The sequence below is a fragment of the Rhododendron vialii genome, chromosome 2a (genome assembly GCF_030253575.1).
Source record: "Rhododendron vialii isolate Sample 1 chromosome 2a, ASM3025357v1".
NCBI lineage: Eukaryota > Viridiplantae > Streptophyta > Magnoliopsida > Ericales > Ericaceae > Rhododendron > Rhododendron vialii.
Genome location: NC_080558.1, coordinates 30,228,236 through 30,372,414, shown reverse-complemented (window position 1 = coordinate 30,372,414; position 144,179 = coordinate 30,228,236). Strand labels below are relative to the sequence as shown.

The 144,179-nt window shown below is 42.7% G+C and overlaps 6 protein-coding genes, 1 long non-coding RNA gene and 1 other non-coding gene across 8 annotated transcripts; 5 read left to right on the top strand and 3 right to left on the bottom strand.

Moving 5' to 3' along the window:
* Positions 1 to 6,298: 6,298 nt before the first annotated feature.
* On the bottom strand, positions 6,299 to 7,395 carry LOC131317411 (uncharacterized). Its single transcript, XM_058346967.1, has 3 exons — positions 7,174 to 7,395; positions 6,681 to 6,862; positions 6,299 to 6,578 (listed from the first exon to the last, which is right to left on the bottom strand). The coding sequence occupies exons 1-3, from the start codon at positions 7,393 to 7,395 to the stop codon at positions 6,299 to 6,301; spliced, it is 684 nt and encodes a 227-aa protein (XP_058202950.1).
* Positions 7,396 to 50,379: 42,984 nt separating this feature from the next.
* LOC131315906 (protein S40-1-like) lies at positions 50,380 to 51,199 on the top strand. The gene has a single exon (XM_058345136.1). The coding sequence runs from the start codon at positions 50,556 to 50,558 to the stop codon at positions 50,925 to 50,927; it is 372 nt and encodes a 123-aa protein (XP_058201119.1). The 5' UTR covers positions 50,380 to 50,555; the 3' UTR covers positions 50,928 to 51,199.
* A 14,873-nt stretch (positions 51,200 to 66,072) lies between these two features.
* Positions 66,073 to 70,905, top strand: LOC131317410 (uncharacterized). Its single transcript, XM_058346966.1, has 3 exons — positions 66,073 to 67,479; positions 67,792 to 68,755; positions 70,292 to 70,905. The coding sequence occupies exons 1-3, from the start codon at positions 66,073 to 66,075 to the stop codon at positions 70,903 to 70,905; spliced, it is 2,985 nt and encodes a 994-aa protein (XP_058202949.1).
* Positions 70,906 to 92,067: 21,162 nt separating this feature from the next.
* LOC131317409 (uncharacterized) lies at positions 92,068 to 92,535 on the top strand. Its single transcript, XM_058346965.1, has one exon. It carries the CDS (start codon positions 92,068 to 92,070, stop codon positions 92,533 to 92,535), a length of 468 nt encoding a protein of 155 aa, XP_058202948.1.
* Positions 92,536 to 92,691: 156 nt separating this feature from the next.
* Positions 92,692 to 99,481, top strand: LOC131317408 (uncharacterized). The gene is made up of 6 exons (XM_058346964.1): positions 92,692 to 93,169; positions 97,171 to 97,542; positions 97,755 to 98,328; positions 98,416 to 98,551; positions 98,651 to 99,091; positions 99,281 to 99,481. The coding sequence occupies exons 1-6, from the start codon at positions 92,692 to 92,694 to the stop codon at positions 99,479 to 99,481; spliced, it is 2,202 nt and encodes a 733-aa protein (XP_058202947.1).
* Positions 99,482 to 104,707: 5,226 nt separating this feature from the next.
* On the bottom strand, positions 104,708 to 104,813 carry LOC131318298 (small nucleolar RNA R71). The gene has a single exon (XR_009197622.1). It is a non-coding gene; the product is annotated as a small nucleolar RNA R71 (small nucleolar RNA).
* Positions 104,814 to 105,630: 817 nt separating this feature from the next.
* LOC131317407 (uncharacterized) lies at positions 105,631 to 107,836 on the top strand. Its single transcript, XM_058346962.1, has 4 exons — positions 105,631 to 106,192; positions 106,276 to 107,059; positions 107,425 to 107,573; positions 107,781 to 107,836. The coding sequence occupies exons 1-4, from the start codon at positions 105,631 to 105,633 to the stop codon at positions 107,834 to 107,836; spliced, it is 1,551 nt and encodes a 516-aa protein (XP_058202945.1).
* Positions 107,837 to 108,263: 427 nt separating this feature from the next.
* On the bottom strand, positions 108,264 to 110,694 carry LOC131316677 (uncharacterized). Its single transcript, XR_009197224.1, has 2 exons — positions 110,289 to 110,694; positions 108,264 to 108,563 (listed from the first exon to the last, which is right to left on the bottom strand). It is a non-coding gene; the product is annotated as an uncharacterized LOC131316677 (long non-coding RNA).
* Between the last annotated feature and the right edge of the window lie 33,485 nt (positions 110,695 to 144,179).

Here is a 144,179-nt window from a genome sequence, read left to right as displayed (position 1 = left end):
CTTTCTTCTCCTTCCTTCTTCCTTCCTTCTCTCTCTCTCCCTCTCCCTCTCCCTCTTTCTCTCTCTCGGCCTCTCTCCTCTCTCTCTCCCTCACGGCTCTCTCTCTCTCCTCTCTCTTCTCTCTCTCTCATGTACTAGCTATATACATATACATATGTATGTACTAATATGTAAGAACATAAATAAATAAAAGGGTACTTTGGTACTTTAAAATCTAAAAAGATTTAAGGTCAAGATTCACCCTTTAAACTAAAATAAAAGTACGAGTACTTTAATTAATATAATAATGTACTTTTGTATTTCTGGGAATCTTGACAAAACATTAGTTTAATGGGTGAAGTACTTAGTTGGAAGATGGGCTTATTACCCAATGGTTAATAAAATCCCTAACGGTTAATAACCAAAGGATAATAAGGTACGAGTACTTTAAATACTAAAACTAAGTCTTAAAAATACTACATGTCCTTTAAAAAAAAAAAAATATATATATATATATATATATATGTACTTAACCAAATATAATAATGGAATGGCTATTATCCAACGGATAAAGATTACCCTAACGGTTATTGTCCAATGGTTCATAGTTACTAGGGTACTTTTATTAGTAAAATAATCGAAAAGTACTTTCAAAGTAATTATCATAGTACTTTGTTCAAATCTTTCAAAAATTCTTTTATTATAAAGAATTGGGTTTCTATTATCCAATGGATAATAGTTCCCCTAACATTTATTGTCCAAAGGATAAAGAATAAAATCAAAACAATAAAAGAAAATAATTAAACAATTCTAGTCTAGGGTTTGAAAAGGTTCAAAAGGTTCAAGATGGGCAAAACGGTCCATCTTTGGTTAGGGCTAAGTAACTAGGTGACTTCCTAGTTTGGTTTCTCTAACAAGCCGGTTAGAAGCTAACTAGGCTTGCTAAGCAGGGCTTAAAAGTCAAGAAACGATCCTTGAGGGATTAGAGTGTAATTATGATCAACTACCGGGAAAAGAAAATCAAAGCAATCAAGCAATTTAAATAATAACTTGAATAATAAATAACTTTTTATTGATTAAAATTCAGAGTTATTACACCTCACATAGCCTACGGTACTCCTAAATAACCTTATGGTACATCATCCGTCTATAATGATACTAAGATTACGTTTCACGAGTGTCTCGGGAATGGAAACGATCAATGAGTCATCAAAGGGCAAGCAGCCGAGCTTAGAGATGGTTTAAAGGTGTTTTAGAAGTGTTAGAAGTAATCGGGGGTCAAAACAATAGAGTATGGAACAAAGCAGCAAAAATTGTCCTTAAGCCACTCTGTATTGATACTAGTCAAAGTAGTATCAATGCAGATGGGCTAAGAGACATTTCAGAGGCAATTGTATCGATACCAGGTCAGTTCGAACATATTTTCTGCAGATTTTCAAGGGTTCAACTACAATAACAACAACAGTCATAGACACGAATCAAGGTACAAAATCAACTCATATACATATAAGAGAGTAAGAAATTCCTACCTCAAGTCAAAGATCGAAACCCAAAGAGATTGATCAAGCCCTAGCTCCAAAGTCAACACCGAGAGGAGTATGCCTCTTTTGAGCTCAATCGTACACAACCCATGCTCCAAAACGTGTATAGAAGAAGGATTGAAGGTCGGTTTGTATGGGCTTTGAGTTGTTTTGGTGAAATTTGGGTGAAGGAGAGAGAGAGAGAGAAAGAGAGCCAAGAGAGAAAGAAGAAGAAGTCGGGAGAGTAGAGAGAGAGAGAGAGAGAAAAGATGATATTTTATCCCCTACACACACCTACACATATATATACTAGCACAAACATAAATTGCACATACACCCCTCTACTAACAATTCTATCATTCGCCCCAATTTACATAAACTCACAAATTTCCCTTTTATTCGATATTCTAGCATTTATAAAACCTTTAAATCATTTTCATAAAATAAGGGTCTCTACAATAAAGTGTTGTATTTGTAATGATATGAGTATTTTAGACTCACATAGGGTGTTAGGCTTTGGCCTTTTTCGGTGGGCTTCGGTCTTATTGGGTGTTCTCAATTGGTTTCTTACCAATCGTAGGATTGGGTCTCAAATTGAGCAAATGATTGTTCTTTGAACAAGATATTTGTTCCCTTGCTCCTATTAGTCTTGTAACAATTTCAAGATTAATGAAATCTTTTTCGCCTTTCAAACAAAGATTTTTTGGTCTTTATTAAAAAAGAATTAAGTTTTCATCGTTATTCTTTACATTTTTTTTATCTCTCATTGAGATGATCCAATAATCCACAAACATTTCACACGAAGCTAACAAATGTGAAAAAAATTAAATAAAGAAAAAATTTAGCCAATTCACTTATTTATCCAAACTATATCATGGATTTTTTTTATCCAAACTAGAGCTTGATAACCTAAAGTTTCAAGTAACGGGAAAGAAGAAGAAACAGAGAAGAAGAATCAGGCATTTGGTGCTTGTCCCCTTAAACGGCGGAATGGGAGGGGCTGTAGTGCACTCGTGTAGTGCGACCGATTTGACCGTCCATCTCTGTGCAGACAGTTTGAATTTAATCCAAACTCCTACAAATCCTAGCCTTTCATTGTTCGGATGAAAATTTGAGCCATCAATTGCTGAGATGGACGGCCGGATTAGCCGCACTACACGTGTAATGCGAAGGGTGCATTACAACACCCTAGGGCCCTTAAACAACATAGTTTTGTTAGAAAAACAAGGATGACTGATGTGAACTATTCGACCTCCTCATTAATGTGTTGTATACCCATAACAAAAGTCTTACAAGATTTTCATAGGGAAAATCCTCATAGAGGATTCAAATCCTTAATTTTGTGTATAGATTACGTAAAGACATTGTGTGTGCCCATCTCGGATCCCAGACAAGTGATCGGAGCTGTTCATGTTGTAGAGACTAATTTTTATACCTTCTCTTCAAGAAAATATAGCTCAATCAATTTTTGATTCATCTATGCATTGAATGAATATGTGAAGCATTTAACGATATTCGATTGAGCTGATTTTTTTTTAAAACTATATAAGAACTAGTCCCTGCAAAATGAACAACTTTGATCATTTGTATGAGACCCAAGGTAGGCCCACAAACCTCATTTGAACACATAATCTTATGTCCCACAGTCAAGTTGAATAGGAGTGATTATTCAGAGTTTGTTGAAGTACCGCCACGTAATGCTACAAAAACTTTTGCAACCATAAATTTGTAGTGGAGCCTACACCAATGTATAATGTTTCATTAAATAGAGGCTGTAACACCCCTAATTTTTCCCTAATTTTTGGAATGTTACATAAACATTTTTCATTGAAAACTAAATAGAATCTGGCTCTTTACTACATCATAACTCTCACAAGAGTACTTTTATTAAACACGGAAGGGAAAGCTAGGGTTCCTATCTACTGCTCTGCCTGCTCCTCCATCCTAGCCAGCTCCGAAAGCCTCCAAGGTGTAGAATTCACCCTGTTCATCTACAATGTCTGACACATTATACTAGTGTCGCCACCAATATAATATGTCAGGGTCACCAAAAGTAACACCATGAGCTACAAAAGCTCAATAGAATAATCTCACACTTGCTAACCCATAACTTACAACAACAAGGCATAGAAGTAGTATACTAACTCATGTAAAATCAGCGATTTCAATTAACACATGTATATTCAAAGTCATGATCAACAATGACACATCCACATTCACTACTCAACTAACGTTGGTGTCGGTGATATCTGAGTTTCTCCAACGCGATATTTCGTAGTCACACACCTAACCTCAGTTCCGTCGCACCGGGTTCTCGAGTATCCTCATAATGGTTCTGCCGCTCCGGGTTCCCATTGGCACACACTTTGCATTGGCTCCTTTCCACGGATAACCAAGCTACACACTCAACCTCGGTTCCGCCACTCTCATTTCTAGAGTATCCTCACAATGGTTCTGCCGCTCCAGTTTTCCATTGGCACACACACACATACACCTCACAATGGGTTACCAAGTCCAGCCACATTGCGGTTTTCAAAAACATTTCCTTTTTTGAAACACGTCTTTTCATTATCCACACCCTAGGTGTCATGTTTCTAACTTTCTAAATTTTTGTGTCTCATTGTCATGCATAGACTCTGTAGTAGGACTTTTCACATGGATAAACATAAATCAATCATTGTAATCTTGAATCTAAACTAGCAAGATCATCCAACTCTAAATTACTTTATCATGCTTATACTATCCGTAAGATCACCATATCATATTCAAACATGTATCACACATCATAAGCATAGTGTCACATGGACGGACACTTTTGGAGTGGAAACCACTTATGCTTTATCACACATAAAACAAGTAATTCAAGTAATCATATGTATGCATGCTCATAACCATCATAAGATCAAAATACGAATACTTTTAATCAAAGTTATACTTTCGAAATATGTTCTTTCTTCCTCTTTGGGAAGTTCAAAACAACATATGTTTTTTCAGAAAATAAAGTCGAGTTATTCATTGTAGTCATATTTCTTTTCAAATCTTTAGTAAAACACTTTACTAATTATCAAGCATTTCAATTAATACCAGCAAAATACAAATTTACTTTTATACATAGAGATGGCGTATACGGAACTCTACATTATACTTAGAATTAGAGAGTAAGGACATTCTACCGTTCTTCTTGGCGGTAGGGCGGCTACGGAAAAGTAAGTCGGCTATCGAACGGAATGACCTCCTACGGTAAGCTTACGGTAGCTTCGAAAGAGAAAAGATAATACTTTCTTTTTCTCTTGAAACTAGTTCTTGCCTAAACTACTAAACTTTTTGGATCGAAAAGGTGGTCGAGTGGTGGTTTAATGGCGGCCTTGGATGAGTTTATTGAAGAAACTCAAGAACACCAAGAACAAGAAAGAACAAACACAAGGATTTCGAGAGAGAGAAGTTGAAGGATGAAGGTGTGAGTTGGATGCTTGGACAAGGGTCCTATTTGTAGCAAAAATTTGGTTCTCCTTCTCCCTCATTTGGCCGGCCCTCTTTCTCCCTTTATCTCTCATGGATTTGCTCCATTGAATTGTCACATCTCATCTTTTATCATGGCATAGCCTTGCCTCACTTGTCATTTCCATTTTTAGGTCAAAATCTAGGATATCATGAAGGGTTTTGGCCTTGTCTTTTCTAGAATGGTTTGCTTGCAAGAAAGAAAGGAAATAATTGGCTAGGATTATGTTTAAAGTAGCCTAAAAGTGAGGTGTCAAGTAGTTATTAGGCTTAAGGGCTAAAGGTAGCTTGCTTGAGGGACCAAACACATGCACACACTCACCCTATCTCTCTCTCTCTCTCTCTCTCTCTCTCTCTCTCTCTCTCTCTCTCTCTTCCTATATCCCATGTGCTTATATATATATATGTGTGTGTGTGTGTGTGTGTGTGTATAAGGCTAAGTATATTCAAGTTTAAGTAGCTTACTAAGTCTAGAGAAAGTAATGATTAAAGGTTAAGGCTTTCAATGATAAGAACATTGTCCCATGGGTAATATTTTCCTAGAAAATGCATGTATGAATACAAAGGCTTGACTATAGTAGGCTATGATGTATATATGTATATATATACCTAGAGAAAATCTGGGAAAGTGATCCTTGGAGGGTAATTAGGTTCAAGGCTATTATTTTTTAGTCTTGCATGCATGGCAAGTCTAGGTATTCTACTTTTGGAAGCATAATGATGACCTTCCTAGACTTAAAAGGTTCAATTAGGGTTTGAAAAGGTTCATAAGGTTCAAAGATGGTTAAAAAGGTTCATCTAGGGTTAGGGAAATGTAACTAGGTGAAATGGTAGTTAGGTTTCTCTAACTAATTGGTTAAAAGCTAATTCTACTTGCCAAGTAGGATTTCTAGCCAAGAAATATAATTTTGGGGTTTTATTTCATTTACTAGGAAAATATACAAGTGTTTCTACAAGCATAATTGTCTTCAGAAAAGGACTAGATCGTTCGGTGCGAAGAGATTTAATCTTATACGTCTTAAATCTAATTATGACAGATTATTAAAGAACAAAAGAAAATTATAAAGCAATTCAAGAATTAATAATGAATTTTCAAATATTTAAACTAGATTTTTTTATTCGCCAAAAATCGGAGTTGTTACAAACTATCCCCCTTAAACAATTTCGTCCTCGAAATTAGGCACACGCTTGGATTCGAACAGGTGTGGATAATTTGCTTTCATGGTTTCCTCTCTCTCCCATGTGGTTTCTTCAAATCCACGGTGTTTCCACAGGACTCGTACCAGTTTGACTATCTTGTTTCAGATTATCTTCTCACTTCGGTCCTGAATCTCTATTGGTTCTTCTTCGTATGTCGCGTCTTCTTTGATGGTGATGTCTTCCCAGTTGAGGACATGTGTGGACAACGCAAGATACTTGCGGAGCATTGAAACGTGGAACATGTTATGCACCCTATCTAGCTGTGGTGGCAGCGCTAGATGATACGCAACCTTTCTGATTTTCTCCACAATGTCGAAGGGTCCGATGTAGCGTGGGGACAACTTTCCCTTTTTCTCAAATCTGATAACTCCTTTCTTTGGTCTAATTTTTAGGAACACATGGTCTCGTACTGCAAAGGTTAATGGTCGGCTCCTTTTATCCGCATAACTCTTCTATTAGCTTTGAGCGGTTTGGATCCTTTGCCTGATGGTCTTGACCTTCTCCGTGGTATCCCGTACTATGTCAGGTCCAATCATCCCAGTTTCTCCAACGTCTATCCAGCAAACTGGAGATCGACAAGGTCGACCATATAGAGCTTCGTACGGTGCCATCTCGATACTTGCCTGGTAGCCGTTGTTGTAGGTGAACTCTACCAGTGGTAAGTGCTGCTCCCAGTTTCCAGAAAATCCAAGGCACAGGCTCTCAGCATGTCTTCCAGTGTCTGTATTGTCCTTTTTGTTTGTCCATCTAACTGTGGGTGGAAGGCCATACTAAGCCTTACATCTGTTCCCCATGCCTTCTGTAGTCCTTTTCAAAAGTGTGATACGAAACGTGGATCCCTGTCAGATACTATTGAGATAGGTACTCTATGTAGGCGTACAATCTCTCGAATATACAGCAGGCTCAGATGTTCTACGTTCTCTATCATATTAACAGGCAAAAAATGAGCAGATTTGGTGAGTCAATCCACAATCACCCAAATAGCAATGTTAGATTTGGTGGATCTTGGTAGTCCAGTCATGAAATCCATTGAGATATGCTCCCACTTCCAGGTCGGAATTGGAAAAGGTTGAAGATCTCCTCCAGGTTTCTGGTGTTCAGCCTTGACTTGTTGACACACTAGACAGGTAGACACAAATTGGGCTACTTCCTTTTTCATTCCTTCCCACAAGTACGTCCTTCGCAGGTCATGATACATCTTTGTACCGCCAGGATGGACTGCGAAGTTTGAATGGTGAGCTTCTTGAAGGGTTCCACTATTAGGTACGAACACCTTTTCCTTGAATTTCAGACTGTTGTCCTTCTTGATTGTCCATCTGGGTAGTGCCTTTCCTTCTCAGATTCGAGATCGAATGAACTCGCAATCCTGCTCGAAAGTCTGAGCTAGTAAGATTTCTCGATGGAGTGTTGGTTCTGCAACGAGAGCACACAGACATGTGTTCCCATTTTCTGATGATGGTCTTAGGTTGAACTCGTTGAGGGTGTCCACCATTTCCCATTCCTTAATGGCAGTTTTGACTTTCTGTGCCCTGTCCTTTCAGCTCAGAGCATCAGCCACCGCGTTGGCCTTGCCAGGGTGATACTATAGCGTAAACTTGTAGTCCTCCAAGTATTTCATCCATCGACGCTGCCTCAGGTTCAACTCCATTTGAGTGAAAAGATACTTGAGGCTCTTGTGGTCGGTAAAGACCTCGAATTGCTCTCCCTATAGATAGTAACGCCAGGACTTTAGGGTGAATACTATTGTAGCCAATTCTAAGTCATGAGTGGGGTAATTCTTCTTGTGCGGTCGAAGTTACTGAGATCCGTAGGCTACAACTTTTTCATTCTGCATTAGCACGCATCCCAAGCCATCTCTTGACGCGTCGCAGTAAACCATATAATCTACACCCCGCTCGGGAATGATGAGTATCGGTGCACTGGTCAGCCTCTTTTTTAGTTCCTTAAAAGATTTCTCGGAGGCTTCATTCCAATCCAGCTTCACTCCTTTTTGAGTCAGTCTTGTCATTGGCTTGGCGAGGATTGAGAAGTCTTGTATGAATCTTCGGTAATACCCAGCCAATCCCATAAAACTCCTAATTTCAAATATTGAGGTCGGCTGTTTCCAATTCAGCACTGCTTCGACATTACTTTCGTCCATCGCGATTCCGTCCTTGGATACTACGTGCCCCAAGAACTTAACCACTTCAAGCCAAAACTCGTATTTACTTGCTTTGGCATAGAGTTGGCTATCTCAGAGTACTTGTAGTACTATCCGAAGGTGTCCTTCATGCTCCTCCTTACTGGCGAAGTATACCAAGATGTCATCAATGAACACCACTACGAATTTGTCTAAGTAGGGCTGAAAGATCTTGTTCATGAGACACATGAATACTACTGGAGCGTTGGTCAGTTCGAACAGCATCACCACAAACTCGTAGTGTCCGTATCTGGTGCGAAAGGTTATTTTGGCGATATCTTCATCCCGGATCCTTAGCTGATGGTAGCCTGATTGGAGATCAATTTTAGAGAAGCAAGTTGCTCCTCTCAATTGATCAAATAGGTCATCAATCCTTGGCAATGGGTACCGATTTTTTATTGTGACTTAATTTAGCTTCTTGTAGTCAATACACAGTTGAAGTGTCTCTTCTTTCTTCTTTACGAATAGTGCAGGCGCTCCCCATGGTGACGTGCTCGGCCTGATGAACCCTTTGTCCAACAGCTCCTTCAATTGGGTCTTGAGCTCTTTTAGCTCGGAAGGGGCCATTCGGTATGGCGCCATGGAGATTGGTGCCGTTCCCGGTTGAAGTTCTATAGAGAAGTCAATCTCTCTTTGGGGTGGTAAGCCAGGAAGTTCTTCAGGGAAAACTTCGGCGTACTCGCAAACGATGTGTGGTAATCCCAATTCCATCCTGTCTGCTTCTTCTATTTAGAGACTGGCTAGCCATCCAAACAGTTGATTCTGCCACTTTGATCTTCTCATCGTCGAGTTCGTTGCCTGTCTATCCCCCTTAAATCGGAAACGAGTCCCATCAGGGGTATAAGCCGTCACAATCTTCTGATGGCAATCTATGACCGCTTGATGTGCTGATAGCCAGTCCATCCCTAGGATTACGTCGAAATCTGCCATGTCAATTACTGTGAGGTCACGGGTCAGGCGCAGGTTGGCTACTTCTAGTTCGCACCCTCTACACACTAGACTAATAGTTATTCTCCCCCCCAACGGTGATGTTACTTTCATATTTGTACTTAGGGGTTCTGTTTCTAGTGCTAGAGTAGTTACATAGGCAGTGGATATAAATGAATGTGATGCTCTAGAGTCAAACAAAGCTTGTATGCAGGTACTATACATTAGTAGTGTACCTTGGATCACAGAGGGATCCTGATCTTGTTCTTCAGTCTGTAGTGCAAAGATGCGCCCTCCAGTGCCTTGTTGGGTTCCCATGGGTTGCTTTCCCTTGTTCTGCCCATTCTGCTACTGCGATGATCCTCCAGGGTTTTGATTCACAAAACCGGTCTGTCCAGGCTAAGTTCTCTGATTTCCAAAGCTCACATTCCTCTCTCTTTGAGGTTGGGGGCAATCCTTCTTATAGTGGCCCATAGTCTGATAGTTGTAGCACTGAACTGTTGCTATGTCTCGACCACCTCTCTGCGGTCCGCCATGTTCGAGGTTAGTAATCCTCTAGGGTTGGTTGCTTTGAGGCAGGTTAGAAGGTTTGGTGGGGTAGGGTCCACGGTTGTTGTTGGGTTCAAAATGGTCCACCGGTGCGGCCAGTCGCCTTTGTAAGGAGGTATTCCCGAACATGTACATCTAGTTGCCGAACACGTGTATAAGAACACGTGAGAAATTGAACATGACTTATCGCCGATCAGTGCTGACTGATCAGCAGATAATGACTTTCCGATTACCTTGGACCAAGTTGCATGTGAAGTAGTTGGTCCAAACAGAACTGTTCGGTTATGATACAGCCGAACAGATAAAGTAAGAACTGAGTACGTGATACGAGGGATGACGGGTTGAAAGCAATGCAATTGATATCCGAACAAATGGTACATGGGACCATAGTTTGAACATAGACAGGACAGTCGCCGTGCAAGTCGGTGTTCGACGATGTGGACCAGTGACATGAGAAGTCATTGGTCCAGGCAGTCTGTTCGGCAACGAGATGGCCGAACAAGGAAAGAATTCCAATCAAGTGTTGAAGCAAAGGGAATACTCTGGAAGATTCCAGAATAGTCATAGCCCGTAAAGGAATAAGATCCCGGGAATATAGGATCAGGTTAAGATACCCAATGAGAATGGGATGTTCGGCCTGTAATGGAAAAGAATCCTAAAAGGACTCTTTTCCATAAACTGATAAAGGAAACGAGACTCCTTGATATCCTGGGTTTCCTATACGAGTTAGGAATCCTATGGCAACAGGAATGCTTGGGTAACAAGCATACGAAAATCTATAAATATGAGGTAAACCTAGAGGCAAAGGGTACGCAATACATTGCTTTCATATTGCTTTCCTACTGATAATTAGGGTTTGATTGCTAGTACGAGATACTAACTTTTGCATCGGAGGGCCTATGCCACGAGAGGCAAAGGTGCGCTCACCCCCTGTCTATTTTGCAGATCAGGATTCCGACGACGAATTAGGGTTTCGGTGAAGAGGCACGAATAAGCCGTTGCAATCCAATTGATCCGAAGCGTCAATTGTTTTCATCCCCCTACAATTCGCGCCGTCTGTGGGAAACGAACCAGCTTTTTTTTTGAAAAGTAAGTACGATGGAAGAAGATCCAGCTACTCCATTCAGTCCAAAGGACCAGTTGGGTGGGGGAAGAGATAAATCCCCACCAGGCGCTCCGAGAAAGCCCACTGGTAGACATGACAGAGGTAACTCCAAAGAAAAAGGAGACAAAACTACTACTGGCTCCACGAGAAAGAGTAGGTCTCATCGAAGAGAAGAGTCAGTTACCCGTTCAAAGAGTATACACGATGATAACGATGTCCTTGATAAGAAGACCCATTCCCAAAGGAGTATGCTCATTTAATTAAAAAACGAGAGTATGAGATACAGGAGTTGCAGCGGGTACGAGAGCACCCAAAAGATTCTGGACTCTCTCGTAGGCATTCCCAAAGGGATGGACGGACGCTGGTAGTCCATAAGCAGACCCATTCACGAAGGAGAAGGAGCAGAAGTCCTGTCATAGGGCGTTATGAGGCTTCTCCACGAAAAAGGGGAAGAAGAAGTAAAAGCCGAACACCCGAGAGAAGGGCTTCTTCACGAAAAGGGAGAAGCAGAGACAAAAGTTCCACCCCCGAAGAGGAGGGAACAAGGAAACACCATCGAGATAGGTACGAGAGACCTGATGCTGATTGGGCCAAAGCCACAGCTCACAAGTCCAAGGAGTTTGAGGATGGGACAGTGACTGCACGAGAAGCAGCACGCAAGGCATTAAGTAATATTGCGGCCTCCCCATTTACAAAGAGGCTACAGGAGGCTAGGTTGCCGAGCAGAGTGAAGCACGGTGCATTCGTACTTTACGAGACAAATACGGATCCCGTGGCTCACATACAGCATTATCAACAGGCTATGTTTATGCATGAAGGGGATTATTCCATCTTGTGCAAGATGTTTCCCTCCAGTCTTGGCAAAGTGGCCTTATCCTGGTTTCATAAACTGGCCCCACGATCCATACGTGGGTGGAGGCAGTTGGCCGAGGAATTCACTGCTCGGTTTTTGACGAGTAGAAAGGCCCCTAAGACCATTGAGAGTCTATCCACTATGAAACAGGAGGAGAACGAGCAAATCAGGGATTATGCAAAGAAGTACTGGGAAACTTTCAACGAGATTGAAAGTTGCAGTGAGGAGTATGCAATTGCTACCTTCAAGACTGGTTTGCCTGTTCGGGGAGAGCTGCGTCGTTCATTGAATAAACATCCGGTGGCCACATTGGCTAAATTGATGGAACGGATAAAGCAACACGCCAGAATGGAGGATGACATACTCCGTGAGGATGGCAAGACGGTTGCCGAACAGCCGAAGGCACCTGCCAAAAAGGTGGATAAGCCAGAGCCCAAGACTTATAGAGAGAGAAGGGAATATGGGCAGGCTAAGAAAGAGCTGTACAAAGATAAGCAAGCTCCTGACCCAAAAGCTTTCTTTTCTATCACTACGGTTTGGAAGGAACCAATATACAGGATTCTTTATCGAATAAAGAATCAGCCATACTTCAAGTGGCCCCCGAGTCTAGGCGGAGACAAAGATGCAAAGCGTGCTACGAATCAGCACTGCAGTTACCACAAAGATTAGGGCCACATGACCGAGGATTGTGAGATGTACAAGAGGCACCTTGATGATTTGGTCTCTCGGGGCTATCTTAAGGAATTTATCCAAGAGGATCCTAAGGAGAAAGGGAAGGCTATGGAGCTGGGTTACGAGCAAAACCCTAAAGGAATAATCCATATGATACATGGGTTGGCCACACCTTATACGAGAAATGAGGTTAGGCTGTTACAAAGGCAAGTTAAGCACGATCAGCACGTGATGCGATTGGGAAACAAGAGAGGGCGAGAGACTGATGTATGCAATGAGAGCTTGGCATTCAGTGATGATGACCTAGGAGAGGTCCAAATACCCCACAACGATGCATTGGTCGTAACCCTACGAGTTGGGGAATATGACATTGAGAGGATCCTTGTGGACTCAGGAAGTTGTACAGAGGTGTTGTACTACGATGCGTTCAAGAAGCTGGGATTGGCCCAAATAGATTTAGAGCAATCTACAACACCCCTGATCGGCTTCGGTGCAGGAGCAGTCTGGCCCCTTGGAAAGGTAACACTACCTGTTCGGGCTGGAACCGTGGTATTGAGGACAGATTTCTTAGTAGTCGATGTTCCCTCTTCCTATAACGCGATTATAGGAAGGACATGGTTGCACAAGATGAGGGCAGTTTCCTCGACTTATCATCAGATGGTGAAGATCCCAGGATCGAATGGGGTTGAGGTGCTCAGAGGCAATTAGAAAGTGGCTCAACAGTGTTTGATCTCCATCGTTAAAACAGCCCCAAAGGTCCACCATGTTCATACGTTAGAAATACCAGATCAACCAACTATCGAGGATGTTGGAAGAAGCCCGGCTGAAAAAGTGGTTGAAGGTTTGGAAAAGATTCAGATCAACGAGACTGATCCTGAAAGATATTTTTTAATTGGGGAATCATTACTAGCAGAGGAAAAGGCTGAGTCAATAAGATTTCTGAAGGAATATGTTGATGTATTTGCATGGGTACCAGAGGAGATGCCCGGAGTGGATGCAGATGTGATCTGTCATCATTTAAACATTGATCCCCAGCATAAACCGGTCATTTAGAAAAAACGAAGGGCAGCCGTGCAGCATGTGGATGCAGTAATAGAAGAAGTCGATCGTTTACTGGAGGCTAAAGCGATACGCGAGGTCTACTACCCAGAATGGTTATCCAACACCATTGTGGTGAAGAAAAAGAATGGGAAGTGGCGTGTCTGCGTAGACTTCACAGACCTAAACAAAGCGTGCCCAAAGGATAATTTTCCTCTTCCAAGAATTGACCAGTTGGTTGATGCAACCGCTGGTTATGAGCGAATGAGTTTTCTCGATGCATATCGAGGGTATCATCAAATTGCTATGTTCGGCCCTGATCAAGAGAAGACTGCGTTTATCACGCCACGAGGGTTGTACTGCTATAGTGTTATGCCATTTGGGCTAAAAAATGCTGGGGCAACATACCAAAGACTTGCAACCATCATGTTCAAGAAATTGCTTAGCAAGATTATGGAAGTTTACATAGATGATATGGTGGTAAAAAGTCGGGATAAACAGGGGCATATAGCTGATTTGAAAGAGGTTTTCGAAATCTTGAGGAAGTACAAATTAAAACTCAACGCCTCGAAATGTGCGTTTAGAGTTGGTTCAGGAAAGTTCCTGGGTCATTTGGTAACCATGAGAGGGATAGAGGCTAATCCCGATCAGATTGCTGCCCTACAGAGGCTACAAAGTCCCAAAACCACAAAGGAAGTCCAGAGACTAACTGGAATGGCAGCAACACTTAACAGATTCATCAGCAGGTCAAGTGATAAGTGCAGACCCTTTTTTCAATTGCTAAAAAAGAGGGAGGGATTTGAATGGGGAGCAGAGTGTGAACAAGCCTTCCAGAACCTGAAGAAGTATCTAGCCGAGCCCCCACTTTTGTCAACACCGCAACAAGGTGAGTCTTTAATTCTGTATTTAGCTGTTTCCGAGCATGCAGTAAGTGCAGTTCTATTGAGGGACTTAGGGATGGAACAAATCCCTATTTATTATGTTAGCAAGACATTGCTAGATGTGGAAATGAGATATCTGCCTTTAGAAAAGCTTGTCCTGGCACTTAGGACAGCCACGAGGAAGCTGCCACATTACTTCCAAAGCCATAAGGTTGTGATTTACACTGAGTTTCCATTGAAATCACTGCTACGAAAAGCAGACTTCTCGGGAAGGATCTCGACGTGGTCCGTGGAGTTAAGTCAATACGATTTCGATTATCAGCCACGCACAGCAATCAAAGGCCAAGTGTTGGCTGATTTTGTGGCGGAGTTTTCTCCCACGGTGGCTCCCCAACCTCCTACGAGAAAGGAGCAGGCAACAGAGACATCGCCCATAAAGAATCAACCCCCAGCCGAACAGGATCCCTTGGAATGGAAATTGTATGTTGACGGATCAGCATGTAACACAGGGTCAGGGATTGGGATTGTGCTTTTTCCCCCTGATGGAGAGATGTTGGAGCTATCTGTTCGGCTAGGCTTTAGTGCGTCAAATAATGTGGCAGAGTACGAGGCACTCTTAGCTGGCTTGAGGAGTGCAAAAACCCTAAAAGCAAGACGAGTTAGGGTGTATTGTGATTCACAGCTCGTGGTGAACCAGTTGTCCGGCGAATATGAAACTTGAAATGAAAAGATGGTGGCCTACGTGCAGGCAGCCAAGGACTTGCTTGATACCTTCGAAAGGGTATACATTGAGCAGATAAGTTCTGGACAGAACGCTCATGCAGATTCATTAGCTTGGTTAGCTGCAGCAGTACCAACTGAGTTCAAGAGAAAAGTTGCAGTAGAATATCTTAGTGAGCCGAGCATTAGAAGAAGTGAGGACTTGGTCTTGGACGTGAACCAAGGCCCAAGTTGGATAGACCCAATCATGGAGTTCTTATGAGATGAGATACTCCCTCCTGATAAAAAGGAGGCTCATAAGATTAGGGTCAAATCTGCTAGGTTTTGGCTGTCCCCAGAGGGTAAGTTATACAGAAAATCTTTCACGGGCCCGTATTTGCTATGCGTGCATCATGAGATGGTGCAGAAATTTCTTCATGAAATCCACGAAGGAACATGTGGGAGCCATGCTGGCGGCAGATCCATTGCCCACCGAGCAATTACCCAAGGCTACTGGTGGCCACACATGCAAGAAGATGCAAAGGTGTATGTGAAGATTTGTGAGAAGTGAAAAAAATTCTCACCAATGATTCGAACACCCGCCGAAGATCTGGTGCCTTTGACAAGTCCCTGGCCGTTTGCTCAATGGGGGAATGGACATCGTGGGTCCACTACACAAAGCGACTAATTCCTGCTTGTGGCAACTGACTATTTTACTAAGTGGATTGAGGCAGAACCACTGGCCAAAATCACTGAACCCATGATAGAAAGGTTCGTGTGGAAGAGCATTATCACTCGCTTTGGGGTCCCTTACTCGTTGATTACAGACAATGGATCACAATTTCAGAAGAAATTCAAGGCTTTTTGTGCCCAGTATGGAATACGAAATTATTATTCCACCCCATCCTACCCTCAGAGTAATGGGCAAGCGGAGGCGTCTAATAAAACTATCCTTGACGGGATCAAGAAACGGCTGGACAAAGCTAAAGGGAAATGGCCTGACGAGTTACCATTGGTTTTATGGGCACACCGAACAACGCCTAGGAGGTCTACGGGAGAGACCCCCTATTCATTAGCTTATGGAACAGAGGCTGTCATACCTTTAGAAGTCGGTTTGCCGACCAACAGGACCGTTTTGGTTGAAAGTGGAGGCAATGACAGGGACCTCGAAATCGAGCTTGATCTCGCCGAGGAGAGGAGAGAAAGGGCATTGGTCCATTTGGCTTCCTACCAGGAGCAGCTAATGAAGAGCTATAACAAGCATGTTCACCCTCGAGAGTTTGGTGTTGGGGACCTCGTACTACGAAAAGTGCTCGGCAACACCAAAGTGGCCAATGAAGGTAAGTTGGGGGCTCATTGGGAAGGCCCTTATCGAGCAACCGAGATTGTAGGTATAGGGGCCTACAAATTGGCAGATTTGGATGGTCATCCACTTCCGAGGCCTTGGAATGTCCATAATCTACGAAAATTCTTTGTTTAAAGAATCATTTAAGTTCTGTTTTAGATTTGCACTACGTACTTGTGTGGGAATTATGAATATAATTCCTTTGTTCTAGTTTTGATTATTCTAGTTACAAGGGGTACGAATAACGCCCTCTTGAGTTTTACAGATTAAAAATAAAATCACTTTTTAGTATAACTGTTGTGTTCTAGTATAACTGTTGGTATTTGTTTAAAATACGAACCACGAGATTAGTTTCCCTCATTCGTATTGGGGAGCAGGGTATACAGTTAAGTACGTGAAACTTACACACAAGTATGAAACACTTGTGTGCTTTTCACTTGTGTGATTTTCAAAAAACTTTAACAAGTATGAGCACACTTGTATGCCTTGTTTAAGTACGTGAAACTTAAACGCAAGTATGATTCATTAAGTACGTGAAACTTAAACGCAAGCATGATTCATTAAGTACATGAAACTTAAACGCAAGCATGATTCGTTAAAGTACGTGAAACTTAACGAATACAAGTATGAACACACTTGTATGGAATTTAAAGTATGAGAAACTTAAATTTGGTTGAGTACGTGAAACTTAACACCTGTATGATTGTTTGTAAATAGTCCGTTGCAACAATTTTTAGTACGAGACACTTAACAAGTATGAATACACTTGTATGTATTTACGTGAAAAATACAAGTCAAACAGTACGAGAAACTGAGAGGTAAATGATTTTAAGTACGAGAAACTTAGATTCAGTACAAGTAATCATGTTTGTAGGATTTGCTAAGGTACGAAATACTTATGCAAACAAGCAACATATATGATTAAAATGATCAAAGTACGAAATGCTTAGATTTGCATCCGAACAGATGCAACAAAAAGGGAAGCCGAGTAAATGCCACGAAGGGCCAAATACCTGTATCAAACAAACAGTATTGGAAATACTAGTGTCACGCAGGACAAACACTTACGGTCATGCAGGACCAGTCAAACTATTTATGCCAAATACTAACTTGTTAGTCTAGATTCTGAACCACAGGAGCGGTTTCATCCGGAATCTCTGCTTGAACATCAGCAGCAGCAACACTGTCAATTGGATTCTCTTTGAGGTTGATAGGTTCATCAACTGAATCACGAACAGGAGACTGGACTAGTTGGGATCCAGATGGAATATCTTCTTCTGTACCAGCGAAATCTTCAATTTGCTACTCAACATCTTCTTCCAGAGGCACCTCAAGCTCTTGGGGAGCTGCAGCCTGGCTGCTCGGCAATTCATTCTCAATCCAGAGAGGAGAGTCATTTGCAACGCCGACTTTTGTTAAACATGTTTCCCAGCAAGCAGCCCAGATCTGGTCCTGAATTGCAGGCATCTGTTCGACATAGCTGGCCGTTGCTGCATCGAATCCTGTCTGGTAGCCTTCCTCATGAGCAGATGCTTTTGTTTTCTCAAATTCTACCAAAGCCTGGTGAAGGTTGTCTTCGGCAGTCCCAAGTTTGTCTTTAGCCTCTTGAAAGTCGGCCTTGGCTTTGTCTTTCTCCCTCTCTAGTCTGATTATAGTGCGGAGCAACCTGGTGTTGTTGTTTAATAGCGAGACCTGTCCAGTGTCAGCATCTTGGAACTTCTGTCCCAATGTGATCATCTTTTGAATAAACTACAAGGAAATCAACAAGGCGATATTGAGAGAAAATGAAAGGAACTTGAAGTATTCCTATTAGTGACGAGAACACTATACCTTGATCCTACTGACGAGACCAGTGGAGACAAGCCGGTCAGGTGTGGCTTCATTCTCTTTTTGCATATCAACGGGGAGAAGAAGTCCTTGGGCGAGTGCAAGTGCTGTATCTGAAGAGCTGGCACTATCGCCAATGTGGATTGGCCGATCACCCCTTATTGTAGGGGGATGAAAACAATTGACGCTTCGGATCAACTGGATTGCAACGGCTTATTCGTGCCTCTTCACCGGAACCCTAGCTCGACGTCTGAACCCTAATCTGCAAAATAGACAGGGGGTGAGTGCACCTTTGCCTCTCGTGGCAAAGGCCCTCCGATGCCTTTGTTAGTATCACGTACTAGAAAACTCAGCCCTAATTATCAGTAGGAAAGCAATAATAATGCAACGTATTGCGTACCTCTCACCTCTAGGTTTTCCTCATATTTATAGATTTATGGATGCTTGCTGTCCAAGCATCCTTATTGCCATAGGATTCCTAACTCGTATAGGAAACCCAGGATATCAAGGAGTCTCGTTTCCTTTATCAGTTTATGGAAAAGAGTCCTTTTAGGATTCTTTTCCTTTAAGAGCCGAACATCCCATACTCGTTGGGTATCTTTCTCAGATCCTATATTCTTGGGATCTTTATCCCTATATGAGACATGACTATTCTGGAATCTTCCAGAGTATTCTCTCTGCTCCTACTCTCGATTGGAGTTCCATCTTTGTTCGGCCGTCTCATAGCCGAACAGACGGCTTAGACCAGTTACCTCACATGTAACTGGTCCTTGAGCCCGTACAACCTTCCTGGACCATTGACTTCTCATGTCACTGGTCCATATTGCCGAACACTTGTTTAGCATGATGACTGTCCTGTCTATATTCAAACTATGGTCCCACGTACCATTTATTCGGATATCGATTGCATTGCTTTCAACCCGTGATCACTCGTATCACGTGCTAGGTTCTTTACATCATCTGTTCGGCTGTATCATAACCGAACAGTCTATTTATAGCCATGACTTCTCATATCGCTGTTCACCGAACTGCTCGGCGATAAGTCCAGTCGTATTTACCACGTGTTCCCAAACATCACGTGTTTGGTAACTAAATGTATCTGCTCGGGAATACCTCCCTACAATTGCTCCCCAGCTTCATGTATTTACCACTGTTCGGGTGTAATATATGACGCTTAGAAACAGAATTCTATCTAGACCAAACTCTTTTGATCCCGTGCAGTCATAATTTCAATACTTCATTGATGCCTTTTGGCGCCTATGTCATTATACCATTTCGGGGTAAACGACTCCACGTGGCACGTTTTCGTATGCCTAGCATTAACTTCGAACTGCCGTTCTATGAAACGGCGTCAGAACGGTTTCGGCTTTCCGTTACTTTTTCCTGTAACGGTGTGAGAGGAGACGTTTCGTCTCCGTCTCTCACCCTTAAACCCCTGAAAGGGCTCCGTCTGGTCTTTTACCCAGAACTCGAACTTTCAGTCTCTCTAAAAACCAGGCGAAAGCATCCCGCTATCTGCCATTGCCGCCATCTGCAAATTCGATTGCACTCCAAGAATTCATCACGGTATCGTTTGTAAGACTCTCGTTCCAACTCCATTTCTTCTGCTTAGGTTTTCATCTGAGATTTCATTCTCAGATTGTGGTCACTTCTAGGGTTTCAATCACGCCCATTCTTTCATTTACGTTTTCTTCGAGTATATCCATGGCGGATGAACGTGATACCCCTCCTAGACCCAGTAAGTTTAGGAAACTCTGTGAAACCCCAACTGCCATGGCGGCATTTAGGTCTGAGTATAATATCCCTGATAATGTGGGGCTCGAACTCGCCCCTTTAGGAGCAGATAGGGATGGTGGCTCCTGGGATAGAATGTGCATCCCTATCGTGGCCATCGTCGAAGGTGGGGTCCGATTTCCTCTTCACCCACTACTCCGTCAGATCCTAAACTGGTATCGACTCACCCCCATGCAAGTATCAACAAATGTCTTTAGGCTGATAATGGGTGTAATAGCTTTGAATAGGATTCTAGGGACCCAGTTAGGAATTTGGGATATTCAGTGGTGGTACAGTATTGTACTAAACCCTGACTATAATACCTACTATTTCAAAGTTAGAAGGGCAGAAAAGCGCTTCGTGCTCAATCTGCCAGATTCTGCTCGTGACCACGAGATCGACTTCCTCTATGTGACTGGAGCATTCGAGCCCTTAGGGGAAGATGGCCAAGTGATAGGGCTCCATTGCCCCCACATATGGGGTTATCCACGTATGCTCTTGCTTTTTATCTTTTGCAATTTCTTCATTTACTGCTTTCTCGTAGCTTTCTTATGAACTAAATTTGGTTTTTCAATTTGAAACTTGCAGCTGAAAACGTTAACAAACGTCCTAGACGTGAGCCGAGCTACGTCCGCGCAGGGGACATTAACAGGATACTAAAATATACAGGAGAACCAGGTACCCGAACAGCTGGTCGGGGTCGAGACGCTGATATACTGCTGGGATACGAGCCTTCGTATAGAGGGGTCATTGATAGAAGACTCGCCCATCCCAGTACCAGTGCTGCATCCACCTCAACTGCTCCTCAAGAACGTATTTCAAGACTTCAAACTGGGGTTATTGTTGCTGGCCAACCTGGTGAAGTTCCCATTTCAGAAGGCGTGCCACTTCCTCGTTTGAGACTCAGAAGATCTACTCGTGGATCAGTCTCTAATCAACAACAACCCGAGCAGTTAATTGCAAATCGTGATACCAGCCAGTCTTCTTCTTCTGGTTATTCTCGATCCCCTTGTAACCCAGGTACAATGACCCGTCAACCTCTTAATCTGAGCTCTTTACTTACTGTGTCCGCACGAGGACGTGGTGCTACCAACAGGGTAGCATCAACTGGCGCCCCGCCCCCACAATCACGTCGCAACAGGGGGGGATCAGCAAGATCGTCATCTTCTCCTCGGGGAGAGGAGGGTTCCATTGATGCTGCTAACGCACATCGGGACAAACGGCCTAGGTCTGATGACCCAGCTGGTTCTGTTCCACAGGCTGATACAGAAACCCATCTCCCCGTGTCACCAACTGCTCAAGTACTCCCCCAGACATGGACTCCTCTTTTTACTAGAGGAGACCGTCTTGTTCATGTTGGGGATAGTGCTAGTTCATCTGAGACTGCTCTAGCCTTGGCTCAAGGGTTAATGCTCCCTGTTGATTTGCAAAAGGAGTCCCTGTCGTCACCTGATCGGCTGGTGTCTACTGGGCTCGTTAATGGAATTAAGGTAATGTGACTCAACCTTTTCATATAAGTCTTTATGTATATTTCGTATACCACATATCATATATTGCTACACTTGTCACTTACCACTCGCTGTTTTTGCCAGTTCATTCAAAAAATGGTAACCATAGGGCAAAAGTACCAAGAAGCTGAGGCCGAACAAATCAGATTGCTGAATGACAACACTCGACTCCTTCGGACAGTTGCTCGTCTTGAAAGAGAAAGAGACAAATCCAAGGCGGATTTCAACCAAACCAAAGAAAAACTTGAAGTTGCCGAAGAGAGTCTCAACCAGGCTCTATCAGAGATCGACAATGCCAAGAAAGCTGCATATGAAGAAGGGTACCAGAAGGGTTTTGACACCACAACTGCTAACTATGTTGAACAGATTCCCTCTATCCAAGATCAGATTTGGATTGCTTGCTGGGAAACGTGTTTAACGAAAGTTGGCGTTGCTGAGGACTCTCCTCTCTGGATTGACAATGAATTACCGAGCAGCCGTGCTGCAGCTTCCCAAGAGCAAGAAGTTCCTCTGGAAGATGATGTTGAACAACAAATTGAAGATTTTACTGGAATAGACGAAGATATTCCCTCTGGATCTCAGACTGTCCAGTCTCCTGTTCGAGATTCAAATCCTGAACCTATCAACTTGGAGGAGAATGTGACTGTAGGAGATGTCACGACTGAAGAACCTGTCAGGGCAAACTCAGATGTCCAAAACCTGGACTAAACCTTTGGTAAGTTTTTGAAAAAAGACTTTTTTGTTTTTTAAAACAGTTTGAGCTGGTCCTGCGTGACCGTAGTTTTTAAACCCTGCGTGGTACCAGTACTTTCGTTTGGTAATGCTCTGGATAATACAGGTATTCGGCCCTTCGTGGCACTACTTTTATATTTTGCTCGGCTTCCATGTTTGATGCAGCTGTTCGTATGCAATTTTCAATCTAAGTATTTCGTACCGTTTATGTATCATTTGTTTGCATAAGTATTTCGTACTTTTAGCAAATCTTTCACGCCTGTTCTGAATTTTAAGTTTCACGTACTTAATGTTTGTTTAAGTTTCGCGTACTTACCAATAAACGTTTACAAGAGTCATGTACTTGCATTCGTTGAGTTTCACGTACTCACACCACAACTTCTAAGTATCACATACTTAGAACTACTAGTGTATTGGATTCCTAAGTATCACGTACTTATAACACCATATAAGTATCTCGTACTTTGAACGTCCATACAAGTATTTCGTACTTGTATTTGTTAAAAACACACAAGTATTTTCATACTTGCTAAGTATCACGTATTTTAAGAAAATACATACAAGTGTGTTCATACTTGCATTCAAATGTATACCCAGGTTTCACATACTTGGGATTCTATACAAGTGTCTCGTACTTGTATTCGTTAAGTGCCACGTACTTAAAAATGTATAAAAACTTTTAAGTTTCACATACTCAAAAGGTATACCCTGCTCCCCAATACGAATAAGGAGAACCAAACTCGTAGTTCGTATTTAAATACCACAACAGTTAGTTGAAAGAAGTGATTTTGTTCATAATCTGTAAAACGCAAGAGGGCGTTACTCGTACCCTTTAGAAAATAATCAAAACTAGAACAAAGGAATTATATTCGTAATTCCCACACAATCACGTAGTGTAAATCCAAAACAGGATTTAATACTTCTAAACAAAGAACTTTCGTAAATTATGAACATTCCAAGGCCTTGGAATTGGATCACCATCCAAATCTGCCAATCGATAGGCTCCTATGCCTATAATCTCAGTTACTCTATATGGGCCCTCCCAGTTGGCCCCCAGCTTGCCTTCGTTTGCCACCTTGGTGTTGCCGAGCACTTTTCGTAGCACAAGGTCCCCAACACCAAATTCTCTAGGATGAACATGTTTGTTGTAGCTTTTCATCAGCTGCTCTTGGTAAGAAGCAAGATGTACCAAGGCCTTTTCTCTCTTCTCCTCGGCAAGATCAAGCTCGATTTCAAGGGCCCTGTCATTGCCTCCACTCTCAACCAAAGCTGTCCTGTTGGTCGGCAGACCCACTTCCAGAGGTATGACAGCCTCTGTTCCAAATGCCAACGAATAGGGGGTCTCTCCCGTAGACCTCCTAGGCGTTGTTCGGTGAGCCCACAAAACTAATGGTAACTCATCAGGCCATTTTCCCTTTGCTCTGTCCAGCCTCTTCTTTATCCCATCTAGGATAGTTTTATTGGATGCCTCTGCTTGCCCATTACTCTGAGGGTAGGCCGGAGTGGAGTAATAATTTCGTATTCCATACTGGGCACAAAAAGCCTTAAATTTCTTCTGAAATTGGGATCCATTGTCTGTAATCAATGAATAAGGGACCCCAAAGCAGGTGATGATGTTTTTCCACACGAACCTTTCTATCATAGGCTCGGTGATTTTGGCCAGTGGTTCTGCCTCAATCCACTTTGTAAAATAGTCAGTTGCAACAAGCAGGAACTTTCGATTCCCAGTTGCTTTGTGCAATGGACCCACGATATCCATCCCCCATTGAGCAAAAGGCCAGGGACTTGTCAATGGCACCAGATCTTCGGCGGGCGTTCGAATCATTGGTGAGAACTTTTGACACTTCTCACAAATCTTTACATACACCTTTGCATCTTCTTGCATGTGTGGCCACCAATAGCCTTGCGTAATTGCTCGGTGGGCAATAGATCTGCCTCCAGCATGGCTCCCACACGTTCCCTCGTGGATTTCATGAAGGAACTTCTGTACCATCTCAGGATGTACGCATAGCAAATAGGGACCCGTAAAGGATTTCCTATACAACTTACCCTCTGGGGACAGCCAAAACCTAGCAGATTTGACCCTTATCTTGTGGGCCTCCTTTTTATCAGAAGGGAATATCTCGTCTCGTAAGAACTCCATGATTGGGTCCATCCAACTTGGTCCTTGGTTCACGTCCAAGACCAAATCTACACTCTTCCCAATGCTAGGCTCATTTAGGTATTCTACTGCCACCCTTCTTTTGAACTCTGTTGGTACTGCTGCAGCCAACCAAGCTAAAGAATCTGCATGAGCATTCTGTCCAGAACTTATTTGCTCAATATATACCCTCTCGAAGGTATCAAGCAAGTCTTTTGCTGCCTGCACGTAGGCTACCATCTTTTCATTCCGAGTCTCGTACTCGCCGGACAGTTGATTCACAACAAGCTGGGAATCACAATACACCCTGACCCTTTCTGCTTTAAGGGTCTTCGCACTTCTTAACCCAGCCAAGAGTGCTTCATATTCAGCCACATTATTCGATGCACTGAATCCAAGCCGAACAGAGAGTTCAATGAGAACTCCTTGAGGAGGAAAGAGGACAACTCCAATTCCAGAACCAGTATTGCACGCTGATCCATCAACGAATAACTTCCATTCTTTGGGATCCTGTTCGGCTACGGGTTGATCCTTCAAGGATGATGTCTTAGCTGCCTGTTCCTTTCTCGTAGGAGGCAAGGGAGCAACAGTGGGGGAAAACTTTGCCACAAAATTAGCCAATACCTGGCCTTTAATTGCTGTACGTGGCTGATACTCGAGATCATACTGACTTAACTCTACGGACCATGTCGAGATCCGTCCCGAGAAATCTGCCTTTCGAAGCAGTGATTTTAATGGATACTCAGTATAAACCACAACCTTATGGCTTTGGAAGTAGTGTGGCAATTTCCTGGTTGCTATCCTAAGTGCCAGGACAAGTTTTTCTAAAGGCAGATATCTCGTTTCTGCATCCAATAATGTCTTACTAACATAATAAATGGGGATTTGCTCGATCCTCAAATCCCTCAACAAGACTGCACTTACTGCATGCTCGGAAACAGCTAAGTACAGGATTAAAGACTCACCAGGCTGTGGAGTTGACAACAGTGGGGGCTCGGCTAGGTATTTCTTCAGGTCCTGGAAAGCTTGCTCACATTCTGCTCCCCATTCAAATCCCTCCCTCTTTTTCAATAGCTGAAAAAAGGGTCTGCATTTGTCGCTTGACCTGCTGATGAATCTGTTAAGTGCTGCTGCCATTCCAGTCAGCCTCTGGACTTCCTTGGTGGTTTTGGGACTCTGTAGTCTCTGTAAGGCATCAATCTGATCGGGATTTGCCTCTATCCCTCTCAAAGTTACCAAATGGCCCAGGAATTTTCCTGAACCAACTCCAAACGCACACTTCGAGGCGTTGAGTTTTAGTTTATACTTCCTCAGGATTTCGAACACTTCCTTTAGATCAGAAATATGCCCTCCCTTTTCTCGACTCTTTACCACCATATCATCTATGTAAACTTCCAATGTCTTCCCGATGAGCTTCTTGAACATAATGGTTGCAAGTCTTTGGTATGTAGCCCCAGCATTCCTCAGCCCAAATGGCATGACACTGTAACAGTATAACCCTCGTGGTGTGATGAACGAAGTCTTCTCTTGATCAGGTTCAAACATAGCAATCTGATGATATCCTCGATATGCATCAAGAAAACTCATTCGCTCGTAACCAGAGGTTGCATCAACCAATTGGTCGATCCTAGGCAAAGGAAAACTGTCCTTAGGACATGCTTTGTTCAGGTCTGTGAAGTCCACACAGACACGCCACTTCCCATTCTTCTTCTTTACCACAACAGTGTTGGATAACCACTCTGGGTAATAGACTTCACGTATTGCCTTGGCCTCCAATAAACGATCGACCTCTTCGATCACAGCATCTACATGCTGTACGGCTGCCCTTCTTTTCTTCTGAATGATCGGCTTATGCAGAGGATCAATGTTTAAATGGTGACAGATCACATCTGCATCCACCCCAGGCATTTCCTCAGGTACCCATGCAAAAACATCAATATATTCTTTCAGAAATCTTATCGACTCAGCCTTTTCGTTTGCTGGTAATGATTCCCCAATCAAAAAATATCTTTCAGGATCAATCTCGTTGATCTGAATCTTCTCCAGGCCCTCAACAACTTTTTCAGCCGGGCTTCTTCCAACATCCTCGATGGTTGGTTGGTCTGGTACTTCTAATGTGTGAACATGGTGGACCTTCGGGGCTGTTTTGATGATGGAAATCAAGCATTGCTGTGCCACCTTCTGGTTTCCTTTAAGGACTTCAATCCCATTTGATCCTGGAAATTTCACCATCTGGTGATATGTCGAGGAGACTGCCCTCATTTTGTGCAACCATGTCCTCCCTATAATCGCGTTATAGGAAGATGGGACATCGACTACCAAAAAGTCTGTTCTTAACACCACAGATCCAGCCCGAACAAGTAAAGTTACCTTTCCTAGGGGCCAGACTGCTCCTGCACCGAACCCAATTAGAGGTGTTGTTGATTGTTCTAAGTCTGATTGGGCCAGGCCCAGCTTCTTGAATGCATCATAGTACAACACCTCTGTACAGCTCCCCGAGTCCACTAGAATTCTTTCGATGTCGTATTCCCCAACTCGTAGGGTTACGACCAATGCATCATTGTGGGGTATTTGGACCTCCGCCAAATCATCGTCACTGAATGCCATGCTCTCGTTGCATGCATTAGTCTCTCGCCCTCTCTTGTTTCCCAACCGCATCACGTGCTGATCATGCTTGACCTGTCTTTGCAACAGCCTCACCTCACTCCTTGTATAAGGTGCAGCCAACCCATGTATCATATGGATCACGCCTTTAGGGTGTTGCTCGTAACCCAGTTCCATGGCCTTCCCTTTCTCTTTAGGGTCCTCCTGGATAAACTCTTTGAGATAGCCCCGAGAGATCAAATCATCAAGGTGCCGCTTGTATACCTCACAATCCTCGGTCATATGGCCCCAATCTTTGTGATAACTGCAGTGCTGATTCGTGGCACGTTTTGCATCTTTGTCTCCACCTAGACTTGGGGGCCATTTAAAATATGGCTGATTCTTTATTCGATAAAGAATCCTGTATATTGGCTCTTTCCAAACCGTAGTGATAGAAAAGAAGGACTTGGGGTCAGGAGCTTGCTTGTCCTTGTATGCCTCCTTCTTAGCCTGCCCGTACTCCCTTCTGTCTTTGTAAGACTTGGGTTCTGGCTTATCCACCTTTTTGGCAGGTGCCTTCTGCTGTTCGGCAACCGTCCTGCCATCCTCACGGAGTATGTCATCCTCCATTCTGGCGTGTTGCTCTATCCGTTCCATCAATTTAGCCAAGGTGGCTACTGGATGTTTATTCAATGAACGGCGCAGCTCCCCCCGAACAGGCAAACCAGTTTTGAACGTAGCAATTGCATACTCTTCACTGCAACTTTCAATCTCGTTGAAAGTTTCCCAGTACTTCTTTGCATAATCCCTGATCTGCTCGTTCTCCTCCTGCTTCATGGTGGAAAGACTCTCAAAAGTCTTTGGGGCCTTTCTGCTCGTTAAGAACCGAGCAGTGAATTCCTCTGCCAACTGCCTCCATCCTCGTATGGATCGTGGGGCCAACTTATGAAACCAGGATAAAGCCACCTTGCCAAGACTGGAGGGAAACATCTTGCACAAGATGGAATCATCCCCCTCATGCATAAACATGGCCTGTTGGTAATGCTGTATGTGAGCTACGGGATCCGTATTTGTCTCGTAAAGTACGAATGCACCGTGCTTCACTCTGCTCGGCAACCTTGCTTCTTGTAGCCTCTTCGTAAAGGGAGAGGCTGCAATATTACTCAGGGCCTTGCGTGCTGCTTCTCGTGCAGTCGCTGTCCCATCCTCTTGCTCCTTTGACTTATGGGCCGAAGTCTTGACCCAATCAGCATCAGGTCTCTCGTACCTGTCTCGATGATGCTTTCTCGTGTCCCCTTCCTCGGGGGTAGAACTCCGGTCTCTGCTCCTCTTTTTTCGTGAAGAAGTCCTTCTCTCTGGTGTTCGGCTTCTACTTTTTCTTCCCCTTTTTCGTGGAGAAGCTTCATGACGCCCTATGACAGGACTTCTGCTCCTTCTTCCTCGTAAAGGATCTTTTCTGTATTGTACCATAGCATACCTACTGCCTCTAGAATTTCCTCGAGACAGGCCAGAATCCTCCGGATGCTCCCTAATTCTTTCCAATTCTCTGATCTCATGCTCTCGTTTTTTAATCAGACGAGCATACTCCTCGACTTCTTGCCTCTTCCTATCAAGAACGTCGTCACTATGGTGCACACTCCTGGAGTGCGCGATCGATTCATCCCTTTGATGGGATTTACTCCTTCTCGTGGATCTCGAAGCCGTCTCTCCATCTCCTCTATTTTTGGAGTTATGATGCACGGTAAGGGGGCGGTCCTTACTCGTGTTCCTTCTGTGCCCACCCTGGGGCTTTCTCGGAGCCCCAGGTGGTGATTTGTCCCTTCCCTCATCTAACACATCTTTTGGTTCATGCGGCGTTGCTGGAGTTACTTCCACCATGGTCGTATTTCAAAAGGGAATTCTTTCGTTTCCCACAGACGGCGCCAATTGTAGGGGGATGAAAACAATTGACGCTTCGGATCAACTGGATTGCAACGGCTTATTCGTGCCTCTTCACCGGAACCCTAGCTCGACGTCTGAACCCTAATCTGCAAAATAGACAGGGGGTGAGTGCACCTTTGCCTCTCGTGGCAAAGGCCCTCCGATGCCTTTGTTAGTATCACGTACTAGAAAACTCAGCCCTAATTATCAGTAGGAAAGCAATAATAATGCAACGTATTGCGTACCTCTCACCTCTAGGTTTTCCTCATATTTATAGATTTATGGATGCTTGCTGTCCAAGCATCCTTATTGCCATAGGATTCCTAACTCGTATAGGAAACCCAGGATATCAAGGAGTCTCGTTTCCTTTATCAGTTTATGGAAAAGAGTCCTTTTAGGATTCTTTTCCTTTAAGAGCCGAACATCCCATACTCGTTGGGTATCTTTCTCAGATCCTATATTCTTGAGATCTTTATCCCTATATGAGACATGACTATTCTGGAATCTTCCAGAGTATTCTCTCTGCTCCTACTCTCGATTGGAGTTCCATCTTTGTTCGGCTGTCTCATAGCCGAACAGACGGCTTGGACCAGTTACCTCACATGTAACTGGTCCTTGAGCCCGTACAACCTTCCTGGACCATTGACTTCTCATGTCACTGGTCCATATTGCCGAACACTTGTTTAGCATGATGACTGTCCTGTCTATATTCAAACTATGGTCCCACGTACCATTTATTCGGATATCGATTGCATTGCTTTCAACCCGTGATCACTCGTATCACGTGCTAGGTTCTTTACATCATCTGTTCGGCTGTATCATAACCGAACAGTCTATTTATAGCCATGACTTCTCATATCGCTGTTCACCGAACTGCTCGGCGATAAGTCCAGTCGTATTTACCACGTGTTCCCAAACATCACGTGTTTGGTAACTAAATGTATCTGCTCGGGAATACCTCCCTACACTTATGAGTTGGGGGGCCCAGTTTTGTGGAAGCACTTGAGTGCTCGGAGAAAGGGGTTGTTGAAGTGAGGCTGCGGCTTGGGCAGAAGCATCCCCAACCTCTTCACTCCTAGGACGTTTGTCCCGGTGAGCATCGACGGTTGGCGCACCAGTTGAGGCCGCCCTTTGGGCACCACCACGTCCCCTAGAGGAGACAGTGAGAAGGGTACTGAGATTAAGGGGTTGACGAGTCATAGTACCTGGTTCTAGAGGAGATTGAGTATAGCCAGAAGAAGAGGATTGGCTGGTATCGCGATTAGAAACAAACTGTTCGGGCAGTTGCTCAGAAACAGTTCCACGCGTAGATCTTTTGAGTCTCAAGCGTGGTAGTGGAATGCCTTCTGAAATGGGGACTTCACCGAGCTGCCCGGCTACCGTCACTCCAGCATTAGCTCTTTAACTTCTTGGCTGGGGAGCAGTTGAAGTAGAGGCAGCACTGGTGCTAGAGTGGGCAAGCCTCCTGTCAATAACACCTCTGTACGACGGGTCGTATCCCAGGAATATGTCGGCATCACGACCTCGACCTGCTGTTCGGGTACCAGGTTCACCTTTATACTTCAAAAGCTTGTTGATGTCCTCTGATCGGACGTAACTAGGCTCCCGTCTAGGACGCTTGTTTGCGTTTTCAGCTGCAAGATAAACATCAAAACAAACCAAATTGAGAAAACTTATTCCAAGAGCTACGAGGAGACAGCAAGAGAAATTGCAAAGATCAAAAAATCAGGAGCATACGTGGGTATCCCCATATGTGGGGGCAGTGGAGGCCCACCACTTGACCATCCTCTCCTAGTGGCTCAAAGGCTCCAGTGACGTACAGGAAATCAATCTCATGATCTCGAGCAAAATCTGGCAGGTTTAGCACGAGACGCTTTTCTGCCCTTCTTACTTTGAAATAGTAGGTATTGTATTCAGGGTTTAGTACAATGCTATAGCACCACTGAATATCCCAAATTCCTAATTGAGTCCCTAGAATCCTATTCAAAGCAACTACTCCCATTATCAACCTAAACAAATTTGTTGATACTTGCATAGGGGTAAGACAGTACCAGTTTAGGATCTGGCGGAGTAATGGGTGAAGGGGAAATCGAACCCCGCCCTCAACGATAGCTACAATTGGGATACACATTCTATCCCATGAGCCACCGTCCCTATCTGCTCCTAGAGGGGCGAGTTCGAGTCCTAAGTTTTCAGGAATGCCATATTCTGTTCTAAATGCCGCCATGGCAGCAGGGGTGTCGCAAAGCTTCCTAAATTTACTAGGTTTTGGATCATGTTCATCCGCCATGGGTATACTCGAAGGAAAAGTAAAATTGGAAATCGGTGCGACTGAAACCCTAGAAACGACCCACAAATCTGAGAATGAGATCTCAGATGGAAACCTAAGCAGAAGAAATGGAGTAAGAACAAGGATCTTACAAGAATACTGTGATGATTCCCTGGAATGCAATCGAATTTGCAGACGGTGGCGATGGCGGAAGGCTTAGAGAGAGAAAGACTGAAAGTTCAAGTTTTGGGTAAAAACCCAAACGGCGCCCTTTCAGGGGTTTAAGAGCAAGAGACGGAAATGAAACGTCTCCTCTTACGCCGTTATAGGTTAAGGTAACGGAAAGCAAAAACCGTTCTGACGCCGTTTCATAGAATGTCAGTTCGAAATTAATGATAGGCATACGAAACGTGCCACGTGGAATCGATGCCTCGAGATGGCACGAAGGCAAAGGCGCCAAAACATCAAATGAATATTAGAGCAGTGACTGCACGGGATCAGAAGAGTCTGATCTAAATAAATTTTTTATTTCTAAAGCTTCATATATTGCCCCCGAACAGTGGTAAATGAATGAAGCTGGGGAGCAATTGTAGGGAGGTATTCCCGAACAGGTACATCTAGTTGCCGAACACGTGTATAAGAACACGTGAGAAATTGAACATGACTGATCGCCGATCAATGTTGACTGATCAGCAGATAATGACTTTCCGATTACCTTAGACCAAGTTGCATGTGAAGTAGCTGGTCCAAACAGAACTGTTCGGTTATGATACAACCGAACAGATAAAGTAAGAACTGAGTACGTGATACGAGGTATGACGGGTTGAAAGCAATGCAATTGATATCCGAACAAATGGTACGTGGGACCATAGTTTGAACATAGACAGAACAGTCGCCGTGCAAGTCGGTGTTCGGCGATATGGACCAGTGACATGAGAAGTCATTGGTCCAGGCAGTCTGTTCGGCAACGAGATGGTCGAACAAGGAAAGAATTCCAATCAAGTGTTGAAGCAGAGGGAATACTCTGGAAGATTCCAGAATAGTCATAGCCCGTAAAGGAATAAGATCCCGGGAATATAGGATCAGGTTAAGATACCCAATGAGAATGGGATGTTCGGCCTGTAATGGAAAAGAATCCTAAAAGGACTCTTTTCCATAAACTGATAAAGGAAACGAGACTCCTTGATATCCTGGGTTTCCTATACGAGTTAGGAATCCTATGGCAACAGGAATGCTTGGGTAACAAGCATACGGAAATCTATAAATATGAGGTAAACCTAGAGGCAAAGGGTACGCAATACATTGCTTTCATATTGCTTTCCTACTGATAATTAGGGTTTGATTGCTAGTACGAGATACTAACTTTTGCATCGGAGGGCCTTTGCCACGAGAGGCAAAGGTGCGCTCACCCCCTGTCTATTTTGCAGATCAGGATTCCGACGACGAATTAGGGTTCCGGTGAAGAGGCACGAATAAGCCGTTGCAATCCAGTTGATCCGAAACGTCAATTGTTTTCATCCCCCTACAGCCTTCCTCCATCAGGTTTTGAAGTCCATCTCCTCACTCTCCAGCTGAAGTGACCACTTTACCACTTCAGCATAGGTGGTAAAAGCTTGAGCCACCACAGCCCTTCGAGCAGTCGTTAGTCCCCACGCAAATCTCCTTGCCTTTTTGTCTTAATTTGGTCGATATGGAGTTTGGGGCGTAACAGGACAGTTCTTCATATTTGGCCGCGTACTGGGTGACGGTCAGCGTTCCTTACTTCAAATTCAGGAACTCCTATTCCTTGACCAAGCAAAGAGGCATGGGAAAGTACTTGTCGACGAACATGGTTTCAAACTCGGCAAAAGTCATGGTGGCTATGGTATGGGTTGCCTCCATCAGGTCCCACCAATAGCAGGCTTTTCCCTTCAATTGGTAAGTGGCCAAGGCCACACGATCTCCATCCTGGGTAATCCCTAAGGTTCTGAGGATCATTTTGACTTCGTTCAGTCATGTCTCGGCCACGACAAGGTTGGTGTCTCCATGAAAGGTCGAGGGTCGGCGTTTGCAGAACTCGTTCATTGCTTAGGTTCGAGTCATGGGTCCACCGCTATGGTTTTGGTTTTGGCGGTTGGCATTCAAGGTGGTTATGAATGATTGCATGATTTGGGCTAGATCGGGGTTTGCGTTTGAGGGTTCTTAGTTATCGTGTCCTACTCCGTTGCGCCAATTCACCATCTACGAGAAGAAGTTAAAAAAAATAGGGGTTTTAGTCTACTTAAAAATTTTCTTTTGCAAATGGTGTTTCCTTCTATAGTCGAAAGCAATATGTCAAGTAGTATGCAATAGTACTCTTTTAATAAAAGCAAGCTTTTCATAAATAAGCAGGAAATTACAATCATAAGCATAGAGTTCTACTAAAAGGCAAGTAGGGACAAAAGATAGGGTTTTCCTAATACAAGTTAAAACGATCCTACATACTTCTATTACATGGTCCTACGGTTGTTAGGCTTTATTCTACGTTGCTGCTACTCCGTCCTAGGGTAGGAAAATTCCATAAATCTCTCTCAACCACATTTTGTAGTTCTTTTTGGCAATGGTCTCGGCCTTCTCAAAGAGTTCACGCTCTTGCGTAAGCAGCTCCTCTTTAGTTAGGATGGGCGGCTCCTCCAATGGTTCTGGGTAATATTGGGAAAGGTTCAGCATAGCAGCCTCCAATTCTGGGCCAGTCTCCATGTCAAATATAGGAAAGCCGAATGGTGGTTCGAGGTCCTCAACAGGTGGTGCCAGGACTTCAGTAGGTGGAAGGTACTCGAGGGTTATAGCTAGTAGGGGCATCTCGTAGGTAATTGGGACTTCGTATAGTTCCATGTCATCCTCAGGTGGGGGTGTTGGTCCCGTGTACTCAGGTGCTAGCAATGACCGGTAATCGGCCAGGGCTCGTGGGGTGAAGGGTGGGCATCCTCGTTGTATGCTCGACATCCATAACAATAAAGAGAGTTATATATTAGACTTAATGGTGTAAGGAGAAAAATCGCGTACGAATAGGTATAAGATACAAGTACACATGTGAACAGTAATCATATACAAAAAAAAGAAATACAAGTCTTCATTGCTCAAAAGGAAAGGAGTACATCATAGATGGTTTTACTAGCCTAAGCTTCATTCCTATTACAATAAAAGCCTAACCACTGCTAAGCCTTCCTAACTGGTCTAGAAGATGTCCGGATATCGGACCGTATATGCGCCTATGTCGGTCTCGAAAGGCGGTGGTGGTACATCACCGGAATCAGAGAGTATATCTATGATGTCAGGCTCAACCCACTCCGGCTCCATTTCCTCCTCTTCTATCTCCCAGTCCTCATCCTCCATTGGTTCCTCCTCGGGAAAGTCCTCAGGTTCTTCCTTGGGATCCTTATCGGGTTCCTTCTCAACTTCCTCAATTACATTTTTCGCAACAATAGGGAGTGCTATTTAGACTAGGATAGGTGCTGCTTCGGCATCATCCTCCTCCTCCTCAATTTCGGGAAGTAGGATGGCGCCATGCTCTTGGTAGAAGTCATAAGTGTAGGGAAAGGCATGGGGAAAGTAGGGATCTCCGACTAGTTGGTTTGTCATTGACCTTAACGTGCTCCCAAGTTGGCGAGTTTCAGCTAGTAGGTTGATTTGGTAGAGATTCAGGTGGTTCATCTACAAGGAAGAGTTTTAACCTCAATTAGTAATGTTTTAAGACAGAGTTTTAATAACTACTAGAGAAAACTTTCAAGTTTCTAAGTTCCACATTTGATCCTTGATTTAAGTCATCATCCAATTGTTCGAGAATTCCCAGCTCGGTGGTACTGTCAATTTCCACACCTTGCTTCAACCCAGAGGTTGTTCCGTCAGAATTCCACCCAATTTGGGATGGTATACTTAAACCCAATTCACGTTTGTGCAACACTCAAATTATCTTATGGTCTACCCATTCTACCCATGGTCGAGGTTTGAACCTAGAGCTTTGATACCATGTTGTAACACCCTTAATTTTTGGAACGTTAAATAAACATTTTTCATTGAAAACTAAATAGAATCTAGCTCTTTATTGCATCATAACTCTCACAAGAGTACTTTTATTAAACACGGAAGGTGAAACTAGGGTTCCTATCTACTGCTCCTCCTGCTCCTCCATCCTAGCCAGCTCCTCGACTCCGAAAGCCTCTAAGGTGTAAAGTTTACCATGTTCATCTACAAGGTCTAACACATTATACCAGCATCGCTACCAATATAATATGTTAGGGACACCAAAGGTAACACTATGAGCTACAAAAGCTCAATAGAATAACCTCACACTTACTAACCCATAACTTACAACAACAAGGCATAGAAGTAGTATACTAACTCATGAAAAATCAGCAATTTCAAGTAACACATGTATATTCATTATCATGATCAACAATGACACATCCACATTCACTACTCAACTAACGTTGGTGTCGGTGATATCTGAGTTTCTCCAACGCGACATTTCGTAGAACGTGTCACCATTTTCACCTTTCCTTTACCAAATCAACATTTCCAAAATCGTTTTCACACACCCAACCTCGGTTCTGCCACTCCGGGTTCTCGAGTATCCTCAAAATGGTTCCGTCGCTCCGGGTTCCCATTGGCACACACTTTGCATTGGCTCCTTTCTGCGGATAACCAAGCTACACACTCAGCCTCGGTTCCGCCGCTCCGATTTCTAGAGTATCCTCACAATGTTTCCACCGCTCCGAGTTCCCATTGGCACACACACACACACACACCTCACAATGGGCTACAAAGTCCGGCCATATTGCGGTTTTCAAAAATATTTCCTTTTTCGAAACACGTCTTTTCGTTATCCACACCCTAGGTGTCATGTTTCTAACTTTCTAAATTTTTGTGTCTCGTTCTTATGCATAGACTCTGCCGGTAGGACTTTTCACATGGATAAACATAAATCATTCATTGTAATCTTGAAACTAAACTAGCAAGATCACCCAACTCTATATTACTTTATCATGCTTATACTATCCCTAAGATCACGATATCATATTCAAACATGTATCACACATCATAAGCATAGTGTCACATGGACGGACAACTTGGAATGGAAACCACTTATGCTTTATCACACATTAGACAAGTGATTCAAGTAATCACATGTTTGCATGCTCATAACCATCATAAGATCAAAATACGAATACTTTTAATCAAAGTTATACTTTCAAAATCCGTTCTTTCTTCCTCTTAGGGAAGTTCCAAACAACATATGTTTTTCCAGAAAATAAAGTCGAGTTATTCATTGTAGTCATATTTCTTTTCAAATCTTTACTAAAACACTTTACTAATTATCATGCATTTCAATCAATACCCGCAAAATACAATTTTACTTTTATATATAGAGATAGCGTATACAGAACTCTACATTATACTTAGAATTAGAGAGTAAGGACATTCTACCGTTCTTCTTGGCGGTAGGGCGGCTACAGAAAAGTAAGTCGGCTATCGGACGGAATGACCTCCTACAATAAGCTTACGGTAGCTTCGAAAGAGAAAAGATAATACTTTCTTTTTCTCACGAAACTAGTTCTTGCCTAAACCACTAAACATTTTGGATTGAAAAGGTGGTCGAGTGGTGGTTTAGTGGCGGCCTTGGATGAGTTTCTTGAAGAAACTCAAGAACACCAAGAACAAGAAAGAGCAAACACAAGGATTTCTAGAGAGAGAAGTTGAAGAATGAAGGTGTGAGTTGGATGCTTGGACAATGGTCCTATTTATAGCAAAAATTTGACTCTCCCTCTCCCTCATTTGGCCGGCCCTCTCTCTCCCTTTTTCTCTCATGGATTTGCTCCATTGAATTGTCACATCTCATCTTTTATCATGGCATAGCCTTGCCGCACTTGTCATTTCCATTTTTAGGTCAAAATCTAGGTTATCATGAAGGGTTTTGGCCTTGTCTTGTCTAGAAGGGTTCGCTTGCAAGAAAGAAGGAAATAATTGGCTAGAATTATGTTTAAAGTAGCCTAAAAGTGAGGTGTCAAGTAGTTATTAGGCTTAAGGGCTAAAGGTAGCTTGCTTGAGTGACCAAACACATGCCCACACTCACCCTATCTCTCTCTCGGCCTCTCCCTCTCTCTTTCCCTCTCGGCCTTCTCTCTCTCCCTCCCTCTCTCTCTCTCTCCCTCCCCCCTCTCTCTCTCTCTCTCCCCCCCCCCCTCTCTCTCTCTCTCTCTCTTCCTATATCCCATGTGCATTTGTGTATGTGTGTGTATATATATATATATATATATATATATATATATATATATATATATATATATATGTATAAGACTAAGTATATTTAAGTTTAAGTAGCTTACTAAGTCTAGAGAAAGTAATGATTAAAGGTTAATGCTTTCAATGACAAGAACATTGTCCCATGGGTAATATTTTCCTAGAAAGTGCATGTATGAATACATAAGCTTGACTATAGTAGGCTGTGATGTATATATGTATATATATACCTAGAGAAAATCTAGGAAAGTGATCCTTGGAGGGTAACTAGGTTCAAGGCTATTATTCTTAGTCTTGCATGCATGACAAGTCTAGGTATTCTACTTTTGGAAGCATGATGATGACCTTCCTAAATCTAAAAGGTTCAATTAGGGTTTGGAAACGTTCATATGGTTCAAAGATGGTTAAAAAGGTTCATCTAGGGTTAGAGAAATGTAACTAGGTGAAATGGTAGTTATGTTTCTCTAACTAATTGGTTAAAAGCTAATTCTACTTGCCAAGTCGGATTTCTATCCAAGAAATATAATTTTGGGGTTTTATTCATTTACTAGGAAAATATACAAGTGTTTCTACAAGCATAATTGTCTTCGGAAAGGACTAGATCGTCCGGTGCGAAGAGATTTAATCTTATAAGTTTTAAATCTAATTATGACGGATTATTAAAGAATAAAAGAAAATTATAAAGCAATTCAAGAATTAATAATGAATTTTCAAATACTTAAACGAGATTTTTTTAAGTAAACATCTAATTATGACGGATTGTTACTTAGAGCATATTCAATTCTTACCCCCTTTTTTTCTACCCAAACTCAAAATTTGAGTAAAACCACTTAAAAGTCATTTTCAATGGCATACACTTTTGTCTACCCATTTTGAGTTCTACTCTTTTTCTTATCCAAATGAGGAGAGACCCAAATTCATCCATTTATTCTCAAACACCTCCTTTCACTTTCTTAGTATATTCAAATGTGCCATTTTTTTATGGGTGTTGCTAATGTCAAAACTGGTTTTGATTGTGCTAAAACTGTAGTGCATAATATCTATGCATCATGTTCAAGATACAAGGCTTTTATGCACTAGAGTTTTGACACAAATAAAAACGGTTTGGGCATTATCATTTTCCTTTTTTATTCATATTTTGGAGACATCCATTAAATTTGGGTGGAAAAAGATGAGTATAGAATTAGAGAAAGCAGACCGAAATAGAACTTTTAATCCAAATTTAATAAAAAGTTAAGGAGGGTGGAGATGCTCTTAATTACATATTAGATATAGTCTCTCTCACATAACATTCCACTTCAGGAGTAGTTATTCAATGTCCCTAGGGAACTGTCAAGTGGTTCTCTAAAGTCTTTTATCATTACACATTTACATGAGATCTATACAGCTTAGTGATGGAACCCATATACATGTAAAAAATTGATATTCGCGCTCTACTTTTTACTGATAGCGCTCCACTTTGTTCATGAAGTTACTAGAAGTAACTTCACGTTAAAATTTGAGTGGAGCGCCATCAGTAAAAGTGAAGCGCAAAAATCAATTTCTAAAATGTATGGTGATAAAAGGTTTTGAGGCACACGTGACGGTGTCCGAGCGGAATGAATAACTTTCGCACTTGGGACTCCAAGTACAATGATTACTTGTATGATTACACGAACAGCCGTGCTACAGTTCGCGACCGAAGGGATCTCGACGGCATGCCGGGCCCACTCCGGCCACTAGACGGCTGATCCGAGCCGTCCAAAATTTCTAAAAAAAAAAATTGAGTGGGCCCTAATGAGAATCAATGGCATCCGATGTGTGTAGGTGGTCGATCCAAACACTGCATTTTTTTGTATACAAATGCATACAAAAAAATGGAGTGTTTGGATCGGCCGCCTATACACATCGGATGCCGTTGATTCTTGCGTCGGCTCACTCGGTTTTTTTTTTTAGAATTTTTGGACGGCTCGGATCAACCGTCCGGTAACTGGAGTGGGCTCGGTGTACCATCGGAATCAGGCCAGGATCCCTTCGGTTGGGGTCCTTAGACTTACTTTCTGTTACACGAAACCTACGGCGGGCGCAACGTGGCAGCGAAGGTTCAGAATAGCGGAGATTCGTTTTGCTATGTGCGTGTAGCGTGTGACGACACCATTGGAAACGTGTCATCTGTTAGGGGTTTTGTCGTATTCGGTATGGATAGAATCGGAAATGATACTTTCTTTTGCGGAGCAACTGCCGGCGGGTGCGCCGAGCTGCGTGGTAGCTTTGAATCTACAGCTACTATCCAATTACAGATCGATGATGGCGTACAAGTACATGAAAATCCGACTCGGTCGAAAACGGCTCTTCTTATATGCCTTGGCTTCCTGAGCTACGTATATTTTTGGGTTGATTTGTTTTGCAATGATCACTCTTTTAATTAAAAAAAAAACAATAATTCAATTCTTACAAGCAATATCCAATAAGCATAGGAGTAGAAGATATTAATTAATTCAGATCTTGTTCAAAAAAATAATAATTCAATTCTTACAAGCAATATCCAATAAGCATATAGAAGATATCACAAATTAATATATAAATAATTATGCATTTTGTTAGAACTGAACAATGGCCAAATAAATACTACTATAACTTAACAAATTCTTTTGCAAACAAAGGTGATTTTAGTTAAGCCTGAAAAACGGCTGAATGGGCTGAGAAGTAAGTATTATAGTCCGATATTGAAATTTCAATCAATTTTTTTTTTTGATATATATTTAAGTTTGAACTTGTTTATTAGTTGAGTGTTTCAAATGAGTTAATTTTAATCGAGCCAATCAATAGTCGATTTTGATTAACTTTAGTTTTTTTCAAATTTGATTTTGAAAAATAACACATGTTTCATGAATAGAAAAAATGACACATGCTTAATAAAACATCAAGCTTTGTTTATTTATGTATAAACCTATTGCGAACGAAACTTAACATGTCAAAATTAAACTTGAACAACTAAATTAAAATCATTTATCACCCTCAATTTGATCTCCACTTTCAATATTATTAGAAACATTTCTCTGTAATAAAATTTGAAAATCTATGTAATTAAAATAATAATTTATAATCAGAATCATGGCAAAACTATTCCAATAGTCTAGCAACAGAGAATGGAGAGATTATATGTAGGACCACGCAATGGTTTGCTTATTGACATATGTTATGCATACTTTGAGCCCAGTTACAATTGGAATTAGGTGGATGATAGCTTTTTGTTTCTTTTCTGGGAAAATTTTAAAATGGGACCTGAACTTTTGCTCCGATGTCACAGAAACACCTAAACTTCACTTTATATCAATTAAACACCTAGACTTTCAAAATCCCCAAATTAAGACACCTACCATTAGCCTCCATCCATTTCCTTCACAAATCTGCTGATGTGGCACATTTCAGGCGTTAAATGAGCCCAAACTCATTGCACGCAATCCCTCTCTTCTCTCTCTTCTTTTTGGTAAACCCCTACTCTCTCTCTCTCTCTCTCTCTCTCTCTCTCTCTCTCTCTCTCTCTCTCTCCACGCCTCCATCCCTCTTTCACCCACCCCTCTCTGATCCTCCTCTCCACCGCCCAACTCCCTTCCACTCCAACTCTTCTTCCGAGTCTGCTGCAGCAACGGTTAACTCCATTGCCTCTCTCACTCTCTCTCTTTCTCTGTACATCACTACCAAATCCCAGTCACTATACAATAGCGCGCCGTGTGGGTCGTGTACCACGAGCCTCCGACGTACTACCTAATCGGAGGATCCATCAGGAACTTCCCTGATTGCACCGTGTACCAGTCGATTTACGCCGCTGCCTTCGCCAACCGGTTTGGCACCGCCAATCACGGTACGACCCAGTGTTTCTTCAGTTTCAATTTGTCCAATTCCTCATGTTCCAATAATAACTAGAGAAAGATTTTGATTTGGATAGTTGTGATACTTTTTGTGGTTTTTCTGTTCTTGGGTTTTGGTGGGTTTTATGGAACAAATTGGGGAAAAAAAAGAGGAAAATTATTTGTGGAAGAGAAACAAGTTTGGCTGTTGAAATGGAATTGATTAACTAGAGTGAGGGAGGCGTGTAGAAAAACGAGTTCTGGTGAAAAGGGAAAGGAGGTGTGGAGAGAGAAAAAAAGGGGGGGATTTTGATCGTGTGCTTTGTGCAATGACTGAGTGTTGTGTGCCAATGGGACAGTTAACGGGAGAAAAATGCCACGGCACCACATTTGTTGACAAATTGGACAGAAAATAAAGGCAGGTGTCTTCATTTGGGAATTTTGAAAGTCTAGGTGTTTAATTGATATAAAGTGAAGTTTAGGTGTTTCTGTGAAATTAGAGCGAAAGTTCAGGTGCCATTTTGAAATTTTTCCTTTATTTTTTTGGGGACCTTAATCTTGTTTTGGCCATATTAGGTTCCATGTATTTCTCTTATTTCCTTGCATCAGTGCATTGATTGGAAATTCACCAACCTTTTGTTTATGGTTGTGTTTTTTTCTTTTTTATTTTTTCTTGGTTTGTTTCTTTAAAAATACAAGCTTATATTGTTCTCTCTTTTTCTGTTAGTTTTTCATTTATTCTTATGGGAAAAAAAAATTTCAAGTAGATTTTAGATGATTGAAATTTGGTCGAAAAATAGGAGGTCCGCATTTTAACAAAATAAGGAATCCCTCACTAGAATGCAGACCCCAGTGCATCCTATAAGGGATCCCTTAAATTGCTAGAATGCAAACCTCATAGATCCCGATCAAATTTCGATGATATGAATCGTTCAATGTATTGCGAACGTGATTTTAAGGGTCCCCACAAGAAATCAACAAAAAATATGACCAAAAAGAGCTTGATATGGGGCTGTAAGGGAAAAGGCAAAAGGTTCTGTTTGGTGGAAATCCAGGTAAAAAAAGTTAAAGTGCTCTAATTTTTAATTCGTTTGAACCAGTGCGAAGATCTTATTTTTCTGATTATTTTATTCTAAAGAACCAAAATTAATTTTTTGACTCTAAAAATCTCGTTAGTCGACCCGAAGAAAGTCGTAGAATCAAATATCTCTTAGGGCTAACTAACGAGTGCCTTAGGCCATCCATAGTGGTATAATCAAAAACCAATTGTTTTTAAAGTTAACAATGTTGGTGAAAAAAATGGCTCATATTGGTATAATCAAACTTAACAACATCCTTAGAAATAATCAAATTTTAGACTTTGGATAACCAAAACTAGCAACATTTTTCAATAATCAAAATTTTTGGACCCCACACCATATAAGTTAACTAGTTTCAAAATTTGAATACACGCGTGCTTCAACTGGAATTTTCTTCTTCGCCTACTCTATATCTTCTTCACTTCACCCGCAAACTATTTGTCTTTCTTTCCCTCCAAAAGTGAAACTCATATCTCTCGATCATCTACAATTCAACCCATCGTCGCTGGATTAAGGTATTTCACTATTCTTTCCCGTTTCTATCCCCCCCAAAAAAAAAAATTTTAAAAAAAATTAATAAATAAATAAATTAAATAAATTAAATTAAATTAAAAATAAAATAATTATAATAATAATTCATAGTAGGAGAAAAGAAAGTCACCGATTTTTTCTCAAAATTAAAATGTAAAGGGAGGGAAGTAGATGACGGAAAATAGAGAGAGAGCAAGTGAAATTGTAGTAGACCCCTTATTTTGGTTGTGGACTAGAAGTGACCATTGTGAAACTCAATATTGTTAAGCTTAACAACCTCTTAAGTGAATAATCAAAAGCTGATGTGTCAACTTTTGATTATACCACTGTGGATGGCCTTAGAGTAAAAAATTAAATATAACCCTTAAAATAAAATGATCAGAGAAATAAAATCTTCAAAGCGGTTCAAATGAATTGAAAATTGGAGCAATTAATTTTTCAACCAAGTATAGACCGTTTATATATTAAAAAATATGTTAAAAATTTAAGTGCTCTAATTTTCAATCCGTTTAAATCGGTGTGAAGATCTTATTTATCTGGTCATTTTTTTCCTAAAGGGTCATAATTAATTTTTGACTCTGCGGCTCTCATTAGTTAGCCCTAAGAGATATTTGATTCTACAACTTTCTTAGGGCTGACTAACAAGAGCTTTAGAGTCAAAAATTAATTATGGTTCTTTAGGATAAAATGATCAGAAAAATAAGATCTTCGCACTGGTTCAAACAAATTAAAAATTAGAGCATTTAACTTTTTTTGCTTGGCTTTCCACCAAACAGGGCCTTTTGTCTTTTCCCTTGCAGCCCTAAAACGGTGGCGTTTTGAGTCACTACAACCCTGTGGTGACTTCCCTGAGTCCCTAATGTGAAACGGACTGATATATATATATATATATATATATATATATATATATATATATATATATATATATATATCATTCTTTAAAAAATAATATCAAAACAGAAATCCATAAATAATATGAGGTTCTCATTTTAATCCCTATCGGTAAGTGCTGATTGTGAACTTGAGATCATCATATCAACTAGGTTTAATTACGATTACGATTTGTTCTGTATGAAGAAAATATTAAGAATACTGTAGCCATCAGTTTACATACCATGGATGCATAAGGGTGAAGCTTATTAGAAAAAAAAAAAAAAAACAGCTTTTGGGGTGGTTCAAGTTTGTTTGTGAGATTGGTCAACAGTATGGAATGCAATTCATTTAGGTATGGATGGGCAATGAAAAATTCTATACCTGAACATGGTGTTTAATTGCTAAAAATTGTGTTTATTGTGGACGATTGATAGTTAGGATTTGCAAGAATCACAATTGCCTTCTAATTTATACGTAATTGATTTGAACAATTTTGTTGTTGCAAACTCAATATCAAGTTGCGCCGGACCTTGAGGTATGGGCAATTCGCTCACACTTAGACACTTGAAGCCATTTTAAATACTACTAAAATCTTCGAATCATATACCTTCAAGCACGGACATGTGCTAGTTGCTCAATAAGCTATCAAGCACTCAGATTTGAAAATTTTGTTTCTTTATAAAATTTGACTTTGACATTTTTGCACTATACGAGTTCTTTGTTACGTACAGTTGCTTTCATCTCACAAGTAGTTTTTCTTTAATCATTTTCCACGTACACACCGAATGATACGTAATTTCTTTAAAAATGATCCTTTCACATTCATTAATTTCATCCTTTCTTCCCGTTCCGGAAGACAAACAAGACAATAAAGAAGCTTCATCGTTGATCATCAAATCCTCTACCAACTGTTGTACTGTATTATTGTTCATGCTATTTTTAAATAAAAGTTACTGTTGAAAGTGACGCCAGAAATCTTTTTTTTCCTCATGAACGCTTTAGTCTAAAAAAAATGGTCTCCAAAAACCTCCCGAATTTAGAGCATGTGATTGCATCCCTTATTTAAAATAGCATGAACAAATAATACACACCAAAATGACGCCAGAAATCTACTTTTTTTTTTTACTTATGAACACTATGTAGTCTTAAAAAAAATGGTCTCCAAAAACCTCCCGAATTTAGGATGTGTTGATAGTGTGGAGATAGTAACTCACATACCAAAGTAAATCTCAATCACGCCTTTTAAATTTGGAACAGGTTTGGTGACCTAATGAAACCGTTATAATGTTTGTCATGAGGCCTTTCTTTTAAAAGAAAAATTAGGTCAATGTAGCCCTCAATAAACTATGGATCCGGCCAACGGGAGTCTATTGAGCACGAGATAATACACATTACACGCATAAAGACAAAACAGTTAAAACTACAATACAACTTGCATAAATATCAATGAACTTTGGCGGATATTTATGCAATTTTTACGGATATTAATACAACTTTTTGGCTTTTTGCGATTATTCAAAGCCCAATGAACTTTAGTTAACATTTTCCATAAACGATTCTACACACCCCCCCCCCCCCCCCCATCTATTCTGAGATTTAGGCCCCGTTCCAGAACTTAAAAAAGGTCTTTATTTTTTAAGAAGACAATTTCAATCTAAAAAATTATGGATTTATTGAAATCTAAAAATATGCATTATGGATCTTATTTGAAAGATCTCGATGAGATCTTTTATACGATGCAAAAAAAATTAAAAGAATATTTTTCATTTACATTATTTTTTAGTTTAAAAATGTGAAATAAGCTGCTTATTTTTTAAGAAGATTTATAGAACGGGGCCTTAGCTCTTATCCATTAAAATTTTCCACATATCACATCAAGTATATGGGCCCTTGTAAATCCACTTTTACTGATTATAGTATTTGTTACTACCAACATATTGCCTACTATGTATGGCCTAGAACCAGGCTTGTAATGACCTTGATTTTCGGTAAATAAAATTTTTGTTAAATATTTAAATTTTATTTTAATTACTTGGATTTGCTTTTAAAATTTATTTTTAATTTCTAATAATCCGTCATAATTAGATTTGAGACTTATAAAATTTTATCTTTTCGCACCGAACAATTTAGTCATTTTTTAAAGACAAGTATGCTTATAAAAGCACTTGTATATTTTCCTAACGAGTTAAATAAAATCTTTAAATTGTATTTCTTGGCTAGAAATCTTACTTGGCAAGTAGGATTAGCTTCCAACCGATTAGTTAGAGAAACCTAACTACCATTTCGCCTGGTTACATTCTCCTAACCCTAGATGAACCTTTTCAACCCTTTTTGAACCTTATGAACCTTTCTACACCCTAGTTGAACCCTTCCAACCCTAGACTAGGAAATCATTGCACTTTCTTGACTAGTCAATTCTTGACTTTATTTCTCATCATTACATCTTCCAAGTGTATCTTTTCTCTTTACCCATTGAACGATAGTTGTTAGGGAAATTCTTATCCTTTGGGTAATAGGTTTTGTTTCTATCTATTTAGTTAGGCAAACCTAAGTACCAATTGACTTAGTTACCTTTCCCTAGCATTTAAGAACCATTGGACAAAGATTGTCATCATAATACTTCCAAAAGTCGTACTCATGATTAGTGTAATCATGACTAGGATCACTTTCTAGGAAATGGTTAACCATTGGTCCATAGGATTACCTTTGAAAGCCTAACCCTAATCATTACCTTCCTTAAGACCTATTAGGGCTACTTGGACCTAAGTATACCTAGTATATATATATGTATAGATATATGTATGATTGCTAGGGGAAGTATTGTCCACTGGATATTGACTAACACTTGAGAACCTTGATTACCATCATTACTCCTTCCTAACATTGTAAAGTCTACTTAGACCTAAACCTCCATAGTCTTACACATACATACATATATATATATATACATATATATATATATATATATATATATATATATATATATATATAGAGAGAGAGAGAGAGAGAGAGAGAGAGAGAGAGTTAGGTTCCAGTGAGGGATCCCTCATTTTATTAAAATGCAGAACTCCCCTTCCCGATTGAATTTCGATGATCCGAGCCGCTCAAAGTGATCAGAACGTGATTTTAAGGGTCCCCGTGAGAAATCAGCAAAAAAAATGACCGGGAAAGGCTTCACCCGAGCAGTTTTCATTGAACGATTAAAAAAAAACTACTCGGATGACGCCCTTCCCGGTCATTTTTTTTTGCTGATTTCTCGCGGGAACTCTTAAAATTACGTTCTGCACACATTGAATGGTTCGGATTTTCAAAATTTGATCGGGAAATGAAAGTCCCTCATTTTAACAAAATGAGGGATCCCTCACTTGAAAATTCCTCTATATATATATATATATATATTAGGCACATGGGAGAAAGGAGAGAGAGAGAGAAGGAGAGAGAGGCCGAGAGAGGAGAAAGGAGAGAGAGGCCGAGAGAGAGAGAGAGAGAGAGAGAGAGAGAGAGAGAGAGAGAGAGAGAGGTGCATGTGTGTGCTTTGAGATTTGTACACTTGCACAAGCTACATCTTTAGCCCTATTTTAGCCTTAAGTCCAATTGACTAGACAACTCATTCTAGTCTTTCACAAGCATAGAATCCTAGCCCTTAATCATCCTAGATTGCTTTCAAACTAGCCTTTGATTACCCTAAGAGTTGACTACAACCTAGACCTAGGAATGACTAAACATGGAAGGCTATACTTTAGCCTAATCAAACTCTACACTAGACTTGTAAGACTTGCTAACCTAGACCATGAGTACCTAGATTCACCTCGAAAGCATAAGATCCTAGTTAGGTTATAGCCTTAAGCCTAAAAAGATTGGACAAGATAAGTCATGGAAGACGTGGCATGCTTTCAAAGCATGAAATGACAACTCAATGGAGCAAAATCCATGAGGTAAAGAGAGAGGGAGATGGCCGGCCAAGAGAGGGGAGGGAGAGCCCAACATTTTGGCTATAAGTAGGACCCCATTCTTACCATTCAACCCACACCTTCATCCTCCAACTTCTCTCTCTAGAAAATTCTTGTGTTCTTACTTTGTTCTTGAGTGTTCTTGAGTTCTTCCTAAGTTCCTCAAGAAACTCATCCTAAACCACCCTTTCGATCCATAAAGTTTAGTAGTTTTAGTCACGAACTAGTTTCGAGAGAAACCTTTCTTTTTCGAAGCTACCGGAAGCTTACTGTAGGAAGTTACTCCGCCCGACGTATTTACTCTCTCCGTAGCCGCCACTACCGCCACGAAGAAAGGTAGAGTCCCTTGTCCACTCACTCAACGTATAACATAGAACCGTATGTTGGAAAGTATAACGTAGAATCTTCTTATACCCTATCTTTACGTATATAAGGTTATCTATCACCTATAGGTTTGAAATGCATAATAGTTAACAACTTATGAAAGTATGAACATGTTGGAATAATCAACTTTTATTCTAATAAACATATATTGTTTTGAACTTCCCACAAAGGAGGAAAGAACGGTTTTTCAAAAGATAAGATTTTATCGTTAATAAAAGTATTCGTATTTTGATCTTTAGGATGGTTATGAGCATGTATTATGAATTGTTTGTATTACTTGTCTTGTTGTAAAGAATAAGTGATTTTCACTCCAAAGGCGTCCGTACACATGGCGTTATGCTTTTAAGTAGGAAATTTAGCATGATTAGTAATATAGAGTTGGATGATCTTGCTAGTTAGTTTCAATATTACAATGAATGATTTATGATTACGTATGTGAAAAATCCTACCGCAGAGTCATTGCAAGAGAACGAGACACAGAAATCAAGAAAGTAGAAACATGACACCTAGAATGTGGTTAATGAAAAGACGTATTTTGGAAACGAGAAATGTTTTGGAAGCTGCAATGTGGCCGGATGTGATAGCCCATTGTGTGGTGTGTGTTTTGTGTGCCAATGGGAACCTGGTGCGGCGGAACCATTGTGAGGATACTCGGGAAACCGGAACGACGGAACTGAGGTTGGGTGTGTGGCTTGGTTATCCGCGAAGAGAAGCCAATGCAAAGTGTGCCAATGGGAATCCAGTGCGGCGGAACCATTGTGAGGATACTCGGGAGACCGGAACGGCAGAACCGTGGTTGGGTGTGTTAAAATGACGATTTTGAAAGTGTTGATTTGGCTAATGAAAGGTGGAACCAGTGACACGGTCTATGAAATGACGCGTAGGAGAAACTCAGAAATCATGGACACCAACGATAGTGAACAGCGAATGTGGTTGTGCCATTGTTAACTGTTTGATAGTTATGCATGTACTAGTATAATATGCCCTAATATTTGTAAGTTAAGGGTTAGTGGGTATGAGTTATTCTATTGAGCTTTTGTAGCTCACGGTGTTACCTTTGGTGACCCTGACATATTATAGTGGTGGCGATGCTGGTATAATGTGTCAGATCTTATCGATGAACATGGTGAACTCTACACCTTGGAAGCTTTTGGAGCCGAGGAGCTGGCCAGGATGGAGGAACAAGCGGAGCAGTAGATAGAAATCCTAGTTCCCCCTTGTTTTGTTGAATAAAAGTACTTTTGTTAAGATTATGATGTAATATCGAGCCAGACTCTATTTAGTTTTTCAATGAAATTGTCTATTTAACGTTCCGGAAATTAGGGGCGTTACAAGGCTTGTCTGCAGTTCAAGTTGGACTGAACTGGTGCGGTTCAAGTGATCGTAACTATTGGATGGTGTTTTTTTTTTTTTGCTCGGCTACTATTGGATGGTGTTTTTAACAGTCGAGATTTAACAAAAAACTTTTCCAGGGAAAAAATTGAACTTTTTCCTGAAATTAAACCATTGAATGCAAAGATGAACGATTGTGATTAAAATTGCAGAGAATTCGCCTCCTATGGCCTATGGGCCTGATGGCATAACTCTCTTCCCTCACATCATGTTGTACAAAGATCTTTAAAAATAGGGAGTAAAAGATTATTGCATTCTTTTGGTAAAAATTTATCTTCATTCTACTTCAAGATGCATGAAAAAAGCCTTCAAATAAACGTTGGAGTATATTGAAGTAAGTTGTTAAAAAAGCGTATGAAGTTAATGTCCTCTTGGACTATGGTAATTATTGTTTCTTCTTTCTGTTAATCCTATATGGTTAATAAATTTCAACTATGCAAATGGAAACAATAAACGTTTATAAACCAAAATTTGGGGAAAACTATATAACGACAAAAATGTTAAATAGTCAAAAAGTTTATTATTTTGTTGTTTAGTAGCAGTATATATTTTTATATACCATCCTGATCACTAACATTTTTAAACGAAACGAAATACTATATGTTAAAACTACGATTTAGAGGACAAACTTGTGTTAGGATAAATTTGCTCATAACTTCGAGAGAAAAAAAAAGAAGATAAATCCATACATGGAACACAAGTGTATGAAGACGTACAAAATCACGAAGAAAGCCGTGAGCCATAAGAGATTTGGAGCTGTTCGTTTATTAGCTAGGCAGGACAGAAGCTGATGAATCTGTTTAACGTGGAGAGAGATAACTTTCTAGAGAGAGAAATCGGGACCACACGCAAATGCCTTTACAGTGACGCTATTATCTGAACGAGTAACGACACGATTAATCAATAGTGTGCTCACTACGACTCCCCTCGCAAAACCAAAACCCATTCCCCCACAATCCATCCAATTCCTCCCTATAAATTCCCTTCCCCTTCCTTACTTTTTCCAATTCCTCTGCTTCTCGAATTCCCTGTTCAGCAAAAAGACACATTAAAAAGTTCCCATGGCAGAAGAGTTCCAGGAATCCGAAGTCATTTTCCAGGAAAATGTAGTGAACGGAGGAGCCGACGTTGTCGAGTGCCGAATTTCCAGGAAAGAAAACCCAAAGAGGAAAAAGAAGAAGATGAGTTCGATTCCGGTGGATATACCAGAGGCTTATTCCGGGAATCCTTGGGTACGGTGCGTTGAATTGGATTTCTTCGAAGACAACAAGGACGAGGAGTTGGTGCCGCCTCACGTGATTGTGGGTCGGCGGATTTTTGCCGGGAAAATGGCGTTTTCGGTGTGCAGTGGAAACGGGAGGACATTGAAGGGGAGGGATTTGAGTCAAGTCCGGAATTCAATTCTCAGGATGACTGGTTTCCTGGAAACGTGACCCTTCGGGTTTCCAAAATTAGGTTTAATTTAGACTATACAAATCAGACAAATAAGAAAGTAAAGCGAAGGAAATGATTTTTTTTCCATTGCTTATGTGTGAATGTCTTCACGATTGAACTTGGATTTAAATTCTCATTCATTGTAAACAGAAAATGAAGATTCGGAGTTCGGAAAGAAGAAAATAAAAAACAATTTGTATACTGGACGATGTGATCCTATTTGTTGTTGTACTAGTATAGTAATAATGGCACGTGCGATGCGCGATTATGATGTCCGTTGATTTGATAACTCAAATATCTATTGTGTTTTTTTAGTTTAATTACAAAAATGTTGAAGGGAAGGTTGATAAAAATTTGGAATGCATAGTGCATTAAAATGTTTTATAGTGTTGCTTGAAAATTTGCAAATACATATAGTTATTGGATGAGGTGAATAGGTAGCGTTAAGTTTCCTTGCACACTGATTTGCAGATGTCGGTACGATTTAATAATTACATGGATTAGAAGTTTAAGTTTGGTAGGGATGGGAAATATTACAAAAGATAAGAGGTCTTTCCGTTTGCCTAACGTCAAAACACTTTTGAACTTCGATGTTATCAGAAGCTGGAAGAAATTAGGAAGGATTGCGTAGATCTTTGTTCATTCTTCATTCCCAAAAGCTGAACAGTTTGGTGTAGTATTAAGCTTCCCTTCTTCCCAAAGAAGTAAGGATTATCAATAGTTTGTTTCTAAAAATATCTCAACAAAGCCTCTGCTTCATCATATTGTAAATTCCTTTCTCTTTTTGCACGCAAGTAGCTTTTAATATCCTCTCGCATGAACCCAACGTTTTCCTTTCCTCTTGATTGGGCACTAATGAGATCATGTGACAACTTAAGAGGTAACCCGATAGCATCAGCAATTTTAACAGTTTTATCTTGTGACTTAGTCAATCCTCTTTGATTCCTCATCATATGAACAGTTTCAGAAATATGTAACAAGTGATTGTGAGTCTCTCATCAAATCTTTTCCCAGTCCATTTCAATGAAGCCCGATCAAGTGATATGTACAAAAAATGCTTTGCAATTAGTTCTTGTCTCTAGTCTACCTAGTGACGTCGTCTGAATTCGTTTATCCACTCTTTTTACTCCCTCCTTACTACAAACTTTCTATTAATCATCACACCGTCTGTCTTGCTTTTAGATATGTAGTCTTTCGAACACAAAACCCTAAAATCCTTCCGTATTCGCAATAGAATCGATACGCAGCATCTTTCGACTCGAACTGCATGCCAATACATGGTGTACATTCCTTTTCGAACTCTTCACTATATTCTATAGACCCCTCAACTCTATCTTCCTCCATTTGAACAATAAACAAAGTAGGAGTATGAAAATTTGAAATGTATAAAAAATTCATACGGTCAACATTAACTATATTTTTAGAACATTAAAACTAAGAGGATTGCTTGGTAGATGCCAACTTACATGTAAAAGCAATCATGGGTATTTAAACTGGCATGACTTAACTCCGTAAAAAAAGGCAGAAATAGTAATCCCAATGTCTAATGCATAATTAAAAATGCAATGCCAGGCCAGACCCCAACCCATTTTATTAGTTCATTGCTAAAAGGGGAAATCATACTCGAGACGAGAATAAGGACAAACATGCGGCATTGGGCTTGGTTGAAGAACCGAATGAACAATACAAATTGTATTTACTTTTTTTTATCCAAATCACATTTCATTAAAGCCAAAAATGGCAAATTACAGCGAATCCATCTGAAAACAGAGAATGGGCAAATGTACAACAAGCCATCACAGAAAAAAAAGCTAAGAAAATAGGTGACAAAGGAACACCAGCAAAACCGACATAAATTAGAGGACAGGCCTTAGCATGTCTCACCGCCTCAAAGGGTCGGGTCACGAGGGGCCCTCAGTGTATCCCCTAGCTGCCTCGGTTTGAAGCACGCACCCAGTCAGAGACAAACTAAACTGAACTGATGGAAACAGGAATAAACAACAAACAATGACATAAACACAGCCACCATGGAGAATTACCACTGATGCAAGCCGGCCGAGAAAAAAACCACCCGCCGCCGAAGATGGAGGCACCGATTGGATCCTGAACCGGAGCAGTGGAGAGAACTTCTCCGGCAAGCTCCCGCTGACACGAGCAGGCTCCGGGCATGGAGAAACGAAGAAGAAATCCGCCTAGGCTAAACTACGAAACACCGGCCCACGGCGCCGATGACGGTGAATCTCCCCTGTGTAGATACTCCCCAAAGTTGAAAACTGGAACACTGGGCACCAGGGCCAGGCCCCGGCCCTTATCCGCCTACTTCGAAGCCAAGCCCCGCAAGCATTATTCGCCCACCACGTCCACCCACCAGATCTGAGAAAGCCTCGGACTGGTAACAAAACCAAACTGGAGAAACCAGTCGGTGAGAACCGGCCACGCCGGAAAAAACAAAAATAAAACGCAGCAAATAAAAAAACCCCAACACCCCTCACCTCTTCCACCGAAAACCCCCAAACCCTCACCACCCCACAACCCACATCCCAGCGCCGCCACCAACACCCAGTAGATCTGAAAGGCCCGGAGGGGACCAAGAAACCGGAGGATCACTGGCAGAAGCCATGACCACCACGCTGATCTCACCAGCACAAAAACCCCAAATCAAAGGGTGAAAAACAGCAGCAAATAGGAGAAGAGAGGAGGGAAAGAGAGAGATGGAAGAGAGGAGGAAGAGAGATAGGAGAGAAGGGGGAGACTAGGGGGAGGAGGCGGAGCCTCCCCCAAACCCTAACCAGAGGCGGCTGTTGTTTCTAGAGAGAGAGAGAGACTATTGAGCAGAAGTTTAAACAATACAAATTGTATATTAGATGGAATATGGAGTATATTAGATTGGATTTGTGAGTCAACTATGACTGCATGCATTTACTTCTGCCTTCAACTATGAGCTGAAACAAGAAAAGATTTCAACCAGTACAAATATCGCTATAAAAAAGAATAACCAAATTAGGCACACCAACTTGGAATCCAGAGAGTACCTCAGCACATTAGCAGTGTGTCCGCACTGGAATTCACCTCCAAACACAGAAGTTCTCTGACCTGTAGTTATATCCCATAAAACACAAGCTTGATCACCCGAACTTGTTATGAGATGAGTCTCTTCATCCGGAACATACTGGCAACAAGAAACATAACCCTTATGCCCGCTAAACGTTCTTGATACAGGTATATTCCCGTCTCTGTCAGTCGGGGAATTCAGGTTGAAGATGGAGCATACTCTGTCAAGCCCACCACATGGAACAGATTGACCAGTTGGAGAAAAGGCACATGTCATGACCCAAGCGCAGGGTAACTTTATGGCATGAGTTTTCTGGCTTGTGAGAGCATTCCATACTATTAGTCTCCCATCCCATACTCCGACATCAATATAATGCTGCCATGTTAAATACTCACAGTAGTATTATTCCTAAGTCTCCCATTCAATTAATATTCATTATATTACCGAATAAGTGAGTAACATCAGAGCCTATACGTTTTTTGGGTATAGTATTAACGCAAATTTGACCGTGTCGTTCCGAATCAAAAATATATTTATAAAAATTAAGAATTAACAACTACTTAGAGAATAGCGGTTAAGTCCAAGTATCAATCCACGGGGACAAATTGGCTGAGTTACTATAAATTCGACTAACTTTTAGATTAATTCGAAAAGAAAGAGTTTGATTGATTGGTTTGATTGTTTTAAGAAACTAATTAAACAAAAGAGCAATTAATCAAATGAGTTTAGAAACGATGGGAAAAAGTCTAGGGTTTAGAATCCACTCCAACCGCATAACCGTGTATTGCATAGACTGGATTAACACTCGAATCGCAAATCACTATCGCTAGGGCTTGCAATCCCAATCGACAGTGGCCAAGTAAATTTCTACAATTCATCAACCAGCATGGATTATCCCACGGCACGGACCGTCTCACTAGCGCGGTCTAGCCGCCTAACGGCACGGTCCGTCTCACGAGCATAACCCATCTCAGTCACCCAAATTGAGAACAATGAAAACTATTATGTGAATGGTATTTGAAAACTGTGGAGGCTTCGGTTATGGCCTCGGTAACCTAGCCAGACCATCGTTGACCGAGGTCTCATATTGGTACGGTCTATAGGATTGCACAGGCGGGCCACAGCGTATATCCTTCCATTTACTCGCTCGGTATCGAACCTCCTGTTAATGCTTCGGTTAATTACCGAAGCATGCATTCCGTTAAGGTCTCTTGAAGGAACGTAGCATAACAAGAGGGGACCAAGAGTGATACGTGGCAGATAGGATCATCTAGGTCAGGTCTGGCCATGTGCTTCATAACCGCCTTATCCGGTGTGTCATCTGTGATGTCATCCGAGGCGGTTACCTGAGCGTATCCTTCACGCGCTAGCTTGGAGGCCAAGCAAACCTAGGTCTATAAATACAAAGGGACTCTAACCTAAAGAGGTATGCCATCTTTCCCTAACCCTAGATCTATATCCTCCTTTGAGATCTAACTTGATCGTCGGAGGGTCACTAGGCTATTCCAGCCCTAGTGACTTGTTGCAGGGGAACGGAGCAGCGGAAGAGGAATACTAACTCAGGTCAAGGTCCCGTCAAATCGAACCCCTACAATTGGCACCTCTGCTGGGGATCTAGCCACTCTTTCAACATCCACTTCCCCCTTTCTGCTCCGTTCAGCATTCCTGAATCAAACATGGTTGAGATCGACGACGCGCATCATGGTGGTACCGCCCACGGGCTTGGTTCCCTCATGGACTACAGCCTGGCTTCCGGCGGAGCAACCGCCCTTGGAAAGACCCATGTATCCGTCGGAGTTGGCGCCGGAGCGTCAATTCCAGACGTAGGCCCATCCTCCGAGCTCCACTCCTACATCCGCCATCTTGAGCGGAAAATCGACGACCTCGCGACGGTGATGGACCGCGACAGACACGTCCGAGACGAGTTGGCGGAGATCAAGCACCTCCTCCAAATCTCCCCATCTCATTCCTCCGGGAGTCGCGGCGTAAGGAAGGACCGTCACACTCCCCCTCACAGTCGCGAAGTCGGTCACCTGCTGGAGCACAGATCCCGCCCCTCAGTCAAGGATCGTCTCGAGCCACCAAGACCGGCAGACGCTCGAGCCACAAAGGACACATCGCATAGGGACCGTTCCCGTTCCCCTATGCAGCTTCAAAGGAGACCATCGGCCTTCGAAAGGCTCGGTGCTGAGAGCGTCTCTGCCTCTTCCACCCACTCGGTCCGAGTGGGCAAGACAGGCAGGGAATCTACCCCTAGCCTCACAAGGGCGGCCAGAGGAAACGACGACCTTGTGAAGTTCCAGACTAGGGGATACCGCGAGCGCCCGAAGGGCCCCCGAGCCAGAAGTCCCATCGTCTCGCACCCCGACGGCGCACACAGCAGGAGCTCGGTCACTGAGCGCCTCGAGCCTTCCGCTCAGGACAGCTACCGCCATCACCACTGAGAACGCTCCCCCAAGAAGCCGATTAGTGTTGCTACAAAGAGAAAGGAACATGAACGATTGGACAAACTTGTCCCCAAGAAGCGTACAGCGACTGAGCGTCCAGACGGCCCCGACCGTTCGATCCGACCTCATCGTGACGCGCGGCTTACACGACTCACGACTTCTCCCTATACAAGAGAAATCGACTCAGTTACCCCCCCAAGGGATTCACCCAACCCAAGTTTGCCAAATACGACGGCAAGACCGAGGCGTATACTCACCTGGTTCAATACAAGCTTGTCATGTCTTTGTTTCTTCGGAACGAACCCTCGGACAATGCTTTCTTGTGCAAAGTGTTTCCTGCAAGCCTCGGCAACCTGGGCCTCACCTGGTTCAATCAACTCCCGGCTCGGTCAATTTCCTCGTTCGATTCCCTCTGTGATGCCTTCATGGCCCGATTCGTGACAAGCAATAAGCACGAGAAGGAGATCGATTCCCTCTTGGACCTCCGCAAGAGGAACGACGAAACGCTCCGGCAGTATGCCGGCCGTTACTGGGAACGATTCAGCTTCTCGGTCTCCTTCTCCTGCGCCTTGCACCGGTCATTGATAGCCAATGCTCGAGCTCCCGCCTGCAAACAAAGAACAAAAGAGATTCACCAAGTGCAAACATTCAGGTTGAAAAAAGCAGGACACAAACCATTAACTTACATTGAAAAGGGCCTGAGCTATCTCGGCCGTGATGTCCTCGGTCAAGCCAGTTACAGCCCGGGCATCCCTTGGAAGAATGCTTCCCCGAAGCATCCCGAAGGCTACCCCGAGGTTCTTGACGCTGTCGGCGTGATGGATCTGGCGACCGACAAAGTGGCGGAACTCCGGAGCCCAGGGGAGTTCCCTCGGATTGACCCAGGAACCTTCCTCCGTTCCACCGATCCCCCCTCCGGGCTCTCCCGGCTCCTCCTCGATCAGGATCGTCTCCTGATCTCCCCCTTCTCCGTCCCCCCCCCTCACGCCGAGCCCTCTTTTCCGAGGGCTCCTGTGGTGAAACAAGAGTTGCCCTCGAAGTCCTGGCGCCTGGCGTACCGGGGACTGTTCCCCTGCCCCGACCCGCCGGCCTCCGGCGTCTCAGATTCAGCACCTCGCGAGTTCCAGGACCCGCCATCTCTTCACTCAGCCCGGTTCTCTTAGGAGTATCTCGGTCAATTTCCTCGCGAAGGATTCCCCGAGGTCCGGAGTTACTCCCATCGGTCTCGATCGCAGCCTCTCCTCTCCCCCTCTCCCCTCATCCTCGTCCTCTCCCTCTGCCTCATCCTCGGCCTGCCCTCGGGACCCCCTGCTGCCTCGGTTTCTTCTTTAGAAAGCCCGTGTAAGTTGGGACGTACCCGAGCAGCTCTGGTGCGCACCGACTTGTGATGGGAATGGCGTAGGCTGCTGTAATCCGGGCCCGGTTAGCTCTTTCCCGAAGCCCTTGAACGATTCCCTCAGCTGCAAGGCAAAGCCAAAATAAGGAATCAGTATAAGTATGCAGGGCAAAACAAAAACATTCAAAGCATCTACTGAAGAGTAATTTCTACCAACCAGGAGCCCCGGTCCCAAACTGCACTCTGGTAGTGGTATCTGCATTCTCCCCGGGTCCGAACATAAAATTCCCGGTTACCGAGACATAAATGTTCACCCACTCCTCGGAGTCGGGGAGATGGTCGACAAGGAATGTGTCGTATCCGGTCCTACACGAGAGGTAGTATCGGTTGCTCTCTCGGTTGACTCCCACGAGATACACGCCGAAGAGTTCTTCCACCCTAAAGGTCAAGTTGAACTGCCTTCTCAGCTCGATGACGCTGGTGATAATTCGGTAAGAGTTCACCGTGAGCTGGGAAGAGGTAAGAGAAAGGGTCCGGAGTACTCGTCGGACGAATTGATGAAGGGGGAACCTAACTCCTCCCTCAGCGATTGCCATCAAAGGAAAAATCAATTCCCCTGGTTGGTGAGGAAGGGTCTTGGGGTTGTTGTCAGGAAGCAGCCGAACCTCTACGTCGGGAGGGATGCTGTAAACCCTTTTGAATTCGGCGTAGGCAGCTGGGGTCCCATTGAAATACTGGGTCAGATAGGGACACGGTCTCATCGGCCTCCTTCGTCCCCGAACCTCTTCAGGGGCATCGGCGAATGGGCCCGGTCCATGGCCCGATGTACTGGGAATCTCCATCTCCCAAGGAACGAAGGCTGTGATAGGACGTGAAGCTCTAAGAGGGTCCGAGGGTTCAATGGCGTCCAATGGAATTCGGTAAAAAGCCTGGGCACGACACTCCTCAAAGATCTCCTCAAGATTAGCAGAAGAAGAGCTACTGGAACTGTCCGAGGAGACTTCAACAACCATCCGCCCCTACCTAGCAAAAAAAATGTGTGTGCAAAAGCCCGTTAGCTATATGCCCAGGGAAAGCAACATGACCTAGCAAATGGGACGGAATGGTCATCGCTCCTTGGTAGATTTCCGGGGACCCTTCTCCGGGAGGGGTCTCCGAGGCCAGTGGTTATATCTATGGTCTCGGGATGAATATGGCCCTCGGGTTGAATTTAGACCTCGGGAAAGCTAAGAACAAAACGCTGGAGACACCCAGTGCCGCCGCAAGACGAGCAGCGGCAAACGGCGGTACAACCACAACGCGTAGAAATGTGGATTAAAGGGAAGAAAACTTGAAGAAAATGATTAAAACATGAAAACCAGCAGCTAAAGATCGTCATACCTGGGTTTCGTGTCAAGATCCGTGTCTAAACACTCAAAATCTTGATCAAAGAGCGGAAGGCGACGGCGGCAGCGGTTCGAGTTCAAAATCGGGAGAGCTTTATCGTCCTCTCTTTCTTTTCTCTCTTATATACTCGGGCAATCAGAGGAGGCGCCCGGGAAACGAAGCGTCGTGCGCCGAACCGTTGGATCTTTGACACGTGGCACCATCTGACAGATAAGGTCGAAAAGTTCTGCACCGAGGTTAGAACGCCGAATCACCGAGCCATTGGGCTTTTGATGCGTGTCACCAAAAGGACGGTCCGTACCAATCAACTGGTATTGCACGTGCCAGAACAACTGTTGGCTCATGTACCTCTGCGATGATCGACACGTGGCATCGAAAGCTGGGAATGGCGTTCCGATAATCCCCGATGTCATTTTTCTCTTCGGCGATTTGGGTATTGAAAGCCAAAAGCATAATGGATCATGGACAAGATTAACCCCCTGAAGCAAAAAGCCGATGCATCAGAGAGTTAAGGGGCTATTGTGGAGGCTTCGGTTATGGCCTCGGTAACCTAGCTAGACCATCGTTGACCGAGGTCTCATATTAATACGGTCTATAGGATTGCACAGGTGGGCCACAGCGTATATCCTTCCATTTACTCGCTCGGTATCGAACCTCCTGTTAATGCTTCGGTTAATTACCGAAGCATGCATTCCGTAAAGGTCTCTTGAAGGAACGTAGCATAACAAGAGGGGACCAAGAGCGATACGTGGCAGATAGGATCATCTAGGTCAGGTCTGGCCATGTGCTTCACAACCGCCTTATCCAGTGCATCATCTGTGATGTCATCCGAGGCGGTTACTTGAGCGTATCCTTCACGCGCTAGCTTGGAGGCCAAGCAAACCTAGGTCTATAAATACAAAGGGACTCTAACCTAAAGAGGTATGCCATCTTTCCCTAACCCTAGATCTATATCCTCCTCTGAGATCTAACTTGATCGTCGGAGGGTCACTGGGCTATTCCAGCCCTAGTGACTTGTTGCAGGGGAACGGAGCAACGGAAGAGGAATACTAACTCAAGTCAAGGTCCCGTCAAATCGAACCCCTACAAAAACCTAGGAAGCAAATACTCAACAGATAAAAAGAATTAAAATCATTCCATTGATATCATAGAAGGAGTTCTTGAACACATAATCCGATTCGAATAAAAACCTAATCTATGCAAATACAAAGTTACTCGGCATGGGGCTTCATTTTCCCCCTAGTGAATGGAGTGAGCCGGCCATGGACTCCAAAGTCCTGTTCTCGTGATGTCGTGCGTCGTATTGCCCGTCCAAGAACTGACTTCCCCCGGCCGAGAGATTCTTCTTTTCCCGTCCAAAGCTGCCTGCCGAAAGGCAGTGAGTTTCCAATGTTTAAATAGGGTTTTATTCATTAATTACACAATAGGTCCTTGAACTTCGTGCGATAAAAAATTAATAATCCAACTTTGAAGCATTCTACACTTTAACCCCAAACTCCATTAAACTCTTCTTTTTATCCAATATTTTGGACAACGAGTTCGAGAAACCTATAAACAAAATAGAAGCAAAATAATTATCAAGTAACAAATATAAATGACTAACGAGTGTAGTTTGGAGGGTCAAAATATCAATATTTTGGCACTTATCAATTAGCACAACAATAACATTACCCATTTAATCCCCAATCGACGGGGGTAAAGGTGGGAGAAGACTGGACTCACTAGAGACACACCAAACCTTTGACAATATATACACAAAGTGGCTGCTCTGAGAAAGTTTTACCACTAAAATAGCAACCCCCTTACTTCCAAGTACTAACACATTAATCACCTAATTAATTTCTTAACACTTGTTTTAGTTCAACAAATACATAATGCTCTCAAAAATTTACTCCCCAATTTTCCTAATTTGATTCCACTCTCCCAGATTGTCTCGAGGCAATACCGAAAACAATGGGAGAAGGAAAACCACTAGCACCGTAGCATGCCACTCCAAGTACCAATTTTGATTGCATAGCATTACCTCAGTCCATTTCCTAGGTCATATTCAAAACCAGAAGTTAAGAGCTCACTTTCTTATACTTATTAGTAGTAACATTCTTACAAATGGGGGAAACATTGAACTGAAACAGGGTAGAAACTTCCACATAATTCACCTTTTTCAGCTTCCAACCAAAAAAAATCAACATAAGCAAACAATTCCGCTAAACACTAATGCAGATACCCTCAAATATATGAACACATATGAAATTTGTCACAATTGTGAACCCTACCTTACCAGTATGACCCTGCAGCATCCTACAACAGACCAGATCCGTAGGGCTGAAAACCAACAACTATCATGATCTACATACCGCAAAAAACATAAACATGAGGTAAACAATTTCAGGGGGCGACTATTCGCAGCCCCGTATTTTCTCCCTTAGCCCACTACATTTCGGTAAATAGTTGTTGAAAATCATATATAACATTTCGGTAAATAACTGTTGAAAAAAAAAATTATATTTCGGTAACTACATGTCGAAAATATGTTCAACCTTCGGTAAATAACTGCCGAACATACATTTTTTGTAAATAGCTGTTGAAAAAAATATTATATTTCGGTAATTGTATGCTGAAAATTTATCTCTATTTCGGTAACTAATTGTCGAGTATAATTGAAAATTTTTAACGGGTTAAGGGAGAAAATACGGGGCTGCGAATAGTCGCCCCCAATTTCAAAACACATAGAAGACAGCATTTGAAAAAGGGTAATTAAAATATCCAATAATGAGAAAAAGACTCACGATCTTTAACCAGCAAACCAAGGACATGACTCAAAGAGTAAGTCCCTAGTTCCCCTGCTCCAGCATTGAGCAACAATTTCCAATTTACCAAATGCTGTATCCAGGAAAACTGTCCCAGTATTTGTATCAAAATGAGGACGAACAAAAGGTTAAAGTAATTTTTACAATTTATGAACATTAAAGACAAAATGCTAGAGACCAAGAATTGCGCCTCTCTCTCTCTCTCTGTGGTTAATAAAAGGGGGAAACCAGTAGGCGGAAAAGAATTGCAGAAATCTTAGTCTATTGCATGTACACCACAGAGGCCAAACCAAATCTGTGACAACTATTTCTTCAATTCGTTATTCCACTCTCTATATTTGTCTCTCTCTCTGGACGAAAGTTAACCAAAAAAACTAAGCTAATAACACATGCAAATATCAATCCAATCGATAGCAAAATAGCATTTATATGCAAATTGGGAAGTTTAAATCGAAGGGATCAACCATTAGATACGAACCCAATCCAACCCAAACAAAACAATATGTGTACATAAATTAATGGACCCAAAAACAACCCTTATACATGATTTCGTGAAAAGAAATTCCAGAGTGAAGAGAAATTCCAAAGAATCAAACCTTATGCAGTGTTTCGAAACGGAAAATCAGTACTCTATCTGTTACTCTCTACCAAAACCAAATCTACAATTTCATCACTGATCTTCGACCTTACCCTTCCACAGTTAGTAGGCCAGTTAGGGTATCACAAATGGGCAAAAAAAACTCCCAAATTCAGAAATTGAAGACGCAAGAATCAAACACTATACACAAACCCAACCAAATATATAAAATAACTAGTAAATGCCCGTGCCTGAAGGCACAGCTCAAACGATCAGCACATGCAAATAAATTATGGACTCACGTGCAATATATCAACTCCTGCTTAACGAATCCAACTATGCAAAAAACAATAACCTAAGCATATTCATTGACCTGCTTAACTTGGATCGGCAAATAAAGAACAAACAGTTTTCTAATCCTTTTTGCTAAAACTTTAGTACTTCTGTTCAAGAACAAAAGAAGAAAATAAAAATTGGTCAACAATATAAATCATCCACCCATTAAGTAACATAACATGAAGAACTAACAAACTTACTTCTAACATCAACATGGAGAACTAACCAATTGTACTCTACAGTATAGTTGAATCCATAAGTTGTAGATTCTCAACCGCATAGTAACAGTTTTTTTTTTTTTAATAAACAACCGCATTCACTATGAAGCTTTGTCTATCTTCAATGCTCCAACAAAGCTGCTTTCAATGGTAAAATAACTCCAACCTTCCATCTGTGAAATTTTCATCCTATCAGAGTCAAACCAAAGCTTTGTAAGAAAGCTACAAACATATTAGCTTCTAACGCAAATAGCATCTTATTAGAGCAGATAGTACACCCAATTTTAAAAAAATAGAAGTGGAAGCATACCCTCGAAAAGTATTCAAGGCCAAACCTCAACCACTTAATCATGCCTGGAAGTGATTCAAATAAAATTAGGAGAGAACTCGAATTAACAAGAATTCCTAGAACTTGAAATCAAATCTCACCATCAAAAGAGAATTCGGTTACACACCTAAAAGAAATAGACACAGAGGCACATTGATTTAACCAAGAACATGTAAACCTCTAAAGCTAAATTTTATCTTTTTACTAGTGAATGCCTGTGCCTGAAGGCACGGCTCAAATGATCAACACATGCAAATAAATTATGGACTCACGTGCAATATATCAACTCCTACTTAACGAATCCAACTATGCAAAAAATAATAACCTAAGCATATTCAATGACCTGCTTAACTTAAATCGGCAAATAAAGAACAAACAATTTTCTAATCATTTTTGCTAAAACTTTAGTACTTCTGTTCAAGAACAAAAGAAGAAAATAAAAATTGGTCAACAATATAAATCATCCACCCATTAAGTAACATAACATGAAGAACTAACAAACTTACCTCTAACATCAACATGGAGAACTAACCAATTATACTCCACAGTATAGTTGAATCCATAAGTTGTAGATTCTCAACCGCATAGTAACAGTTATTTTTTTTTTAATGAACAACCGCATTCACTATGAAGCTTTGTCTATCTTCAATGCTCCAACAAAGCTGCTTTCAATGGTAAAATAACTCCAACCTTCCATCTGTGAAATTTTCATCCTATCAGAGTGTAGAGACCCGTAAATTCATTTTATAATTTTATTGTTTTATAAATGGAAAAAGTGATGGATTAATGAGAATATTGTAGTTGGGGGTCAAAGTGTAAGGAGTTGAAAGTTATGGGTGCTAGTGTAATTTGTGCATGTGTGTGCCGTGTATATGCCTGGGAAATTTTTTTCCCTTTTCACTTTTTTTTTCATCTCTCTCCCAGCTCTCTCTCGGCTCTCTCCCTCTCTCTTGCCCTCTCACCAAATTTCACTCCAATAACCCAAAACCCACTCAACACAACCTTCAAACATTCATCCTCTACGCGTATTGTGGTCCGTATTTCACCGGTTGGAGCTCGGTGGAGTCGTATTGCTCTCGGTTTCGATTTTCGGAAGCTAGGGCTTGAAATTCTTGTGGGTTTCGTTCTTCGGCCTCGAGGTAGGGATTCTACCTCTCAATATATGTAATAGAAGTGCTCTCCTTGCTTGAAATCGTGTCTATTGTTGTTGTTGTTGTTGTGGTTGGATTTCTTGAAATCTGCAGAAAATCTGCTCGAACACCCATTTGTATCGATACTGCTCTTCTCAGTATCGATACAGGAATCTCTGGAACGGCTTAGGTTACTGTCGTATCGATACTGATTAAATCAGTATCGATACAATCGGTCTCTGGAAGTTTTTAAGGCCTGTTGTATAGATACTGAAATTCATAGTATCTATACTTCAATGCCTTAAGGCTAAGTTTTGTTTCTTGTTCCGACTCCATTGTCTTGACCCCCGATCGCTTCTAACTTGTTCCAAACGTCACCAAATCACTCCATAACACTATCGATCATATTCGTTGAGTTCGTTGAGTATCTTTGCAACCCTCGCCCCTTGTTTGGTATAATTGGACGTTGATTTCCATATGGACTTTGATTAAATTGAAATGACACGTTATGTGAGTAAGAGATTTTTGGACACTTATCGACACAACGAGAACATTTGGGGCCCATCGACGGGTGGGTGCCTGGCAGGGGATATCAGGGTCCCATAATTAGCCTGGCAGGAGCTTATGCTCATAATGATCACTCAAGGCCTAACCTTCTCGGTGGGCGCTTGGCAGGGGATATCGGGGTCCCATAATTAGCCCGGCAGGAGCTTCGGCTCATGACACTTAACGTGAAGCGATATTGAACACATGGAGAGTGAAACGGTTAAAGATTGAGGTGTATACCAAATTTCATACTGAGTTTGTCGGATTGTTAAGCCTCGGTTATTGCCTATTGTGTGGTCTGTATCTCGTTCTTCCTTGTGAACATCCTTGCATTTCTCTTGCATATAATGTTAGCGTAGAATTTCCTACTGGGCTAGTGTAGCTCAAGCCTATTATCATTTTCAGGTACTAATACAGGACAATAGCGTGCATGCTTGGAATGCTTGGATGTGATCATTGTTTTGAAAGCTATCGATTGAGGAGTTACTTAGGCATCTTTGTAAATCTCTTTGAAGATGTATTTGTAACTTTATAGTAAATCTTTTGACTATGGAATATTGTAACCTTTAACTCTTGAATATTCAGTACTTGCGTTAATTTGGGCCTCGGAGCCGAAGATGTAATATTTTGGGAACGCTACTTCATTTTGGTTATCGTACAAATTATGGCGAGATTTTATTTATGGAAATCATTTATATTTATGTTAAAAATCGAGGGTGTGACAACTTGGTATCAGAGCGTTAGGTTTAGAACACCTAGCGACCGTGGGGAGACGTTTCGTCTCATGGGTTCAAAATTCTGTATTTTTTTTTTTTACATGACTTGTGCATGCTTGTGTGACTAACATTCGTATGATTACGTGGCATTGCATTTTCGATATCGTAGAGTGGTGTAGAGTTGTTATTAACCTGTGTTGGGAATTTGGGGACATAGTTGTGATGTTGTGATTAATAGTTTTCCTTTCTTATATCTTGTAGTAAAATGCCTCCGAAATCGCATGTTAGGCGGGGTGTGGCAGGAAACCGGGGAGGTCGTGGCCGTGGTCGTGGCCGTGGGGTGCCACCAGAGGATGAGGTTAGTCAGCATGGGGAGAACCCAGGTAGGAATCCGGGGGCTGGGGCCGGTAGGGCTGCAGAAATACCACCCAATCAAACTCAATTTGCTAGGGATCTTGTCGCAGCACTTACAGCTGCAAATCTGTTCAACCAAGCTCCTAGAGAAAATGCAGACAACCGAGCCTTATCAGCAATGCGAGAATTTAGCCGTAGGAATCCACCGACGTTTGATGGGACAAGTAGTGATCCTCTTGTGGCCGATCATTGGTTAGCACAAATCCGTAAACTTTTCAATGCTCTTAAGATTACCGAAGACGATTTACGAGTGAATATCGTGGCTGTTCAACTTACCGGGGAAGCCAATGAGTGGTGGGAGTCTGTCCTAGAATCTAGGAAGGATGCGAGGAGAGCGGCAAGGACCGTAGCTCAAGTAAATGAACCGGATGTTGAAAATTTGACGTGGGCCGAGTTTGAGACATTATTTGAGGAACAATACTTTCCAGAGACTAGTCGTGAGCAGTTGAGAGATCAGTTTGAGAAGTTGGAGCAGGGGGGTATGACCGTGTCGGAATACGCTCAAAAGTTTCAGTCTTTATCTCGATTTGCGCCAGAGTTGGTGGCGACGGAGGAAAGGAAATGTAGACGTTTTGAGAAAGGGCTTCATAATACCGTGAGGAGAATGGTAATGGTGCAACGTAAGACAAAATACGCCGAGGTTGTTGAGTGTGCGAGAAGTATTGAAATACCAAAGGAAGCACAGAGGAATAGGGGAGTTTGGGAACCGAGGCAACAAGTTGTGAGTGTGAGTTCATCGTCAGGAAGCTTTGGGAGTCAAGGACGGAAGAGACAGAGGGAACCATCTCAGCAACCATCTAACCAATCCAACTTTAGGGTACCTTCTTCTTCAGGGACTCGGGGTGCTTTGTCTAGACCTCCGTCTGTGTGCTACAAGTGCAATCAACCTGGACACGTTTGTGCTCAGTGTCCACATCTCCAGAAGGCTTGTTATGTTTGTGGGAAGATGGATCATCTCGCTAGGAATTGTCCTCAGGGGTCGATAGTGCAAAGTGAGTCGGGTTCCGTGCAGCAGCCGGGAACGGGGTATAATGTTGGCCAACAGTTTAGGGGCACTCAGAGGCAGCAACAACCTCACTTCCGCCAGACTACGTCGGTTCAGAGTTCCGGGGGTGACAAGGGAGCGAGTTCTTCCGCGCCTACTCAGGGTTCTGGTCAGAGGGGAGGTTTTGCACAAGGTCAGAGTACCCAGGGGCGTGTTTTCAACATCAACTCGAATGCTTCACCTTCTATTTCTCAGGTTCCAGAAGCATCCGTTGTGAGGGGTACATTTCTTTTGTTCAACTCCTTTGCTAAAGTACTCTTTGATTCTGGAGCATCGCATTCATTCATTGCTGCATCATTTGTGTGTGCCTTGGAATTGGAAACGGAGAGTCTTAGTCCTCCTTTGTTTGTTGAGACACCATTAGGGGGTAGAACGCCTCTTGGTCATATTTGTCGAGATTGCGAGTTAGTCATTTGTGACCATCGTTTTGTATTCGACTGCATCATTTTGGGAATGTCGGGGTTTGATCTTATCTTGGGAATGGATTGGCTATCTACCTTTCATGCTACCATCGATTGTTTCAAGCGTCGAGTTCGTATTTGTCCTCTTGAGGGTCCTTGTTTCCAATTCTTTGGGGAGCGTCGGGAGCCGTTGGAACCGTATCTATGTGGGTCTCGAGAGCGCGAGTCAATTTATTCCTTGTTGGCGAGTTTGACGTTAGATGAAGATTTGTCGACACGTGGGGAGTTACCTTTAGTAGTTCGCGAATTTCCCGATGTTTTTCCTGAAGAGTTACCTGGTTTACCTCCTGAAAGAGAGATTGAATTCGTTATCGATTTACTACCCGGTACCGCTCCTATCTCTATACCTCCGTATCGTTTCGCGCCAGCCGAATTGAGAGAGTTGAAGACTCAGTTGCAGGAATTGGAGAACTTAGGATTCATTCGTCCGAGTACGTCACCGTGGGGAGCACCGGCTCTTTTTGCGCAAAAGAAGGATGGTTCACTCCGCTTGTGTATCGATTATCGTAAGCTAAACCGAGTCACCATTAAGAATAAGTATCCCATGCCTAGAATCGATGATTTGTTTGATCAACTTCGGGGTGCGACCTGTTTTTCCAAAATTGATTTGAGGTCCGGTTACCACCAGTTGAGGGTTCGGAGAGAGGATATTCCTAAGACCGCATTCCGCACTCGTTATGGCCATTACGAATTCGTTGTTATGCCTTTCGGATTGACGAACGCTCCAGCTACATTCATGGACTTAATGAATCGTATCTTTCGTGCATACCTTGATCGTTTTGTGGTTGTATTCGTCGATGATATCCTTATCTATTCGCCAACGGAGGAGGAACACCAATCGCATCTCACCATTGTTCTTGAAATCTTAAGGGAGCACCAATTGTACGCCAAGCTTAGTAAGTGTGAGTTTTGGCTATCCGAAGTCAAATTTTTGGGTCACGTGGTTTCGAAGGGTGGCGTGTCCGTCGATCCAGGAAAAATAGAGTCTGTTATGAATTGGCAACGACCGAAGAACGTGTTCGAAATTCGTAGTTTTTTGGGTTTGGCCGGGTACTACCGCCGTTTTGTTCTTGATTTCTCTCGTTTAGCAGCGCCAATGACTAGATTAACACGTAAGGGGACTCGTTTTGTTTGGAGTGACGCATGTGAGATGGCCTTTGAAGAATTGAAGAAGCGATTGACGACTGCACCGGTTCTGATTGTGCCCGAACGTGGAGTTGGCTACTCTGTATATTGTGATGCGTCTAAGGAAGGGTTAGGGTGCGTGTTGATGCAAGCAGGGCGAGTAGTGGCGTATGGATCGCGACAGTTGAAAACTCACGAGCGAAACTACCCTACCCACGATCTAGAACTTGCAGCCGTCGTTTTTGCTTTGAAAAGTTGGCGCCATTACTTGTACGGTGAGAAGTTTGAAGTCTTTTCTGATCATAAAAGTTTGAAATACTTATTCTCTCAAAAGGAACTTAACCTTCGACAACGCCGTTGGATGGAGCATTTAGAGGACTACGATTTCGAATTGCAATATCACCCGGGGAAAGCGAATGTCGTGGCGGATGCGTTGAGTAGAAAACCGATACACTTAGCGAGTCTAGCTATCCACGAGTGGAAAATGATGAACGATTTGGGCTTTTATGCTTCGCATTTCGAGGAAGTTCGGGAAGGGGTTACGTTATGCAACTTGACCATGCAATCAACTTTATCGACTCGAGTAATTGAGGCACAACAACACGATGAAGAAGCGGAGGAACTTCGTGCTAAATTCCTTAGTGGAAAAGCTCAAGAGGGGTGGATGATACACGCCGATCAAAGCTTGCGCTATCAAGGAAAGTTGTTCGTACCCGTTTCGTGTCGGGAAGAAATCTTGCGAGAGTTTCACCATTCACCGTTAGCCGTCCATCCGGGGGGAACGAAAATGTATCATGACTTGCGTAGGCAATTTTGGTGGTCCGGAATGAAGAGGGACGTTGTGATTTTCGTATCCAGGTGTCTTACGTGTCAACAAGTGAAAGCCGAACATCAACGACCCGCGGGAGAGTTACAACCATTGCCTGTGGCCGAGTGGAAGTGGGAGAACGTGACGATGGATTTCGTTACGGGTTTACCGAGGTCGCCAAGGGGGCATGACGCTATTTGGGTAATCGTGGACCGTTTGACGAAAACAGCACACTTTTTACCTATTCAGGTTACCGATTCCGTGGATGCACTTAGCCGTTTGTATATTCGGGAGATTATCCGACTTCATGGGATTCCCGTATCTATCGTGTCCGATCGAGATCCGAGATTTACCGCGCGTTTTTGGCAAAGCTTGCAAGCCGCTTTGGGCACCAACCTTTTGTTTAGTACTGCGTATCATCCTCAAACTGATGGGCAATCCGAGAGAACGATTCAGATTTTGGAAGACATGCTTCGGGCTTGTGTCTTGGATTTTCGGGGTAGTTGGGAGGATCACTTACCGTTAGTCGAATTCGCGTACAATAATAGCTATCAATCTAGTATCGAGATGGCACCTTATGAGGCTTTGTATGGGAGACCATGTCGATCGCCTGTGTGTTGGACCGAATTAGGTGAGGCTACGTTAGTGGGGCCGGATATGATCAAGGAGACCTCCGAGAGTATGAAAGCTATTCGCCAACGCCTTAAGAAAGCACAAGAAAGAACAACCGAACAAGTCAAGGTGATCCGCCAAAGATTGTTGACCGCTCAAAGTAGACAAAAGAACTATGCTGATCGTCGTCGTTGCCCATTGTCATTTGAAGAAGGGGACCACGTATTCCTTAAAGTATCGCCTCGTAGGGGTTTGTCGCGTTTTGGAAAGAAAGGGAAGCTTTCGCCACGTTATATTGGGCCGTTTGATATCATTGAGAAAATTGGGGAGGTCGCGTATCGTTTGGCGTTGCCACCGAAGCTATCGGGTGTACATGACGTGTTTCACGTGTCTATGTTGAGGAAATATGAACCGGATCCGTCGCACGTGTTACAATGGTCCGAACTTGAGTTGGAGGCCGACGTGTCTTATGGAGAGGAACCGATGCGTATCCTAGATTCGCGCGACCAAATACTAAGGGGTAAGACGATACCGTTAGTGCGAGTCTTGTGGAGCAATCAGGGTAGAGAAGAGTCGACATGGGAAAGGGAGGACGAAGTTAGAGAAAAGTATCCGCACCTATTTTCGGAATGAACCAATGTGAGTGTTTAAGATTTACGTGTCTTGATAATTGACTTGTTGCATAAGATTAATGGCTATGATTGTTGCATGCATATATGATGTATATGTTAGCTAACCTTGGCTTGGAAAAATTTCGAGGACGAAATTTCTTTAAGGAGAGTAGAATGTAGAGACCCGTAAATTCATTTTATAATTTTATTGTTTTATAAATGGAAAAAGTGATGGATTAATGAGAATATTGTAGTTGGGGGTCAAAGTGTAAGGAGTTGAAAGTTATGGGTGCTAGTGTAATTTGTGCATGTGTGTGCCGTGTATATGCCTGGGAAATTTTTTTCCCTTTTCACTTTTTTTTTCATCTCTCTCCCAGCTCTCTCTCGGCTCTCTCCCTCTCTCTTGCCCTCTCACCAAATTTCACTCCAATAACCCAAAACCCACTCAACACAACCTTCAAACATTCATCCTCTACGCGTATTGTGGTCCGTATTTCACCGGTTGGAGCTCGGTGGAGTCGTATTGCTCTCGGTTTCGATTTTCGGAAGCTAGGGCTTGAAATTCTTGTGGGTTTCGTTCTTCGGCCTCGAGGTAGGGATTCTACCTCTCAATATATGTAATAGAAGTGCTCTCCTTGCTTGAAATCGTGTCTATTGTTGTTGTTGTTGTTGTGGTTGGATTTCTTGAAATCTGCAGAAAATCTGCTCGAACACCCATTTGTATCGATACTGCTCTTCTCAGTATCGATACAGGAATCTCTGGAACGGCTTAGGTTACTGTCGTATCGATACTGATTAAATCAGTATCGATACAATCGGTCTCTGGAAGTTTTTAAGGCCTGTTGTATAGATACTGAAATTCATAGTATCTATACTTCAATGCCTTAAGGCTAAGTTTTGTTTCTTGTTCCGACTCCATTGTCTTGACCCCCGATCGCTTCTAACTTGTTCCAAACGTCACCAAATCACTCCATAACACTATCGATCATATTCGTTGAGTTCGTTGAGTATCTTTGCAACCCTCGCCCCTTGTTTGGTATAATTGGACGTTGATTTCCATATGGACTTTGATTAAATTGAAATGACACGTTATGTGAGTAAGAGATTTTTGGACACTTATCGACACAACGAGAACATTTGGGGCCCATCGACGGGTGGGTGCCTGGCAGGGGATATCAGGGTCCCATAATTAGCCTGGCAGGAGCTTATGCTCATAATGATCACTCAAGGCCTAACCTTCTCGGTGGGCGCTTGGCAGGGGATATCGGGGTCCCATAATTAGCCCGGCAGGAGCTTCGGCTCATGACACTTAACGTGAAGCGATATTGAACACATGGAGAGTGAAACGGTTAAAGATTGAGGTGTATACCAAATTTCATACTGAGTTTGTCGGATTGTTAAGCCTCGGTTATTGCCTATTGTGTGGTCTGTATCTCGTTCTTCCTTGTGAACATCCTTGCATTTCTCTTGCATATAATGTTAGCGTAGAATTTCCTACTGGGCTAGTGTAGCTCAAGCCTATTATCATTTTCAGGTACTAATACAGGACAATAGCGTGCATGCTTGGAATGCTTGGATGTGATCATTGTTTTGAAAGCTATCGATTGAGGAGTTACTTAGGCATCTTTGTAAATCTCTTTGAAGATGTATTTGTAACTTTATAGTAAATCTTTTGACTATGGAATATTGTAACCTTTAACTCTTGAATATTCAGTACTTGCGTTAATTTGGGCCTCGGAGCCGAAGATGTAATATTTTGGGAACGCTACTTCATTTTGGTTATCGTACAAATTATGGCGAGATTTTATTTATGGAAATCATTTATATTTATGTTAAAAATCGAGGGTGTGACACAGAGTCAAACCAAAGCTTTGTAAGAAAGCTACAAATGTATTAGCTTCCAACGCAAATAGCATCTTATTAGAGCAGATAGTACACCCAATTTTAAAAAAATAGAAGTGGAAGCATACCCTCGAAAAGTATTCAAGGCCAAACCTCAACCACTTAATCATGCCTGGAAGTGATTCAAATAAAATTAGGAGAGAACTCGAATTAACAGGAATTCCTAGAACTTGAAATCAAATGTCACCATCAAAAGAGAATTCGGTTGCACACCTAAAAGAAATAGACACATAGGCACATTGATTTAACCAAGAACATGTAAACCTCTAAAGCTAAATTTTATCTTTTTATATTTTCAGGCCACAAAAATCAAAGCTAAATTTTTCTCAAACTGTGCCCAAAAGAGAATAGAGTATAGAATCATTTATCGAGGTGTACTTAAAGCTAAAAACCAGATGCACTCAAAGCTAAAACAATAAAGTAATGATCGATGTCATACAAAAGTCAATATGGCACTCGATTTCAATGGCGTCCATAGCTTTCCCATCCACAACTTTGGGAATTACATTCGATGGTGTCCAAAGAATTTTCAATTCTTCATTAGTTGATTTCATAATAATTTCTATACTTTTGGGTAATAAGGTCAAATTCTATTTTATTTCTATTTTTATTTTTGTAGACAAGTAGGTATATTTAAGAGGAAAACCAATGGTAATAGCATATGGGTAAAAGAAACCAAAGCAAACTACCAAAAATTAGAAGTAAAATTCACATCTACCTCTTAGACAAATTAACTGAATGACTTACCTATTCAGTGGTGTCCAAACCATTTCTTTCTCCATTTCCTACTACCTGTATATAGATTATAGACTCAATAAATGCCCCATCTTCTCAACTTTTGTTCTTTTTCCACAAGGTTATGCATATAAGAGACGACATAATGAGATTTTAGGAGAGGAACCTGCAACTGAATGATGAGAAATTTGGACATTGGAAACTTCTTTTCCCTAATTAATGCTCCACGAATTCCTTAAGGATCTGAAAAAGAAAAAACAAAATAAAGTTTAAAGGAACCACGTATATATCTTGTTGTTTGTGTGTTTCAAGGATCTTATATGTACAGTCAAACTTCCATAAGAGAAATGGTGTGCACTCCCCTTTAATAGTGCGAAATGGTGACGACAAGAAATATTTCAGTTTCTCACAAATACTTGGATGCCTCACCTGTTGTTACCACTTACCCATTGTTGCTGTAAATCATAGAGTCATGTGAAATCCTTTGACCTAATTAAGCAAGATACCAATGACAAATTAACAAATTTATCCTGACAAAAGTATGCTGATGAGTTACCCGCTTAGTGCCAGAATCATATGCTAGAGACATCTCTAGCTTTTGCTAAAATAAAACACATCAAGCTACAACATAAATTGGATCGTGTTAAGAGTAGAAGAACCAAATATAATTAAACTATTGTGTTAGCAAAATATAATTGCATTGATGTCTTATAAATTTGTTGCGTGAATTTGGTTGGGCTTGGTCCTCAAAAGAATAATTTTCTCTAGAATATTGGTTATTACATACAACACATGTTAGGGCCCTTGTAAGGAGGTATAAGGAGTAATATAGATTTATCTTTTGAAATAATACCATAGATTATCAGATGGGTTAGTAATATGATTTTTTTTAAGTACTCAATCCAAGACCCACAAATGAAGAAACCCATAAATGTTGTCCATTGTAATCCAACAAATGGGGATAAGGTAGCATCATTCCTTCTAAGTGCAGCAATTGACAAAGCAAAAATAGTAGAAAAGGAGCATAAGAAAAACTCAGCCGTTCTTAAAGGGAAAAAAAAATCAGCTAGATCAAACCATCAAAATACATGAAACTCACCAAACCACCAGAGGCATTGACACTACGATGCAATAAACAAAACCCACCAATCTTCCTTACAAACTCATGTCAAGAAACTTGGAATGAAGCATAAATCATGATAAAAGGAAAAGAAAAACTAAGGGAATAACATCGGTAATAAAAAAGAACAAATATGTAGTAGTTTCCATATCATTGTTATTTCTCAGACACCGAAGAAGAAAAAGCTAATTCGTATTTAAATTTTTTTTATTGTTCATATTTTCACACTCTCTGTGCATATATAGCACAAGTTATATATACTCATGATTAAGATTCAATACTCATGATTTTAAACTTTCAATTGCTCCAGGCAACGTTAGGATTAATATTCTCACTATTCATCCTGTAAATGGGACGCAATAAAACGAAGATACTTGCCTGAAACAAACAAACAAATGAAGAAGAATAGAATCGAAAGCAGTAGCATGAATAACCAACTAACCTGAAATGAGTTGAAGTAGTGGCGTTGGTGGTAGACACGTTGAGGAGAGAGAGCAGGAGGAGGGGTACGTGAAATACCTTTGGTTCTATAATTTTAGTAGAGAGGTAACTTCCAAAAATTTCCCATCCTTTTGGCAATTTCCGATTGTCAAATTGCTTCAATTGGTTTAAAAAAGAAATGTTTGTAATTTGTGTATTGGTCAGCCTGTGCTATCCCACTAATTGAGATAGGTATATGGTCAAATTGTTTCAATTGATTTTTGAAATGGGAAATATTTTTGTATATATGGCTTATACTTAAGGGAGACTTAAATATTCATCCTCAAACTCTATCCGACTTAAGTTTTCATCCCGATCATTTTAAACAGTTATGATTTCATCCTCATTATTTTTTAATCCCATTAATGCCCTTATATAAAATACATGGATCACTATGAGACTTTCAGTCCCAACGAAATTCTTGTGGATCAATCCCCTAAATTTCGCCACCCAATCCTAAATATCTCGGCAATAAATTTGATCAAAATTAATCCACCCCAACACAGTAACCCCATTTGGTTTCCATTTCCGAAACTAATCAAAATCCCTAAAACTTCCATTTTCGAAACTGTTCAAAATCTCGTTCTGGTTTCCAACACGTTCTAGCGAGAGGTGGCGGCGAGCGGCGGGGAGAACCATAATGAAATTTCGAGAGGGTTCGGCGGCTGGGTAAGGTGTTTGAAGGGGTGTCGGGGGTCGAAACAGCCACTAATTTCCAGATGTAGTGAAATCGACATGGTAACTTAACCATGAAACGCCAATCTTGATAATACCTATTTTGATGGTAATTTAACCATGTTTCATGGAATAAAATCATTGAAAAATTTGACCTTATTGGATAATACGTGAGCAATTTAGCATGATAAATACATGTAAAAATATGGTCAACTTATCATGTTATATTCACCAATGACTATTTTGATGCAAAATAATCCATGTTGCATGAAATAAGTTTGCGAACAATTTATTGTCAAGTGATGCAAATTGATGGTCAATTGATAATTTTATATTGGCCAAGACCAATTTATTTGAAAATTGGCCAATATTTAATGGGAAATATTTTATAAAATATGATCACTTTATCATGTTTGGTTGGCTAACTTGATCAATTATTGCAAAATATTTGTCAACTGATCATGAAAAATTGGGCAATACCAGTTTTGATGCAAAATAATTCATGTTGCATGAAATAAGTTTGGCCAATACCAATTTTGATGATAAATTATCCATGTTTCATAAATTATCAGTAAGCAATCATGAATCATCAAACGGAACGCATCAAATTTATGTTTGCATGAATCGATCGAGCAAAGAACAAAGCCAAACTAGATCGAAAATAGCAAACGAAATTGGAAAGCAAAATACGAACTCGAGCCATTTAATAATCATCTTCCTCTCCACCGTTTTCTGTTTGCACCGTCTTCTTCTCCATATCAGATTCACCGGCCTCTCCTCTTTCTTCACTGGTTGATGTAGACCCACAATTGCCAATGTGATGGACGACAGGATGAAGAGCAGAGGTTGCCAAGAGGATGGTTTTGGTTCTTGCCGTCGCTCGTCGCCATTAATGGGTATTTGGGGGGGGGGGGGGGGGGGGGGGGGGGGGGGGGGGGGGGGGGGCGAGGTGTTTGTTGTTTAATTTCTCCAAAAGCTGAGGGGGGGGGGGGGGGGGGGGGGGGGGGGTGGGGGTGGACGGGGAATCGGTTGCCGAAATTATAGGGACTGGTTGCCAAAATTATAGGAATCTTCAACCAGGGGTTTAAAATGTTATCGAAATCCTAGGGATTTGACTGGGTGATCATCCTAAAATTAGGCTAAAGGATCTTCAAAATCATTTTTTAGTCCCAAAAATCTTTGCCTCTATACATATATATATATATATACATATATATATATATATATATATATATAATAGAATAAAGGGTAATAATGGTAATTTACATAATGCAAGGATGAAAACATAAGCATGAAAAAATGGGAGGATGAATTCTTACATAATATGGATAAAGAGGATGGATATTTAAATATTGCTATACTTAAAGCATGAGTATAAATTATGCCTTAATTAATAGGATCCCACAAATTAAGGAGTTAGCTAACATACGGAAAATTAAGAAAAAGGAGAGGGAGAGAGAATGGGTTATTAATGTTTCTACCCGCATAAGCCAATGGTCTAGATTTATGCAGAGGGACAAATTTGGACCGTTGGTTGTCTTTTGAATTCAAAACCAGTCATGTCTTATTATATAGATTAGCAAGCGATTGAAGTACATGTTCACAAATGCTGAAAAACTCTTTGTAAGAATACACGTAAAAAAATTCCCAATCAAAGGACAATAAAATCTAGAAGATAGAAAAGGACAATAAATTCAAACTGTGAGGCTTTTAACACGTAAAGATTATGTAAACCAACGTTCTTAAAGAATTCGGTTTCTCATCCTGCATCGGTTAAAGAATGTGCTTTTCACATTGATTTACTGAACGAATGAATCCAGGTTTTACAGAAAATCAAGTTTTCTTTCTTGTTGTATTCAGAGAGAGAAGTATGTGAATATATTTCTCAGTATTAAACAACAGGAAGCTCTGTGTAACGTCCAATGCACATAATCAAAAACTCAAAAAAGAGGTGGAGTACTAATTACTTATCTTTGAAACCAAGAGTTCAGGCATGGAGTAAACAAAATACCCAACTGAAAAACCAATCAAAAGTTCAGCAAGTGCAATGCCCAATTTAAAGTGCAACTGACGTTAAATAAAAACTAATAGACCCAATTGAAACCCAATACCGCTATTGGTATCGACAGGTACCGTAGGGAAAAGGCACCAACGGCCACGCCGGGCCATTTCCGGCCACCGGAAGACCGATCCGAGCCGTCCAATAATTTTAAAATGAAAAAACCGAGTGGGTCTACGCGAGAATCAACGGCATCCGACGTGCGTAGGTGCTCGATCCAAACACCTATTTTTTCATATTGTAGCAGGCCAAACATATCTGCCTGTGTCTGGCAGTCGTGGCCGTGCTTAAACTTAGGCTCGGCTCAGACCGGGGGTTCTTAGTCAACCGATGATGCGCCTGCCTTACGTCTGGCGGTGGAAGTGTGTCACTCAGGCTCGGCCACCTTCAGGAAGACAGCTTCATCTGAAGACTCCCCATCTAAGTTGCCTATTAGGCTCGACCAAAATGAAGTTCGGCTGCCTGCTGGGTCACATGTCCCCTCACATTTTAAAGTAGTTACTCCTAAAGATAATGATGAACGCACATGGGGGTGCCAGCTCACGCCTAAAACGGTTACCAGATCCGTTCAGTGATGTCACATAACTCGTGCAAAGCACATGCCTGTACTTGGAGAGCAAGCTAAGGAGACTCTATAAATGCTGAAGGATCATAATCCTGAGAGGTACATGCTCCTATACACAAAAAACCCTAGTCTCTGGCTTTACTCTCTGCATATTCTCATCCTCTTGTCGGAGGGCCATGCCGGGCAACCCCGGCCGGGTCTTTAGTCGTGTGTTCACTGTGCAGGATAAGGCAAGGAGGCTAGACGATCCCTGAGCCAGCGGAGGAAGGATTCAAATTAAGGATTATGGGCCACACAATTGGTGAACCTGACGTGAACTAAACTTCTGACTCAAACGGCTCCAATCTCCTTCAATCCACCCCCCTCCTCCCAACAACAACCACAATTCCATCCACCATGGGCGGAGATCTGACTAACATCGCTATCTGTAACGACCCTGAATTTTGGTCAATAAAAATTTCGTTAAATATTTGAATTTTATTTGAATTACTTATTTTTCTCTTCTGTGGCTATATGATTGCTTATTAATTTTCGTCGTAGTTAGATTTTTTGGTCATTGGTTAAACTCTCAACTAGAAACCCTACTTGGCCAATCGAATTAGATTCCAACCGACTACTTGGAGGAACCGAGCAACCGACTTACCTAGTTACTAGATGAACCTTTTGCTTTTACCCATTGGTCCATAATGGTTAGGGTAATTTTTATCCATTGGACAATAGGCTTTCCTTTAAAATATTTTGATAAGTACAAGGATATAGTATTTTAATGGGTTTATAAACACGTGTGCAAAGTACATTTATTCTTTGTTTATTGGGGATTCTCCCACCCCTCCATTATCCATTGGTTAATAACCACAAGGGTAATTTTTGTCCATTGGATAATAAACTTTTTATTATAAAAGTACATGTAGTCTTTCAAAATCTTATTTTAAAATAAATGGTACTTGTACTCTTTTGTCCAATGGTTATTAACCGCAAAGGAAATTATTACCCATTGGGTAATAACCGTTAGGGGAGTTAGTGACCCTTGGATAATAGAGTCTTTTGAACAAATAAAGTACCGATGTGATTAGGGAACCTTCCAATAAAGTTGATTTGACTAGTCAACCTTTTCAACCCTAGTAATTACTTATTTATTTTCTTTTATTAATTTGGTTTTATTCTTTGTCCTTTGGACAATAAAGGTTAGGGGAACTATTATCCATTGGATAATAGAAACCCAATTCTTTATATTAAAAGGGTTTAATGAAAGATTTGAACAAAGTACCATTATAGGCTTTTATAAATTTCTTTAAAGTACTTTTTGATTATTTTACTATAAAAAGTACCCTAGTAACTATTGTCCATTGGACAATGATTGTTAGGGTAATCTTTACCCATTGGACAAAAGCTTTTCCTTTATTATATTTGGCTAAGTACATATATATAAACACATGGGTAAATTTCAAAAGGACATGTAGTCTTTTAAAAAGACTTAAATTATGATTTAAAGTACTCGTACCTTATTATCCATTGGACGATAAACCGTTAGGGGAATTATTATCCATTGGGTAATAGCCCAAATCTTTCCAAGTACAAGGTTGCATTTTAATAATCAAGATTTGGATTCCCATGTACTTTTATGCATTAAACTTTTGGGGTATATCTAAACCCTAGATTTTCTTGTACTTGTACTCTTTTATAAACTAATGGGGAGAATCCTAATCTTTTTATTTAATTGGGGTATTTGGTACCACACCTATATTTAATATAGGGCTTTTGTCACATGCTTTAAAAGGACAACCTTGATTATTTTAACATAAAAGTTTCTTTTTAACCTTTGTCCATTGGACAATAAAAGTTAGGGGATTTATTGTCCATTGGATAATAGAGTTATTCTTTCAACAAGTCCATGGGTTCATTAAAATAATATTTTCTTAAACCCCATGTGATGAAAGTACACATTATTTTATTATAAAGTACTTAGTAGCCTTAATAGCCTTTTAAGCCTAAAATTCTCCTAAGTACTCTTTACTATTTTATATTGGGGTTTTGTATCCAATTGGATTAATTTATTGGGGAGTTGATCTTCCTAGAGTACATTAGTACACTAGTTTATTTATTTATTGGAAACATGTGTTTAATTAAGATTCTTACTTGATTTTGTAAATCTTGTACTTTGTACCTTTCTTATTCTTTCTTTCATTTATATATATATATATATATATATATATATGTGTGTGTGTGTGTGTGTGTGTGTGTGTGTGTGTGTGTGTACTAGGAGAGAGAGAGAGAGAGAGAGAGAGAGAGAGAGAGAGGGAGAGGAGAGAGAGAGCCGAGAGAGAGAGATAGGAGAGAGAGAGGGAGAGATTTTGTTGTACTTTGCTTGACTTTCCATATCTTCCTCATCCTTTCAAGTCCATGGGAGAATCTTTCCCCTAACCAAACTTAACTCCCCATTTGTACCTCCATGCTTTGTTTAGAACAAAATCTTATACCATTGTCTCCAAATCTTCCAACAAATCTCCCATAATCCCATCCAAGGACAAATCTTAGCCATGCAAGCTTACCATTTAGCCTAACCTAGCCATGCAAGCCTAGCAATTAGACTTTGACCTTCCATAAGTGCTTGACATGTGTCAAAATTTGAAGTATGGTGAGAGAGGGGGGGGGCCGGCCATAAGAGGGAGGGAGAGCCCAAGGTTTTGCCTATAAATAGAGCCATTCCCATGCCATTTGAACTCACACCTTCACCTAGCAACTTCTCTCTCTAGAAAAATTGTGTTCTTTCTTTGTTCTTTCTTTTGTTCTTACTTTGTTCTTGAGTGTTCTTGAGTTCTTCAAGAAACTCAACCTAAGCCGCCACTAAACCGCCACTCGACCACCCCCTCGATCCAAAAGTAGTAGTAGTAATAGTCAAGTAGAAGTTTCGAGAGAAACCTTTCTCTTTCGAAGCTACTGGGAGCATTCCGTAGGAAGTTACTCCGCCCGACCACCGACGTACTTTCCGTAGCCGACTAACCTTCCGTAGCCGACTACCGCCAAGAAGTAAGGTAGAACCCATTGCCCCTAACTTTACGTATAGAACCGTATGTTAGAAAGTAAGGAAATCCTTACTTACTCCCTATTTATTTACTTACTCAAGTATAAAGTAGGTTATCTTTATTTACGTACTTATCTCGAAGTATTTGTATTTTTGATATTTAAGATAGTTATGAGTATGCATATATGAATTGCTTGTATTACTTGTGGTGTGATAAAGCATAAGTGATTTCACTCCAAAGACGTCCGTACATGTGGCGTTGTGCTTTGAATAAAGCATAAGTGATACACTCCAAGGGCGTCCGTACATGTGGCGTTATGCTATAAGTGATGATTTAACATGATAAGTAGTATAGAATTGGATGATCTTGATAGTATGTTTCATGCTTATCGCGGAGTCTTTGCATGTAAACGAGACACGATAACCGAGAAGTAGAAACATGACACCTAGGGTGTGGTTAATTTAAGGAAATGTTTTTCGAGGAAGGAAATATTTTTGAAACAACATAATGACCGGTTTTGGGTGGCATTATGTGAGTTGTGTGCGTGTGTAAAAGAAATGTTTGAAAAAGGTGAAATGTTTTGAAAACCGCAATGTGGCCGGACGTGGTAGCCCATTGTGTGGTGTGTGTTTTTTGTGTGTTCCAATGGGATCCGGGAAAAACGGAACCATTGTGAGGTTATGTGTGTGCCAATGGGAACCCGGCGCGGCGAAACCATTGTGAGGATACTTGGGAACCCAGCGCGGCGGAACCAAGGTTGGGTGTGTAGCTTGGTTATCTGCGGTACGGAGCCAATGCAAATATTTTTGTATGCCAATGGGAACCCGGCGCGGCGGAACCATTGTGAGGATACTTGGGAACCCGGCGTGGCGGAACCAAGGTTGGGTGTGTAGCTTGGTTATCCGCGGTACGGAGCCAATGCAAATATTTTTGTGTGCCAATGGGTACCCGGCGCGGCTGAACCAAGGTTGGGTGTGTTGCTTGGTTATCCGCGGTACGGAGCCAATGCAAATGATTTTAAAAAGGTAGGGTGTGTAGCTTGGTTATCCGCGGGTACGGAGCCAATGCAAAATTGTGTGAGTTAAACAAATGATTTTTGAAAGATGAATTGGTATGTGAAAATGTTGACACGGTCTACGATGAGTCGCGTAGGAGAAACCCGAAAATCTTGGACACCAACGATAGTTGATTAACGAATATGGATGTGTCATTGATTAACTGTGTATATACTTATCATGTGGAAATTGATGTTGTATTATAGCTTTGTTTATAAGTTATGGGTTAGCGGGTATGGGATTACTCTGCTGAGCTTTGTAGCTCACGGTGTTGCCTTTTGGTGACCCTGACATATTATATCGGTGGTGACGCTGGTATAATGTGTCAGATCTTGTAGATGATCAAGATGAACAGTACACCTTGGAGGCTTTTGGAGCTGAGGAGCTGGCTAGGATGGAGAAGAAGGAGGAGCTGTAGTTAGGAATCTTAGAACCCCCTTCATTTGTGTAAATATTGAACTCTTGTGAGAGTATTTGTTGTAATAAGAGCCAGACTCCATTTGATGTTATGAATAAAATGTCCTTTTAATGTACCCAAAATTCGGGGCGTTACAACTTGGTATCAGAGCTTTAGGTTCAAAACCTCGGCCATGGGTAGAATGGGTAGAACCACACAATAAGTTTAACCATTGCACAAACGTGAATTGAATTTAAGTTTACCGTCCCAAATTGGGTGGAATTCTGTCAAAACAATCTTCGGATTGAAGCAAGGCACAGAAATTGGTAGTACGGCCGAGCTGGGAATTCCCGAACAATTGGATGATGACTTAAATCAAGAATCGAAAGTGAAACATAGATTCAAATCTTCTTAAGTGATTACCCTATCATAGGATATTCCTAATTGAGGTTGAACTCTTTCTTGTAGATGAAACATCTAGTTGATCTTTTAGCCGAAGCCTATCAACCTGAAAATACCATAGAAATCCTGACAGCCCAAAAGTTGGAGGATCCTGCCTTTATTGCCACTGTCCTTAAAGAAAAGAGAGATTTCCATAGAGTGCAGCAGAATACCCCTATTCCCGTGGAGAAGGACCCTTGGTTCCCTGTGATGTTTCCTATCATGTTTGCCTTCCATGAGTATTTTGGTGTTTTACCCCCAATGGAGAGCTTTGAGGTTGAGGAGGAAGAAGTCAATGGTGATGAAGACGCCAATGAGGTGACCGAAGAGGAAAACCGTACGGAGGAAGAGGATCTCCAAGAGGACGAGACCCCAAAGGATCTGTGAAGCCAAAGAGACTGCTTAGGCGTGCCTAGAATAAAACTAGTAATCATTGTAATCCTTCGGGACATAGGATGTGGTAGTAGTTGGACCTTTTGTTGTAACTAGAGACAGTAAGATTAGGCTAGTAAGCCATCTACGTTGTACTCATTTTATTTGGTAATAAGAGACTTACGTTTTCTTTAGTACATGATCACTGTTTATGTGTAGACTTGCATCTTACTCCTTATGGCGTGAAAACTACCCCTTGCCCCGATAAGTCTAGAAATATAACCTTCCTTATTGTTATAGATGTCGAACAGACCACAAAGAGGACGCCCACCTTTCGCCCCGCGTGTTTTAGCCAATTATCGCTCATTACTAGCACCTGAGTACTTTCGACCAACACCCCCATCAGAGGATGACATGGAGCTCTATGAGGTCCCAATCACTTGGGAGATGCCTCCACCAGTTGCAATTTCCGAGAACTCCCCGCCTACCCTAGTCCCCGCACCGCTTGTGCAAAACTTTGAGCAACCCTATGATGATCTCATGTTTGACCCAGAGCTAAAAGCTGTGATACTAAACCTCTCTCAGTACTACCAAGAACCAATGGAGGAGCCAAACATCCCGACTATGGAAGAACTGCTTGCACTAGAACGTGAGCGTCTTCTTAGGGAAGAGACCGCAGCTGAAAGGAGCTACAAGATGTGGCTGAAGGAAGTCTTCGGAATCGAACTACCCTAGAATATTGCACGAGCAGTATGGAATAAGGCTCGCCCAACCGTAGGACCTATGTAGGACCGACTCGGCTTGTAGTAGGAAATCTTGTTCTAATCTATTTGTTTTATAGTAGAACTCTATGTTTATGTTTGTAATCCTATGCTTATGTTGTATGATGTTTTTATCTATGAAAAATCGGCTTTATTTTTAAAGAGTACCGTTGCATACTATGTGTTAAGCTACTTTTGACTTTTGAAAGTTAGACCATTTGCAAAAAGAAAAATTGTTTTTCGATTTTCCCCTCGTAGATGGTGAATATGCACCGCGGATTAGAATACGAGCATGGAGAACCTTCTAACGCAAACCCCGACCTAACCCGAGTCATGCGAGCGTTCATAGCTGCCTTGAACGCCAACCGCCAAAACCAAAACCACGACGATGGATCCATGACCCGAACCCGAGCGATGAACGAATTCTGCAAACGCCGACCCCTAACTTTTCACGGAGACACCAACCCTGTCGTAGACGAGACGTGGCTGAATGAGGTCAAGATGATCCTCAGCACCTTCGGAGTTAACCAGGACGGAGATCGTGTGGCCTTGGCCACGTACTAGTTGAAGGGAGTATAGCTATTAGTCTAGTGCGTAAAGGGTGCGAACTAGTAATAACCAACCTACATTTGACCTGCAACCTCAGAGTAATCGACATGGCGGATATCGACGTAATCCTGGGGATGGACTGGCGATCTGCACGTCGAGCAGTCATAGACTGCCATCAAAGGATGGTGACAGCTTATACCCTAAAAGGGACTCGATTCCTTTTAAGGGGGATAGACGGACAGCGAGTTCGGCGACGAGGAGATCAAGATGGAAGAACCAACCATTTGGATGGCTCGCTAGTCTCCAATTGGAAGAAGCCAATAGAATGGAAGTGGGATTTCCACACATCGTGTGCGAGTATGCCGATGTTTTCCCTGAAGAACTTCCTGGCTTATCGCCTTAAGGAGAAATAGACTTCTCTATAGAAGTTTAACCAGGAATTGCACCACTCTCTATGGCGTTGTATCAAATGACCCTGCGGAACTAAGGGAGATCAAGACCCAATTGCAAAAGCTATTGGACTAAGGGCCTATCGAGCCGAGTACGTCACCATGGGAAGCACCGACATCGTTCGAGAAGAAGAAAGAAGGCACGCTTCGACTGTGAGAAGTTAGGAAGGTCTACTTTTCGTGACTGCATAAGTTCTTTCACTGCCTTCGTTCATAATATCCGAGTTCATAGAGTATCGCAAGGATTGCTCCCGGAATGAGGATGGAATACTCATGCCTTACAATTATGGACCCATTGTTTCCTATTTTTGGAAATAGGTTTAATATCGAGAAGCATGAGGGTTCAACAAGGATGTACTAGGAACGCTTGTGGGATACGAGTCCGCAAGATGATTTGGTAGAAGTTCTGCATTTGGCGTTGATATCTACGGTGGAGACCTTATCAAAGGCGTACGACGAGGCAAGCTGTTCGACGGCAGAATCAACCTCAACCCCATCTCGTTAAGCAAGTGAAGAGGCTTAATTCGATTGATGGTGACCTACTTCTAATTTTAAGGGGGATAGCCGATGATTCCAAGACCGGTCTAGCGACCTAGCCTAATCTGTAGTCGCGTGCCAATTTCGGGGACAAAATTGTTTTAAGGGGGATAGATTGTAAAGACCCTGAATTTTGGTCAATAAAAATTTCATTAAATATTTGAATTTTATTTGAATTACTTATTTTTCTCTTGTGTGGCTATATGATTGCTTATTAATTTCCGTCGTAGTTAGATTTTTTGGTCATTGGTTAAACTCTTGACTAGAAACCCTACTTGGCCAATCGAATTAGATTCCAACCGACTACTTGGAGGAACCGAGCAACCGACTTACCTAGTTACTAAATGAACCTTTTGCTTTTACCCATTGGTCCATAATGGTTAGGGTAATTTTTATCCATTGGACAATAGGCTTTCCTTTAAAATATTTTGATAAGTACAAGGATATAGTATTTTAATGGGTTTATAAACACGTGTGCAAAGTACATTTATTCTTTGTTTATTGGGGATTCTCCCACCCCTCCATTATCCATTGGTTAATAACCACAAGGGTAATTTTTGTCCATTGGATAATAAACTTTTTATTATAAAAGTACATGTAGTCTTTCAAAATCTTATTTTAAAATAAATGGTACTTGTACTCTTTTGTCCAATGGTTATTAACCGCAAGGGAAATTATTACCCATTGGGTAATAACCGTTAGGGGAGTTAGTGACCCTTGGATAATAGAGTCTTTTGAACAAATAAAGTACCGATGTGACTAGGGAACCTTCCAATAAAGTTGATTTGACTAGTCAACCTTTTCAACCCTAGTAATTACTTATTTATTTTCTTTTATTAATTTGGTTTTATTCTTTGTCCTTTGGACAATAAAGGTTAGGGGAACTATTATCCATTGGATAATAGAAACCCAATTCTTTATATTAAAAGGGTTTAATGAAAGATTTGAACAAAGTACCATTATAGGCTTTTATAAATTTCTTTAAAGTACTTTTTGATTATTTTACTATAAAAAGTACCCTAGTAACTATTGTCCATTGGACAATGATTGTTAGGGTAATCTTTACCCATTGGACAAAAGCTTTTCCTTTATTATATTTGGCTAAGTACATATATATAAACACATGGGTAAATTTCAAAAGGACATGTAGTCTTTTAAAAAGACTTAAATTATGATTTAAAGTACTCGTACCTTATTATCCATTGGACGATAAACCGTTAGGGGAATTATTATCCATTGGGTAATAGCCCAAATCTTTCCAAGTACAAGGTTGCATTTTAATAATCAAGATTTGGATTCCCATGTACTTTTATGCATTAAACTTTTGGGATATATCTAAACCCTAGATTTTCTTGTATTTGTACTCTTTTATAAACTAATGGGGAGAATCCTAATCTTTTTATTTAATTGGGGTATTTGGTACCACACCTATATTTAATATAGGGCTTTTGTCACATGCTTTAAAAGGACAACCTTGATTATTTTAACATAAAAGTTTCTTTTTAACCTTTGTCCATTGGACAATAAAAGTTAGGGGATTTATTGTCCATTGGGTAATAGAGTTATTCTTTCAACAAGTCCATGGGTTCATTAAAATAATATTTTCTTAAACCCCATGTGATGAAAGTACACATTATTTTATTATAAAGTACTTAGTAGCCTTAATAGCCTTTTAAGCCTAAAATTCTCCTAAGTACTCTTTACTATTTTATATTGGGGTTTTGTATCCAATTGGATTAATTTATTGGGGAGTTGATCTTCCTAGAGTACATTAGTACACTAGTTTATTTATTTATTAGAAACATGTGTTTAATTAAGATTCTTACTTGATTTTGTAAATCTTGTACTTTGTACCTTTCTTATTCTTTCTTTCATTTATATATATATATATGTGTGTGTGTGTGTGTGTGTGTGTGTGTGTGTAGTGTACTAGGAGAGAGAGAGAGAGAGAGAGAGAGAGAGAGAGAGAGAGGCCGAGAGAGAGGGAGAGGAGAGAGAGAGCCGAGAGAGAGAGATAGGAGAGAGAGAGGGAGAGATTTTGTTGTACTTTGCTTGACTTTCCATATCTTCCTCATCCTTTCAAGTCCATGGGAGAATCTTTCCCCTAACCAAACTTAACTCCCCATTTGTACCTCCATGCTTTGTTTAGAACAAAATCTTGTACCATTGTCTCCAAATCTTTCAACAAATCTCCCATAATCCCATCCAAGGACAAATCTTAGCCATGCAAGCTTACCATTTAGCTTAACCTAGCCATGCAAGCCTAGCAATTAGACTTTGACCTTCCATAAGTGCTTGACATGTGTCAAAATTTGAAGTATGGTGAGAGAGGGGGGGGGGGGGGGGGTGGCGGCCATAAGAGGGAGGGAGAGCCCAAGGTTTTGCCTATAAATAGAGCCATTCCCATGCCATTTGAACTCACACCTTCACCTAGCAACTTCTCTCTCTAGAAAAATTGTGTTCTTTCTTTGTTCTTTCTTTTGTTCTTACTTTGTTCTTGAGTGTTCTTGAGTTCTTCAAGAAACTCAACCTAAGCCGCCACTAAACCGCCACTCGACCACCCCCTCGATCCAAAAGTAGTAGTAGCAATAGTCAAGTAGAAGTTTTGAGAGAAACCTTTCTCTTTCGAAGCTACCGGGAGCATTCCGTAGGAAGTTACTCCGCCCGACCACCGACGTACTTTCCGTAGCCGACTAACCTTCCGTAGCCGACTACCGCCAAGAAGTAAGGTAGAACCCCTTGCCCCTAACTTTACGTATAGAACCGTATGTTAGAAAGTAAGGAAATCCTTACTTACTCCCTATTTATTTACTTACTCAAGTATAAAGTAGGTTATCTTTATTTACGTACTTATCTCGAAGTATTTGTATTTTTGATATTGAAGATAGTTATGAGTATGCATATATGAATTGCTTGTATTACTTGTGGTGTGATAAAGCATAAGTGATTTCACTCCAAAGACGTCCGTACATGTGGCGTTGTGCTTTGAATAAAGCATAAGTGATACACTCCAAGGGCGTCCGTACATGTGGCGTTATGCTATAAGTGATGATTTAACATGATAAGTAATATAGAATTGGATGATCTTGATAGTATGTTTCATGCTTATCGCGAAGTCTTTGCATGTAAACAAGACACGAGAATCGAGAAAGTAGAAACATGACACCTAGGGTGTGGTTAATTTAAGGAAATGTTTTTCGAGGAAGGAAATATTTTTGAAACAACATAATGACCGGTTTTGGGTGGCATTATGAGAGTTGTGTGCGTGTGTAAAAGAAATGTTTGAAAAAGGTGAAATGTTTTGAAAACCGCAATGTGGCCGCACGTGGTAGCCCATTGTGTGGTGTGTGTTTTTTGTGTGTTTCAATGGGATCCGGGAAAAACGGAACCATTGTGAGGTTGTGTGTGTGCCAATGGGAACCCGGCGCGGCGGAACCAAGGTTGGGTGTGTAGCTTGGTTATCCGCGGTACGGAGCCAATGCAAATATTTTTGTGTGCCAATGGGAACCCGGCGCGGCGGAACCATTGTGAGGATACTTGGGAACCCGGCGCGGCGGAACCAAGGTTGGGTGTGTAGCTTGGTTATTTGCGGTACGGAGCCAATGCAAATATTTTTGTGTGCCAATGGGAACCCGGCGCGGCGGAACCGTTGTGAGGATACTTGGGAACCCGGCGCGGCGGAACCAAGGTTGGGTGTGTAGCTTGGTTATCCGCGGTACGGAGCCAATGCAAATGATTTTAGAAAGGTTGGGGGTGTAGCTTGGTTATCCGCGGTACGGAGCCAATGCAAAATTGTGTGAGTTAAACAAATGATTTTTGAAAGATGAATTGGTATGTGAAAATGTTGACACGGTCTACGATGAGTCGCGTAGGAGAAACCCGAAAATCTTGGACACCAATGATAGTTGATTAACGAATATGGATGTGTCATTGATTAACTGTGTATATACTTATCATGTGGAAATTGATGTTGTATTATAGCTTTGTTTATAAGTTATGGGTTAGCGGGTATGGGATTACTCTGCTGAGCTTTGTAGCTCACGGTGTTACCTTTTGGTGACCCTGACATATTATATCGGTGGTGACGCTGGTATAATGTGTTAGATCTTGTAGATGATCAAGATGAACAGTACACCTTGGAGACTTTTGGAGCTGAGGAGCTGGCTAGGATGGAGAAGAAGGAGGAGCTGTAGTTAGGAATCTTAGAACCCCCTTCATTTGTGTAAATATTGAACTCTTGTGAGAGTATTTGTTGTATTAAGAGCCAGACTCCATTTGATGTTATCAATAAAATGTCCTTTTAACGTACCCAAAATTCGGGGCGTTACACTATCTCAGGGGCAAAAGACGCCAGTGGAAACATGATTCTTCCACTGTTCTCAAAGAGGCACATGTCCTTCTCACTCGCCCTAGCTCCGGACTCTCCCCAGCAGCGGACGACATAACGACGGCCTACATCCGCTTGCTACAGCGTAGCGATGATGGGATAGACAACGAACTGGCGGCTCTGAGGGCAGAAGTGGCCCAAATGAAACAACAAATGCAGCAAGACATCGCTCCTGCCACATCCAGAACTGCTGGAGGTGGCAGGCGATAAAGACAAACACCACCTCCACCACCCCTCCCACCACCACTGGAGCGTCCTCATGAAACAGGCCATCGTGGCTCCGTCAAAGATCGCCTTAGTTTCACTCCAGACATAGGCGATGCAAGGGAGATAATCCTTTACAAGCGGCCTACAACATCTGGAACACATCACTCAAAAAGCCACCACGATCGAACCAACACAAGAGATACTGAGTCATTCACAAACACATACTCGATTGGTCGCGCGGAGTTCTCTCGCACAACAGTTTCCCACCGTAGCCGAGATTTCGAGGAGACCAGGCGCCAAGTCTCTGAACGTCTCGGGGAGATCCCACCAGAGAACTTAGGCAATAGAAGTCAGGCTCGGTGGAGCGGAAAAGGCATACGCATTGAAGGGCTGAACGACGACCCCAAAAATTGTCGTGAACGAGAAAAGTCCGTCGAAGGTCCCCACCGAACGATTACAAATTTGAGAAACAAACTTCGGCGACGAGACTAAGAGAAACCCTCAGAAAAGGAGTCCAAAGAAAGGGACTCAAAACGGTCTCGGTCCGATGGGCTCGGCAAACTGCCGCGCCCAAGCTTTGAACGACAGCTGAAGGACCTTGGCGTCTCCCCCTTCACGTCCCACATAATCAACACAACAGCCGAGCCCAACTTCCATCTGCTGAAATTCACAAAGTTCGACCCAACCACGTGCGAAGCTTACACCCACCTAATACACTTCCACCAAACCATTGAGTTGTGCACCACAAAGGACGAAATCAAATGCAAAGCGTTCCCGTCTAGCCTCGGCTCCCTTGGACTCCAGTGGTTCAACAAGTTGCCTGCTGGATCCATACGGAACCTCGTCGACCTTGAACGCACCTTCAACACTCCTTTTATCACAAGCAACAGGACTGCCAAAGAGCCTGAGTCACTATCTCAGATAAGGAAGCTCCCTTTTGAAACACTCAGACAGTATGCCGAGCGCTTTTGGTAACTCTTCAATGAGATCTCTGGAATTGATGAGTACTGGGCTGCACGAACCTTTAAAAATGGTTTGGAAACTGGCAGCAAGATCTTGGACGAACTCCTTATTTGCCCACCCCACGGCATGGACGAGTTGATGCGCATCGTAGAGCAATTCTGCGCTCTTGAAGAATTTTACGGGGACCGAGCGGCTCAGGGAATACCGAACCCAACTACCCTACTCCCAACGGCCATGTCCCAGTTGCCAGCACCAAATATAACCCATCAGTCCCAGCACAAGAAACACGTCAACAACATCAAGGAAGGAAAGAAACGTCCGCCAAAGGTTCACGACTACGTGGCTGAAACAACGTACTTTAAAGAGCCCATCTGGTCTTTCCTAAAAGAGATAATGAGGCAACCATGATTCGAATGGCCAATAGGAAAACTCGGCACAGACACTGGCCAAAAAGATCAGAACCCTAGGAAAAAGTGCTCGTACCATAACGAGCTCGGTCACTATACAATGGCATGCGCCCCGTACAAGGCACTGTTGGAGCAATTGGCGGCCCAAGGCCACCTCGACCAGTACATTGATCAAACCAAAACACCCACCCGTCAACCTGCCGAAAATCCTAACCCAAATGAGCCACGGCCGACGATACACGTTATCCACGGCCCAATGACAAAGGAATCTGAAACAAGCCTGCATGCTGATCTCGATCGTGCATCCACTTCTAAGCAGGTACTCGCTGTAGGACCTGGATCCAAACGTCCATGTCTAGAAGAATTGCCTAAGTGGACAATAACCTTCACCGAGCGCGACCTCGAGCATGTGCAAACCCCACACTCTGACGCCCTCATTGTAACTGTCCAAATTGGAGTCCACGACGTCAAGCGCGTCCTCATCGATCAGGGAAGCTCAGCAGTGGTCATGTACTATGACTTGTTCAAAAAAATTGATCTACCAGAATCGACATTGCAACCCGCCTAAGTACCTCTCATCAGATTCAACGGAGCACCTATTTGGCCACTCGGACGAATCTTCCTACCAGTCATTGTCGACTCAAAAACATTGAGCATTGAATTCATTGTCGTCAATGTGCCGAGCCCATACAACGCAATTCTCAGCCGAACTTGGCTCCACGGCATGCAGGCCATTGCTTCCACTTATCATCAGGTCGTCCGATTCATTGGCACAAATGGAAGGCAAGAAGATCTACGCGGTGATCAAGTCGCCTCCAAAAAGTGTTACGTTTTAGCTGTCCACAATTCCACCAAAGCCAAGCAAGTTCAATGGGTCAAAATCCCAGACATGACAATTATTAACATCGGTGAAAATGCTGAGGACAAAGCACAAGAGGACCTCGTCCAGATGCCCATCAACGAGGATGAATCCCATTTCTTCTTACTCAGCTCCTCCATCAGTGGTGCCAAACATGAAGAAATGTTCCAATACCTCAAGAAAAACATGGAAGTTTTTGCTTGGATCCCCAACGAGATGCCAGGGGTCGACCCCAATTTTATTAGTCACTCTCTCAACATCAAAAAAGACACCAAGCCTGTCATCCAGAAGTCACGGCGTTCCGCAGCTGAACACGCCGACGCCGTCATGGAAGAAGTCAAACGTTTGCTGGAAACCAATGCCATCCAAGAAGTACAATACCTAACATGGCTGTCCAACACTGTAACGCCCCGAATTTTGGGTACGTTAAAAAGACATTTTATTGATAAATCAAATGGAGTCTGGCTCATTATTACAATAAAACTCCCACAAGAGTTCAATATTTACACAGATGGAGGGGGTTCTAGGGTTCCTAACTACAGCTCCACCTGCTCCTCCATTCTTGCCAGCTCCTCAGCTCCAAAAGCCTCCACGGTGATCTGCTTACCCTGATCATCTACAAAATCTGACACATTATACCGGCGTCGCCACCCATATAATATGTCAGGGTCACCAAAAGGTAACACCGTGAGCTACAACAGCTCAGCAGAATAATCCCATACCCGCTAACCCATAACTTATAAACCACAGGTTATAATAACACATCGATTTCCACATGGTACATATATACGCAGCTAATCAATGACACATCCACATTCGTTAATCAACTATCGTTGGTGTCCAAGATTTTCTGTGTATCTCCTACGCGACTCGTCGTAGACCGTGTCAATATTTTCATTTACAAATCAATATTTCCAAAAATCATTTGTTTAACACACACAATTGCATTGGCTCCGTACCGCGGATAACCAAGCTACACATCCAACCTCGGTTCCGCCGCGCCGGTCTCCCGAGTATCCTCACAATGGTTCCGCCGCGCCAGGTTCCCATTGGCACACATTTGCATTGGCTCCGTACCGCGGATAACCAAGCTACACACCCAACCTCGGTTCCGCCGCGCCGGTCTCTCGAGTATCCTCACAATGGTTCCGCCGCGCCGGGTTCCCATTGACACACAAAAACATTTGCATTGGCTCCGTACCGCGGATAACCAAGCTACACACCCAACCTCGGTTCCGCCGCGCCGGTCTCCCGAGTATCCTCACAATGGTTCCGCCGCGCCGGGTTCCCATTGGCACACAATTGCATTGGCTCCGTACCGCGGATAACCAAGCCATACCTCACCATGGTTCCGCCGCTCCGGGTTCCCATGGGAACACACACAATTCAAAACCCTCGGTTCCGCTGCTCTGGGTTCCCTAGTAATCCCACAATGGTTCCGCCGCTCCGGGTTCCCAATTGGGGTTTTCGAAATCTAAAAAACCTCGGTTCCGCCGCTCCGAGTTCTCATTGGGTTTTTCAACACACACCACACAATGGGCTACCACGTCCGGCCACATTGCGGTTTTCAAAACATTTCAACCTTTTCAAATGTTTCTTTTACACACGCACACAACTCACATAATGCCACCCAAAATCGGTCATTATGTAGTTTCAAAATATTTCCTTCCTCGGAAAACATTTCCTTTCATTAATCACACCCTAGGTGTCATGTTTCTACTTGCTCGATTCGTGTCTCGTTTCATGCAAAGACTCCGCGGTAGGACAAAAGTAAGCATGAAACATTCTAACAAGATCATCTAATTCTATATTACTTATCACGCTCAATCACTACTTATAGCATAATGCCACATATACGGACGCCTTTGGAGTGTATCACTTATGCTTATTCAAAGCACAACGCCACATGTACGGACGTCTTTGGAGTGAAATCACTTATGCTTTATCACATACCACAAGTAATACAAGCAACTCATATACGCATACTCATAACCCTCTTAAAGATCAAAATAAGAATACTTAAAGTAAATAGGTAAAGATACACTTCATATAATTGAGAATCTACCATTCTTTCTTAGGGGTTCAAAATAACAACGTTTATACTTGAGTAAGTAAATAGGAAGTAAGTAAGGATTTCCTTACTTTATACTTGGGGTAGACGATAAGGAAGTCCTACTTATACGTTGAGTTAGTGGACAAGGGGTTCTACCTTACTTCTTGGCGGTAGGGCAGCTACGGAAAATACGTCGGTTATCGGATGGAGTAACTTCCTACGGTATGCCTTTGGGAGCTTCGAAAGAGAATGGTTTCTCTCGAAACTTCTTCTTGACTAACACTACTCTACTTTATGGATCGAAGGGTGGTCGAGTGGCGGTTTAGTGGCGGCCTAGGATGAGTTTCTTGAATAACACAAGAAGAACTCAAGAACAAGAACAAAAGAAGAACAAAGAAAGAACAAGATTTTTCTAGAGAGAGAAGTTGCTAGGTGAAGGTGAGTTGAATGAGAAACATGGGGTGCTATTTATAGGCAAAAATCTTGGCTCCCTCTCCTCTCACAAGGCCGGCCCTCTCTCTCTCTACATCTCCCATGGATTTGCTCCATTAAGTTGATAAATCCAACCTTTCAATCAAGTCATAGCCTTCTCTCCAATCTTAGGCCAAATCTTAGGTGTAAGGCTATAAGATCTTTAGCCTTTCTAGGTGAATCTAGGTAATTATAACCTAGGTCTAGCTTGTAGTCAAAATCTTAGGCTAATAAAGGCTAGGATTGTGTCATAATGGCCCATCATAGGTTGTCATTAGGCAAAATAGACTTAGGCTTATTTAGGTAGCTTGCATGACTACGTTAGTCCTTGGATTTGATCTTTGGAAGATTTATTTGGGAAGAAGGAGACAATGGTACAAGATTTGGTTTCAAACAAATCATAGAAGTACAATGGAGAGTTAGTTTTGGCTAGGAAGAAGATTCACCAAGGATTTGAAAAGATGAGAAAGATTAAGGTAGTACAACAAAATCTCTCTCTCTCTCTCTCTCTCTCTCTCTCTCTCTCTCTCTCTCTCCTATCTCTCTCTCTCGGCCCATCTCTCTCCTCTCCCTCTATCTCTCTCTCGGCCTCTCTCCTCTCTCTCTCTCGGCATCTCTCTCTCTCTCTCTAGTACACTTATACAAATATAAATAAATAAATAAATATATATATATATATATATATATATATATGCAAGAAAGAATAAGAAAGGTACAAAGTACAAGATTCTTTCCAAATCCAAAAACCAATAAAGAAATCCAATTTAGGCACATGTCCCATTAAATAAATAAACTAGTGTACTAATGTACTCTAGGAAGATCAACTCCCCAATAAATTAATCCAATTGGGTACAGAATCGCAATATAAAATAATAAAAGAGTACTAGGAGAATCTTAGGCCTTAAAGGCTACAAGTACTTTAATAATAAAATAACATGTACTTTATCACATGGCAATTAGGAAAAAGACTAGATTATTCAATCCTTGTACTAGATGGAAGACTAACCTTTTTACCCATTGGGTAAAAAATCCCCTAACTTTTACTGTCCAATGGACAATAGTTAAAAGGAATAATCAAAGTTGTCCTTTAAAGCATGTGACAAAAGCCCTATATTAAATATAGGTGTGGTACCAAGTACTTCAATTAAATAAAAAGGCTAGGATTCTCCCCATTAGATAATAATATAGTACAAAAGAATCTTAGGGTTTAGATATACCCCAATAGTTTAATGCATAAAAGTATATGGGAAATCCATACTTGATTATTTTAAACAAACTTTGTACTTTGTTGGAAGATTAGGGCTATTACCCAATGGATAATAATTTTCCTTGCGGTTAATAACCAAAGGATAATAGAAGTACAAGTACTTTTATATTTAAATAAGATTTTGAAAGACTACATGTACTTTTAGTCAATTATAATAATGAAAAGCTTGTTGTCCAATGGACAAGAACTACCCTAACCATTATGGACCAATGGGTAAAGGTAAAGGTTCAAAAGGTCCAAAAGGTTCATCTAGCAACTAGGTGAGTTGGTTGCTCAGTTCCTCCAAGTATTTGGTTAGAAACTAACTAAATTGGCCAAGTAGGGTTTCTAGTCGAGAGTTTAACCAATGACCAAAAATCTAACTACGACGAAAACAAGAAATCATATAGCCACTCAAGAGAAAAATAAGTAATTCAAATAAAATTCAAATATTGGACGAAATTTTTATTGACCAAAATTCAGGGTTGTTACAAACACAGTGGTCGTTAAGAAGAAAAACGTCAAATGGCGACTTTGCGTTGATTATACCAATCTCAACGACGCTTGTCCAAAGGATTGGTTCCCACTCCCCAAGATGATCAACTTGTGGATGCAACAGCAAGCCATGCTGGGTTAAGCTTCCTAGACGCCTATCGTGGCTACCACCAAATAGCCATGGACCCGAATGACATGGAAAAAATTGCTTTTATCACACCATATGGCATCTTTTGCTATCGCGCCATGCCCTTTGGGCTCAAGAACTCGGGTGCAACATTCAACCGATCCATATTCAAGATGCTGCAGGCACAAATTGGCCACACTGTGGAAGCTTACATCGACGACCTTGTTGTCAAGAGCCAGAAGGAATCCAACCACCTCCAAGATTTGGCAAAAGTCTTTGAAATCCTTAAACTACACAAGCTCCGCCGCCTAAACCCTGAAAAGTGTGCGTTCGGTGTGAGCGTAGGGAAATTCCTTGGACACTTGGTCACATGACGTGGTATTGAGGCCAACCCCAACCAGATCAAGGCTGTAAAAGATTTGCGCCCATCGAGAACAATCAAGGAAGTACAAAGGCTAGCTAGGATGGCAAGGCTCTGAACCGGTTTATCAGCAAATCCTCAGACAAATGCCACGCATTCTTCCATGCCTTGAAAGGCAAGAGTCGACGCAGTTTTGAATGGACTCCGAATTGTGACTCCGCCTTGACCGAACTTAAAGAATACTTAAGCTCGGCCCTTCTACTGGTGAAACCAAAGGAGTACAAGACCTTGTATCTGTACTTTGCCGTCTCCACCCACGCAGTCAGTTCAGCATTAGTACGGCGATTTGGCACAGACGACTTGCCCATCTACTTCACAAGCAAAACACTCCTCCCAGCGCAAACACGATATCTACCACTTGAGAAATTGGCACTCACTCTCGTCTCGGCAGCCAGGAAATTCCTTCCTTACTTCCAATCCCACACCATAACTATCTTAACAGAGCACTCTCTAAAAAGCCTCTTCGGGAAGGCTGATCTCTCCAATAGGGTCTTCAAATGGGCAGTTGAATTAGCAAACTTCGACATCCGTTTTGAGCCACGAATGGTGATCAAGGGTCAAATTCTCGCTGACTTCATCGCAGAATTAACACCGGAGGACATAGAAATTCTCAACACTACCACTCCTCAACCTGTCACCGAATCAACTAAAGCACCAATGCCTTGGCTACTTTTTCAAGGCGACATCTGGTGACTACATGTCAACGGGGCTTCCAACAGCAACGGAGCCGGAGCATGGGTTGTCTTAGTTTCCCAATGTGGCACACTTCATGAAAGTTCTCTAAGCATTGACTTCCCCGCAACCAATAATGAAGTTGAATATGAAGCCCTCCTTGCTGGCTTACACTCCGCAATTGCGATGAAAGTCTCCGATCTCGTTGTTTATTGTGACTCCCAACTCATAGTTAACCAAGTACTTGGGGACTACGAGGCTCGGGACCCGCGAATGTCAAAATACTAGGCAACAGCAGCCGAGCTCATCGCGTACTTCCAGAATTTCAAAATCAAACAGATCAATCGCGAACACAATGCGCACACAGACGCACTCGTTGGCCTTGCCTTAGCCTTCGAATTCAGGACTATCAACTTTGGCAGCATTGACCACCCAAGCTTCGACACCACTCCGGAAGTACTCAATGTTGAACTCGGTCCAAGCCGGATGGACAAGATTGTGGCATTCCTCAAACATGATACTTTTCCAACAGACAAGAAGGAAGCTTATCGCATCAGAAACAAGGCCGCTTACTACTGGCTATTGAAAAGTGGCCAACTCTACAAGAAATCTATCTCGGGCCCTTATCTCTTCGTCGTCCACCCAACCCAAGCTCCCACGATTCTTACCGAGCTTCACTCAGGTAGCTGTGGCTGCCACTCCGACGGTCGTTTGCTCTGCCAACGTGCAATAAGCCAAGGTTATTTTTGGAAGAACATGAAGAAAGACTGCAAAGAAGTCGTCCGCAAGTGCCGACCGTGCCAACTTTTTTCCCGTATCCCAAAACAACTAGCCCAGAATATTTCCCCCATCACAAGTCCCTGGCCCTTTGCACAATGGGGGCTCGATATTGTGGGAAAGCTGCCAACAGCCCCTGGAGGCTTCAAGTTTCTGATCAGGGCAACAAATTACTTCTCAAAATGGGTATAGGTTGAACCTCTTGCAACAATCACTGAAGCCGATGTCAGAAGATTCATCTGGAGAAACATCGTCACCAGATTCGGCGTCCCTTATGCCATCGTCTCAGACAACGGAAGCCAATTGGTCGACAAAGACCTAACCAGCCTCTGCGCCAAATTTGGGATTCGCTTCTTCAACTCCACTCCAGCATACCCCCAAGGGAATGGCTAGGCCGAGGCTACGAACAAGACAGTCTGAGCTGGGATCAAGCGTCGACTAAACTCCAAAAGAGGAAAATGGGCTGAGGAGTTACCGCAAGTTCTATGGGCTTACCATTCCACACCAAGGCGTTTCACTGGCCAGACACCCTTTTCAATGGCATTTGGAATGGAGGCCGTAATACCACTAGAATCCAGGTTCCCCACTTTGAGAACAGAGAACTTTGACCCAAAGACCAACGATGAAGCTGTAGAACAGGTGTTGATTTTGGCAGAAGAAAAGCATGACGACACTTGATTAAAGCTCATTGAATACCAACAGCAAATGGCCAAAGGGTACAACCAAAGTGTTCGAACCAAGACCTTCAAGCCAGATGATTTGGTTTGTCGAAAAGTGGTGCAAGCCAGCAAGAAAATGAAATTTAAACCCAACTCGGAGGGACCTTTTCGTGTCGTCAAGGTTGCTGGTGAAGGCGCTTATGTGCTGGAAGATATGAATGGGAAAATACTTACCAACCCCTGGAATGCACAGAATCTAAAGAAGACATACATGTAATCAGCTACCAACAGTGCGCCACATGTTTGGCCAATGCCTATCCTATTTATTTCTTTAACCCGTTTTGTTGTTAAGAAAGTAGTGGCTTCGGCCACTGTGTTTCAATGTTTAAAACTAGCCTCGGCCCGACTCTTTAAATCGAACTTGTACTTCACGTTTCTCAAATCTAAAAAGAATCTTGATCGGCAATTAATGTCTTCTACGCTCTTCGCTTGTTTTATTTTATTCTCATACTCTACCCTCGGCTAATTCTGCCAACCACAAACATTGACTTTGGTCACACTCACAAACGGCTTTAATGCCCCTGCTTCGGCCACTATTGCTGCCCAAAGAAGCAGAAACTAGACATATGGTCGTTCGAGCCTAAAGTCACACAATACGGCTGGAATTTAGGCTCTGGTTCGGCTTGGCAAGACTATAAGGTTGGCCAACGCCCGGTTATACTCATAATTTAGTGAGCAAACCACCCACAAACATTCAACATTTCAAAGACCCTTATAGCTTGGCTAGGGGCAGGCACCATTGGCCGAGCCCCAACAACAGGTAGGGGGCTCCTATCGAACTTCAGGTGATTAACCCAAGTCTTAAACATTTAATGGCTCAATCCCAAGCGCAGCATCCCATCGAGTCTATTTCACCTCTCTACTTTGGTCAAAGTTCGGCAATTATCCCACCATAGGTAAACCAATTCCTCCATTGGCCAATATTCAACTATTTGGCCGAACCCAGACCAAAGTGGGGGCTACAGATATCTACCATCCAAACAACCGAGCCTATCAAATTTTAAATGGCATGAGAAAAATCAATCAAGTTCTGCAAAACTAATACATTACAAATAGAGAAATCAAAGTCATTCAAAAGGAAACAAGTGTTGAAGAAAATTCCTAAGCTGGGAGGTACGGCGAAGTATATCGTTCGGTGCCAACCCCCCACAAACTATTACATCTAGCACGGTAAAATCCAAGCTCGGATCCGCCCAGTCCAACAAAAATTTCAAGTCCAAAACAACAAAGATAACAAAAAGGAAAGGAAAAGGGTAATCTCATACTCATGCTTGAATAGTATCCTCAGCAGCAACATCAGCCTCGACCTCGGTATTTTTATCAACATTCATTGGCTTCTGCTCAGCGTCCTCAGCCACCTTATCATTCCCGACCTCGCCAGATCCCTTCTCAGCCACTCCATCCCCACCTTCGTCGTCATCCCCAGAGACGTCCTCAATATCGTCCTCACTTTCAAGGAACTCCTCAGGAGGAAGCGGCGTACACTCTTCATCTCTGTACAGCAGCTCAAGCTCGGGAACGACAGGAGCATGAATTGACTTATACAAATTCGAGTCGAGCTCCAGCTGAAGAGCGTGGGCAGCAGTAGCCACGCCATCCTTGTAGCCCCTCCTATAAGCCATAGGCATTCTTAACTCAATCGCTTCATTGACCATCTTCCTAGCATCGCGGATGTACTTAGCGCCAGCTCGGTCGAAACCAGCCTGATAAGCCTTTTCATCGACCTCTTTCATCTTTCTCTTCTCCCTCCTCAACACCTTCCCGAGCTCACGTTCGAATCTCTTCGCCTTCCCCTCGGCTTTGTCATTTTTCTTCTTCAGTTCGGCCACCCGAGCCTTTGCCAGCTTCAGGCTTGTCTTCAATGACTTCACCTTTCACGTTCAGTCTTGAGATCATCGCGATAACGAGATCTCTCGGCGGTCACAAGCTCAGCCTTGTGCAACGCTTGGAGCAAAGCTTGCTCAGCCTAAACCAAAAAAGAAGAAATGAAATGGTGATGAAGCTTGGCGATAATAAACGACAAACATCGAAAAGAAAATTGCCTAGACAAACCTGCACCAAGTAAGCACTGGCGTGAACGAGGCTTGGCTAGAGGTCTTGTGGAACCTTCTCCATGTCCCTCGGCAAAGCAAGGCCTTGAAGCACGGTAACAGCTAATCCTGACTCCATCTTAATAGAATCTTCCACCGAGACAACCCTGCCTCAGGCCAGGGCAAAGGACGGAGCAAACTCTTGAACTGTGATTGGGTCAGCCGAGCCCAAAGACTTTTTGGCCACATGCGAGCCACCTGCAGCTGACGACTCGGTCCTGTCCTTATCACTTGGATGAGCAGTCAACGGCTTTGTCGGGAAAAAGTCATGAGTGACTTTTTGCCTCTTCCCAGCAAGCTCGGATTCATCAGTCTCTTTGTACTGAACGACAGCGCCATCCCCTGATGTTCATGCGAATCACGTTCCTTCTCCCCATCTCTTCTTCAAACTCAGGTACAAGGGTTTGAAGGGGAACATTTATACCTAGGCACTCGGGTGGCTGGCTTTTGCGGAACCAGAATTCGGTAGGCTTCCTGAATGTGGGGAATTTCACCCTCGGTTCCTTTTCCTTCGTGCTTGGCTTTGGCTGTTTACCGACCCCAATTTGCCCCTTCTTTTTTCCAGTAGCCTTCTTGCTCGGCCCCGTCTCTTTCTCCCTCCTCTTAACCTTTCCTTTGTAAGATGGGATGTAACCAAGTAACGTCGGTGCATCCCTGCAAATCTGTGATTGGAGGATATCTACGTGCTTTTCAACAGATAACGACTGCTAGGTCTTTGTTATGGCTCGGTGATCTACAAAGAATAATGGTGGTCAAAAACAATAAAAAACTTGTGGTACTATTCACGCTCGACAATTACTAAGAGATCATGCTACCTCTGAAGTCTTTAACCTTTGGAATGCTATGCCTACGGTTAGCCTAATCACCGAACTTGTTGTTACCACTCACTTTGATGTATAGGTTTGCCCACTTATTAGTGTCGGGCAACCCGTCTATCAAGGGCTCCTTATCCCGACATGTTGACAAGTACCTACGCTCGATCTAACTGTGCCTGGACATAATATAAGTATGGAAGAGGTTGGCGATGGTAAACTCCAGGCCGTGAAGTTCTTTCAGGGCAATCACAGACATTACTATCCTGTAGCTGTTGATTGCAAAGTAATGAGGAACTAAACTAAATCGAGCCAACAGTTCCCTTAAAAATGAGTGGAGTGGGAACCGAAGCCCAGCTTCACAAATTGCCATCAGTGGCACCGTGATGTGCTCGGGGTGGTGCTCTCTCTTATCCCTAATACGGTTGCTACCTACCTGGCAGATAACAACATCATCGGGGATGTTGTAGTCTTGGCAAAATTTCTCATATTCACCAGGTTCCCCGCAAAAGAAATGGGCGTGGGGACAAACCTGACCCTTCTCGTAGAGGTCAGCAACTTCCCTATCCTCGGAAGGAGCCCCACTGTGGTTCGATTGAGCAGAAGTGGAGGCCTTGGCCTGAGAACGGAACCTGGACTCGGCCTCTGGTCCAAGCTGGGGCTCAGCCTCGGAATGTGTAGATTTTGATAAAGAAATCTCAGGTTCGGTTAGAAATTCGTCATCAGCATACTCATGATCGCGCTCGGCATTTGAATCCTGAGAATCGTCCGACATATTCGAAGCAATTGAAGAAGCCTGTCGACAGCTTCTATGCCTTTCCAGATACTCTCGGATTATCAGGTCTCTAGAGCCGTCCCCCGAGCTTTTAGAGTCTGAAGAAATAACTATGACCGAGTGAGCCAGGCCTAACAAAACAAAGGAAAACATAATGAGGAACCTCGTCGTCGGCCAGAAGGCAAGGATCTCACTATGCTCGGCTACCCTACTGGCCCACCCCATGACCTATGAGCACTCAAGCTCGGGAAATGTGAGAGACTCGAGTCATGGGGCTTGGCCAACACCAGCATCGGCCAAACCCACCAGCATTAAAATTGGGGCTCGGAAGAACTGATCGAAGGAGAAGATGAACAGCCTGTTCATCTCAACCATTGTATTGTTCACACAGAACAAAAGCTCCCAAAAAATCTTTGGAAAACAATACCGAAAGGCTTGAAAGCTTCAGAAATATAAGAAGAAACAAGAAACGAAGCATACCTGGTGATCTCAAGGCAAGTTTTACTATAAAAGTTGGGTTTCGATGGAATCTGCACCAAGAAAGAAGAGAGAGAAGCTCTGCAATGGAGGTTTGGAGAGAGAGAAAACATTTGTAATGTTTCTCTCTCCTCCCACCGTCCTATATATAGGGGTGGGTTAGGGTTTCGAATTTCCCGCCCAGCACTACACCGCCGAGCCAATGGCCAATTGACGCTCGACACGTGGCAAAATACTGGACGACCCTGCAGAACTTCACGCATGCCAGCCATCTTCTCATCAGTCGTACCCAACCATAGAGAGACACCTGGCGCCCCACCATTCGAGCTTATCTGTGACGGTTGCTGAAAGGACAATTGCAGCTAGGCCAAGATTCTATCTCGTAACTGCGATTTACGCTCGACAGACGACAGGTATGGCCAAGGCTGAAACATCAATCCCTACCACACACTTGGCGTCGGTAGAGATTGAGGGGCTATTATAGCAGGCCGAACATATCTGCCCGTGTCTGGTGGTCGTGGCCGTGCCTAAACTTAGGCTCGGCTTAGACCGGGGGTTCTTAGTCAACCGATGATGCGCGATTTGAAATTTTTTCTAAGGAGTCTGTTAAATTGTGCCTTTTTCCCTTCTCACTGAAAGATAAAGCAAAGGCATGGTTAAATTCTCTACCCTCTGGCACAATCACTTCATGGGACACCCTCGTTGAAAAGTTTCTTTCAAAATTCTTTTCAATGTTTAGAACTACTACTCTAAGGAGGGAGATTACTGATTTTTGTCAAGAAGAACATGAAAATTTTTATGAGAGTTGGGAAAGATTTAAAGATCTTATTTTAAAGTGCCCCCTCATAGTTTTGAAACATGGAGACTAGTTCAATTTTTCTATAATGGTTTAACTCAGTCTAACCGCAATATGCTTGAGTAAATGAACGGGGGTGGTTTTCCAAATCTTAGGGGTGAGGCAGCTTATGAGTTTCTTGAAAATTTGTCTGAGAGATCTCAACAGTGGGATTTTACTTCTCATAGAGACAAACAACCTTCTACATCTAAGAGAGGGGGAGTATATGAAGTGAAAGAGGATTCTGATATGAGAATAAAATTAGATAATCTTACTTGAAAGGTTGAGGTTCTAGCTTTAAGTAAAACTATGCAGTCAGCCAATCAAGTTCGAAGTGAGGTGTGTTCTCTTTGCGGTAGTCACATGCACACAACGCAAACTTGTCCTTCCATGATTAGATATTCTGAAAGCTATGTTGAACATGCAAACACACTTAATAATTTTGGAAAATCATTTGCTAGTCCTTTTTCGGAAACATACAACCAAAATTGGTCAAAACATCCGAACTTTTCATGGCATCAGAACCAACCTTCTACAAATATAGGTGGGCAACCTTTCCATTTACAAAACTAATCTCCCCTAGGTTTTCGTCCTCCTACACAATCATACCCTCCTCAATCTCAGCCTTTTTATGCTCCAACTTCGGTGTCTCAACCAAACTTCCAATCTGTTACACCACAACAACAGTCATCCTTGGAGGACACTCTTAAAGCATTCATGGGTGAAATGTAAAGTACTACTCACTTGAATACTCAAGCCATTTCTGAGATTAAAAATCCCACTCACCCAGCCATCACTAAATTGGAAAATTAAATGGGTCAATTGGCTAGTCAAATGGCAGAGAGAGAGAATGGAAAGTTTCCCAGTCAACCGATACCTAACCCAAAAGGAAAATTTGCTCTTAGCAACCCATCTAACTCTACCTATAAGCGTGAGCAGGTTCAATCCATTGTAACCCTTAGGTCAAGAAAACAGGTTGACAACCAAGTAAGTATGCCAATAGAGAAGAGTTTAGGGGAGTCAGAGAAAGAAGAAAGGCAGAGTAGTCCCACCAAAGATCAGGAATCTAGTTCTCCTCGACCTCCAAAAGAACCCCAACTTAGGAGTTTCATCCTTAAAGCTCCATATCCTGAACGACTAGTAGCCCCTAAGAAAGATGTAGACCATGGAGATATTCTAGAGGTATTTAAGCAAGTGAGAATCAATGTTCCATTCCTAGATGCTATTCGACAAGTGCCTTCATATGCCAAATTTCTAAAAGACCTAGTCTCCATAAAAAGGAAGGCTAGCACCCCTAAGGAAGTAATATTGACCGAACAAGTTAGCTCCATTATCCAACACAAAGTACCTGTCAAGTATAAGGATCCGAGGTGTCCTACAATTTTGTGCACAATAGGTAATCACATCATATTGGGCGAGCTTTGTTGGATTTGGGAGCCAGTGTCAATTTACTGCAGTATTCAGTTTACTTGCAATTAGGTTTGGGGGAGTTAAAACCCACTTCAGTAAGGCTTCAATTGGCTGATGGATCCCTTAAAATTCTTAAAGGCGTTATTGAGGATATGTTAATAAAAGTTGACAAATTCTATTTTCCAGTGGACTTAATAGTCTTAGACACTCAACCTGTCCAAAACTCAAGGGGGCACATTCCTGTCATATTAGGCCGTCCTTTTTTGGCCACGTCTAATGCTCAAATTAACTGTAGGAATGGTGTGATGAAGATGTCATTTGGTAACATGATTGTCGACCTTAATAGTTTTGATATTGACAAACGGTCACCATGTGAGGATGAGGTGAATGCAGTTTACATGATAGATAGTCATGATAAAGAACACCTTACTCAATCAAGCTATGAGGATCCTTTTGAAGCTTGTTTATCTCACTTTAATGACAATAATGAAGACTCTATGATTGAATCTGTCAACATTTTTTTAGAGTCTTTCATAGATATTAGTAGGCGGAACTCGTGCTTTGTAGAGCCACCATCTAAAGAAACTACCCCAATTTTGTGGGATGAACAAGAGTCCAATTTTGAGATAAAACCATTGCCACCCGATCCTAGTGTTGAAATTGTGGGACCAACAGAAATTATGTCAACCGTCGTTACCCCAAATAATGATCAAATTGAAGAGGAAAAGATAGTTGACGAGAATGACCAATGCAGTAAAGAATTTGAGTGTGATGTTGTCATCAGAGCAGAACCCGTACTTTCTAGTTATAGAATTTTGTTAGAGGCACTTTTCTGCAAGCAAACATTTCCCTGGTATGCTGACTATTTGTTTCATTTGAATAAGGTTGAATTGTTAATCAAGTCACATAATTTTTATTGGGCAAATCCATGTATTGTTAGTTATAAAAAGCGAATAAGAGAAAGTTACTTGGTGGTGATATTTCACTTGGCGTATATTTTTCATTGGAATAACCCTCAACTATTCCGTATCTTGCTATATGCCCATGGTGGAAAACTCTTGGTCTATTGAAATCCATGTAGAGATTAGATTTAAGGGATGCTCCAAATTTTATTTTATTTATTTTTAATAAAAAAAAATGATTATCGCTTACTTTCTTTACTTTTGTTTAGTGCAATTTTCCTTTCCTTTTCTTGTGTTATCATAATTAATTTTGCAGGTGTCACATAGTTCAGTCTTATCGCGCTTATCAGGTGTATCCTATCCTTTCTCACTTTTATGTTACAGTCTATTTTGTAAGCTTTTGCATTCATGACATTGAGGACACTGTCACATTTAGGTTTGGGGGAGGGTTCACCTATTATTTATGTATGTTCTATGCATAGACTCCGTAGTTAACCATTTTTTTTCTCTTATTAAAAAAATGCAAAAAAAGAGAGTAAAAGTTGAAAAAAATTAGATGCTTGATTTTGACTTCCGATGACATCGTTGGTTTTCAATTATTGCTAGTTTGATTGTTGCCCAAGTTGGAGTCTTGATATGAATTCATTGATAGAGTTAAGCTTGTGAACATAGGCAATGATGAGAGGCACCTACCTGGTTCGTATCACCTATGTTTGGATAGCGATTGATCACTTGTGTACATGCCTTTGCACAAGCACTATCACACTTACAGTTGAAATTGACCCCAAGTGCCGTACATATATTTTCGTACATATATTTTTGATACCTCAATATGAGTTAGATGTCTTATTAGAATGCTTAATGTCCTTTCCACGATTGTCATGTGTGGTTAGCTTTGGTTCGTAACCTTTTTGACTAAAGTGATTAAGTCCGTTGGGGTGTTCTTTACATCTAGTGCCTGAAAGCCATCTGGTTTGGGTGTCACTGGCCTAAAACTCGCTACAAGGGTCAATTAGAAAGCTTAAGGGACCAAGGCATTGCACGACCACAAGAAAAGAAGTATAGCAAAAAAAAAAAAAAAAAAGAAAGAAAGAAAGAAAGAAAAGAAAACAATATGAATCAAGGGATGGGCTATAATTTGTGTCACGCCCTCGATTTTTGACATAAATAATAAACACTTTTAATAAATAAAGTCCTCACTGTAATACAAATAATACCCCAAAAGACCTTTCTGTTCACTGTTCTCAAATAAAATTCAATGAGTACATCCCTGGCTCGAGGCCCTAAGTTATCGAAATACCAATGTCCGAAGAAAATAATATTACAGTTCTAACAAATGTCTTTCCAAAAATACTCCTTTCGAATCAAATGCAAATAATCGCCTCTTTTATACCTTTGAAAGACATGATCAATAAGCACGATATGCACGCCATGCCAACTTCCTTATTTTTGTACCTGAAAATGATAGGGTTTGAGCATACACGTGCCCAGTAGAGAAATCTATACGCAAGTTATAGGAAAATATGATGAGTTATGCATCTAGAGTGAGAGTGTAACGACAGATAAGCCCAAGTACACAAGACTGTCAACAGTAGCACACTATGATCAGGGATTCTAGGCGACCTATATGAAAGATCCATCTGCTCATATGTCAAACAAGGACCATCAATATTCCTACATCATTCTAAGTAAATAAACAACAACCTTAGTACCGTTCATTACATCTCGTACAATTTCACAATCTTTCACATTCCACATTTCATCACCAAATCCCATTTCTCATTATCATCAGTCGCCAGAATCTCTTTCATCAACTTCATAAACCAATTTCATGTCATGTGTCTGAGCCTAAGCTCCTGCCAGGCACTTACTCGATAACGAGCCCTGAAAGCGTACGATTTGAGCATACAGTTCCTGCCAGGCATTTACTCATTTAAGAGCCCTGAAATTATACGATTTGAGCATATAGCTCCTGCCAGGCATTTACTCATTTAAGAGCCCTGAAATTATACGATTTGAGCATATAGCTCCTGCCAGGCATTTACTCATTTAAGAGCCCTGAAAGATCTCTTTGTGACTATTTGTCATCACGTTCATTCCGCGTTCCACAAACATCAAATCATTCAATCGAATCCAAAAGTCATTTAATCAATTTAATCAAACAAGTACTCCTCTACCAATTAAGCACGTCACAACATTTCTTATAGTCTACGACGTTCACGGACTCCTTCACGCTACTATAGCCGTTACGACGATACTCCAACTATGCTAACGAAAAACCAATGGCCCAGATACGTTCGACGAGTCGTACGATACGATCTTTCAAGCTTAGGAATGATTGTCAAATATTCTAATTTTCAGCAGAGTAGTCCGTGTTCAAAAATTTATTAAAAATAGCATACTCAATAACTTTCAATGATTCCAACGCCAAAACATCACCAACTTACCCATCTTTAAAACCTACAAGGACCCATAACCAATAGGGTCGTTTAACCATAGCTAATCAATGAAGAACACTGCTCAGTGAGCTGCCCAGATTTTCAGATTACAAGGCAATCTTCTACAAATCACTATAAATCGAGTTTTTAATATTTTTGAGTGATTCCAGTCTCAATAGTTGTGCGATTGAACGAAGCTTAAAAGTCACGAAGGAAACCTTATCAAATCTGCACTCCAAGGGTGGTTAAACAGGGGTTTACCGGGGCTACATGAATCTGCCTGACAGATTGACATACCTCCACTCAATCGATCATAACTTTTTGTGTACTAAGAGTTTTAAGACGATTCTAGTGGCGAATGAAAGCTGACTTCGAGGTCTTCGAACCGATATAAAGTTTGCATAAAACGAACATCGGACGAGGAAGTTATGGTCGTTCGAAGTGGGCTGAAACCCAGAAAACGAGACAGATTGCAGACCAGTATTCTAGATATCACCATAAATTCAATTCTCAACGGTTTCGAGTGATTCCAGCGGCATTAGAACAGGCTTTAAGTCTACTCTATTTCATACGAAGGAACCAAAATTCAATTATGAGCTTAAGGCGGCAGAAAACCCCAACAACGAAGACCCTGTTCTGCAGAATTTCGGAAATGAAAGGGATAGTCTCAAACAACGATTTTAAGCACGATCTATCAACATAATCAACATACAAACGCATAACAAGCGTAAGAAATCCCTACCTCATGGGTTTTGAGCAAAACCCAACCCTTTGACCAAGTCAACCGAGTTCTCACGTGGCCCGATCGTAATTTTTCTTGGATATTCGGAAAGCCCGTGCTCCGTAGAACAACTTTAATACTCGGGCCTTGTCCGGAATCTCACCCTAGGTGGATGAAATCGAAGAGAGAAGAGAGGAGAAAAAATTTCGGAGGAGAGGAGAGAGAGACAGTGAGCCGAAGAGTGAGGGAGAGAAATGGGAGAATTATTCTCCCTGGGAAAAAGATAAAGGTGGGGGAGGAATCCCCCGCTTCTCGCGCCACACACACACGTGCACCTCTCACATAATTACCATTATATCCTTTCACGAACACGCCACACCGTAAATCCATACCGTCTATCTCGACAAGTCATACGATTGCAAAAGAAAAATACGGTCCAAAAAAATATGGGTCTCTACAATTTGATTTGAACATTTTGATGAGTATTGAGGCATTGAAGGTGCGTGTATTGTTTTTGAGGTTAATGATCATCTTTGTGTGACTTTTCACTTTAAACGCATACCTTGTGATTTCTTTCTAACTTTACACGCATACTTTGTGATTTCTTTCTATCCAGATATATGTGGGAGGAACAATTTTTGTGCAAATTCGGATTAGAATGTTCACTTGTTTAACTTTGTTAATGGATGAAATATCTTGCCTCTAAATTGTATTATTCTCACGCTAGTTACTTTGAGAGGCCATAGACTATATTTTGGAATTCTAATCAAGTGCCATATCTTTCTTGGGAATTTTGTGGGTATATTTACGGCAAACCCTCATGAGACTATAACTCGTCCACTAGGGCAACCTAGGTGTTTAAAGGCTTGTTGCATATGCTAAATGCAATCGGACTCCTCCGAAAAAGGATTAGTTAGTATTGTTCTTTTTCTTTGTTTTAATTTTATTTCTTTTGCTCGAGGACTAGCAAAATGTAAGTTTGGGGGTATTTGATGAGCATCAAATATAGTACTTAAAAGACTTTCATACCGGCATGGTTAGTCCTAACTTTACAGTTATTTATGGCTCATTATCATTTATTTATGTTTTGTAGGTATTTTAGACTTATGGCAAAAAAAAGCTTTGTCCATTGGATGCAGCTAGCGCAAAGATAGCCCAGAAGTTGAGCCCATAATTCAAATGTGTGAAATGAACACACGGTGTTGAAATCAAGCGGTCCAAGTTTAATCATGTAGTGCACTAGAAGATGGAAGTCAGTCAAATTTCCATTGGACACAAAGATATTTGACTAGTTGAGCACACCTAGATTGTTAATGGACCGAATAGGAAAAGTTTTGGTCATAAAATGATTCTCTTCCCTTTAGGATACCCATTAATTGGAAAGTTTTGATTCAAAAGAATTTTGGCAATCTTATTAAGAAAGAAAAGAGGGCCAATAAGGTGATATAAAAGGAGAATCACGGCTGGAGGGATGACTTTTTCGAGGAACAGAACCGGCACACAGCAGCAGCTCTCGGCATAAGAGCATTGGCGGAGGAAAAGCTTGGGAAGAAAATAACTATTTTCTTTTTGTAAGCTTTAGTTCAATGGAGTTCTTTTATTATACGATCATGTTTCTGTACTCCATGAGCGGCTAAACTTTTAGACTAGGGTTGAGGATGAAGCCCCATTAATGATGATTATTATATATTCTTGAGATTTGGTTTTTCCCGAATATGTGGTTTGATTATATGATTAAATTGTTCTTACTCCAAATCATTTGTTAGGGATATATTCTGGATATGAGCTCAATCATGTTTTTCTCATGATTTGGAATTGTCTTTAGCATTGAACGCTGGTTTTTTCATTGTTAACTATGAAACTGGATATTTATTGTGATTTGTTAAAAGTGGATACAATTAATGATTTGGTTTTATACTTGCGAGCGGAGAGGAACAAACATTAGACTTTTTGATAAACTTTCATGATGATATTTTCCATGGTAACAGAATTAGCTTTCAAATTATCATGAAGAATTTTTGGGTCAAGTCAATAATCATGAATATATAATGATATGAGTTAATGGGTGTGGATTCTGAAATCTTAGTATTTTCTCATTTGGTTAAAAAGAAGCTTTAATTTTATTGTCTTTGATAAATTAGTTCATTGTTTTTACTATTCACTTTTAGTTTAAAAATCAATCACAACTTTTGTCAACTAGGTTAGGGTTTAATCAGTTTAAGTTTATTTAGTTTTCAAATAAAAAATCACAAGTCCCTGTGGGTTCGACCTCGCACTTGCATAACTATACTTAAATACGATTCATGCACTTGCTAGTATATTAAAATTTCACATCAATGGGTACTAGAAGAGATGCCAGGAGTAGATGCAGATGTGATTTGCCACCATCTGAATGTTGATCCATAGCACAAACCCATTATTCAAAATAAGAGAAGGGCGACCGTACAACATGTAGATGCTGTTATCAAAGAGGTGGACCATTTGTTGGAGGCCAAAGCAATACGAGAGGTATACTACCCAGATTGGTTGTCCAATACTGTAGTTGTAAAGAAGAAGAATGGGAAGTGGCGTGTTTGTGTGGATTTCACAGACTTGAATAAGGCATGTCCCAATGATAGCTTCCTACTCCTAAGGATAGACCAGTTAGTCGATGTAACTACTGGATACGGGCGGATGAGTTTCCTCGACGCGTATCGTGGATATCATCAGATTGCCATGTTTGGGCCAAATAAAAGAGAAGACTTCCTTCATTACACCACGAGGTTTGTACTGTTACAGTGTCATGCCCTTTGGGTTAAGGAATGCAGGAGCAACGTACCAGAGGTTGGCAACAATCATGTTCTGAAAGCTGCTCGGAAAAACCATGGAAGTATACATAGTTGATATGGTAGTAAAGAGCAAAAACAAGCAAAAACACATAGAAGATTTGAAGGAGGCCTTCGAAATCCTAAGGAAGTACAAACTAAAATTCAAAGCCTCGAAGTGTGTGTTTGGAGTTAGTTCGGAAAAGTTTTTAGGCCCCTTGTGGCCATAAGGGGGATCGTGGCGAATCCTGATCAAATAATGGCTTTGTAGAGGTTACAAAGTCCTAGGACAACAAAAGAGGTCCAAAGACTAACTAGAATGGCTGCAGCCCTCAATAGGTTTATTGGCTAGTCAAGTGACATGTAACAACTCCGATTTTTCGTTCAATAAAAATCTCGTTGTTATTTGAAATTTCTTAATTTCTCTCAATTGCTCGTTGATTTCATTCCTTGTTGTTTGTATTTAAGCAATCGATCGCCTTATCATCGTATTTCCCGACTAGAAACCCTAATCGCACTTTGGACCCTCAAGGATCGTTTCTTGACTTTTAAGCCCTACTTAGCAAGCCTAGTTAGCTTCTAACCGGCTTGATGGAGTGACCAAACTAGGAAGTCACCTAGTTACGTTTCCCTAACCAAAGATGGACCATTTTGCCCATCTTGAACCTTTTGAACCTTTTCAACCCTAGACTAGAAATTGTTTAATTGTTTTCTTTTATTGTTTTAACTTTATTCTTTATCCATTGGACGATAAGTGTTAGGGGAATTATTATCCATTGGATAATAGAAACCCATTTCTTTATATTAAAAGGATTTTTGAAAAAATTTGAACAAGTACTTTGATCTTTTAAAGAAATGACATTTGAAAAGTACTTTTGATTATTTTTTCTAATAAAAGTACCCAAGTAACTATGGACCATTGGATAATAACCATTAGGGTAATCTTTACCCATTGGACAAAAGCCTTTTCTTTATTTTATTTGGTAAGTACATATATATATATATAAACTTGGGATTTTACAAAAGGACATGTAGTCATTTCCAAAACATAGTTTAATATTTAAAGTACCCGTACCTTATTATCCCTTGGATAATAACCATTAGGGATTCTATTAACCATTGGGTAATAGGCTCATCTTTCAACCAAAGTACTTAACCCATTAAACTAATATTTTGTTAAGATTCCCGGGAGTACAAAAGTACATTATTTTATTAATTAAAGTACTCGTACTTTATAATTGTTTATTGGGGAAATCTTGACCCTTTAAAGACTAAATTGCCCTTTTATACAAAAGTACCTATTGTTTATTTGTATTCTTACATGTTTGTACATATATATACATATGTGTATAGCTAGCACATGGGAGAGAGAGAGAGAGGAGAGAGGAGAGAGAGAGCCGTGAGAGAGAGAGAGAGAGAGAGGAGAGAGGCCGAGAGAGAGAGAGAGGGAGAGAGGGAGAGAGAGAGAAGGAAGGAAGAAGGAAGAAGAAGAAGGATGTGACTTGTACTTGGTTATTCTTCATCTTTTCAAACTTGAAAGATGTATATCTTCCATATCTTCCTCCATTGTCCTCCTTTGTACCAATTTCATTTGTTTAAACCAAGAATCTTGTACCCATGTCTCCTCCATTGCAACATATCTTCCAAGAATCCCATCCAAGGACTAACATAGCCATGCAAGCCTACCATTTAGCCATTGATCTTCCAACCAAGCCTTAACTTCACCCATCAAGCTTTCAATCAAGCTTGACAAGTGAAAGAAATCAAATTTGTAGAGAGAGAGAGAGAGATTCGGTTGGGAGAGGGAGAGGAGAAGCCCTTGCCTATAAATAGAAGCTCATTCCAAGCTTAAACTCACACCTCAAACCATTGCTCTCACTTCTCTCTGGAAATTTCAAGAGTTCTTACTTTCAAAGTTCTAGTTTTCTAGTGTTCTTGAGTGTTCTTGAGAGAAACCACCAAACCACCTCCCAAAACCACAGTTAGATCTTTTAAAGTAACTTAGTTAAGTTAGGAAGTTGTTTCTAGGAAGAGAAAAGATCGACTCTCTTCCTTTCGAAGCAAACCGACGCCGTTACGCCGCCGAAATCCAAAACCGACGACCGAATCTTCTTAGCCGACTACTACCGCCAAGAAGCAAGGTAGGATTTCCTTATCTTCCATCCCGGTAGAATATTCTTATCGTCCACCCCAAATATAGTGAAGGAACTTCTTATCTCTATTCCTAAGTATAAGTAGTTTTGTATCATAACTCAAAAATAAGTTCATTTGAAAGTAACTTTGTTCATTAAAGCTTATGTAGATAAGGTTATCTTTGTTTAAGAATGTATGAGATGCATGATGTTGTTATTGTGATTCAAGCATGTTATGTGGTCAAGAGTTGGATAATATTGTTGTATTCATTTTTGAAATTTATAAATGCTCGTTTATGTGGAAAGTCCTACACCACGGAGTCTATGTATGTAACGTGACACGAAAACCAAGAGAATAGAGACATGGCACCTAGGGTGTGTTAACAAAGATAAAAATGTGTATCCGAGGGAGGAAATATTTTGAAACTACATAATGACCGGTTTTGGGTGCATTATGTGAGTTGTGTGTGTGTAAGCCTATGGGAACCCGGCGCGGCGGAACCATTGTGAGGATACTCGGGAAACCGGCGCGGTGGAACCGAGGTTGGGTGTGTGCTTGGTTATCCGCAGTACGGAGCCAATGCGGTTGTGTGCCAATGGGAACCCGGCGCGGTGGAACCATTGTGAGGATACTCGGGAAACCGGCGCGGCGGAACCGAGGTTGGGTGTGTGCTTGGTTATCCGCGGTACGGAGCCAATGCGGTTGTGTGCCAATGGGAACCCGGCGCGGCGGAACCATTGTGAGGATACTCGGGAAACCGGCGCGGCGGAACCGAGGTTGGGTGAGTTAAAAAGGAGTTTTTGGGTAAAAAGGAAAGTGAAGTAAAAACATGGTCTACGATGAGTCCAAGTAATGAACACAACGTTAGTCAAGTAAGGTTTGTAGATTCGAATATTTGCATGGACTATATGCATGATCTAAGTGGAATTGTTGTTATTATGTTCTTCGTTCATAAGTTAAGGGTTAGAGGGTTTGGATAGTTCTATTGAGCTTTTTGGCTCACGGTGTTGCCTTTTTGGTGACCCTGGCATATTATACCGGTGGCGACGCGGGTATAATATGTCAGATCTCATAGATGAGCAGGGCGAGCTTTACACCTTGGAAGCCTTCGGAGCCGAGGAGCTAGCTGTGATGGAAGAACAAGCGGAGCTGTAGTTAGGAGCCTTAGTTTCCTTCCGTTTGTAATAAAAGTACTCCTTTTATGTTTTTGTTGTAATAAAAGAGCCGGACTCAGCTTTTATTTCAATAAAATGTTTTATTTAACGTACCCAAATTTCGGGGCGTTACATGACAAGTGTAGGCCTTTCTTTCAGTTGTTGAAGAAAAGGGAGGGATACGAATGGGGAGCAGAATGTGAACAGACTTTCCAAGACCTAAAGAAGTACTTAGCAAAAGCCCCACTCTTGTCAACTCCAGAGCCGGGTGAGTCGTTGGTTTTGTATTTAGCAGTTTCTGAACATGCCGTGAGTGCGGCACTTTTGACGAATAAGGGATCCGAACAGATCCTTATGTATTATGTGAGCAAGACACTGCTGGATGCAAAAATGAGATATCTGCCCCTCGAGAAGTTGGTCCTGGCATTAAGGACAGCAACAAGGAAATTGCCACATTATTTCCAGAGCCACGAGGTTGTGGTTTATATTGAGTGTCCATTGAAATCACTGCTACGAAAGGCAGACTTCTCTGGACGAATCTCGACTTGGTCCATCGAGCTAAGCCAATATGACATCAACTATCAGTCGCGTACTGCAATCAAGGCTAAGTGTTGGCTGACTTTATGGCGGAATTCTCACCTGCAGTGGCACCCCAACCCCCCAAGAGAAAGGAAGAGGCATCTGGGTTGCCCATTAAGAAAGGAAAAGGCCTCGGCTGAACACGACCCGCTAGAATGGAAGATATTCATTGATGGTTTATCATGCAACATTGGTTCGGGGGTTGGTATAGTACTATTTCCTGCTGAGGAAGTGATGATGGAGCTCTCTATTCGGATGGGCTTCAATGCATCAAATAATGTGGCAGAATACGAGGCACTCCTGATAGATCTGAGGAGTACAAGGACCTTGAAAGTAAGACGAATTAGAGTATACTGTGATTCACAACTTGTGGTGAAACAGTTGTTCGGGGAGTATGAGGCTCGGAGTGAAAAGATGGCCGCCTATGTGGAGGCAGCCAAGGATTTACTTGAAACTTTCAAAAAAGTTTACATCGAGTAGATAAGCTCTGGACAGAATGCTCATGCAGATTCTTTGGTTTGGTTGGCTGCAGCAGTACCAACCGAGTTAAAGAGGAAGGTGGCAATGGATTATCTTAGTGAGCCAAGTATTGGAAGAAGTGTGGAGTTGGTCTTGGACGTGAGCCAAGGACCAAGTTGAATGGATCCAATTGTGGAGTTTCTATGAGATGGGACATTACCCACTGACAAAAAGGAGGCTCATAAGATAAAAACAAAGTCTGCATGATTTGACTGTCACCTGAAGGGAAGTTGTACAGAAAATCCTTCACAGGTCCATAATTACTTTGTGTGCATCTCGAGATGGTGCAGAAATTCCTCCATGAGATTCACGAGGGAACATGTAGGAGTCATGCTAGGGGTAGATCCATAGCCCATCGAGCAATAACTTAGGGATATTGGTGGCCACATATGCAAGAAGATGCCAAAGTTTATGTGAAAATTTGTGAGAAATGTCAAAAGTTTTCACCACTGATAAAAGACACCAGCTGAGGATCTAGTGCCCTTAACAAGCCCTTGGCCATTTGCACAATGGGGGATGGATATCGTGGGTTCACTCCATAAGGCTACTGGAAATCGGAAGTTCCTGTTAGTAGCAATAGATTACTTCACAAAGTGGATTAAAGCAGAACCCTTGGCCAAAATCACAGAGACCGTGATAGAAAGTTTCATCTGGAAGAGTATTATTACTCAGTTTGGGGCCCCCTATTCATTGATTACGGATAATGGGGCACAATTCCAAAAGAAATTCAAAGCTTTCTGTTCCCAATACAAGATAAGGAACTATTACTCAACCCCAGCTTACCCTCACAGTAATGGGCAGGTAGAGTCATCCAACAAGACCATACTTGATGGGATCAAGAAGAGGTTGGATAAGGCAAAGGGGAAGTGGCCCGACGAGTTACCACTGGTCCTATAGGCGCACCGAACAACTCCTAGGAGGTCTACGAGAGAGACCCCCTACTCGTTGGCATATGGGATAAAGGCAGTTATACCACTAGAGGTTGGTTTGCCGACCAACAGGACCACTTTGGTTGAAAGTGGAGGCAATGACTGGAGATCGAGTTGGATCATGCCGAAGAAAGGAGAGAGAGGGCTCTGGTGCATTTGGCCTCTTATCAGGAGCAGCTGATGAAGAGCTATAACAATCATATGCACCCACAAGAATTTGGTGTTGAGGATCTAGTACTACGAAAAGTGCTCGGTAACACCAAGGTATAGAACGAGGGCAAGTTGGGTGCCAATTGGGAAGGCCTATATCAAGTGATTGAGATTGTGGGCATAGGGGCTTATCGATTGGCAGACCTGGACGGGAACCCAGTGCTAAGACCTTGGAATGTCCACAATTTGAGGAAGTTCTTTGTTTAAAAGGCTTCAATTTATTTTTCATTCTGTTTTAGGATGCATACCATGATTGTGTGGAAGTTATGAATAAAATTGTCACACCCTCAATTTTCATCATAAATATAAATGACTTCCATAAATAAAACCTCGTCAAAATCCATACGATAACCAAAATAATGTAGCATTCCCAAAATATTACATCTTTGGCTCCGAGGCCCAAATTAACACAAGTACTGAATATTCAAGAGTTAAGAATTTACAATATTCCGTAGTCAAAAGATTTACTATTAGAGTTACAAATACATCTTCCAAAAGAGATTTACAAAGATGACTAAGTAACTCCTCAATCGTTAACTTTCAAAAATAATTCCACCCCAAAGCATTTCAACCATGCACGCTATTGCCCTGTGTTAGTACCTAAAATGATAGAGGGTTTGAGCTACACTAGCTTAGCAGAAAATTCTAATCTAACATTATATGCAAAAGAAATGAAAGGATGATCAAAGGAAAAGAACATAAACAAGGACAATTTGGTAATCAATACTCTTGGCTTAATAACCTTGAAACAACAACTTAACAATCAGCGTTTAACTCACACGAGAACCATTCCCACCTTTTATGTGTCCAATACCATCTCATCATATGTGTCTTGAGCCGAAGCTCCTGCCGGGCTAATTATGGGACCCCGATACCCCCTGCCAAGCGCCCACCTAAAAGGTTGGGCCTTGAGTGTTCAACATGAGCATTAGCTCCTGCCAGGCTAATTATGGGACCCCGATAACCCCTGCCAGGCACCCACCCGTCGATGGGCCCCGAATGTTCTCGTTGTGTCAATAAGTGTTCATAAATCTCATGTTCTCATATCGTGCCATTTCAATTCAATCGAAGTTCATGTATTAGTCGGCATCAAAATTTGTCAAACAAGGGCAAGGGATGCGAAGGTACACAACGATCTCAACAAATATGATCAATAATGTTATGGAGTGATTTGCTGATGTTTAGAACAAGTTAAAAGTGATCCGGGATCAAAATAACGAAGTTTGGAACAAAACAGCAAAAGCTGATTTTAGGGCACTTTGTATCCATACTAGAAATCCTAGTATGGATACAGATTGGCTTCGTAACACATCAGAGAATCTTGTATCCTGTCACACCCTCGATTTTCAACATAAATAAATAATCCTTTTTGATAAAAGATCCTCACATATCATAATTTATACCCAAAAGAGTTCCCATAGGTTAATCTCTACAAAACAAGTCCCCATGATTAGCGTTATACAACTTTGGCACTCCGGCCCCAAAGAAAAACTTAAATATATGTACAAACAAACCATTAAGTTACAAACGGTTTAGTTAAAAGAAATTTCTAGAATGTATAGTTACAAATCCATCTTTAACAAAATAAAGTCCTTTACAAACGATGATCAAGTAACTAAAACAATTATCTTCCAAAAGTCTTTCACTTCCAAACACGCAATGCATGCAAGCTACTATCCAGCATTTGAACCTGAAAAGAAAGATTAGGTTGAGCTACACTAGCCCAGTAGAGAGTTCTATACTTAAACTATATGAAAACGTGAAGAAACATGCACCAAGGGTGAATGAATACAGCAGAATACCAAAAATAATAATAATAATAATAATAGTAATAAGAGTCTTCCACCACGAATGAGCACTTTACAACAAAACAAAGAAATCAAATCTTATAAGAGTATCCTCAATAACTCACATGTCAACTAATGGTAGAAATCCACTCAAATCATTCTAACTAAACCACTGCTTGTCCTCAACCATCACATGTCCAACACTACGCAAAATTAAATTCTCATATGTTACCCACTGTACCTCAATCTATAAGGATATATGATGATCAACCACTAACCGTAATACAAGAGCAACAATAAATATGTACAACGACTACAAATGAACTAATGACAATGAATATGTCTCCCTGTAGAATAATACGAACATAACACTGAATTCTCTTTTAGAACATAATCAATTTATCTTGTATTTCTCAAGTATTAACCATTTTCCCTTTCAATACAATATTGGGCATTTGGGATCCCGTGCGTCCACGAGAAACCTTTCGTTTATGTCCGGGCATTCGGGATCCCGTGCGTCCACTAGAAACCTTTCCTTTATGTTCGGGCATTTGGGACCCTGTGCGTCCACTGGAAACCTTTTATTTTTGTCCGGGCATTCGGGACCCCGTGCGTCTTCCAAAACCATTTCGTTCATGTCCGGGCATTCAGGACCCCGTGCATCCACTAAGAACCTTTTATTTATGTCCGGGCATTCGGGACCCCGTGCATCCACATCACATCATTCGTATCGCTTTTCATCCTATGTATTTCCAAGACTCTAACTTGAAGAATGTAAATACGAGATATCGATGTTAAACAGACGGTTCACATATTAACTCCTACTTCCGTATTGTTCCAAAACTCGTTATCTAAGTTGATCCCTCGCACTGCATGGCATCAAGTGTAAACTGATCATATTTCATTCATGATTTATCCAATTTTCTATTTAGCAATCAACCTCGGCGTTTAACAAGTTCATAATGTCTAATTCGTCATCCCATCATATTCTTCAATTCACAAATCTCAATATCACACCAGAAAATATATAAATCAGACTTGCATCATCATATAAACATGTCTCAAAGCTCCCAAAATCACTCTAATGCATAAACACCATTTGACATTATTTCAAGTTAATCTCCTATTTTGAATTCCCAAGAACAAGGGTCCGAAGACACGAGAGCAACTCAAGCAATCATTGAGATACAAGTAACCATGTTAAGAAGTGGTTTGGAAGTGTCAAGGAGGTATTAAAGTGATCGGGGGTCCAAACCATGGAAAAGGAAACGTTTCAAAATTTTCCAGTTTGGTACATGTAGCAGGATTTAGGGTGCTAGATGTACCCAGCGAACAGAAGGTATAATTTGAGTTTGGTACACGTAGCAGTTAAGGGTGCTACATGTAGCCAGCGAACAGAAGATACAATCTGAATTTGGTACATGTAGCAGAGTAAGGGTGCTACATGTAGCTAATGAACGAAAAATCAAGGAAATGTGGGTTTGCTACATGTACCGGGGTAAATACTGGTACATGTAGCACCTGGGTTTTTCAGCACGATTTGACAGCTTTCAAGGGCAAACACAAGGCTTCCAAACAATGTTCCAAAGCAAGTTTTGGACACCGAATCAACCCATAAACATATAGAGAAAGATAGAAATCCCTACCTTGAGCATCAAAGCCGAACCCCACAAGAGATCAAGCCCTAGCTTCCAAAATCAACAACGAGAGCATTACACCTTCACCGAGAGCTAGCCGACGATGTACGAGCTCCAATACGCGCGTAGATGATGGATTGGAGGTTGGTTGTCTTGGGTTTTGAGTTTGGGGAGAAGTTCTTGAGTGAAGGCGTGAGAGAGGGAGAGGAGCCGAGAGAGGGGAGGGAGGCCGGGAGGGGAGAGAGAGAATTTTGGGGAATTCTCTCCCCTACACACACACCTACACATATATATAGTCACACACATCATAAATTGCACAAGCACCCCTCTACAAACAACCTTCCCACATTGACCCCAAATCAAATAATTCAATAAATCCCTCATTTATTCTATGTTCTATCATTTGTAAATCCTTTAAACTATTTTTGAAAATACGGGTCGTTACATATCCATACTGACCAGAGTAGTATCCATACAGATGGGGTTCGAGCAGATTTTCTGAAATTTTAAGGATTTCAATCTCAACAACAACAACAACAACAACAACAACCAAGGACATGATTCAAAGCAAGGAAAACACTTCTATCACATAGATTGAGAGGTAGAATGCCTACCTCGAAGCCGAAGAACAAAACCCACAAAAATACGAGCCCTAGCTTTCCGAAATCGAAATCGTGTGCAATACGACTCCTCCGAGTTCAAACCAACGGAATACGGACCACAATACTTGTAGGAATGAAAGATTGGAGGGTAGTTTTGAGTGGGTTTTGGGTGAAATTTGGAGAGAGAGCAAGAGAGAAAGGAGGGAGCCGAGAGAGAGGGAGTGAGGCGTGAGAGAGAGAGAGGGAAAAATGATCTCCTAGTCTCTCACCCTCCTATATATACCCATATATCAACTAATCACACTTGCACCCTTTCACAACCAATTCTATACATTTGGCCCCAAATCACATAAACACAATTATTTCATATTTCTTTCTCCATAATCAAGCATGTATAAAACATTAACTTTCGATAAAAATAATTACGGGTCTCTACAAAAATTCTCTTATTTTTTATTATTTGTTAGTTGCAAGGGGTACGAATAACGCCTCCTTGAGCTCCAAGATTATGAAAAAAATCCCATTTTTTGCAATGCATATTTCAGAAATTATGTTTCTTAACTTTCTGGTTCTCTTTTATTCTGTGAATACGATATTGTTCTTTTTTCCTCTTTCGTATTGGGGAGCAGGGACTAGGCACGAATGCCTTTGTTGCGTATCATTAAATGCTAGTTGCATATGAAAACATGCACAATTAGCCAAGTATGAATAAACTTGGAGTGCATGCAAAAACATGCACAATTAGCTAAGTATGAAAAAACTTGGAGTGCATATGAAAGACACGCTAGATTGAGCAAATTGTCTAAGTTCGAGAATACTTAGCTTTTGTATAAGTATGAGAAGCTTAAACAAGTATAAGATATTTAGTGAATACTTAGATTGATCTAAGTATGAGATACTTAAGTAATTGCCAAGTATGAAACACTAGGGTGTACACATGATGAGATTTGTCTAAGTATGAAACGCTTGGATACTTGTATGCATTTGAATACATGCATATTCACCAAGATTGAACTGTACGACAATCATAGAATGCATATGAGATAATGCCAGTATGAAAAAACTTTAACCCTACTGAAGGAAAGTGTTTAAACTTGATCCTACGAAAAGCCACGAAGGCCCGAGCAATAAGCTAGGCCATGCACGGCCACAAAACCAAAAACAAATGTTACACCACAAGGGGCCGAATACCTACGTTATCAAAGTATGAGTATACTGATGCCACGCAGGGCTAAACACTATGGTCACGCAGGACCTGCAAAGTGTTCTAAGTGTTAGGGGGGCCAGGAGGAATACTTACCTATCAGTCTAGATTCTGGACCTTTGAAGGAGTCTCATTAGGAAATTCTACATTGACCACAGTGTTGGAACCACCACCAGCAGCGTTCTCTTCCAGGTTGATGGGCTCATTGACTCTCTCCTGAGCAGGTGAACAATTAGCAATGACCTCTTGGGATTTGGTTGGAGTGTTCTCATCCACATCCGCAAACTCTTCGATTGGCTGTTCGACATCATTGTCCAGATGCTCCTCTAACTCTTAGGATGATAAAGGGCAGTTGCTCGGCAGATCGTTCTCTACCCACAAAGGGGAGTCTTCTGCAATCCCTGCTTTGGTAAGGCATGCTTCCCAGCGTGCAGCCCATATTTGGTCTTGAATAGCTGGCATCTGCTCGACATAGCTGGTAGTTGTAGCGTCAAAGCCCTTCTGGTATCCCTCATCATAAGCAGCCTTCTTGGCATTACCAATTTCGGACAAATGCTTGGCTAAGGCTATCCTCGGCCGTCTCGAGCTTCACCTTCAATGAATCCACATCCAACTTTGCCTTGTCCCCCTCTCTCTCTCCAGCCTGGAGATTGTTTGCAGCTGCCTAGTGTTATCCCTTAGCAGCTTGTTTCGTTCTGGCTCAATCTCCTGCAGCTTCTAGCCGAGCACCACCATCTTTCGAATCTTTTGAATAAACTGAGAAGTACCAAGTATGATCACACGAGTTAACGATCAAATATAATACGAGAGAAGTTGTAATTCGACTATGGACATAAAGGCATATTACCTTTATTCCACTAACGAGACCAGTGGATATCAACCGATCAGGTGTAGACGCGGCTTCCTTCTGCATGTCCACGGGAAGAAGTAGCCCTTGAGCGAGGGCAAGTGCAGTCTCCGAAGAGCTGGCACTATCCCCGACATTGACAGGCCGATCACCCCTTACGAGTTAGGGAGACCAAGGTTGAGGAAGTACTAGGGTGCTCGGTGAGTGAGGTTGTTGAATCGATACTGCGGCCTGCGCAGCAGCATCCTCGGTGTCTTCGTTTCTGGGACGTTTGTCCCGGTGAGCATCTTCGGCTTCGAAAAGATTCTCAGACCCCCAAGGGGATGAGGTGGACCGGGAGGAGTCCCCCCTGGTTGCGACGAGGTGGCAGAGGGGCACACCCAGTTGATGCTACTCGCCCCAAGGTCCCGCATCCCCGAGCTGATATAGTAAGCAAGGAAGTAAGGTCCATTGGTTGACGAGACATTGTACTTGAACTCGGTGGAGATAGGGAATACCCTGACGATGAGGATTGGCTGGTATCTCGATCGGGAGCTAGTGGTTCGGCTTGTCATTGAGAGGACCTTTTGATAATCAAACGGGGCAATGGGATGCCTTCAGAGATGGGTACCTCACCTGGTTGCCCGGCTATTGTTACTCCAGAGAACTAGACCTCAGATTCCTAGATTGGGGAGCAGATGAGGTTGAAGTAGTGCTGGTGCTAGGATTGCTGAGTCTTCTGTCGATCACACCTTTGTAGGCAGGGTTATAGCCCAAAAGCATGTCAGCGTTTCGACCCCTACCAGCTGTCGAGGTACCAGGCTCTCCTGTGTATTTGAGGACCCTGTTGATGTCCGTTGTTCGAACATAGCTGGGTTCTCTTCTTGGCCATTTGTTAGCGTTCGATGCTATAGATGAAAGACAAATAGGAATTAGAAACAAAGCATTAAATATAGAAAGCAGAACAAAGACAGGTATGCAAATAAATTTAAAAGCATACGTGGGTGACCCCATACGTAAGGGCAATGAAAACCCACCACTTGACCATCTTCTCCCAATGGGCTTGAAACCTCCAGTGACATAGAGGAAGTCGATTTCATGATCACGAGCTGAATCTGGAAAGTTTAGCATGAGATGCTTTTCTGCTTTTCTAACCTTGAAATAATAAGTGTTTTACTCGGGGTTTAGCACGATGCTATACCACCATTGAATGTCCCAAATTCCTAATTGGGTACCCAAAATCCTATTCAGCGTTGCAACCCCCAATACCAGTCTAAATACATTTGTTGAAACTTGCATGGGAGTCAGACGGTACCAATTTTGGACATGACGAAGCAATGGGTGAAGGGGGAAACCAACTCCACCCTCAACGATGGTTACAATGGGGATACATAATCTATCCAATGAACCCGCATCCCTATCTACACCTAAAGGGGCGAGTTCAAGCCCTACGTTATTAGGAATGTTATACTCAGTCCTAAAAGCCGCTATGGCTGCAGGGGTTTCACAAAGCCTCCTAAATTTACTGGGTTTGAGGGCATTTTCATTCTCATCAGCCATAGGTGAGCGTACGGAAACAATGGAAGATACTTAGAAAGAGGATGAAAACGAAACCTTGAATGGGGGAATTTGAGATCGAAATCTCGAATAGATATAGAAAGAGGGAAAGAAATGAGATGCTTACAGAGTTATTGCAGCAAAAACACGATCGCGTTGCAAACGATGATGAATATTGGCAGAGAGAGAAAGTTTCACCTGGAACTCTAGTGAGAGATAGGATGTTTTGAAAATAGGGTGAAAATCCTAAATGGACCCTTGCAGGGTACATAAAGGAGAGGGACGGAGACGAAACGTCGCCTCTGATACCATTAAGAAAGAGGTAAGGGAAAGAAGGCCTGCAAGGATGCCGTTTGGCTAGAACGTCAGTTCAAAATTAATGAGAGGTGTACGAAATACGCCACGTGGAGCTCATGCCTCGAGAAGGCATAATGATTGAGACACCAAGAACATCAATGAGTATAGATGCCATGATTGCACGGGACCTAAGGAGTTCGGCTCGAGGTCCATTTCTAGCTTTACCCGCAGCCCCCGAACAGTGGCAACAAGCAAAGCTGGGGAGCAATTGTAGGGAGGTAGTCCCGAACAGGTGACATAAGGGGCCACCTGGTTAACAGGTGTTGGCACACGGTGCCTTTTTCTTTTCTAGCAAAGGATTCCGTTCCCTTCCTAAAGAGGAAAATGCCGGTTCGCGGGAGCGCTTAAGCTGGACGACGAGCGCTCGTGGAAAATACAGAGTCACCACTCGGGTTTTAAGGTCCGACACCCAAGGAACCATATTTCGAAGCACTCGTCGCGCTATTTGATTTGAAAAAGTTTAAGGAACCGGTCCATCATAACCATATCTGGGTTCGGGAGCCAGGTTACGAGAGGGGAAGGGTTTTATGGCACCCCTCTCGCCCAATCCGGAGATCGGTCTCTACTAAGGCACTTGCGAAAGACATTTGTTTGCGATTTTGTTTTATTAATCAATTTTTAGCCAATTAGGGCGGGGGAACAGTTAATCGGGGATTAATACTGTAACGCGTTTGCAAGATGTGATAGATATATCATGGATGGATAGAATGTTAAGTAAATGAAAAGTGGGATAAAACCCAACTCTTATGATCAAAACACCAAAACAGGGCTTTGTATGAGATTAGCACAAACGATGGCCAACTTGCATGCATGGATCAACCTGCATGCAAATGAACCATCGCGCGATAGTCCCATACACTCGCGCGAGTGTTGATGCCTCACCAACAGTTTGAATTTTACCCCCTTCTGGGCTCTAGAAGGACCAATGCTCACCTAGGTGCAAACCAAGCAGTTTATACGTACTTAAAAGTAAATAATATTACAACAGGCAGTAATAATTTTGAAATACAACCCCTAAACAGTGGGGGTGACTAGACAGAGGCCAAGGCCAAGCTGCCCATGCAAGGGCAATCTCTGGAAATCAGAAAACCATCGCGCGTCAGAGTGAAACCTTCGCGCGAGGGTTTTGACTGGACTTCTAGGAATTGCTTTGCATGCCTGGGCTCTGAGACATGTTCAGAAGCAACCCAAGGGAATTCTCAAACTGAATAACTAAGAGTTCTAAGTTAAACTACAATTTTTAGCATGCAAGACAGTGAGACAACTTTGAGTATATTTCACAGTAGAGAAGAAAGATCTCATAAACCAGCAAGACCAGGGTCCCATCCCCACGAGGGCCATGTCGTGCTGACTAGAACAGTCGCGCGACAGAGTGGGTCCCTCGCACGCGGGAGAGCCAGTCCGAGGTAACTTGTAACTTCGCTGGCCTTGGGACCAGGACTGGTATTGATTACCAGCCTTGACCCTGTCAGCCCCCCTCAGAGATCAAAACAGTAAACAGTAAGGATTATACCTTTGCTTGAGTGTCTTGAAAGTGGCTTGAATAAGGTGGTGTAGATTGGAAAATGAGTGTGTAGGAGTGATTTGAAATGGAAGAAGTGCTTAGGCCTATGTCTCCTTCTCTTCCTTTGACAATTTTTTTTTGGTGACCCCTTGAAGAATGGATCATGGGGGGGTATTTATAGAAAGAAATGTTGGTTGGTGGCTAAGCAAGGCAATGCAACAAGCCAACAAGGCTGGTTGCAATTACTTGGTGGAGAAGTGGGAGAGTGGGAGAGAGGTGGTGCAAGGGCAACCCTGCAGGACGCTGTTCAGTCGACGAAACAGGGTTACATAGGCCTGCAGCCCCCTGATCACCACGCAATCCAGCTAGAAATTGGTGAAAATGACAGGTGTTGACCATCGCGCGAGGGAGTGGCTTCATCGCGCGAGTGTCAAACTAGTCCCACGAGGGTCAACAGTCAAAACTTTGACTTTGACCACCACCTGGCAAGTAAATCATCGCGCGAGGGATCCAGTTGGACGCGCGACTGTCAAAACTGAGAACAGGGTTTGATTTTAAGGGTTTTTAGGGTTAAAGAGGGGTTCCACATACACCGAGCTCAAGCCATTTCATTCTCTCAAAACCGTTTTCGACCTGAATCATCATCGGGGAAACAAGCAATCCAAAAAATGAAGTAAAACGATCAGGAAGTCAGATTGGGGTGTCTACAGTAGTCCCTCTTTGACGGCACGCGGAGCACCTTTGGCTGGTACGGGTAACGTCAAAGATTTCTAGACACCCATCCAATCTACCCAAAAGTCGATTAAACAAAAAGTGCAAGCAAATATATACAAATACCGTGCACCGAGGGATCGGAGAGCAAATTGATCGCTGTTTTGAAATTGGACGGATAGATCGTCGCTGATTTGAAATTGGACGGATAGATCGTCGCTGATTTGAAATTGGACGGATGGATCGTCGCTGATTTGAAATTGGACGAATAGATCGTCGCCGAGTTGAAATTGGACGGATGGATCTTCGCTGAGTTGAAATTGGACGGATAGATCGTCGCTGATTTGAAATTGGACGGATGGATCGTCGCTGATTTGAAATTGGACGGATAGATCGTCGCTGATTTGAAATTGGACGGATAGATCGTCGCTGATTTGAAATTGGACGGATGGATCGTCGCTGGGTTGAAATTGAACGGATCGATCGTCGCTGAGGATATTAAGGACATCTCGAGGGGATCCTAAAATCAATTACAAGGCCTGAGTAAGACTCCTGAGCCATTATTAAGGCGATACATAAGATCGGGCCTGAACAAGAGGCTGAACCTGGTCAACGGCCCAACTTGACCATCGCGCGAGCAAGCCACACCATCACGCAATGGTTTCTTGTTAGGGTTTGGGTCTGAAACAAGCCCAGACCTGGCCCATGGCTGCCTTCTTCCTTTTAATCGACGGGGACATTCTGAAACTGCTCACAGCAGTTTCAAACTCCCCCTAACTCTATTCTCTCTCAAATTCCTCTTCCAAACCCTTGATTTTATTCCAAAACCAAGAAATCCATACGCGTACCAACACTCATGGCGGACCATGGCATCGACGGGGGTAGTGGAGGAGTAGTCGATCGTCCGGAGGACGAGGGAGGACCAATGGAGGTCGAAACAGGGGATCAGCCGCCAGTGGGGGCTGTCGCAGATACCAGTGCAGAGGTAATGGGCGGCGGCGATGGTGAACAGGGCTGCATGCAGGAGGCTAGTGGTGGCGTTGAGCATCGTGCGACGGAGTCAGATCGTCACGCAACAGAGGAGGTCGGGGCCATGAGGGCTGGAGTCGAGCAACTGGACCCGAGCGAGACCGTGAGTGGCTCGGTGGTAGTTGGTGGTAGTTCCAAGGGTGCGGGCAGCAAAGGTGCCGATGATGGGGATGCCGGACCGAGTGAGATTCCGTCGAGGGATCCGGCGAAAGGTAAGGGCATGGCGAGCGAGGAGGAAGGGGCCACAAAGGTTCCAGAGGAGGAGGTACTGTTTTGACCAGTAGCAACATCGTCGGGCCACAGACCGATCACGAGACAGGATCTCGCAGAGTTTCTGAGCGAGGAGAGACTAGCCCGGCTCCTCGAGGAGGATCCCATGATTGGGGCTGCTGTTTTGGAGGCTCGAGAGGAGCGAGAGCGGGCGATAGCCGCCTCAGAGGTCGCGGCGAGGGCCGAGAGGGTGAGGGACGCAGAGACCGAGGAGAGGATTGGAGCCAGGGTACACGGGCCTAGGGTGACAGCAGTGTCTGAGGCGGAGAATTTGACTCGTGCTCTGTTTTCAACAGAGGGGTACAAGCCACCCGTTCCACACTTGTTCGTACCATCGGGTCTTGCAGCATACAGGCCACGGCAGGCGGAGTACGACCCAGAGCTCATTCTGAGAGACCCCGATACCCATATTTCGAGCAGCTGGGCTGAGGTAAATTTTTGAGAATCCCTCATTTCCTTTTGTGATTGCAAATTTAAATATAATGTATGTGCTCAAATACCGAGAGGTTTAATGTAATCCTTTAAAGTAGATTCGAATGGCGATACCATAGTTTCACGTTGAATGCAATGCATGAGACATAATAACTTGAACCAACCATCTACTGCCAGGTTACATTGATTACCTAGAACTTGAAGATGAAAGCTTTACATGCTGATATATCTCTTGTTGCTTATTTCCGTGACTAATGCAGGAGAGAGCGAGGCAGAGAGACATTCGAGGTTTTGGGGGCGCATGCAGCTCCTTGGCGTTGTACCAGGGTTTGTCTGAGAGGGTGAGGCAATTGGTGGATGAGGCAGGCTTTTGGGAGTTCATACAGACCCTTACCCCGGGTCAAAAATGACCATGCTGTCCTGGTTGCACTTGCAGAGAGGTGGAGGGATACCACCAACACCTTCCACCTACCACTCGCGGAGATGACGGTGACGCGTACTGACTTTGCGGCGATCACCGGCTTGAGGGTTATAGGTGATCCAATCCCGTTTGATTCGGGCATTCAGGAGGACGAGGCAGCCCTGGAATGGTTCTTGGGAGAGGTGCCCAAGGTTAAGGAGGGGATGGCGAGATATGGACAGTTTACCAGATACCTCACAAAGGAGGTGATGACTGAGCAGGAAGCGGAGCAGATGGCCCGGGCGTACCTGTTGTACCTTTTTGGCGCTACCCTGTACCCGAATAGGCGTAGCAAAGTTCACCTATCGTACTTGCCTGCACTGAGAGATCTGAGTACAGCCTCACGCTTTGACTGGGGAGGAGCTGCACTTGGCGCAGCTTATGGCCTTATGGGAGACTCGTCGAGGACAGAGATGAGCACTGCTGGGTACTGGCGGATTTGGGAGATATGATTATAATAATAGAGTAAAGCACATTTCCAATGTACACTTATCTATCTGAGTACATAACCTGCTCAATAATATTTCTGCGTTGTACTAACGATTTGATCTCTTGATAACTGTGCAACTCTGGGCCTATGAAGTTTTGAACATGTGTCATCCAGTGACGAAGAGCCTAGACTTGGGGATCCTCCCGCATGCTCATATCTGGAGCAAGAAGAACATGGGAGAGAAAAGAGGGAGAGGTGACCTGAATGGCTTCAGGATATACCTAAATGAGCTCCGACCCTCACAGGTATGACATGACTTTATCAAACGGGAGTATGCATCCCTTTTTATTGCTTTAATGTTGTCGCTGACTGATACTTGCATTGCTTGCTAGTGCAGGTAGAGTGGGATCCTTGGAGGGTGGGAGAGCCAGAGCCTGAATACCTGGCCAGGAGCAGGGTTGTGACAGCGAGCAGAGTGCTGTTGGAGTCGGCCTTTAGCTGGCAGTGGTACCTGGGTGACCGAGTGACACGCCAATCACTTGGCTACGTAGGGTTCCAGGTGCCCGGACCGCTTCCACCACGGGCCTCACACACAGGGGAGTACACGCTGGCCGAGTTAGAGATCTTCACACGGCCTGACACCGACTTGACACGCCACCTGCGTCCTGGCATGGACTATGCGGTTTACCAGAGAGAGCGCTTGGCGGGGCCGCTGAGAGTGGGAGAGTTCAGGGAGGTCCGGAGTCAGGCTCGTGGAGCTGCTGCGGAGAGGAGAGCCATTACCGTGAGGCAGAGAAGCAGTGAGAGTCGCTTGAAACGGGGTCCGAGTGGACCAGTGAGAGGTGGGCCACCAGAGTTGACGTGGCAGATAGTAGTGGTAGACTCTCAGGGCAATCCAGCCGAGCTACACCTATCCCCGCCAAAGTTGAGCCAGCGCCCGTTACTGTGCCGATAAGACATTGTAGCCTTTATTATTGTACTTCCATAAAATTTTGAAACATTGCCAATTGCTTATGTTCAAATTATTCTTGCAGGTGCCAAATGAGTGGGTGAACGAGGCTGTTCGGCGTATGCTTGCACTGGAGAATGTGATAAGGCGAGCGGCAAGTGACTTGCCTTTGGACTTGCGCTACCCACCACCAGCAGCTCAGAGATCTCAGGTATATCTTTCAGAAAAATGATACATTCCTGCATTCGATACTTGACATATGCATGCTTTGCTCGATATATAGTACACTTTAATTGCCGTCAACTTTGAAATTGACTGTACCTGCTTGCAAACATATAATACATAGAATGTATACTAAATGTGCAAAAATTTACAATGCAAACACAGGGACGGGCGGCTCCTAGGAGGAAAAGCGCCAGAGAACCCCCACAAAAGAAGCTAGCAACTAGGACTCCTGCTCCTCCACCCACTACTAGACCAAAGACGCGGGGCGTACAGCCACCTACTGCGAGTGAGGAGGCGGCCCGAGAGGCTATGGCGCGCACTGAGGAGAGGTATCAACTGAAGATGCGCCAAAGGCCTTCGCAGGATGAGCCAGTCTGCAAAAAGCGGCTAATCTTGCCCGAAGACTCCGAGGAGGAAGGGGAAGAGGAGGAAGAGGAAGGAGAAGAAGACGAGGAGATGCCCGACAGCAGCGGTTCTGACGACTCAGCGGACGATCCTGGTTTTAGACGGGATCCCAGAGAGAGAGACGACGACGACGACGACGACGACGACGACGACGACGGAGATGGCGATTGGTTCGGAGAAGACTGAGGGCTATTAAGAAGCCTCATTTCACTTTCCGGACTTTTGCTTTTTGCTTTCGGGCCTGCGTGCCCGCGTAGATAGATAGAAGGCCAGAGTGCCTTAGTTGATACTTTGATAGACGCTTTTGAGGCCTGTGTGCCCTTTTGACTTGATGGGCGAGTGTGCCCGAGTTGACATGATGCCTTTTGAGTGGCCGAAGCGCCGCACGCACAGTAGTTTTGTTTACTTTGACATAGACAGATTATGGCTTAGCTATAAAATTTGCATTTTCGGTTTAATTTGCTCTTGTAATGAGTTAGAATAAATAAGCGTTTGCCACTAATACCATGCTTGCATTGATAACATATTGAGACTGCTCACAAATACATGTATATGTATAGACAGAACTAGCTCAGAAGGAAAACAAGAATGTACCTCAGGATACAGCCAGGATATGAGGATACAAGGGAATGAAACATTGGACATTCACAAGTCAACACTCAAAATACTCTATCTTGGATAAAAATGATGCTTCTGTAAGGTCATGTATATGCAAAATGACCTACGAGAGCTGACGGATTCGAGAAACACATCCCGAAACGCAAACTTGACCAAAAACGTCACGAAGGACACAAAACGGACACGAGGTGGAAAAACATGACTCTATTATGTCCCGGACTGAAATCGACACCTCCGTACAGTCATATTAGGTCACCGCGACCTGTACGGCCTGAGAGAAAAGAGCGTGAATTTCGAACCGAATTTCGAACCCCCAAAATGGTTATTAGGACTTGAAACGGGCCGCCGAGGGTTCAGAAACTTCGTTAAACGCGATATCTCGAATCCGTTGCTTGGATACGGTTGCATATACTCATAGTGACTTGCCGGAATCATAAAATTTGCAGAAGAACCCTTGGAACAGGAAGTGACCAAAATTAGACAGTAGCTGGTGTAATCTGTCAAATTGCAGGCCGAACCATCACGCGAGACAGTGAGTCCATCGCGCGATGAAGTGGATGTTTCACACTCGCGCGATGGAATGAGATCATCGCGCGATGGTTGGGCCGTGCCAGGCCACCCTTGTTTGACCATTTCAGATTTTTAGGACAACCAAGCCTTGTCATCACCCTTTAACTGCTCAGAGTACTTCAGGGGCAGTGCAGAGATGCCTTCACTTTAGAGAAGAGGATGCCACGTTGTATGGATATTTGCCCTGGGAAAGGAGAACATTTTGTGTATTCTGTCTATAAAGAGGCCAATGCTCTGCTAATGGAAAGCATTCCTCCCACAGTTTGAGAGTCCCACGAGAAGCAAAATGGCAAATAACCTTCCAGTCTTGATTAGCCCATGGCTTACGGCCTTTGTTGCTGGAGATTGGCTGTCATTCCGGTTTCACGGGCTGGCCGCATTCCGTTTTCTCCGCAATGTGAGGGTTCGTCCTGAATTTCTGAGGGCAGCCCTACAATTCTGGGACCCAGAGGTTCATGTGTTCAGGTTTGGGGTTAATGAGCTGTGCCCAACCGTGGAGGAATTCCAAGCATACCTCCAAGGAGTCGCCTCGAGCGTGATTGTCGTGCTGCCTTCTAGGAAAAGTATGCTAAAGCTCCTACAGTCAAGTCTTGACATTACCCGAGGAGCGGCCGAAAGTTTGCTAATCGGAGGGCAGATCAACATCATGCGCCTAATGGAGTGGTATGGGCCAGAGGGGGACGTAGAGGATATAGCCGTGCAGGCTCGACGTCGATTTGCTCTGGCAATCAGCGTGCTGGCCGCTTATTTACTGGTATCTCCGAATGGGCAAGTCAACCCCATACTGGTGAGCGTTGCAGCTCAAATGGGTGCCCGAAGAAATGTGGTGCCACTAGTTCTGGCAGAGACACTCATAGGTTTGGATTTGGTTTCTACCGGCCAAACAGATGTATTCGGTGGTAGTCCACTCCTACTGCAGGTTAACTCTCACTCAGCTCACCTTTTTTTGGTTTTCTCACTTTCTGCTTTTACCTCATCTCTCGGCTAAGGTTATATCGAAGCTTCTCACTTGTCTTTCCTCTCAAGTTTTATATGACTTCTCACTTGTTTTTCCACTCACGCAGCTCTGGCTGTCTGACAAATTGGGATTGCGTACAGCACCGGAAGCAAATTGGTCTCATCTGCCCGGTCGAATGCATCAGCGGGGCATGATCTACCCGAAAATGTCTGTGCATCAATGGTACACATTCATGAGGGGAATGCTGCCGAACGAAATCATATGGCGGCACGAAGCCCTAAACATTCCAGACATGGCCCTGAGTTCTACAGGTTTCGAGAGAGTAGTGATAGCTGGACTGACCATTTTCACATTCTATATCCCTGGACGCATCCTTCGTCAGTTAGGGATGAGCCAAGGGCTCCACCGAGCTGGGATTGAAGACTTCCAAATCCCTGCTTTCACCACCCGAAATTTAAGAGGATATGAGCACAATTGGGGTCTGAGGCGACTCGGAGAAGCTGACCCAGACTTCAGCACAGAACTTATGCACAGATATCAAGTATGGCTAAGAAGGGAAATCGCAAGCAGGCAAAACAACGACTGACTTTTGACGGATCCTGATGATCTAGAATAAACCGTGAGCCTGTTAAGGCCTCAAGCACTTTAATCTATTTTTATGCTTAAATCTTTTAAAGACCGCTCAACCTGTGCAATAGAAGTTATAATTTAAATAAAAATGAAAGTTTGAGAGTTTTCCCCTTTTGATTCAAATGTTGAATGCCACGCCATTTCGAATCATTGGGTTGACCGCCTGTAACAGGAAACTGTGGATCAAGTTGATGGATTGTGACCGAATCTCATAGAGAGATTGCCTACGTATCCCTTTTCAGGGAATCAGGTCAGCACATAGTTCAGGCTAAGGTTCACTCGAGTATTTTAGCTCTCCTTTTACGCTCTAAATTTTGCCTAGTGCTGCCACTTCGGGTTTTCAGCCTAGCGAGCTTTGATTGATGCCTGTTTATTTTTGCCTAAACCGCCTTCTCAGGTTTTCAGTCTAGCAGGCTTGCTCTAATTTTTGCTTGGAACCGCCCACCCTTGTGGTTTCCAGCCCAACGAGCTTCTCTCAGGGATAGTATCGTTTGAGTTGATCCAGGTTAACCAGAGAGTTGAATTCGTTGCCGTCGAGATCGATCAGCTGAGCCGCTCCCCGAGAAAGGATGGTCTTGATGATGTAAGGTCCGGAACGCTTAGGTCGGAATTTGCCGCGGGGGTCAAAAATTGGCACCCGAATCTCTTTCGTGACCATGTCCCCTTCGACCAAGTCTCTAGACTTCACTTTTTTGTTGAATGCCCGAGCGATTCTCCGTTGATACCCCTGAACATGATATAAGGCCCGGAGCCTCCTCTCATCAAAAAGCATGAGTTCAACAAATCTTCCACTGAGCCATTCAGATTCCGAGAGTTCCGATTCTACCATGATCCTCAAAGATGGTACCTCAAGCTCTATAGGGAGGACTGCTTCCATTCTGTAGACCAAGGAATAGGGGGTTGCCCCTGTTGATGTTCGGATCGACGTTCGATAACCCCAAAGAGCTAAAGGCAGTTGCTCATGCCAGTCCCTGGTGGACTCCGCAGACTTTTTGATGATTGTCTCGACATTCTTGTTGGCTGCTTCAACTGCTCCATTCGTTTGAGGGCGATAGACCGTTGAATGATGGATTTGAATCTTGAATTCTTCGAAGAGTTCCAGGACCCTGCCTTTGAAATGACTCCCATTGTCTGATACAAATGCTTGCGGAACCCCATACCGGTAGATTATGTTTTTCCTGATGAAATGAGCAACTTGAACCGCGGTCAGGGTCTTATAAGATTCGGCCTCCACCCATTTGGTAAAATAATCTATCGCCACGAGGATAAACCTATGACCATTTGAAGCAGACGGTCTGACCATGCCGATGACGTCGATACCCCATACAGAGAAAGGCCAAGGCGAAGCCATGCCAAATAAGTTAGAGGGTGGAACATGCATTAGATTAGCATGTATTTGGCATTTGTGACATCGCCGCACGTACTCCACACACTGAGATTCCATAGTAGACCAGAAATAGCCTTGACGCAAGATCATCCTAGCAAGCATGATGCCGCTCATATGAGGGCCAGAGACCCCCTCATGGATCTCCTCCATGATTCTGACAGCCTCGGTTCCGTTGACGCAGAGCTTGTGCATTCCACAATGAGATCTCCTATATAACTTTCCCCCATAAATGATGTATTGGGCAGCTATCCTCCGCAATGCAGTCTGATCCTTTTTAGAGGCCTCGATCGGATACAAGCCACTCTCGATGAAGTTCCATATGTCATGGTACCAGGGTAGGCCATCATCGACATCATCGATGGCGTTGATATATTGATAAGCGGGGCAGTCCCGCTGTTCAATTAAGACTGGGCGGAGTTTGACTCCCAAAGGTAATTCGACCATGGAAGCCAAAGTCGCAAGTGCATCGGCAAACCGGTTCTTCAAACGGGTGATGTGGGTGAAAGTCACTTTGTTGAAGCGAGGAATTAGCCCTTCCAAATCCTGATGGTAAGGCTTCAACCCCTCTTTACGCACCTTCCAGTCCCTATTGGCTTGAGATACAATGAGATTAGAGTCCCCGATGACTTCGAGCTTTTCAACGCCGAGCGTGAGTGCAGCCTCCATACCCACAATACAGGCCTCATATTCAGCTTGGTTGTTTGTAACATCAAAGTTAAGCTTGAATGCAAGGGGAATATGAGAACCGTCAGGGGCGACTAGCAAGACCCCGATCCCAAATCCTTTCTGATTGGCTGCCCCATCGAAGTAAAGAGTCCAAACGTCTTTGACAATTGTTAGCACTTCCTCATCTGGGAACACAAAATCTGCATCCTCCGGTCCATCCACAGGGTGATCAGCCAAAAACTCAGCGATGGCTCGCCCTTTCACCGACTTTCTCGTGACGTATTCGAGATCGAATTCTGCCAAAAGGTGCAACCAACGCGCTAACTTACTAGTGAGAGCTGGTTTCTCAAACAGATACTTGAGAGGATCCATTCGAGAAATCAACTTTACTGGGTAAGCCAGCATGTAGTGTCTCAACTTCTTAGAGGCCTAAACCAGAGCCCAGCACGTTTTTTCCAAGGCGGTGTAGCGCTCTTCGGATCCAACCATCTTCTTACTCAAGTAGTAAATGGCATTCTCAACTCCCTGGTCCCTTTCTTGAGCTAGCAAGCATCCCATGGATGAAGGGTTCATAGACAAGTACAGAATCAAGGGCTTCCCACGCACTGGTGGCATCAAAACAGGCGGATTCTGTAGATAGTTCTGAATTGACATGAAGGCCGCCTGACATCTATCTGACCATACAAACGGGGTATCCTTCTTGAGTAGACGAAACATTGGCTCGCAAGTTAAGGTCAACTTGGCGATGAATCTGCTGATGAACTGAACTTTCCCCAAAATGCTCCGCACTCCCTTTTCAGTCTCTGGTGGCTTCATTTCAAGCACCGCTTTGATCTTTGATGGATCGACTTCAATCCCACGCGAAGTGATCATGAAACCGAGCATCTTGCCTGCTGTGACCCCGAAAGTGCACTTCTGTGGATTAAGACGCATGCGGAACTTACGGAGCCTTTCGAAAAACTTCCTCAATACGGGAACGTGTCCCTCCCGAGTTTTTGATTTAGCAATCATGTCGTCCATGTAGACCTCAACCTCTTTGTGCATCATGTCGTGCAAAATGGTCGTAGCGGCTCTCTAGTAGGTAGGACCAGCATTCTTCAAACCAAACGGCATGACCAAATAACAATAAGTCCCCCATTCAGTGATGAATGTCGTCTTCTCACGGTCTTCCGACGCCATGAGAATCTGGTTATATCCGGAGAATCCATCCATAAACGAGAGCATGGCATGGCCCGCTGTATTGTCAACCAGTACATCAATATGCGGCAGGGGAAAATCGTCCTTGGGGCTTGCCCTGTTCAAGTCTCTGAAATCAACACACACTCGAATTTGTCCATTCTTTTTAGGAACCGGGACAATGTTAGCAACCCAAGTGGGGTATTGAGAAACCATAAGGAAACCGGCGTCGATCTGCTTAGTGACCTCTTCCTTGATCTTCTGTACCCAATCCGGCCTCATTCGCCTTAATTTCTGCTTTACGAGTTTGGCATTCGGTAGCAAGGGGATTCGATGCTCCACTATCTCTGGGTCAATAACAGGCATGTCTTGATGGGACCATGCGAAAATGTCACTGAACTCTGAGAGCAGTTCTTTGAAATCATGATGTTCCTCTGGGGATAAAGTGGAGCCCACTTGAACCGTTCGGGGATCGTTCTCATCTTTCAAGTTTATTAAGACTATTTTTTCTTTTAACGGCTGAGCATGCCTTTCATCTTCCCTTTCGATGAGAACACGGATTTCCTTGGGAATGTCCCCATCGAAATCTATCCCTTCATCGTCTGGGTCGACACAGTTTATGTAAAGATCATTCAAGTAGTCAGAAGAGGATTCCTTCATTTCATAAGACCCTGCAGGGTCGCAAAATACAAGGGAATCTGTAGGGGGATGAAAACAATTGATACTTCAAATCACCTTGGATTGCAACGGCTAGTTCGTGCCTTTTCACCGGAACCCTAATTCGTCGTCGGAACCCTTATCTGCAAAATAGATAGGGGGTTGTGGGCAGTGTGCCCTTCGGAATTTCCGGATTCCGAAACGCAAGGGCCCAGATTGAGGGAGCGCAAGCGGGGAAGCAAGCGCTCGCAAAATACAGAGTCGCCACTCGGGTTTGAAGGTCCGACACCCAAGGAACCGTATTTCGAAGTGCTTGCCGCACTGATTGATTTGAAAAAGTTAAGGAACCAGTCCGTCATAACCATATCTGGGTTCGGGAGCCAGGTTACGAGAGGGGAAGGGTTTTATGGCACCCCTCTCGCCCAATCCGGAGATCGGTCTCTACTTAGGCATTTGCGAAAAATGTTTGTTTGCGATTCTGTTTCATTAATCAATTTTTAGGCAATTAGGGTGGGGGAACAGTTAATCGGGGATTAAAACTGTACAGTTTGCAGGATGTGAAAGGATATGGCATGGATGGGCGAGATAACAAGTAATAAACGGAATAAAATTCAAAACATCGATCATACATCAAGGCAGTGCTGTGTATGATTTTGGCACGAACAAACAGCCAGCTTGCATGCGTGAATCCATCTGCATGCAAGCAAACCATCGCGCGACAATACCATACACTCGCGCGAGTGTTGATGCTTCACCAGTGGTTTGAATTTCACCCCCTTCTGGGCTCTGGAAGGACCAGTGCTCACCCAGGTGCAAACCAAGCAGTTTATAAGTACTTGAAAGTAAAGAATATTACAACAGACAGATGGAAATATTATGGAAACACGACCCCTAAACAGTGGGGGTGTCTAAACAGAGGCCGAGGCCAAGCTACTCATGCAAAGGCAGTCCCTGGAAAATAGAGAACCCTCGCGCGAGGGAGTGATATACGCGCGCGATTATTCATACTGGACTTCCAGGAATTGCTTTGCATGCTTCGGGCTCTGAGACATGTTCAAGAGCATCCCAAGAGCATTCCGAACCAAGTGAAGTTATAAACTCAGCTAAACTATGATTTTTAACATGCAAAGCAGTGAACTAATACTTTTAAAAGACTTGAAAGCAACTATGAACACAATGAGAAGCTTAAAGACCAGCATCCCTTCCCCACGTGGTCCATTCTCGTGCACACAGAACTGTCGCGCGAGTATGTGGGACCATCGCGCGAGGGAGTGCCTGGTAACGGCTCTTGAAACCTTGCTAGCTTTAGGGCCAGAACTGGTATTGATTACCAGCCTTGACCCTGCCAGCCCCCCTCAGGGGTTCGAACAGTGAGCAGAAAGGTATTATACCTTTGCTTGAGTGTCTTGGAGGTGGCTTGAATGAGGTGGTGAGGCTTGGAGGGTGATTATGTGGGAGTGAGTGTAATATGGGATGTTTGTGTTCAAGCTTTCCTTCTTCTTTCTTGAGGAGAGATTGGTAACCCTTTGAAATGAAGCATGGGGGGGGGGGGGGTTTATAGAAGAATGGGTTGGTTGATGGCTAGACAAGGCCATGCAACTAGCTAACAAGGCTGGCCACAATTGCTTGGTGAAGAAGTGGGGTGGCAAAGGTGATGGGAGAATGGGGTAGAGGTGGTGCAAGGGGAGCCCCCCAGAACGCTGTTCAGTCGACGAAACGGGGTCACATAGGCCTGTAGCCCCCTGATCACCACGCAATCCGGGTGAAAATGACAGGTGTTGACCATCGCGCGAGACAGTGAAACCATCGCGCGAGGGTCAAGCTAACCCCGCGAGGGTCAATAGTCAAAACTTTGACTTTGACCACCACCTGGCAAGTGAATCATCGCGCGAGGGTCCCAGTGCATCGCGCGACTGTCAAACCTGAGGCCCAGGTTTGGACTCAAGGGTTTTCAGGGCTAAGGATAGGTTCCCCACACGCCAAACTCAAGCCATTCCAAGTTCTCGAGACTGTTTTCGGCTTGATTCATCATTTGGGAATTAAGAAACCGAAAAACAAAGTAAAACGATCGGGAAATCAGATTGGGGTGTCTACAGTAGTCCCTCTTTGACGGCACGCGGAGCACCATTGGCTGGTACGGGTAATGTCAAAGATTTCTAGACACCCATCCAATTCACCCAAAAGCCGATTAAACAAAAAATGCAAGCAAGTATATAAAAATACCGTGCACCAATGGATCGGTGAGCAGATTGATTGCTGATCCGAATTTGGACGGATAGATCGTCACCGATTTGAAACTGGACGGATGGATCGTCGCTGATTTAAAATTGGACGGATGGATCGTCGCTGATTGAAATTGGACGGATAGATCATCGCTGATTGATAATTGGACGGATGGATCGTCCCTGATTGAAATTGGACGGATAGATCGTCGCTGATTGATAATCGGACGGATGGATCGTCGCTTATTGAAATTGGACGGATGGATCGTCGCTGATTGAAATTGGACGGATAGATCGTCGCTGATTGAAATTGGACGGATAGATCGTCGCTGATTGAAATTGGACGGATAGATCGTCGCTGATTGATAATCGGACGGATGGATCGTCGCTGATTGAAATTGGACGGACGGATCGTCGCTGATTGAAATTGGACGGATGGATCGTCGCTGATTGAAATTGGACGGATGGATCGTCGCTGATTTGAAATTGGAAATAGAGGATATCACGAAGGGATCCAATTGCAAGGCCCGAGTAAGACTCCTGGACTTCATTAAAGCAACACATACGATTGGGCCTGAACCATGGGCTAAACTTGGTGAACGGCCCGACTTGACTATCGCGCGAGGAAGTCACACCATCGCGCGATGGTTTTCCATCAGGGCCTGGGTTTGAAACCAGCCCAGACCCGGCCCATGGCGTCCTTCTTCCTTTTAATCGACGGGGACGTTCCGAAACCGCTCACAGCAGTTTCGAACTCCTTCTAACTCTATTCTCTCCCAAACTCTTCCTCTCCAAACCCTTGATTTCGTCCAAAAAGCAAGAAAACCCACGCGCGTACCATCATCTATGGCTGACCACGGCGTTACTCGGGGTAGCGGGGAAGTAGTTGATCGTCCGGAGGACGAGGGAAGACCAATGACGGTCGAAACAGAGGATCGGCCGCCAACGGGGGCGGTTGTAGATACCAGTGCAGAGGTAACGGACGGTGGCGATGGCGAACAGGGCCACGAGCAGGAGGTGGGTGGCGAAGGCGATCGTCGCGCGACGCAGTCAGACCGTCGCGCGACAGTGGAGGTCGGGGCCGTGAGGGCTGGAGTCGTGCAACTGGACCCGAGCGAGGCCGTGAGTGGCTCGGTAGTAGTTGGTGGCACTCCCGATGGTGTAGGCAGTGGAGGTACCGAGGGTGGTGGCGCCGGGCCAAGCGAGACTCCGTTGAGGGATCCGGCAAAGGGCAAGGGTGTAGCAACCGAGGAGGAGGGTGCCACAGAGGTTCCTGAGGAGGAGGTACTGTTTCGGCAAGGAGCCACGTCATCGGGCCACAGACCAATCACAAGACAGGATCTCGCAGAGTTTTTGAGTGACGAGAGATTAGCCCGGCTTCTCGAGGAGGATCCCATGATTGGGGCCGCTGTTTTGGAGGCTCGAGAGGAGCGAGAGCGGGAGATAGCCGCTTCAGAGGTTGCGGCGAGGGCCGAAAGGGCGAGAGCCGCTGAGGAGGAGGTTCTGAGGGATGCAGAGGCCGAGGAGCGAATTGAAGCGAGGGGACATGGGCCCAGGGTGACAGCGGTGTCTGAGGCAGAGGGTTTGACTCGTGCTCCGTTTTCAGCAGAGGGGTACAGGCCACCGGTTCCTCATTTGTTTGTACCATCGGGTTTTGCGGCATACAGGCCACGGCAGGCGGAGTACGACCCCGAGCTCGTTCTGAGAGACCCCGATACCCATATTTCGAGCAGTTGGGCTGAGGTAAATTTCTGAAAATCCCCCATTTTCTTTTGTGATCGCAAATTTAATACGATGCATGTGCTTACATACCGAAAAACATAGAATAATCCTTTGAAGTAGATTCGAATAGTGACACTATAGTTCCACGTTGAATGCCCTGCATGGAACATAATAACTTGAACCAACCATCTACCGCCAGGTTGCAATGATTACCTAGAACTTGAGAATGAAAGCTTCACATGTTGATATATCCCCTGTTGCTTGTTTCCGTGTCTAATGCAGGAGAGAGCGAGGCAGAGAGACATTCGAGGTTTTAGGGGCGCCTGCAGCTCTTTGGCATTGTACCAGGGTTTGCCTGAGAGGGTGAGGCAGTTGGTGGATGAGGCAGGCTTCGGGGAGTTTATACAGACCCTTACTCCGGCCAAAAATGACCATGTGGTCCTGGTTGCACTTGCAAAGAGGTGGAGGGATACCACCAACACCTTCCACCTACCGCTCGGGGAGATGACGGTGACGCCTACTGACTTTGCGGCGATTACTGGTTTGAGGGTTGAAGGCGACCCTATCCCGTTTGACTCGGGCATTCAGGAGGA

Coding starts and splice junctions, on each gene's coding strand:
- LOC131317411 (XM_058346967.1), bottom strand. CDS start 7,395: ATGTATCATGACCTGCGAAGGACGTACTTGTGGGAAGGAATGAAAAAG. Junction 6,863..7,173: donor AATCTAACATTGCTATTTGG/GTGATTGTGGAT, acceptor AACTGGGAGCAG/CACTTACCACTGGTAGAGTT. Junction 6,579..6,680: donor GAGAAGGTCAAGACCATCAG/GCAAAGGATCCA, acceptor CCTAAAAATTAG/ACCAAAGAAAGGAGTTATCA.
- LOC131315906 (XM_058345136.1), top strand. CDS start 50,556: ATGGCAGAAGAGTTCCAGGAATCCGAAGTCATTTTCCAGGAAAATGTA.
- LOC131317410 (XM_058346966.1), top strand. CDS start 66,073: ATGCCTCCGAAATCGCATGTTAGGCGGGGTGTGGCAGGAAACCGGGGA. Junction 67,480..67,791: donor AGGTTCCAGAAGCATCCGTT/GTGAGGGGTACA, acceptor GATTGTTTCAAG/CGTCGAGTTCGTATTTGTCC. Junction 68,756..70,291: donor GAAGAACGTGTTCGAAATTC/GTAGTTTTTTGG, acceptor GGACCGAATTAG/GTGAGGCTACGTTAGTGGGG.
- LOC131317409 (XM_058346965.1), top strand. CDS start 92,068: ATGGCATGCGCCCCGTACAAGGCACTGTTGGAGCAATTGGCGGCCCAA.
- LOC131317408 (XM_058346964.1), top strand. CDS start 92,692: ATGCAGGCCATTGCTTCCACTTATCATCAGGTCGTCCGATTCATTGGC. Junction 97,543..97,754: donor CCGCCTAAACCCTGAAAAGT/GTGCGTTCGGTG, acceptor ATGCCTTGAAAG/GCAAGAGTCGACGCAGTTTT. Junction 98,552..98,650: donor CCCAACTCATAGTTAACCAA/GTACTTGGGGAC, acceptor AAAATCAAACAG/ATCAATCGCGAACACAATGC.
- LOC131317407 (XM_058346962.1), top strand. CDS start 105,631: ATGGCAGAGAGAGAGAATGGAAAGTTTCCCAGTCAACCGATACCTAAC. Junction 107,060..107,424: donor TGCAAGCAAACATTTCCCTG/GTATGCTGACTA, acceptor TTAATTTTGCAG/GTGTCACATAGTTCAGTCTT. Junction 107,574..107,780: donor AGGGTTCACCTATTATTTAT/GTATGTTCTATG, acceptor TTGTGAACATAG/GCAATGATGAGAGGCACCTA.